This window comes from Pipistrellus kuhlii, unplaced genomic scaffold (genome assembly GCF_014108245.1).
Source record: "Pipistrellus kuhlii isolate mPipKuh1 unplaced genomic scaffold, mPipKuh1.p scaffold_m20_p_3, whole genome shotgun sequence".
NCBI classification, from domain to species: Eukaryota; Metazoa; Chordata; class Mammalia; order Chiroptera; family Vespertilionidae; genus Pipistrellus; species Pipistrellus kuhlii.
The window spans coordinates 21,292,563-21,436,741 of NW_023425529.1; the positions used below are offsets into that span (position 1 = coordinate 21,292,563).

The 144,179-nt window shown below is 39.4% G+C and overlaps 1 protein-coding gene and 1 long non-coding RNA gene across 7 annotated transcripts; one reads left to right on the forward strand and one right to left on the reverse strand.

The window, feature by feature from the left end:
• Positions 1-1,233: 1,233 nt before the first annotated feature.
• Positions 1,234-107,424, reverse strand: RERG (RAS like estrogen regulated growth inhibitor). 2 transcript variants are annotated; one of them, XM_036457462.2, is made up of 5 exons: positions 107,203-107,424; positions 102,785-102,940; positions 15,072-15,128; positions 4,612-4,685; positions 1,234-3,077 (listed from the first exon to the last, which is right to left on the reverse strand). In XM_036457462.2, the coding sequence occupies exons 2-5, from the start codon at positions 102,873-102,875 to the stop codon at positions 2,670-2,672; spliced, it is 630 nt and encodes a 209-aa protein (XP_036313355.1). In that variant the 5' UTR covers positions 102,876-102,940; positions 107,203-107,424; the 3' UTR covers positions 1,234-2,669. The 2 variants fall into 2 exon arrangements, with proteins under 2 accessions (XP_036313355.1, XP_036313354.1); XM_036457461.2 differs by having other exon boundaries at positions 102,785-102,948; positions 107,203-107,423.
• LOC118729905 lies at positions 24,395-47,458 on the forward strand. Of its 5 annotated transcripts, none has more exons than XR_006742794.1 (3): positions 24,395-24,607; positions 29,641-29,642; positions 47,446-47,458. It is a non-coding gene; the product is annotated as an uncharacterized LOC118729905 (long non-coding RNA). The 5 variants fall into 5 exon arrangements; XR_004991306.1 differs by lacking the exon at positions 47,446-47,458 and adding an exon at positions 39,072-39,083 and having other exon boundaries at positions 29,641-29,645; XR_004991307.1 differs by lacking the exon at positions 47,446-47,458 and adding an exon at positions 37,909-37,939.
• Positions 107,425-144,179: the final 36,755 nt, after the last annotated feature.

Here is a 144,179-nt window from a genome sequence, read left to right on the forward strand (position 1 = left end):
TTCCATCATTAAAATACTATTTTAAAAACCACAACTGTTTATAACCATCATTTGTGGATAAGCCTGCGGCATGAGAGGAATAAGTAATTTATATTTGTGCAATCTCATGCTCTTGTGTAATTACCAGTTGGGACTTAAGCCAGCGGTTCCATGCTTTTTTAACAGGTCTGGATTTGTATGCATGTGTTGAGGGAAGTTGCTGACGTTAGTGACTATAAATTTCACCTCCTTAGTTTTGGTCTAAGATGGCACCGGGATACTTCATTATGTTTCCTTAATAGGAACTGGCTGAACTTCATCTTCAAGTAGATGCAGGAGAGAATGAAATAGGCTATAATTCTAGAAGATGGCAACATTAAAAAGAGCAATTTTACTCTGCTTTCATTTTTCCTGCCCTATCTAAATGGACATTATTAAGAACTAATCACAGCTAAGTAAGCTACTAGGTCCATTAATATATAGTTATGTAAACTTGCAGTTATGTGAATTTTTGCCTTTTTTTTTTTTACTTCCAAATCCCTTATTTTTTTCTTTCTTTTAAATTCTTCTCTTGTTATCCTTCTCCCTTTATCTGAAATATGATATATGTAGGGCTCACCAACTGCTTTTAATTACACTTACCATCACCTTTCATATCTCCATGTTTTAGTTTCTTGCTATTCTTTCTGCCTAGAATATTTTCACAGCTCGCTCCCAAATAGCTTGTATTTATTCTTCAAGGTTCTGCTTAGACACATCCAATGAACTAACTTGTGTCAAGCTACATGTCCAACTTATATATCAATATTTGTTCCATGAATGAAAGCATAACTGCAGCAAGTCTTACCATTTTTCCTTCTTTCCATGTCTTCAACTTTACAGCTCAAGAACAAAAGTCATATATCGGTCTATTAATATTTTACAAATGTCAGCATGGGCTCCAGGGTTTGACTTTGCCTCTCTGGATTAAATCCTGCCTCTACCCTCTAAATATGCAAACTTGAGGTTCAGTATCTTCTTCCCTGCAATTGTAATCATAGTACCGTCTCTTGCATAAGATTATTGGGATAATTTGATGAAACATGCACCTGAGCATTTAAAAAAATCATATCTATTATTGTGAACTGAAGCTTATTTTTTATATCACATTCACTGATTCATCAACTCTATGATTTGAATGTCCCCTCAAGTGTCTATTAAAAGTTACAACATTTCATGTTATCACAAGAAAGACTGTCCTAATGGGAGAGAATGTGAAAATTACGCTTTTTATTATAGTCACACAAAATAGTTACACCAAGTTGTCCAAATGCATTTGGTGAATTAAAGCCTCCAATTATTACACATTTTTATACATATATCTATGCATTTATAAATACACACATATGTAAAAGATACATATTTTCTTCTAAAATAAAGTGCCCAAGTTTTGATATATGGGGGCAAAATAAGGAAAAAAGAATCATAAGGTTTTATCAGTTATAGACTGCATTTTCACAATATAAGAACCTGTTTTATGCACATTTATTTGGATACAGTGAACATTAATCAGCTGTTCTTTTCTGAATTCTCCTAAGTGAATTAATTTTTCCCAAATACAGGGTGGGGCAAAAGTAGGTTTATAGTTGTGAGTACACAAATTATTCTTGTATTATTATTTATTAATTATTTTCCACATGAACAGCAGTAAACCTACTTTTGTCCCAACCTGAATTAGAAAAAGTCATGTAACCAACATAATGAGTCAGAGGCCAATTTTTCTTACTGTGTCTGGCACAGAGCTTGGCTCCCCAACACAAGGGGAGCTTCATTCTTAATTTTTCTGCTTTTGGACTGTTGTCTTTCTGCTAAGGTGATAAGCAGAGAGAGAAATCAATCAGACATCTCTAATTCTAAACCCTCTGTTACCATTCAATAAAGTTAGGGTTTGGTGAAAAGATTCCTAGTGTTTTTACTTCACCACAGGCTTGGTGAGAAAAGGATCTGAAAGGAGGGGTCCTACTGCCTCTGTTAGAATGAACTCTTGGAGTTACAGAAGAAGAATTAGGGTGTGATGACCAATAAATGGATCATTGAGAGAACCAATTGAAATGGAATTCTCTATTATACAATGGAAAACCTTGTGAGAACATGTCTGAATTTAAGAACAAAATAAGGGTTCATGAAAAACAAGATAATATAACATAATTCACAAAAATCTTTGCTTCAAATAGGAACCAGGACACCATTCCATGCCCCAATCTTTCAGCTACTCTTCCTGTGGTTTTACTGTTATTTTCTATTATCTTGAACTTCTAAGGTGATCATTTGTAGACTTTGACAAGAAAAGGAATTTAAAAATGCCTTTGAAAAGATTTCAGTCTACTGAAGCAAAGTGATGATGCCTAAAAATAGCTTAACACGAACCCAGCCATTTCAGAATCTCTGGTGATTACATGTTCAAATTGCAAGGAAGTGTACCTTATTCAAGCAGGGAAGGGAGTAATTGTCAGCACTGAAATTGCATAAAACACTATAACTTCTCAACATACAGGATGCTGGGAACAAGAGGAAGCTCAGATAGTTCCCAGAGTTAGAGTAAGGACTGGAGTATTTTCTTTTATGTAGGGGGGGTAAAAGAGGGAAAAGGACAAGAAAGTGTTTCCAATGACCCAACCACCTCCATAGGGCCTTCGCAAGAACGGAGCTGCCTAGCTACTGATCTTGGTGAGCATCTTGTTAATGGCTTGCTTGACATGCGTGGTGGAGCTGCGTCTCCTTGTCTTGCCCTGCACCATCCTCCGGCGACGCACCTCTCGACACAGCTCGTAGAATATCTCCGTGATGTTCCCTTCTCCGGTGCAGGCAGAACACTCATAGAAAGCACATGCCAGCTCTGTGGCCAGCTTCTCCCCTTCTTCAGTACTGACCTGCCTGGAGTGGTCCAAGTCAGCTTTGTTTCCAACCAAGATGAGAGTCACATTCTTGGGCTTTTTGATCTCATCCAGAATGTTCTTCAGGGGCAGCATTTCCTCAAAACTTCCTCGGTCAGTGATGTCATAGACCAGCACAAAGCCTTCCCCCCACCGCATGTGTCCTTCCCTCTGGATGGTGTCTTCCTGATGGCAAAAAGAACACAGCAGTGAGGAGACCTGAAATAATCCCAGTATAGAGATGCTGCTGATGTTAACAGCGATTACTATTAATTACTTAATTACTATTCATTCTAGTCAGCATCATTAAAAGTTCTTGACAAGCTTACCCTCTCAAATTGGTTGGGAACAGAAGCATTACTTACACATACCAAGATATGTTAGGAAACTAGAACTTTTCTATCTACTTAGACCTTAATTTTCTGCTTCTGATTTTTCTTGCTTCATCATTAAGTCTTTAGTCACCAGAACTATAAAGAAAGTACCACCTTCCTTAAGCACACTGTCTCTGAGACTTCTCATCAAAATTAAGGAATTAACAAACAGGTAACAAAGTAGACTTTACCTCACCCCTTAGAGATCAGAATTAGGGGCATGGCTTAATGAAATAGTTTTGATTTTTTGTTTGTTTGTTTATTTCTTTTATCTCTTCCTCTTTCAGATTATGGACAATTAGCCACCAAGGGCAGTCGTATAGAAGAGTCAAACTCAGAGTCTGGGGCTTTTGGCTTTTTTTCTCTCTCCTATTTCAATTCTCCCAAAAATTACATAGTTTCAATAATGATAGAAACTCATTTGAAGTGATTTTCAAAGGGTGTGATCACTCCTTCCTAGGAAGGCAGCATGTGTGATTTGAAAATGCATTGCCTTCATGGGCTCAGTGACTTCTGCAGGCATGTACTTCCCTGCTGCCTCTTTCTAGAATCAGTTCTGGGTGGAAGGTGAGAAGATGTATAGGAAACAGATGCTGATGAGAAATCAAAGTATATAGTTACTTGTAAGAACATTTCTTGGATTAAATACTCTCATGCCAGTCTTCTTGGGGTCATAGGACACTGATAAGCACCATGAAGTCCTTCAGCTTCCTAATTCTCATTCCTAGTGATCATTCCTAACTTTGGGAACTAAACCTATCTGTGAACTCGTTAGTAATCTCAGAACTGAATGACCTCAAAGCAAATTTATATTAAATAAATTGTTATTGTTTAATGATATGTTTCATATTTTCAAGAGGATGTGGTGAGGTCTAGAAAGACTATTAAAGGAGAGATTCCTAAGATAAATGATTCTGAAAAGAGATTCTGAGGTCAGATAAATTTAAAATATAATATGTACTAAAGTCCTTAATGATTTACTTTACACATAAGCATAATAAATGCTCTGAGAACTTCTGTAAAGAACGATTTCCATTTAACTTTATCAGATCATTTCAAAACACTTTTAACCATGAAAATCTATTAATATCTTGCAATTCGCCCCTCAAAATATGGGTGGGCAATGTGAATGTCATGGTGTTTTTCAAACCCCTTGAAGTACTTAGTAATTTACGTAAGGATGCATACACAGGCTGTTGCAAATACATTGATATAGAAATACTTAGATAACTAAATTGAAATGCCTTTATGAATAACTGATTAATTATAGGAAAGTATCTTTTGTTCATATGCACATCTCATTTGAACCAAAAAAAAAAAATATTTTAACTGAACTGCTTATTCACCTGACCAGCAGTATCTAGTATCTCCATGGTGACAACTTCATCATCGATGGTTGCTTGGTGTCGGTAGGTTGATTCTGTGGGAATGAGGGGGGGGAAAAAAGACAATAAAAAAAGTAAATAAGATCATGGTTTGATTTGATTCTTAAAATTACAAATTTGTCACAGGAGTATGCCTGTTTTATGGTGTAAGTGAACGTGCACAGAAGGAAGGAAAGAATGTGCAAGAATGTGCCATCTTCGTAGAGTTCCTGGAAGTAACAGGTCTTTCAGGATATAGCACGTGAGAGTCTCTTTGTCTCTTGCTCATTTTAATCCCCTATGAGATCAGCTTGCTGATGCTCTCTGCCTTCTACAATGAGACCTCTACATCCTAAAATGAGAAAGTTATCCCTACAAAATGTATTCTATTAATACCTTGATTCTAAAAGTCCAGGTTTTGGAAGTCACTGTTTGTTACTGTTCCAGACATATAAGCAGGAGCTGCTAATTTCTTTCTAGACCTCAACCCTAGAAATGTAATAGGCATTAGAAGAAGGTGATGGTTATCCATGTAAAAATGAGCATGTAAAACTATGAGAAGTCCTTGTGGCAGTAGAAAGTGAATGGGCCCTGATGTTTGGGGAATTGGTGAGAAAAGTAGAGGAAAGCTAGACAGTATGGAGGGGAGATGGAACAAAGCAGAGCTCTCTTGCTCTTGTTGCCTCTTCAGGGTAGAAAAACAATGGCAGCTCAGCACCATTGGTAGAGGTGGGGGACATGCAGCATGTGTGCTGTGTAAGGCCTGAAAAAGCATTTGCTCTGGTCCTGCCAATGCATTAGGGGTGAGTTAATTAAATGTTTGACCAAATATAGCAGGCTAATTTTTAAGCTGATAATTTTGTATGGCCCACAAGTGGCCCTTGGCAGAAAAAGGAGTTTTGGGTGGCTCTGAAGGTGCCCCTTATCACATGAAATGGAAACCAGAGGTTAAAATAAATACCAATAGTGCTGCTCTATGTGAAAATCCAAGAAGATATGAGAAAAGAAGAGAGAAAAAAGCAGGAAAAAAAGTTAGATAAAGATAGCAAAAACCAAAGCACAGTGCTTGAAAAAATGTTTTTAAAAAGAGATAGGCAATGCTGTCTAGTAAATTAAGGGAGAAGGTGCAACCATACAAAATTTAACACAAAAAGAGGAAATAGCTACATAGTTTGATGAAATAAAATAAAATAATATTAGGAACTGTATAACAACTGATTTCAAACCCTAATAAATTCTGGGAGAAGACAATGCATAGATTGGAACAAAAGAAATAGAACACTTAGCTAGATTATAGTCAGTAACTACACTTACATGCTAATAGTAGATTTCTCTTAATCATAAAAATCAATTGCATACAATCAGCTTTACTGGAGATTTCCATTAAACATTAAATAGGTTGTTCTAGAAAATATAAAAAGGTCAGCTAGCCAATTCCTTTTATGGGGCATTATGTTGATTCTTATAAGAAGTATTACAAGACAAACAAGAGAAAAAAAGCAATTGTAGGCTCATATTAATAGATGAAAAAATTCTAAATCAAATATTATTCAATTAAATCCAACAGTTGTAATAAGGAATGTATGACATGATCAGGTAGAGTTTATTTCAGGACTGAAAAGACTTTAAAATATATCAATGCAATTTAACACATTAAGGTACAAAAAGGGGGGAAAATCACATGATTACCTCTATAGGTAGATCTATAGCAAGATAAAATTTACATAAATTTAAAATGTATGCATATATAAAGATACATTTTTCAAAACTATCCTATCTAATAAAAGAACAATATGCAAATTAACTATCATTTTACTACAACCACATGCAGTGCCCACCAGCCAATAAGGAACAAGTATGCAAATTAACTTTGGCCACTAAGCAAGCAGGAGGCTTGGTTTTCCTGTCAATGGAGGAAGCCAAGCTTTCCCCACACCCTTGTGGGCCTAGGCCTCCACTCAAGGCTACAAAATTTCAATTATAAAAGATAAATCACAGAATACAGGGCTTCTGCTTGGGTTGCTGGAGGGTGTGGCCAGCCTGCAAACTACCACAGGCTCCTTGCCTAGGCTGCCACATGCCCCAAGGGAACCCCCACCCTGATCTGGAAAACCCTTCGGGGCAAACCATCTAGCTCCCATCCATGCACCAGGCCTCTATCCTATCTAATAAAAGAGTAATATGCAAATTGACTATCACTCCAACACACAAGATGGCTGCCCCCATGTGGTCAAAGATCCTGCCCCCATGTGGACACAAGATGGCTGCCACAAGGGAAGGCAGTTAGGGGTGACCAGGCTGGTAGGGGAGGTTTGTTAGGGGTGACCAGGTCTGCAGGGGAGGGCAGTTAGGGGCAAACAGGCTGGCAGGGGAGCAGATAGGCGTAAATCAGGCTGGCAGGGGGGTGGTTAGAGGGTGATCAGGCTGACAGGCAGAAGCAGTTAGGGGTAATCAGAAAGGCAGGCAGGCGAGCAGTTTGGAGCCAGCAGTCCTGCATTACGAGAGGGATGTCTGACTGCTCTTTTAGGCCAGATCCTACCATCAAAGGGGTCCCAGATTGAGAGGGTGCAGCCTGGGCTGAGGGCCTCTAGTGTATATATATTAACTAGCTAGCATATACTGCTTACCGTTTGACCAAGAATTGTTTTAAATGCTTTACTCATATTAACTCATTTAATTCTCACAAATATCTCATGAAGTATGTGTTACCCTTAGCTCCATTTTACGCAAGGAAACTGAGGCACAACAGAACTAAATAACTTGCTATAGGTCATATAGTGGCAAGTGGTAAGTGGATTGGAACCCAGGAAGTGGCTTTGGAAATTTCAGCTTTTAACCACTATGCTAAGTTTCAACCATGTTGGATTATATACCCGTGGGAAAGAGGAGGGCATTGGGGATCTGGGAAAAGTTAAATAAAGGCTTCACATATATCTGACACAGTACCAGGACCAGAAGGGAATGACTAACTTAAATATTAATTTAATTGCTCAATTATTTGCATCTAACCTACTCAAATCACTAACCAATCAGCAAAGCAAACAAACCTAGAAGTTTCTTTCCCACCAGGGTAGCCAGTCAGCCAGTGCTTTTAGTTTTTCCCCTGTTTACCTCATGTTCCTGACCCACTTCTTCATCTCATCAACTATTTTATAGTTCTTTTTTGACCACAGTTTTATGTTACTTTGCTATAAATCTACTCAAAATGCAAACTACAAGTATGAGACTTAACCCAGTAGCATAACTGCCACCAGCCCTGGACAATGATTACTGTCCCAGGTATGGCACATTGTTGACATCTTTTCTGAGAATTAAAATTAAAAAGTGAGATTATACTCAATATATTTAAATAAACATTGTTCTCATTCTCCTGGAATATGCAATACATATGTGGTAAGTCTGATTCTCAATTCTAGACTACCCTACTCCCTTACTCTTTTTTTTTTAATATATATTTTAATGATTTTTTACAGAGAGGAAGGGAGAGGGATAGAGAGTTAGAAATATTGATCAGCTGCCTTCTGCATAACCCCTACTGGGGATTTACCCACAACCAAGGTACATGCCCTTGACCAGAATCGAACCTGGGACCTTTCAGTCCACTGAGCCAAACTGATTAGGGCCACCCCTTACTCTTTTAAGTTAAATGGGAGATTATTGTTTTGTGGGATTTAATGCTCTAAAATACCATTTATAGTGACTCATCTCCAAGTGTTCTGTCCTTCATTTCCTCCTTCATCCCCAGAGTCCCAGCTTGGGGCACAGAGGCCCAGAGAGCACTGCAGGCACTGGAACCACGCCTTGTGTCTCCTCCGAGGTCCTGGGTGACCTCCCAGCCGCCCCCCTCTCTAAGGGGCTGGCATCAGCCCACCCCGGAGCCTGGAAAACAGAGTCTGGGCTCTCTTCCATCCCTTTGCACCAAAAGTCTGACAGACAGGGACATTTTTCTCTGCTGCTTCCATGATAAATAGGGTATGAATTTCAACCACAGAAGACCGCAGTAGGGGGAAATAGAACATAATGGAAATTGTATGAAGTTGCGTGACTCTTTGGCTGCTAGTGAACCAAAACGAAAACGATGAAATACAGGAAATGAGGGAATGTCTGCCACCGTCATAGGTTAGCTGCGGGTGGCAGCAGTCATTTCATCTAAGCCCAGTGCTGGTTTCATGCCATTTTGAGCATTTTTTTTTTTGTTGATTTTCTTTCCTTCAGCACCCCTGACTACATGTAAAACAGTGGAAGTATTGCCCAGAGAGGCAAAAAGCTGTACCATGTGCTAGTTTTTATAAAGATAATTCTTAAAAAAAATGCATTAGGTACTTTTTGAAACCAATTTCTGCTACTCATTTTATTAAAATATTATTCTTGATTTTAGAGAGGAAAGTTAGAACCATCAATGAGAGAGAAACATTGGTCAGCTGCCTCCTGCACGCCCTCTACTGGGGATTGAGCCCATAAACCAGGCATGTGCCCTGACAGGAATCCAACCTAACCTTCTGGCTCATGGATTAATGCTCAAACACTGAGACACACCAGCTGAGCTCTACTATTCATTTGAGAATATTAAAGAAAATGTGTATGTGTTTGAAGGGTAGAAACACTTTTCATTTTTCTCATACTGACAGAAAATGACATTTTGAGTCTTTTTTAGGAAGTGGAGGGGGATGATTATTTAAGAGATATTTCTAAAGAAACCAAAATGTTGTATACTTATAAAACCAATATTAGTACAAATATAGAATTATGAATATTAAAAATTATATCTGGATTGCACTGCATATAAAACATACATTCAGTAAATAGTATATTTTTATAAATAGAAGTATATTTTATATACTCGAAGAGAAATTGATGCTCAAAGAGGAACTGTATGGTTGATCCTTTCACTAATTTAGCTCTTGTAGTAAATTTCAACATATTAATATGGACAACTGGCTAAAACAGTAACAACACCAGTTAGTAACATTGATTTGTGCTAGAGTGGAAATTGTACTGACTTGAGTTCTATTGCTGGTCTAACCACAAACTAGTCACATAATTGTGGATACATTTACTTGGTTGGACTCTCATTATTATTTGTCAAATGCTGATCTCAAAGTTCCTTTCTGTGCCAATATAAAGAACTATTGAGTACTTCTTTGAGTTGGTTAAGTACTTCTGCTTTAATCTTCGATGGAGAGACTTGTTCTTGGAGTGTCCCTCTCTGTGTATGAGAGTTCATTATGTCTCCCAATTCCTACCTTCATTCTTGTCTGAGTTTTTACTAACCAGATAGACACCATGATCCATTCAAACACAGAGCAGGGTGCCTCAATGGGGCAGAAGTAGTGATCAATACTGAAAGGCAATCTCTCTCAATGCTCCCAACACACCACACCACACACACACACACACACACACACACACGCACGCACACACACACACACGCACACACACACACAATTGCACATCATCTAAACATTTGTCTGTGTTCTCTGACATGTTCAGTATTTTCTGAGGGTAATCTGACTCTCAGAGAGATTCAATTCTCTCCTGGGATCTAATCAGAACATGGATTCTATTGTTTTGCAACCAGAACATTGCTGCTACCATCATCAAGAAGTGTTCCCGATTGACGGTCTAAGTTTCAAATCTCACAGACTGCAGTGGTGATTATCAAATGCTGTGCTTGATCAGTGCTGGCCTCTGACAAAGATTTCACTGACCCACAGTGAAATGAGAAAAATTTAGAGGAATTTATAATTGTTCAATGTAAGTAAATGATTGAACATTTTTTCTTAGATTATTATATCCTTCAAAACTCCTGAATGCTAAAAAATATTTCTTTTTAATAGAATGTATGTGTCTATTGAGAGAACAAGTTTAGTTCTTCCTTACTCTCTGCCCCTTGCTTACATCCCTAATTGTAATTCCTACAATATCCCCTCTCCATTAAAAAAAACAAACAGGGGGGAGGAGGAGAAGGAAAAAATGAACCAAAGAACTTATATGCATTTATGTATAACTCATGGACATAGACAATAAAATGGTGAAGGCCTGGGAGAGGGTGGGAAGCAAGTGGTGGGGGAAAGGGAGAAAAAGAAGGGGGGACATCTGTAGTACTCTCAACAATAAAAATATTTAAAAACACACATAAACAAATACCAAAACCAAAACAGGGTGTCCTGACATCTAAAGAGTTGGGAATCACTTGCTATTATAGTAGCAAACATTTCCTTCATAGAATTATTTCAGAGTAGTAAATATTCCATTTTTTATTAGTAGGTTGAATGGTGTTTATGCCCTTCAGCTTTTCATGGAACAATAATTCTGTTATAGATTGGGAAAAAAAAACACACAACCTGCTCCATATTTTTAAGGAAGGCACTAAACTCAGAATTCAAGACTATTATTTTTTGCAAATATCCTACTGTGCACTTTAAATTTTTATTATTCAATTACAGTTTATATTCAATTTTATTTTATATTAGTTTCCAGGGTACAGCATAGTGGTTAGACAATTATTGATACTTAATTTACAAAGTGATCCCCCTGATAATTCAAGTACCCACCTTTGCTTTTTTTCCCATTATTTTTTTAATTAAGGTATTATATGTATACATATCTTTGCTTTTTAATGTAGCCTTCTTTATTGGTGGTGGATTTGAAAAACTCTATGAGAGTAAGAAGTTTAGTTCTGGAAATGCCGATAGCTCTTGGATCAAATGGATTGGGAACTCCTCTAGGCTAGAACGTCCGTGACTTCTCACACGTGCACACTCACAGACACACACCACTTTCCAGCATGAGTCAATGAAAGCCTCACCTGGGAGTGAGTCATACAACAGATATTCCTCAAGTCTGATCAACGCTCTTGTTGCTTAGCAGCTGCAGCCCTTTCAGAACAGTACAGTACAAGGTCACTCGAAACAGTTTCATTATTCTAGTGAGGAAGCCTGCACTACAGATAACTGATGCCGGCAGAATTCTATTTACAACGATTGTTTCTCAGAATCAATAAAACAAAAACAAAAGGAAAATTAGTTCACCTACGGTATTAACAATAGTAATTACTGGAACATATTCAGAGGGAGTTCAATATTTTTTGAGATCATTTTTATAAGCCTCATCTTTTATTAAGATGTACTGGTATAACTAAATGAAATTAGTATTTTTCTACTGGACTTCCATAAATCATGAAGAGTCTCGGGAACTTTGTAAAGCTTATATAAGTAATAAAAATATAAGAAGAGAGTAAGTACTTACTTAGGTGGAACAAATAATAGAAATGAATGATTTTTAAAAAAACCAAATGTGCCCTAATCGGTTTGGCTCAGTGGATAGAGCTTCGGCCTGTGGACTCAAGGATCCCAGGTTTGATTATGGTCAAGGGCATGTATACCTTGGTTGTGGGCACATCCCCAGTGAGGGGTGTACAGGAGGCAGCTGATAAATGTTTCTCTCTCATTGGCGTTACTAACTCTCTCTCTCTCTTCCTCTCTGTAAAAAGATCAATAAAATATATTAAACAAAAAAACCAAAAACCAAATGCATTTTAAAATCCAACTACATCATTTTAAAATTAGGTTGTGATTACATTAAAAACATATTAAAATGATTGATGTTGAAAAAACAATTTACCTAAAAAGAAAAACAGAGAAGTAAAGATCTCTTAGACTAAAACATTGACTAACATAAAGATGTGAACCTTCTCAAAGTAATTTATAGTTTTAATGCCCTTCCAATAAAAATTATGTCATATTATGACAGAGTTTTAAAAATTGACCTGGAAGAATAAACTGGAAATAGCAGCCAAGATAATATTCTAAAATAGTAAAGAAGGAAGACTTTCTGTACTTGGGTATTGTCTTTTAAAGAACACACAATGATCTAGAGTGTGGTACTGGTGTAGAATGTGAAAAGCAAATTTAGAACTAATTTCTGGTGTAAATGACCTCATTATACCGGTAAATGATCCAGTATACCTCGGTTCAACCAACTGTGCATCAAAAATACTTGGCGGGAAAAAGTTATGTGTTGCTAACATGTACTATATAGCTAGGTCTATTACGGTTGGGTCTGCACTGAACATGTACTAATATTTTTCTTGTAATTATTCCCTAAACCAGTGGTTCTCAACCTTTCTAATGCTGCGACCCTCATGTTGTGGTGACACCCCCAACCATAAAATTAGGCTCTATAGCAGTGTCTCTCAACCCACAGGTTGAGAACTGCTAGCAGGGTCGCCTAAGACCATCATAAAACACAGATATTTACATTATTTTTGTTGCTACTTTTGTTTAGTTAACAGTAGTAAAATTACAGTTATGAAGTAGCAACAAAAATAATTTTATGGTTGGGCGTCACCACAACATGAGGAACTGTATTAAAGGGTCAAGGCATTAGAAAGGTTGAGAACCACTGCCCTAAACAATACAGTGTAACAACTGTCTTAGTATTATAAGTAATCTAAAGGTAAAGCTTACGGGAGGATGTGTGTAGTTTATATGCTAATCCTATGTAACTTTACATAAGAGATTCCAAAGACAACTGACTGTATAAAAAGCAGCATTAGAAGTAGAGGGGAAAGGTGGAGTATTTAATAAATAATAGGGTGATAATTGATAAACTATTTGGAAAAAAATTTAGGCTTTCACTTATACTTCTCACTAAAATAAGTTCCAGATAGGGTAAAACCTTAAAATGAAATAAACAATAAAGTCTTTCTATCCCCTTACCTGTTCACTTTTCCTTCAGAGTACTTATCACATTTAGTTGGCTATTGACTCTTCTTTCTTTACTAGTCAATGAGCTCAAAGAGCCAAAGCTTTCTCTTTCTGCCTACTGATTTGTCCTCAGCACCTAGAATAATCTGACACATAGGAGCATTTAACAAATACTTGTGATTGGGTGAGTAAAGCAATGAAAGGAGACCCAGGGGAGAAAAAGTGCCCTTTTAAACTGATAACAAAACCAGCCCCAGAACAAAAACACCCAGGAATCATCTATGCCTATTCCACCATCTGAACCAGGCCAGCGCAGCCTGGGACATAGGCTTGGGAGTGAAATAGTGTATGCCTTTTCTTCTTCCTCTGGGTTTCAATGTTGGTGTCCTTTAGGAAACCAACTAGGGCATGATAAACAAAAGCTCAAAGGCTTCATTCAGAGTAAAATCTGAAATTTAGAGCCTCTGGATTTTTAGCATTATTTATAAGATAACTAAATATCTATATATATAAAACCCTAATGTGCAAATAGAACAGCAGAACAACTGAACAACTGTTCACTATGATGTGCGTTGACCACAAAGAGGTGTGCATGGAACATGGTGGGTGTCAGCAGCTGGCAGCAGAGCATGGAACATGGCAAGCATTGGCCACAGTGGGATGGTGGAGCAGGTGAGCAGGGGTGACAGTCACTGTCATGGTTACTGAAAACTCATTTGCTCCCATGTGCCACAGTCCCACCTGGCACTTGCACCTGCTGCTGACACTGGCCCTGATCTCTTAGTGCTCTCAGCGGGTGTAGCAGTGGCTGCTGGCCCCAGTTGCCCCTGAGGGCTTCTCTACCCTCCTCCCCACCACCCCCCGCTCCTGAGGGATTATTGGGGCAGTAGCTGTTGCTGGTACCCACTGACAGCGCCAGCCCCGCTTGTACTTGCTGCTGATGCTGGCCCCAATCATTTCGTACCGTCAGGGGGTGTAAGTGCGGCCAGTGCCATCTGTGCATGGGAGCAGTGGCAGCAGGAGCGGAGCTGCTAGCAGACAGGGGACCAGGGGCCACAGCAGGAGGGGCTGGGCAGGGACCCGGAGGATGGGTCAAGACCTGCCCCGGTGCCCACTGCAGCCTTGCGGCCCACAGTTTCTTTCAAGGTGCACGAATTCATGCACTGTGCTCCTAGTATTTCTAGTAAATATACCCTGTTTTGAATGATGAAACATACATGTGATAAATACTTAATGGATCAACATTATTGCCATTTTCAAGATACATATATCAATTTTTGCATCTTCTTTTGTATTTTTAAAATAGGCTCAAAGCAGTTTCTCTGGGGATAAGAGAGGAAGGAACACAATTTATTTATACATTTTCTCATTATTGTTACACTCTCCTTAACATGCCATTCTATCTCACATCAAAGTAGCCATGCCCACTGTATCCTCCTTGTGCCATTGCAATGATGCTACATTTCCTAATGGAAGGGCATCATTTGTACCTACTTCCTTCTTGTCCCTGATTTGACCTGATTTTTTCCTCTGGGCATTAAAATCCTGCGGGGTTCTAAGCACAGACAGCATGCAACACGCATCTAACTTCTTAGAGGAAGTCTCCGCATGATTCAATAAAGCACTTCCAAGACATCTGCAAGGTGCTTAACAATGTTGCAACAGAAAATGTCATTCTCTCCTTAGGGTCATAAACTTTGATTGGAGAGCAGGAGGAAAGAAAACTTGACCTACCGAGGGTGGGATCGTATTCCCAGATGAACCGCTTGGTCAGGAATCGCACTACCAGAGCTGTGGGGAAAAAGAGCAATATTTCAAACACATTTGCTAATTTTCTTATAGTTTTTATCCTTATAAGGAAAGAGAAATAGTCCATCTAATTATATGTATATTATATTTCCTTGGAATATAAGCCCAATATATTTATTTATGTTTGCTCAAGTTCTTTTTAATTTTATACTGTGGCTTCAAAACTGGTGTGCTGTTTTACTGGGATTATTATGCATTAATCAGCAGCTTAGATTTGTTCTTTAAGCCACAGGATTAAAAACAAACAAACAAATAAAAAACATCATATTGTGAAAATGCTCACATGTAAAATTTTTAGCCAGACAATGAATTCAGACATGAGCATCACGATACAGGTGTCTAAGCTTTGACTATTGGTAATGATTGATACAGGTGTGTTTTAAATGTGATATAATTGTTCCTGCAATGAGAAGGCCACTAGCTGGTTATTTGTGTTATAAAAATATTCCAAATTAAGTATTTTATTAGCAAATCATTAAAGCTCATCAAAAGCAATGCTGCTGAAATACTAGAGTCAGGGCAAGGATCTGGCACTGTGCTAGGCACTTCACTTGCATGATCTCCTCAACTGCTTCACTTCATCCCTAGGAGGCAGGAACTGGGATTGGTCCCATTATTCAGTTAAGAAAACTGAGATCCTGAGAGTTAACTAGTTTAATTGAGCTCACTTAGCTAGTTAGTGGCTGAGTCTGGTTTTTCACCCAAAGAATCTCTTTCCAAGCCTGTAATTTGTCCACTATGTGAAAGGGAATTTCAGGCCTAGCCCTAGGCCATCTGGATAATATTTAATTAGAAGATGGGTCAGAGAAAGAGAATTGCTGAGCTATATGAACTCTATTGTCCTTAAAAATGTATGAAAAACATGCTGAATTTTTTATACTTGCATTTTAGTTGAAAACAGTGTTTTTTAAGAAAAAAATTTAGAGAGGAGTATCATAGACCCCACAAAATATAATAAAAACTTTGGATCATTTCTCTGGAAAAATATATATACATTTTGGTACATAATGTTAGCAGCTCATGAGCCTTCTGAAGATGGTGGGTCTTCCTGAGATCCTATTGACCACAACTAAAGAATCAATGTCTGTCATATTTTATACTTTAAAATATATTTATTATTTGGGTATTTTTTTGGGGGGGGGGGGGAATGCCCTATATATAGTAGTTTAAAGATACTCCATAAAGAAAAATAACTAGTTCATTGAAAGTTACTGTCAATCTTTTCTTTATCTACTAGAGGCCCAATGCACGGAATTTGTGCACTCAGAGGGGTCCTTCAGCCCAGCCAGTGCCCTCTTACAGTTTGGGAGCCCTCAGGGGATGTCTGACTGCTGGCTTAGGCCTGCTCCACTCAGAAGAGGGGGAGGCTCCCACCACCATTGCTTTACTCACCAGCAGTGAGCTGGCTTCTTCCTGAGTGGTGCTCCCCCTGTGGAAGTGCAATGACCACCAGGGGACAGCTCCTGCATTAAGTGTCTGCTCCCTGTTGGTCAGTGTGCATAATAGTGACTGGTCATTCCTTTGTCAGGCCAAAACCAGCTCTCTGACATCTCCTGAGGGGTCCCAGATTGCGAGAGGGCAAAGACCAGACCGAAGAACACCATTGGTGCATGATCAGGGCAAGGGAGAGACGTGAGAGGTTGGCCAGCTGAGGGGGGGCCATGGGAGGGCTCCAATGCGTGTCTGACCCATCTAGCTCAGTTCCAATCGGCCAGACCCCAGCAGCAAGCTAACCTACTGGTTGAAGCATCTGCCCCCTGGTAGTCAGTGCATCTCATAGTGAATGGTTGACCAGTTGACTGTCTGCCCCCTCGTGGTCAGAATACATCACAGTGAGCAGTTGAGCGGCCTAGCATATCATTAGCATATTGCACTTTGATTGGTTGAATGGCCGACCGTACGACTGGACACTTAGCACATTAGGCTTTTATTATATAAGATTGCTTATGCTAAAATCAACAGAGAGATCTATACCCACTATCATTGTGTTTTATATGAGAGATCACAGTGCCCATCACAATGAGAACCTCATAAAACAGACCACAAGCATATGTGGCTTGGCTGGAGACTAAAAGTAGCTATTTGTTTCTAATTACTGAGTGTAAGGCTGGATGTGAGCCAACATTTTTTTGCAGTGCCTGAAGTAGCAGGCCACTGACCCTGCAGTACTTCCCACAGGGAGTGACTGTGGTTTTATCTTTAGTTTTCAGTCTGTCGCTCCTCACTCTCTTGAGACTAACACAGTCTTTTTATTGGCATGTAAGACGTTGTAAGCACCAGACAGATATTTTTCTGTTTTTATTTTTTTTCAACTGGTGAAGAAGAGTTTATTCACATGTTGTTGTTGTTTTAAAGGATGGTGTTGAATATCAAAGAGATATGTCCTTAAGAGTTTGTTGGATACATTTAAAAGAGTAAAATAAACGTCCTTATTTTAAAATGCCAATATTTAGGAGACATCAGAATCTTTACTCTCTTTGTAGTTATTTAAATTCATGGGGGGGGGGGGGGGAATTGGATATAAAGTAAAAATTGGGCAAGAGGTCACATAGTTTTCCAAAATTGTTTTTGGGAACATGCAAGAAAAAAAAAATTAAAGACTGATTAACTAGTCCATCCTATTGCTAATTTTTTTTTTTAAATTCAATTTACTGGAATGACAAAATCATACAGGTTTCAAGTGTTCAACTCAACAAAAACCTCATCTGCATTCTGCATTGTGTGCTCATCGCCCCAAGCACAATCTCCATCCCCATTTTCCTCCCCTTTGCCTACCTCCACCAAGGCCCTGCCTCCTTGCCCTCTGGATATCACCACACTGTTATCTGTGTTTATGTGTTATCCTATATAATAAAAGGCTAATATGCAAATTGTCCCCTTGGGAATTGGACTGACCAGAAGCTCAACCACCCGCTATGATGTGCACTGACCTCCAGGGGGCAGCAAGGAACAAATAAAGACACTGGCTGGCAGCCAGCAGTGGGGGGAAGGAAGACCCCAATTGGCCCTGATCACGGGTCAGGCCTAGGGACCCTACCCATAGCACGAATTTTATGCACTGGGCCTCTAGTGTGTGTGTGTGTGTGTGTGTGTGTGTGTGTGTGTGTGTGTGTATGTATGTTTATGTAGCTCAGTGGTAGAGTGCTTGCTTCCCATGTATGAAACCTGGGTTCATTCCCCAGCATCTCCATGAGGGTCCTTTTTAAATCATCAGCAGCAATAAACATAACTGCATGCAGAAGCCAAAGAGTTTCATCTTTTGTTAGAATATGCAATTTTAACTCTAAAGGTTACAACCTATAAAAAGGCATTTATCTGGCATCTTTAAGCAATGCACTATTAAAATTAACAAGATTTTTTTTTAACATAATATTGGAAGTACCCCAGTTTCAAGACCATTAAAAGTAATCATTTGTCAAAGAAATGCTTCTAAAATGTATTAGACACTCCATCATCTCTCAGCACTGAGAATACTGAACATAATTGAATCATTTTTAAATGTCTGGAACCTTAATTAGTGCCCTGTGCAGCTATGTGACAATACTTTGAGAAGCTGTAGAGTGGTTGAGGCAAAGCGACTCCAGAGTCCTAGGGCTTTGATTACTTTTAGTTTTTTTAATACATCCGAATATGTATTTTTAATATACACATAAATATAATTTTTTCCTTCCTCAAATACCATGGCTTTCTGCCAGTCACGGAGGCTATGTGTAATAACCTATCTATTCATCTGCTTTGCTACTTTTATTATTCCAGAGTCTGATAAGCCATATTAACAAGCTTGTTAGGATTTTGTCTAATATTAGAGTAAATTAGGGTTTCATTCTGAGGAACTTGTTCTGTTGAACTGGATTCTGGAACACCTTTGGGAAAGGATGTTTGCTGTGGATAAGTGGCTCCTGCTGATGTTGGATTATTGGCTCCTATTAGACAGCCCCCTTTCAGCAGGGCAGTGCTGCTAGGCTCAACCAACAAAATCAATGGAAACATTTTTTATATTCTTTTTAAAGAGACACACATTATTATCTGATGGTTGCTTTAACAACAGAATCATACATTTGTTTAAAAATCCAATCTATTTCAAGTGCATTAAAAAACACAGAAAGCACTTTGAAAAACACTAATGTCTTATGTTTCTTATTTGATGATGTAATTGTCTCTCACACAGATTATTCATGGGAAAGACAAACACATTTTCTATTGTTAGTTTTTCAATAACCTATTAATTTAAATTACTTGTCTAAAGAATGAGGATAATTTTATCTCTGTGGACATGATATCTGTTAAAGGCTCTGCTGTTACTGAAATTGTGATTGAGGTGTGTGGGTGACATTTCACGATTTACTGATGTAATTATAAAACAATATTTTTTAGCTCCTGATTTTATTATAATTTTATTATGGCATATAGTTTTATTGCTTTATTTTAAAAGAGAGTGGAAGGGAGGATGGGAGGGGAGAGAGAGAGAAAAATATCATATCAATTGGTTGCCTCCCCCATATGCCCTAATTGGGCTGGGATTGAACCTACACCCAGGTACGTGTGCCCTTGATTGGGAATCGAACCTGTGACCCTTCAGTGCATAGGCCAATGCTCTAACCTCTCAGCCACACCAGCCAGGGCTATATCACACAATTTTCATTTGTGATATATTCTACCACTTCTCACCCCCTCCACCACTACCACTCTCATCACATGGTTTTACATGTTAACAATAATACTGTTGCTTCCTCAGTGGTATCCCTACTTCATCTGCACCCCAGAACCCCTTTAAACTACTTTCTATACAGCAGTCAATGATTCAATTAGAACTTATACCAGCTCATGTCACATCTTTTCCCCAAATTCTCCCTGAACTCACCTCATTGGATTAATATTTATTGAAAACCTACTCTGTTCTGTTCTAGGTTTTTGGATTAATCCAACAAGCAAGTCAGATTAAGAACCCTGACTTTATAGAGTGTATATTCTAAGAGGATGATACATAAAAAGTAAAAGTGATAGATTACATAGTAGATTAGAGGTGATACATACTGTGGGATAAAAATATAGAACAGGGTAAAGGGGATTCAGCATTGAGAGATGAAGATGGGAGTTGTTATTTAAGATAGAGTGACCAGGCGATCCATGAAAGAGATGAGGGAAGATATCTTGGAAAATAGTGTTCCAGGAAGAGAGACCAGTCAGTGCAAAGGCCTGAAGGCAGAACAATAAGGAACATTAAGCAGAATGAGCAATGGCCAGTGTAGTAGGATAGGCAGTCATTTCCTGCCAGTCAGGTCTTCCATAAACACACAACCATTACTACTACCACCAACAATGATAATGATACTAATAATCTCCCTATATAAAAAAACAGTGACTGGTCGCTATGATCCCCACTGTGGACAGCAAACTGTCAGATCAAGGGATGGAGCCAGTGGCCAATCTCCCTTAGCCCCTCTCTCTGGCAAGCCCCACTCCTGATTGGGCCCTGAACAAGGTGGGCCAATGTCCCACCATCTCCATCTCCTGACAGGCCCGGCTGGACCCCACCCATGCCTGAATTCCTGTACTGGACCTCTAGTAGTAATAATAATAAACTGGGATGATTATTTAGTATTATAATTTTACTTGATTTCTTCTTTATAATGTATATTCCATGAGGGTATTTTATTTGTCACTATTTTCAACTTTATAGAAGAGTATCTGTCTGGCACACAGTAGACTAAAAAATACTTGATAAATAGATGAAAAAGTATATCAATCTAAGTCACAGTTTATTTTCCTTAACATTAAAAATAACCAGACATTGAGAAAATCTGCAGAAAAATTAACACAATTGAACTCACAGCAGAACCATGCCATCATTTTATAACTTTGTCTTAAAAGGTTACAAAAATATATCATCTGAAATGCCTTGCTGTTTTATTATCCTTCTACAAATTATCCTTCTATAGTTTATTAAAATAGTTACTATAAACTTGATCTAATTTTCTTTTGAATACCCTGTCCTCTCCATCCCCACTATTTTGAGCAAGGTTTTCTTACGAAATAAAAACAGTGGTATTGATAACCTCTACTCCCCTGGAAGTCTGATATAAGGTCTTATCTTTCTAAAAGTTTTAAGGTTTGACATGTTTGATGGGTTACAGTTAAGTCTCTGCATTCTGAAAAATCTGACTTCCTTTCCATTGCCTTGAAAACCCATACTTTTTCACTAACGAAGCTAAACATGTCTAATCTAGAGAAGACCATTTTCCTCATTTTACCTAATTAATAACCTACTTGGATCACTCTTCCTCATATGTGGTTTATTTTTGGTGTTTCTGGCGTTGAATTTCACTGGTATCAAAAAGAGCCAATTTCTAAAAAAATGGAAAATTCATTAAGTAGAACTTAACCCATGAACCCACCGTATTTCTTGTCTTGGTTCCTAGAGGGGAACCACTGCTATTGACCTCTACTATCAGCCCTGAATTTAACTCTAACCCTTGAGTGGATAAAAGGCTTCAGAGAAGTATAAATAATCACACTTACAAATATAGGGTGGGGCAAAATTAGGTTTACAGCTGTTCATGGAAAATAACACAATAATGAACAAATAATGATATAAGAATAAACTGTGTTTGCATGTTCACAACTGTAAACCTACTTTAGCCCCACCTTGTATAAAGAGAATTCTACCCAAGATTTTTGGTGATAGTTTATTGGTTAAATTAATTTTGTGTAATTAAGTCTTCATTTCTTAATCACATTAGCTCTTGAATACAAGTAAATATATTCTTAGAAAATACCATTCGGTATTTTTAATTATGTTTTAAATACATATAAAAAATACATACATGGAACACTAACTATCAAAAGGGGAGTTGCATTGAATGCTGACTACAAGCTTATTTATTTCTTATAAACACTCTCAAAGTAAGAATTAATATTCCTATTTTATCCATTAAAAACTGAAATTAAAAATAAATAAACTTGTCTATTTTACAGAGCACTTAAAGACAGACTGGCTGAAACCAGTTTGGCTCAATAGATGGAGGGTTGGTCTATGGACTGAAAGGTCCCAGGTTCGATTCCAGTCGGGGGCATGTACATTGGTTGCGGGCACATCCCCAGTAGTGGGTGTGCAGGATGCAGCTGGTTGATGTTTCTCTCTCATCGATATTTCTAGCTTTTTCTCCCTCTCCCTTCCTCTTATAAGAAAATCAATAAAATATATTTTAAAAAATAAGTAAATAAAGACAGACTGAGATTGAACCCAGGTTTGTTTACTTTATTTACCATTATATTTTAATATTTCTATTACTATGATTCAATTCTCAATGGCTGGAATTATTTTCCATATGAACATTGATGATCTTACAGAGAGGCAAGTTTTCAAAAGTGCAGTTTTGTTCATGACTAGATTTCTTCATCCTTAATGGAAGGACTATCCATGACCAGAAACCATGGCAACACAGAAAGAGAATACGAATTTCAAGGAGCAGGAAGGAAATGTTTATATAAGTAAAATTTTTGCTTTTCTGTTGAAAAGGTCTTCAAAGATGCAACAAATGAGGAAAACAAGAATCTAATGATGCAGACATTATATGATACAGATAAGAGTATGTGATGAGCAACTGTTTTCTTATTCATCTCCTCGGTCGTAAACAAGTTCATTCTTTCAATAACAAAAAACAGGATGCCAGGAACCATTTTAGGCAACCAGGAAGACAGCAAAGAAAATAAGATACAGTTCCTATGCTTGAACAGTTGAGAGTCTGCATCTTTGCATGTTCGGGGAAAGATAAAAAAAAGATACCTGGGTAATTAAGAATATTATCCTATTCAAGTCCTGTTATGGTGCCTAGCTAAAAGAAGAAAGGCCAGACTGAGGTGAGTCTAACTAACTTTAGTGCCTCAGAGGGGGGGAAACATGTGTTTTCTGAAAGAAAAAATGTAACAGACAAAATCAGAGTAGTATGTAGTATAAAGTACTTCTGTTGCATCTTAAAGGCAACAAACCAGAGGGTTTACCTAAAACCTAAGAGAAAGGCCAGTTTCACCTTGTTCTCTCCTTTACCTGGACTGCTGTCATTCTCTGCTCAAATCAAGCCTCCGGATCCAATTTCCTTCTTCCCTGACTCCTGTTCCTTCATACCTTATTCTTGGGTCTTTCTTCAAACGTCAATTACTAAGTTTACATTCCTTTTAGCAGTACTCTTTTTCTATGACTAGCCTCCTTCAAGAAACATTGGCCATTGTGTCTCAAATCAAAGAGTGAAGCACGGAGACCTTGGCACGGAGATCTGATCTAGGCCATGTGGGGGCCAGGACAGCTTTTTGAAATTTTGGCTTAACAGCGGTCGATGATTGAGACCAAGAATGTGCCAGTTTGGAATTTCAGGATCCCTAGGAGAAGCCCTTTTTGAATTGAGGAGCTGGACTAAAAGGGGATGGACACAGGCTGGACTGGGAACGAGAGGTCAAAGAACCCAGCAAATTGTGTGACTTGAAGTAACAGGTCTTAAGGAGAGGGTCTCAGAGCAAAGATGTATGTACAGAAATCAGATTTCAGGCAGATAAACTGTTATCTAAATTTAATAATTTTCCAAATGCTTATCCATTTGGCTTTCCCATTAAAGCTTTCTCTCCTCCCCACATTTGTGAGTTTCACACACATTCATTTAATCAATAACTATTCATACAGCACTGTGCTAGGCACCAGAAAAAAAGCAAGACACAGAATTCCCTAAATAAGATATCAGAAATGACTGCATATTACAGCTACACTGTGAGCTGAGTCTTCATAAGTGACAGCTCACTCATTAAGGAAAAGTATTCCAAGCAAATAGCATTATGTTCCAAGGCCTAGACATGGGAGAGCCGGGATCAGTGAGGAATCACATGTTGTTCAGGGCAGGTTGAGTGAGGTGGGGGAGCGTTTGTGAGGTTCTCGGTCACCTATAAAAATTATTCATTAATTGGATATACAGAGAGTAAGGAAGACAGATTAGCCCATATGGAATAAAGTTGGGGGTTTATCATTCTCTGAGGTAGAATATAATGAGGAAATGAGTTAAAGTCAAGCAAGTTTGGACGTGAACCTGTTGAATGAGACATTAATGAAAACATCCAGGTAGAGAAATATCATCATCTATTTACCCAAGTATCCCAATCCTTCCCTTCATACATTCATTGCCAGAGTGACACTTTCTAGCAATTGGCAAATGCATTGGGCATGTATAGGATGTTCCATGTGGATAGTTTAAAGCAGTGGTTCTCAACCTTCCTAATGCCGAGACCCTTTAATACAGTTTCTTATGTTGTGGTGACCCCCAACCATAAAATTATTTTCGTTGCTACTTCATAACTGTAATTTTGCTACTGTTATGAATTGTAATGTAAATATCTGATATGCAGGGTGTCTTAGACGACCCCTGTGAAAGGTCATTCGACCCCCAAAGGGGTTATGGCCCACAGGTTGAGAACTGCTGGTTTAAAATAAGGAAAGTGGAGTTAGCACAGAACTCTAGTTTCAGGCTCATCTCATGGTGTCCTCCTTTGCTTCCCATGTCCTCCCCACCTCAACTCCTCAAAATTTCTAACTGAAGTAAAAAAAAATAAAAAAAAAAAATCAACAGATCAGCTAGGGGACAAAAATTTGTTCTTCTACCCGTAGTTTCTGAAGTAGCTTCATTCCCCACCCCCTACTTCATCTCACCCTTGCTCTATTCTTGTGCTGGTCAAAATAAATTGGCATTAAAAATCCTTAAGCCCTGTAAAAGACAGTGAACAACTTAATGGAAATTTAAAATTAATGTAATATAAAAGTAGATGCTTTATAATGCCAGAAGTTAAAATGAAAGTAAATCAACTCCAGATGGAGGTTTAAGGATTGCCTTTAAATTATTGTGTTTGTTTAAGCCAGAAAATTTTGACTTACCCTGTCCTGCGTCTGACAAAAATACCACTCTGAGAAAGAGTTACAGAATAAATGTCACCGTTCCTTTGCAAAGAATTTCCTAAAGGGAAATGGTGTAACCTCCAATAATCATTATGAAGCACTCTTCACTCTGAAAACTTAGCCTGATAGTCTAGCTTCAGGGCATTCCAAATTCTGAAAATTGACTTTTTTTTTTTTTTTTTTGCTATGGAATGGTAAGGTAAAGGTTAATTTTTATATATATGGTGTTTGTGTTGTTTTTCTTTCCTTTTTTTTTTTCTTTCTGTAAAGGTTAATTTGATAGTGGTAACTGGTCAGGATGACTAATGAAAATGGGAAAACTGCCAGGACCATGACTTGCAATTTCCAACATGTTTGATAGGAAGCAGAAGTATGGGGAATGCTTCTAAAGAATGTAAAATTTTAAAAAATAACTTTATTTTTAAATAAAATAAATTAACTTGTGTGATTGAATGAAAATAAATTCTTGGATTTAAATTTGAAACAGCAGAAATTAAACTTGGAATATGGTAATCAACTGGTTTGGTTTTGTCTTTTCATTTATATCTTAAAGGTTAATAAATCAAAAGTTATGGATTCTGTGCCCAATAATTCAAACCAGTTTTGTATAAATTGAAATTTATTATTTTTTAAATTATGAGTGGTGCTTAAGAAATACATCACTAAATTTCCCAAATGAGAGTTTTAAATTTAATAATTTATAATTTAAATTATAAATAATATTTCATACCAAGTGATATTATTTGTATTACATTAACTATTTTTTAAAACTTTAAGAGATTTGGATATAAAATTTGAACTTTTAATTTTTACTTTGTTATGGATGAAGAAACAAACATGTTAATATCTTAATTTTTTCTGTGCTTATATTACCAGAGCAGATAAGACATTGGAGATTGGGAATATTTGGACTTTGTTGAGGCATAAAAGTGATCCAAAGGAACTACGGTAAGTATCCCAGAGAAGCAGAGAAATATCTTGTATAACTCCACTGGATGCCTTACTTGATAAAGAATCATGGATTTTACAAGTTACTCTGCTTATACTCTGCTCCACACTCATTTTGCTTCCTACCTATATAGACACATAGATGTACAGTCTGTGCCAATGACTCTAGACTAGAGATGTGGGGGGTGACCACTAGCAATAGGGTACCTTCATCTGCAGCCGCATCACCACTCCTACCGCTATCTTCAAACAAAAAAACAAAAAAACTCTTTAAAAAAATTGGATACTTAAAATGTCATATTGTATATGGAAAACTTGAGCCTGGTAAAATAAGGGAGTGAGAGGCATTGGGGGAGACTGGGCTGGAAAATTCCCACATTATGAAGAGCTTATAAACCAAGCTATGAAATGTATCATTATGCTTAAAATGATGAGAAGGCATTATAGTATTATGAACACAAGGATGAGATGATCATCTCTTTGTTTAATAAAGGTCATGCTGTTTCTGTGTCAAGATGAATTGGGCAGATGCAGGTAAGGCTGGAGACAGGAAGGGGGCTATTAAAGAGCTATTCCAAAACTACAAAAGAAAAAACAACAAAGTAAGACAGAATGGTTCTTCCTTCACTCCTATCCATTATTATATGTGGTTGTCAAGTTGTGATTGGAATTATGCAGCATGAGGTCAATTCAGTCTGATGTCTTTCACTTAGCAATGTGCATTTAAAGTATCTCTGTGTCATGGCCTGCCTTGAGAGCCTATTTCTATTTACTGCTGAATATTTCTGTGAATGGATATACGGTTTGTTTATCCAGTTATCCATTGAAGAACATCTCGATTGCTCCCCATTTTTGGCAATTATGTTTTGGCTGTAAACATTCGCATGGAGGTATTTATGTAGACATAAGTTATCAGACTGCTTGGGTAAATATTTAGAAACACATTTGCTGGATTATGGTAAGATTGTGTTTAGCTTTATAAGAAACTGCCAAACTGTTTCCCAAAGTGGCTATACCATTTTGCACTCCCACCAGAAATGCGTAAGTTTGTTGTTTCAAATCCTTCTAGCATTCCATATTGTCAGTTTTGTTTTAATTTTGGGGGGATTTTTGACATTTTAATGGGTTGTATTGTTATCTCATTGATTCCTTGTAATTCTCTAATGACAAGTGATGTTGGGAATATTTCATATAGTTATCTGCCATCCATATATTCTTTGATGATGTGTCTTTCAGACTTTTTGCTTATCATATAAAAACTAGAGGTCCAGTGCATGAAATTTGTGCATGGAGGGGTTGTCCCTCAGCTTGGCCTGCACCCTCTCCAATCTGGGAACCCTTGGGGATGTCAAACTACTGGTTTAGGCCTGATCCCTGGACCTCTGCCTGCCTGCCTGATCACCCCTAACTGCCCTCCTCTGCCAGCCTGATCGCCCTTAACTGCCTCTGCCTCAGCCCCTGCCACTGTGGCTTTTTCCAGAAGGAGGACCAGACAAGATGACCAAAAAATGTCCAGTCGACACCCGGTCTAATTAGTATATTACCCTTTTATTAGTAATAGATATGCTGTTGTTAGAGCAATTTTAGGTTCACGGCAAAATGAGGCAAAAAATAGAGTTCTGCCCCTGGCTGGTTTTGCTCAGTGGATAGAGTGTTGGCCTGTGGACTGAAGGGTCCCAGGTTTGATTTCAGTCAAGGGCATATTCCTGGGTTGCAGGCTTGATCCCCAGTAGGGGGGCGTGCAGGAGGCAACTGATCAATGATATACTCTATCATCATTGATGTTTCTATCTCTCTCTATCCCCTCCTCTCTAAAATAACAAAAAATTTATATTGAAAATATAAAGTTCCCTGTTTCCCCTACCCCTATACATGTACAGCCTCCCACACTATTGGCATCCTACAACAAAGCAGTACATTTGTGACAATTGATGAATCTACAATGAGACATCAATATCACCCAGTTGACAGTTTACATTAGGGTTCACACTCTTGGGGTTGTACATTCTATGGATTTTATAAATTTATAATCCTATATAATAAAGAGGTAATATGCAAATTGACCGTCACTCCAATACACAAGATGCTGCCCCCATGTGGTAAAAGATAGCCACCCCATGTGGACACAAGATGGCCACATGGGAGGGCAGTTGTGGGCAATCAGTCCAGCAGGGAGGGACAGCTAGGAGGCACCAGGCATAGAGGGGAGGGTAGTTAGAGGTGACTGGGCTGACAGGGGAAGGCAGTTGGAGGGGGACCAGGCCAACAGAGGAGGAAAGTTAGGGGCAATCAGGCCGGCAGGGGAGTGGTTAGGGGGTGATCAGGCTGGCAAGCAGAAGCAGTTAGGGGCAACCAGGCAAAGGCAGGCAAGCAGTTGGGAGCCAGCAGTCCTGGATTGTAAAAGGGATGTCCCAGATTGGAAAGGGTGCAGGCTGGACTGAGGGACCCCCCACCCCATGCACAAATTTTGTGCACCGGGTCTCTAGTGACATATAATCACCATTATAATATCATACAGTGTAGTTTCACTGCCTTTAAACTGTGCCTATTCATCCCTCCCTTTATCATAACTACCGGCAATCAATGACATTTTAATTGTCTCCATGGTTTTTGCCTTTTTCTAAAATGTCATATATTAGGAATCACATAGTATATAGTCTTCCAAGATGGCATTTATTTACTTAGTAATACACATTTAAGATTCTTTCATGTCCTTTCATGGCTTGACTGATCATTTCTTTTTAGTACTTAATAATATCCCATGATCTGAATATTCCACTGTTTATTTATCCATTCACCTACTGAAGAACAACTTGGTTGATTCCAAGTTTTGGCAAATATGAATAAAGCTGCTATGAACATCCAGGTACAGATTTTTATGTGGACATGGGTATTCAACTCCTTTGGGTAAATACCGAGGAGCAAAATTGTTGGATTGTATGGTCAGAGTATGTTTAGTTTTGGAAGAAAATGCCAGTTTTCCAAAGTGGCTTATAATTTTACATTCCCACCAACAATAAATGGAAGTTCCTATTGCTCCACATCCTTGCTAGCATTTGGTGTCAGTGTTTTGATTTTGGCGATTCTCATAGGTGTATTGTAGTATCTCATTTTTTTCATTTTCAATTATATAATGACATATGTCATGAAGCATATTTGACATAGTTCATTGGCATCTGTCTCTTTCTTTGGCAAGGTGTCTGTTCAGATCTTTTTCTCATTTTAAAAATCAGATTGTTTTCTTATTTTTGAGTTTTAAGAGCTCTTTGTATATTCTTGATAATAGTATTTTATTAAAATATCTTTTTTTGCAAATATTTTCTCCTAGTCTATGGCTTGTCTTCTCATTCTTTTGACAGAGTTTTTCACACACAAAAAAATTTAGTTTTAAAGAGGTTCAGTTTATGTCTTTTGAGAAGTTTTCAGTGGTTATTCTATAGTTTACAATATACATATAGAATTAAATATACTTTAAAACAATACTGTACTGCTTCACAAATAGTGCAAGTTATTTTATAACATGATAGTTTCAATTCTACTTCCTATCCCATAGCATTCGTCATTCATTTCTCTTATCTAGATGTTGTAATTACCCATTACTATGATTACTTTGAGCTGTAGTTATCTATTAGATCAATTAAGAAATAAAAAGTTTAGTTTACCTTCATTTATTCCTTTTCTTGTTTTCATGTAAATCTGAATTTCTGACCTATATCATTTTTTCTACTCCATGAAGAACTCTTTTTAACCTTTCTTGCAGAACAGCTCTGCTAATGATGAATTCTGTTAGTTTCTATTTGTCTAAAAAATCGTTATTTCTCCTTTACTTTTAAAGAATAATTTCACTGGTTATAAAATTTTAGGTTGGTGTTTTATTTCTCTATGATCCCTTTAAATAATTCTTATACTTGCTCCTCAATAGTTAGATAATCCCACCCCAGTCCCAGCTTTTTGTAAGACATTATCTTTATCTTTGTTCCCCCCCCCCCCCCAGGAGTTGGAATATAATATGCTTTGGTGTTCTCTGGACTTTTTGGATCTATGGCCTTGGGAATATTAGACATCATTATATTAATTAATGATAGACATCATTAATTCTGCAATATTCTCAGTCATTAGTTCAGATATTTGTTCTCTCCATTCCCTTTCTTTTTCTTGTGGTATTCCAATTATTCCATTTTACACCATTTGAAATTATCCTACATTTATTTGATATTCTATGTTTCCCTCCCCCCATTATTTTGTCTCTTCTCATTTCAGTTTAGAAAGTTTCTATTGACATATACTGATGCTTACTTATTCTTTCCTCAGCTGTGACTGGCCTATTGATTTATAAAGAAAAAGCATTCTTTATTTCTGTTACAATACTTTTTTATTTATAGGAAATCTTATTAACTTTTTATGAAGTTCCTATTTCTCTGTTTTCATTATCCATGTATTTTTACATTTTGTCTTTTTAAATTAGAGACCCATTCATAGTTCCATCAGCTTTTGTCTATGTCAGCTGATCTTGGCTATGATTTTCTGTATTTGCCTGTTTTTCTCAAGTCCAGCAACTTCCAATTTTTAATGGTCTAAGAAAAGTAACTTGGAATTTTTTTTTATTGTAAGTAGGTTCCAGAGCTCATTTACCATATTGTTATTGATGCATCTTCAATATTTTTTCCATTTTATTTCAGCTCTTACATGCATTATATGTATTTTAGTATATTTTAAGTGTGTAACAATACTAAGACAAATTGCACTGACCTTCAGTGGCAACATAGGGCTTGAAATAGAATTAACTGATAAGTTTTTAACATTTCAAAATTAGTGTTATTTAGTTTATTTCTAATTTTTCAAGTTACTCATATTCACCTAACTTTACAGATTTTATAAGAATGTGTAGTATATGCCTATGTGACCAGCCAACTGGCCAGTAGCTATGATGCACACTGACTACCAGGGGGCAGATGCTCAACACAGAAGTGGAAATCACAGGCCCGAAAACATGGAACAGATTAATGAATCTCAGAGGGAATGGGGGAGAAGGAAGGGTGGAAAGGGTTTAACCAAAGATCTTATATGCATATTAGAGGCCCAGTGCATGAATTCGTGCACTGGTGGAGATCCCTCAGATTGGCCTGTGACAATGGGGCCAAAACCAGCTCTCTAACATTCTCTGAAGGGTCCCAGATTGTGAGAGGGCACAGGCAAGGCCAAGGTATCCCATTGTGCACCGGGCCTCTCGTATAGATATAAAATCACAAACTTTGCATATCTCCTATTAATAATAATAATGTGCTAATTTTTTATATGCTCATAAACTTATATCTTATCTTTAGCCTTAATAATCCCAGATTCATTACTTTATTCAAATTAAAAGGTTGCATTTTACATTAACTTTGTTGATTTTCTTTTCTTTTTACCAAAAAATGACACGAGCATATTCTCTTGCTGGTAATTTATTTAAGAGTAAATTGTCAGCCAAAACCAAAATCTAACAGCTAGAAATTATGGACAGAGAGCAATGTTTCCACACAACTCACTGAGGTAGTTTATAGGAAGATTTCTTTATACTTCATCTTTTTATTCACTTTGTTCTGATATAAATTAACTTTGAAAGTTCACCAAATCACTGTCATATTCATTTATTTATTACTGGTTATATACATGCTTCTTAATGGATGTGTGGTTGATAAGGCTCATGTGGTGTGATTGGAATGTCAATTATAAATTATTGATAGTGATTTATCAATTAGCTTCTTTTTCTGTTTTGTTTTTTCTAGCATTTTTTTTTTTCTTAATAACATTTTGGGTCAGAGGGGAGAGAAGAAAGAAAGTGTGGGAGAGAAAGAAGTAAATGTAATACCAGTCTCTTGCATTAAATCACCTAAAATCTTTATACACACTTTCTGAAGCCATATTGTCATTGGTATGTTCTGCTTTTGAAGTAATTGGCTCAGATTTTGATGCATATGTTGGCAAAATCACACAACTTAACCAGCTCTCTTCTAGCTGTCCAAACTCATTCGCACTTCACAGTGTGGGATATAAAAACAATCTGCACCATAACAGGGAGTACTTTTGGATAAAGAAAGAATAGAGTGTCCTCACAAAACCCTTATGTCAAATCCAAGGTATTTGGTTCAATGATCTTCTTTGGTATATGCTCTTCTGGGGGGGTGGGGGGGTGAGAAGAGGTGGTGGGGTATTTAAAGTGGTAGGTCATGTTGGTAGCTATTACCAAATGCATTTATTAAATATCAGGGTTGTATGTAAGCCCATTAAGAATGAATTCAACAGTGATTAATAATTCCTTCTGTAGAACAACTAGAGAAAAGAAAAGTCAGATATATATTTTTTCTATGAGTTTTAGAGTTTGAGACAAATGTTCACAGGTTTAACCCATTTCATTCACTCATGAAACAAGTCTTTACTAACCACTATTACAGGCATGGCATTGAGCTGGTTGCTGAGTAACAGTATTAGCCCTGAGGCTTTATTTTGTTGTTCATTCACTCAATATTCATTGAGAAACTAGAATGCACCAGCCTCCTTTAGGATGTAGAGAGGTAACCAAATAAATCAAAGATTTGTCCCTGAAGCTTTATGGTCTTTAGAAATACAAATATTAAATCCAAAAATAAGCCAATAGTATAATATAGGGTAATAAGTCCTATGGAGAAAAATAAAGCAGAAAAATGGAAAAGGAGTGGAGGGGTTGGAATGGGGTATATTTTAAGAAGGGTGAGCAAGGAAAACTTCACTGATAAGTTGTTATCTTGGCAGAGACTTAAAGTGGGTAATGAAGTAGGCCATCTACATATCTGGGGAGAGAATGTTCCAGACAGAACACAGATCAAATGCCAAGGCCCTGGGACATATATACACCTGGCAAGTTCAAGTAAAAGGAGGCAACCATTGTGGCTGGAGTAGAGTGAATGGAAAGAGTGGAAGAAGTTAAGCAGATGAGTGTAAGGATGTCAATTGGAGGCGGAGAAACATCAGATCATCATGAGAAAAGTGATGTAATCTTATTGCTGTGTGGATAACAGACTATCGGGGTTAGGGCAAGGGAAGTAGTGAGAGCAATGAGGAGCTTGCAGTGATAACTGAGATCCTGGCAGCTTGGACCAATGGAGGTGATGGGAAATAAATTTGCTTCTGGATTGGCTGTGGAGTATGAGAGACAAAGAGGAAATTGGAAGGATGAAGTGCCATTTCCTGGGATGAGAAAAAGCTGTGGGTAGAGAAGAGACGATTTTAGAGGAAAAGTCAGGAGTTAGTTTTGAACAAGTATCGTTTCTGACATCATTTTGATATGCTATGGTGATGTTAAAAGGCAGTGGGATGTAAGAGCCTGGAGTGGAGGGTAGAGATCCAGGCTAGAGATGTAAATTTGCAAATATCTCAGTATAAAGGTGGTATTTGAAGACACAAGATGGATGAGGTCACCTGGAGACAGCATGGATGAAGGAGCAGCCTGAACACTGAGGCACCACTAACGTTTAATAGTTGGGTTGATGAGGGGGAAATCAGTAAAGGTGACACAAAATATAGTAGGAGGAAAGCTAAGAGAGTTTAGAATCCCAGAAGCTATAAAGAGAAAGTTTTTAATGAACAAAGTGTTGACCAACTGTTTTGAATACTGCAAATAAGTAAGAGGAGGACTTATAATTGGATTTAACTATGTGAAATCATTGGCAATGAGCTGGTGTGGATAACAGCTTAATTGGAGTCGGCTCAAGAGAATATAGAGAAGAGGAACAAAGAAGTAAACATAAGCTTTTAAGCTATTATCCAACATCACATAACAGTTCTTGGCAATGTACCCATCTTAAACATTTATTAGCTATAATTTTGTTTGATGGCACCATGGTGAATCACACAAATTTAGTGAGATGTATATTCAGTGACTATTTAGTAGTGCAGCAAATTTAGTTTTAATGTGCAATGCTATAGAACCAAGACCAGACGGAATGAAAGTAGGGGATAATGTGGTGAAGCAGTCCTTAGAAGTGGTGTTTTTTGTTGTTGTTGTTGTTGTTTTGTGTTTTTTTTGTGTGTGTTTTTGATTTTGCAGGAAATCTCTTGGATCTTTCCCTCATTTTCTTTCCCATTTAAACTAGACCTTGACCTCTGCTTCCCTAAGGGAAGGGAAGCCAGAGCACAAACACAAAGAGAAACCAGGTATTTGTCCCTGGACTTTAGCATTCCAAAGGCCAAGATCTTGTCTTTTAAGATTAGATTATAGTCAGAACCCCCTTCTTACTCTCGGCCCTTAAACACCCCCATCCTTAGATGCCTAGGAAGAGAAAGGACATCAGAGAGAAATTTTGTTGTGGGCCTATGTCCCTTCCCTAGGTTGAGCCAGTGATATAAGATTAGAGAAGAATAAAGGGGCAGAGATACCCCTAGGTAGGTTTAGGGCATTTAGAACAGGGGAGGACAGCTCCTCCATAACCTATCTTGGCCCTAAAAGCCCTCATCAAATGCCTCAGGACTAAGGAGGGACAGGAAGGGCAGCTCATGAGATGACCAGGCAGATAAATCCCAAACAGGACAGAGAGCTACTGTCCAGATGCTTGGTACACCCAAATGCTGGCCACAGCTGTGCAGCCAAGAGCCAGTGGGCCTGCGCATGTCCTATACTCTGCCAGGGGATTTCAACAGCAGATGTGCTCAGGTTCATCAGTGGATGGTACACAGGGGAAAGAACACCTAGTATACCTACACCAGCAGACAACTGGAGAGACACATGGAGAAGGACTTCCAGTGCTTGATGTAAGCCCTCCTGTGTTTTATCTCACAACAGGGAGAAAAGAGGTGGTATTAAAACCTTACAGTGGCTGAATCAACCATTATTCCACTAAAACAAACAAACAAACACAGAAATTACAGGCTACACTCACATAAAAATGGACTACTTTAACTTTCATGTCAGAACACAAAATAAGACTTAGCATTAATATTAGGTTGTTTTAGAGAAGTTTACCAACCACAACTGCATAGAAAGTGTTCTTACAAGCTCTTTGGGAGAAGCGGTGATGCAAGGACATGTAATACTGTACTTGGAAGAACTGAATTTGAATCCTTGCCCTGTTCCTTTCCCTGGAATCCCAAGCAAGGTAATGATGCTCCCTGCACTCTAGTGCCTATATATATATATATATATATATATATATATATATATATATATATATAATTATATAATTATTATTATTTAATTCTATTGTTTATGGTATCACATAATTGTTCTCATCCCCTCATTCCCGTCCCAAACCCCAACCCACATATGCCCCCACCTCCCTGTTGTCCATGGCCACTGGCTAGGCCCATATGCATGCACACAAGTCCTTTGGTTGATCTCTCCCCCTTCCCCCCACCCTCCCCTACTTTTCCTCTGAGGGTTGAGAGTCTGATCGCTGCTTCTCTTTCTCTGGGTCTGTTTTTGTTCATTATTTCCTCTAGATGTGTGAGATCATGTGATCCAAGAAATACCCTTGTAAGAACCGAAACTGAGACAAGCCAAAATGGTTATGCTGAGAGGTAAATGAGTCTGTAATGAGTTCTAAAAGGAGGATAAGTAAGTGTACCTCACAAGACTACTGTGATGATCAAATTTCATGTATATGTATTTTGTAAACTCTAATTGTTCCAAACTAAAGGGTAAAAAAACTGGTGCCAGGGGCTGCAATGTACCAGGCTCCTTTTCTATGGTAAAATTCTATGCCTTTTTCTAGAGGCCCGCTGCATAGGATTTATGCATTGGTGGGGAGCATGGCCTGCTGTGGCAGCGCTGCTCATCCCAGTCAGCCAAGCAGCACTCCCACTGTACTGTGGGAGCGCACTGACCACCAGGGGGCAGCTCCTGCATTGAGCATCTTCTTCCTGGTGGTCAGTGCACATCATAGCAACTGGTCGACCTGTTGTTCTAGTCATTCCACCATTTGGTTGCTGGGCTTTTATTATATAGAATATTTCATATACAGGATGGGGCAAAAGGCTTACAGTTATTAATATGTAAAATAATACAATAATTAATAATACAAGAATAAATTCTGTGTTTCGTGTACTCACAACTACAAACCTACTTTTGCCCACCACTGTGTAATATATTACATTTCATTACATTATATTACATTCTGAGCTTTTCTGGGATAGCCTTATTGTACTGCTATCATCTTGGCATACTTTTTGATAATACCCCTTTCACTCTCAAAAGTATTTTGGTTTGGATGATAAATTACATGGTCACCCGTTATTTACTTTCTATACAATCTCCTTGCAGGATAAAGAAGGTATTTTTATCTTTTCCATGGGTGAGGCACCTGAAGCTTAAGTGGCTTTAGTAATATATCTATGCTCTCACAGCTGTTCTCCCTGCATTACTGAAAATCAAACCTAAGCCCATCAGCTTGAGAGGTCTGTTCTGGCTGCTGTCCAATCGTGCCAGGTATCACATTACCCTGCTGATGGTGCATGTGTAGATTGGAGCACTTCCTCCGAGCGCAGAGCATGGGTCCATGTGGACTGACAGCAGCAAGTCAAGAGCAGAGTGCAGGCTGAGCTTTGAATTCCTGAGCCGGCAGCCTCCCAAATCCTGTTTACCTTCAGTGATCTGGCCTTCGCCTTGGCTTGGCAAGCAGTACAAAAGCATGCAGATTAGCTGTAAGCAAAGCAGCTCAGAAGCATTACAGGAACAACCCATTTCTTCAGTTTTCTTTTTATTTGGGCTTTATTTAAAAAATTCTTAAAAGAAAAATCAACATCTCCCTCAAATCTGCCTTTTCCTTGGCATTCCAAAGCTTTTAATTGTGTCCAGTTTATAAATCTAATTTGTGAACCCTCAAGAAAAAAGAGGCCATGTTTGCTTCTGTTAAGCTTGGAGTAAAGGTTTATGCCAGATCTCATTTTAACAGAATGAATTCACTATTCCCTGGTAAACTCTGGATATGAGTTGTAAATATTCTGGTGACCAAAAAGACTCTCTGGCTCTGGTTTATGAAATTATGTGATCTTGATATTATAAATCAAAAAGATTAAAATCTTGGCCTGAAAAATGAATATTATTCCTACTGTAAAATTTGCTTTAGGCAAAAAAAAAAAAAAAAAAAAAAAAAAAAAAAAAAAAAAAAAAAAAAAAGGCCGCATTTTGCAACATTGTTTGGCTAAAACTGGTTCTTTACAAGTCAAAGGAGATGGATATGTGAGGGAATGGTCTTTAGTTAATTCAAGCTGATATCATCTGAACAAAGAAGGAAAAAAGGAAGAATCATTTGATAATTGTAATTATGCAGATAATATTCATTACCAAGATAGTGAGGGCATAAATTACCATCCTCTTATACTGATAAAAGATGAGGAAATGGCAACTTTGTTTTGAAATAAATGTGCTTGTAGACCTTGTATGGAAATTGTGCCCACTGACCCAGACACTGCTATCAAAATGGCATGAACATTCAACATCAAACAAAATATTACCCCAGAATGGTGAACAGGAGGCAATAGTTTAATTCATTAGAAGGTAGGCTGTGAGCAATGCATGTATTAAGATGCTGAATGAGAAAAGAGAGACACTTTCTATTTGGGAAAATGTGTGTTTATAAAATTGGAATGAATCCTTCTACAATTTCTACAGGATGAAAAAGGCGTTTCAGGGATCGAAGAGCACATCTAGAATCCGGATGGATAACAGAAATGACACATATTCAACATGATATACACGACTCCCTCAGAGGAGCAGGGAGCAGCCTCTGGATCTGGGATGCACTTCACAGAGAGAGTGGTCAGGAAGATCCCAGGAGGCGCTACAAAAGTTGCAAGCAGACTTGCAGCCCAGGGCGTGAGTGCAACACATCCTAAGATCATGTGGACTGAGGGCGGGGTAGGGGGGGAAAGCTAGAGGGAGATGTTTCCAGAAGGTAAGGTTATAGGTACGTTCAAAGCAAATTACAAGTGAAGCACCCAGAAGTCCTGGCAGAATGGCCACCATGGGGGTTCTGGGGATCCCAAAAGGACCCCTGGAAATGCTAACTGCAGTAAGACAAGAAGGGGTAAAGAAAGAACGCAGAGCTGCAAACAACAATGACCTAAAGAACAGCAGAGGAAGGAGATGCCAGAAATGGTCTGCTCTGGTGAGCCTCCTGCTTCTGAAAGGATGTGGAGCTGAGTGCTGCAAGAATCAAATTTAAAGACGCTGAAACAAGTTTCCATCCATGTGGGCACATGACACCTGGTCAGGAATAATCTTAGGGTATTCGTGATCGGGGAAGAGCATCATGTGTGATGACTTGGTACATCAGCCCCTGATGACCAGGGCAGAGGCACTGGGGGGACAGGAAGTGAATTGGAGAAGGTCACTTTCATTCAATGACTTACTCCATAGGCATTCAGAGATTTTAAAAATACTCAATATGAATGTGTCTATTTAGCACTGAAATTTTGGTCTTTACATGAGCATCCACCTTTTGGACAATGATCCCATTAAATTCACTAACCGTTAATGTTGTGTCTAACAGGGACTCAGAAAAAAGAGGGTATGCTTATTTATTCTTTCTGAAAACCAAGAACATTTTCACTTTTTTTTTTTTTTTTATAACTTCCTCTCTGGCTTCCCTTCTATAAGCTGAATTCTTTTCTTTCTTTCTTTTTTTTTAATATATTTTATTGATTTTTTTACAGAGAGGAAGGGAAAGAGATAGAGAGCTAGGAACGTGATGAGAGAGAGACATCAACCAGCTGCCTTTTGCACACCCCCTCCCGGGGATGTGCCCAATGTACATGCCCTTGACCGGAATCGAACTTGGGACCTTTCAGTCCTCAGACCGATGCTCTGCCACTGAGCCAAACCGGTTTCGGCTATAAGCTGAATTCTGACACCTAACTCTAAACACTTAAGAAAATATTAAAATGTATATTAGACTTAAAACAAAAACAAAAACAAAACATGTATCCACATCCACTATGCCAAAGGGAAACACCATACTAGGCACTGTTGGCCAGGGAGGGGGATGAACTCTAGAAGCACAAGAACTCGGTCTCTGCAGTGCAGATGGGGAGAGAGCTGTTCACAAATATCAGTTCGCAGCAGAGTGTGACCTGTGTTATGCATTGAAGTGACAGAGGCCACTGTTTAGGAGAGTGTAGAACATTTAATTCTAACAGAGGGAATTCTACTTTTAGTAATTAATCAAAAAATATCTACTGGACAAATACAGAAAAAATATGGACCCAATGATTCTTGTGTCAGTATTTAGCCTACACTGGATTGTGCCAGCATGTCAATTACTCTGATACTAGATTTGGAGTAATAGAAAAATATTTAAAATAAAGTGCATGTATATGTAAAAATGATCTTTAGGACCAGTCTACAGATTCTCACTATCCTCCTTTTGTGCCTGTAGCAGGCATTACTAATTGATGATAGCATTTTCCTCTGTGCTCATTGCAGGGCCTTAGAATCCTTCTGCCTTCTTCTTCTTTTAAATGTTTTTATTGATTTCAGAGAGAAAGGGAGAAGGAGAGAGAGAAACATCAGTGATGAGAGAGAACCATTGGTCTGTTGCTTTCTGCCTGCCCCCTACTGGGGATCAAGCCCACAACCCAGGCATGTGCCCTGACCAGGAATTGAACCAGTGACCTTCTGGTTCATAGGTCAAGGCTCAACCACTGAGCAACACTGGCCGGGCAGAATCCCCCTTTCTTGACATATGGCTGCTGAGAGATGCTACCAGCTGACTGAGGTGACCAAGATGCCTGCCTTGTACTATCCAGGACACAGACACTCCTCCTCATGCCATGCTGTCTTCGATCTGTGGGCGTCCTTGGTCTGGTGGGAACAAGGAAGGTGGAGCAGGGGGGAACTGAGGTTTCTCACTTCTGCTTCTGGTTAACATTTTGCATTTCAGAATAAGACTTCTTTGGGCAATGAATTTACTACTGAGAATGGGAAAACTATGAAGATTTCCTAAAGTGGGCCCTTTATGCCTTTTTGTAATCTCCTGAACTGATAAGGACAACCTATCAGTTATAATTATAAAATAATGACTATATAATACACAACAAGCAAACTATTCTGTTCATGAACAACTTTGCCATAAATACACCCTGGCTCACTCCTGATTTTAATCCTTTCAAATTTAAATTTCATGATATTTCATTCATGTTACAGTATTTAACTCTGTAAGAAGTGATGAATTATTTTGATTGTGTAAGTAAATTTAAACTCAAGTGGTTAGCAGTATACTTCTCTTATGCAGGTGAAAAGTTAACCTGCTACAGAAGTGTAATAATATAACCATTTTGGAAAATTATATGGCAATATCTACTACAGCTAAAAATATGCTTACCCTGTGACCCAGCAATTTCACTCTTAGATTTATTCAAAAAGCATACATATGTTCACCAAAAGATAGCAGTAATATTCATAAGAATCCCAAATTGGAAATTTCACAAATGCCCAAGAACAGAATGGCTACACTGTCATATGACAATCAATAAAATATTTTACAGCTGTGGTCGGCAAACTGCGACTCACAAGCCACATGCTGTCCTTTGGCCCTTTGAGTGCAGTTCTTCCACAAAATACCATGGCCTGGGCGAGTCCATTTTGAAGAAGTGGCTTTAGGAGAAGTTTAAGTTTAAAAAATTTGGCTCTCAAAAGAAATTTCAATCATTGTACTGTAGGTATTTGGCTCTATTGACTAATGAGTTTGCCGACCACTGCTTTACAGTAACACAAATAGACAACTTAGATCAATCTTCCAAATGTAAAATTTAGTGAAAGTACTCAGACACAAAAAGAGGTTATACTGTGTACTTCCAGGTATGTGTAGTTCAAAAACAGGCAAACCAGTCTATGTGTTGGAAGTTAATCTGCAGGGCTGATTTCTCAGATGCTTTTTGTTTGTGAAAATTTGCACAGCTTTAAACTTATAATTTGTGTATTTTTCTATATGTCCGATGCTTCAATAAAATTTAAATAAAGAAACCACAAACTAATAGTCAACCCAATACACTGAGCAGTAGGTCGTGAACTTCAAGCTTTATAGACAGTCAGATCTGGGCTAGGATGTAGGCTCCACGGCTAATTTGCCACGTGACCTGCACAAGTTATTGAGGATCACTGTTTCATTGTCCTTATTTGAAACAGGGATAAGAATATCTAACTCACAGGCTTGTTATGACAGTTAAATGGCATAATATTTTTTTAATATATTTTATTGATTTTTTACAGAGAGGAAGAGAGAGGGATAGAGAGTTAGAAACATTGATGAGAGAGAATCATCGATTAGCTGCCTCTTGCACTCCCCCTACTGGGGATGTGCCCGCAACCAAAGTACTTGCCCTTGACTGGAATCGAACCCGGGACCTTTTAGTCCACAGGCCGATGCTCTATCCATTGAGCCAAACCGGTTTCTGCTAAGTGGCATAATAAATATCAAGAACTTAGTATAATGTCTAACATGTCACCATAATATATAATAATAACAGCTAACATTTATACAACATGTCCTGTGTACCCAGTTCTGTTCTAGGGACTTAATTTTTCTTCTTAAAACCCTGTAGGTGGGGCCTTTATTTGACAAAAGAGGAAAGTGTAGCATAGACTTTAAATTATGCATCCAAGATAACACTGCTATGAGGGGAGGGAAGCCAGAATTAAAATCCAATCAGGCTACATATTCAACCGCTGTATTACCTTGTGTAATAAGGACCTAATAAATGGTAGGTATTACTATTATGAGCACAAACACTGGCAGAGATGTAGGAGGTTATAGGGAAGAATTGAGTGTGGGCTAAATTGCTGTTCTGCAGGAGGCAAATGGTAACTCTAGGGGTTAGGCTTTGAAATTCTGTGCTTTATGGCTGCTCCTATTATTATGCAATCACCATACTTAATTGGGACAGGAAATAGAAGTACATAAATGCAGTATTATCACTGCACTTTATAAGTAGAGACAACAGCTGCATGGAAGGTAAGTGACAAGCTCAGCCTCGGTCGAATTAGAGCCCACGCAGGTAGAATATACTTCAGGAAAACTGTCTACCTTGTTAGGTTGTATCCAAAATCGGTCTTGGCTTTGGTGGAACGTTGGGTGATTATTTCCCCCCCAGTATTTCCAACATTTTTTATAATGAACATGCTTTATTTCACAGTGGAAAAATGACTTGAAAAAGAAAATCAAGTGAAAACAAAAATCAATCTCTGTACAGCAATAAGAACCACATGTCTTTTAAATGGAAAACATGCTTATTTCTCCTTTGTTTCTTAGAAGTAGCTTGCCAGACACAGTCCACAGCTTTGAATCATTTACATAAACACACCCAAGCCAAGTGTTTGCACGCAACAGTTAAATTGCACCCACATTGGCAACCGAATGACTTCAAAGGGTAATGGTAAAAACTGATATTCACTTAGGTTGAACTTACTTTAGATATTTCTGACAAGCCATCCACCACTGATTTCGGTAGACTTTAGCATCCTAAGTAACTTTGAAGGAAAACTTTATTAATCCTGAGTGGGGGGAAAAGTACTAAGTGGTAGCAAAAGGTACAAATTCTTAATTGTGACCATCCACTAGAGGGCGCTACCAGTACTATTGATACTATGTACAAAACTCTCAGGAAAAGTTCAACATCCCTTTTACCTTTACTTCCCTCTGCCCCAAGCACAGAAGGCTAATGTGATGAGGTCACTATAATTCCAATGTCATAGTTTTTCCTGCATAAATCAGGTCAGTTTCTCTTCCTTATGAAGGGATCAATGTGTTATATTTGCTGTTAAGACTGCCTCGCCCTGGCTGGTTTGGCTCAGTGGATAGAGAGTTGGACTGCGGACTGAAGGGTCACAGGTTTGATTCTGGTCAAGGGCACATGCTTGGGTTGTGGGCTCGATCCCCAGTAGGGGGCGTGCAGGAGGCAACCAACCAATGATTGTCTCTCATCATTGATGTTTCTATCTCTCTCCCTTTCCCTTCCTCGCTGAAATCAATAAAAAATAAAAAAAATTTAAAAAGACTGCCTCAAATTCCTATAACCATTTCATTGTAAAAGTGTTATTTTACAATGTTGCATGTTTCCCATGTGCTAAGAACTGTCCTTGTCACCATGATGGTATATTATACATGAATGACAAGACCACCTTCTTGTAGGCTGGCGATAAATAAGTAGCTCTGAGATAATGATGAGGCATATGAAATGATCCAGGACTGAAATAATGATGAGTCATATGAAATGACCCAGAAACTATAAGACATAGCAGGTTGATGCTATTTTGTTTTTCACTTCTAAATACTATTATTCAGAGTGACAATATCGGCCATAGTCATTGTGGAAAGCCATCTGAGGAAGGCACAGAAGGGCAGCAGAAGCTGGCATGAGCAAAGTCACAGAAATAGAAATATCATTACTATGGAGAAGGAATGCTTTTCATTTAATACTGGAGGCCCAGTGCACAAAATCATGTACATTGAAAGGGAATTAATTAGAAGAAATATCTTAATATCACTATTCGCCCTTTCTCTATAATAGGAGTGTCAACCAAATTCACAATCGACAATGATGGATGGAAACACACTTGTACAATTGGCACCAGTGAGAGCTTTATATATAGATAAACTTGCTTAATTAGACCTGCCTTCTGATTTAGCTAAACTTTTTCCAGCCCAGTGAAGCACCCCAATTTCTCTTTCAGGTAATTGTCAGCAACACAGCAGTAAATATCAACACGAAGCAGATTATTATTATTATAGATCACGCAGGGAGAACAAAGGGTAAAATATTTAACTGCAGCAGCGTTTGACTATATTCTATGCAGTGAGAAAACCTGGAGTCATTTTCAAGGTTCACCATTTCTTTTCAGTTGGGTCAAGTTTCTAAACTTTCTAAATCTCTGTTTTCTGGCTAATGAAAAGAAAATAGGATTCTACTGAGTCTCCTATCTACCTACTCCAGAGTTACTATTAGGATCAAATGAGATGAGGCATGGGAAAATGCTTCACAGACATTTGGTAACAGGTGTAAAAATATTTGCACCTGGCTGTAAAGCAAGTCATGTTCTTGGGCATTGCTACATGACATCATTGTCCAGTGCCCACAGCCAGTTTCCAGGCTGGGCTAGGCTCTGGGCTGCATTTTATGCCATGGGGTCTCGGCAGCATCGGTTGCGATTTGGTGGGCTGTTGCTCTGGGGTGGTGGTGAGGCTTGTGTCCCACTGTGGAGAAGCAGAGTGTTGCTTTGTTGGCACCAGGTCTGTGGTGCCATTTCTTTGTAAATGGCCAGTGCATGACACGGCAGCTCCTGCACTGAATGTCTGCCCCCCTGGTGGTCAGTGCACATCATAGTGACCAGTCGGATGGTTGGAGGGACACTTAAACATATTAGCCTTTATATATATATATATTTCTAGTTGTCCCACACTGGTTTGGAAAACTTCTAAATGTATCAATTCACCTGCTTTTGAGATCAAGTAATATTCTGTCCCACATATTGGAATAGGTGGGTTTTTATAATTTCCAAAGCTGTTAGTAGACTGAAGCAAGCCACCTTTTGGAGACTGAGGCCCTCACCTTGTCCCACCTGATCCTGGACTTTGGGGGTTTGTTCTAAGAACAGAGAATGCACGGCACCACCCATCTGTGTCCTGAGACTTTGAGTCTCGTAGCAGTGCCCAGGAGTGAAGTGGAACAGTGGTAACTTGAAGGGAGGAACCCAGTCCAGCTAGAAGGCCTCCTTGTAGCTTTCCATGTACTAGGAATAGAAATTTACTATGAACAAATATATATTTTAAAGTTAATTTTCACATAGTATTTGCAATTTAATAGAACTTCTTTTTATTGAAACCAGACCTACTGCACATGTTCTTAGGTATTAAAGCCTAGTACAATTACATTATTATTTGACAAAACAGAGATTTTTTTGTCATAATAACTTTTCTTTAAAAAATGGCACTGCTTTTTACTTATATTGAATTCTCTGCTTTTTAATGTTATGCTTCTGAGGAAAATGTTATTTTCTTGTTAAATTAGTGTGTGCAGACAAGCATTTACTCTCCACACATCACTATGACCTCCTTGTAAGTCATCACTTCTAATATTTGTGGTCTAAGAATGAGCTAGTTTGGGTGAGTCACATATTTACACTTAGCCCAAAGATTAAGATAAAAATTAACATCACAATTTTCCTTAAGTAATGGAAAAATGTGACTTGTTATACTTTTTTCCCCCCCTGGGTCAATGTTTTTCCAGCCATTCCACAAAGCCCTCTTGTCACCCAAGCTTCTTTGAGGTTTTCTTGAAAGAAAGGATGAAGGGAGTTGTGACGGGTGTTTAATTTTATATTTGATAACAATCGTCTGCTACTCTAAGAGAACACAACTAATCACCATGAAGGTTACTGTTCTAGACAGTGAAAAATATGAACCAGTGGTATAGACTTTGAATGTCTGGAACAAATGAAATTGAATTGAATTTACCAAATAACAGGCCCCAGACAAACACGCTGTTTATAAAAGAGAGATCCTTGACCCCAACCTAGAGATATTTGCTTATCCAACATAAAAGACGAAAAGTCTGGTGTTTATAAATGGAGGAGAAACAATGAAAATTGGGAAAATGCCAACAGTTCTATGAGAAAAGAATAAAGAGCCGTGGTCTCTGAAAAATATAGGACCACTTGTAAAGCCTTCATAATTCACAGAAAAGAATATTCACAGTACATTACTTATGCCATCCCATCATCTAAATAAGACATCTACAAGAAATACATTCACTGAAGGCATATTATGTGAGTTGTATACATTTCACTAATACAAATGATCCTCTCTGGCGATTTTTTCAAGATAGATATTATTATTATTATGGATTAAATTGGTATTAATAGTGGAATCCGAACCCTCAGTCACTATGAATGTCACCTTATTTGGAAATGGGGTCTCTGCAGATGAGGTCATTAGGTGGGCCCTAATCCAATATGACTGTGTCCTTATAAAAAGGGGAAATTTGGACACAGAGCAAAAACAGACATGCACAGAGGGAAAATGATTCAAATACACAGGGGGAACATATCACCCAGCCAAGAAGTGCCTGGGGCCACCAGAGGCTGGGAGAAAGGTCTGGAACAGACCCTGCCTCTCAGCTCCCAGAAGGAACAGACTGTGCTGCAGATGCTCTGACTTCAGACTTCTAGTCCCCAGAACTGTCAGAAAATAAATTTCTGTTGTTTATGACATTTTGTTATGGCAGCCGGAAGGAACAAAGACAGATCTATATTCCTAATTCCAGTCTTCTGGCCTCCCATTTAGCCACAGAAGCTCCCTGGCAATCAATGCACCACAGAAGTTGTGTCCAGACGGCTCTTCGAGTCCACCACCTGATCTGGTTCTGGACCATTTCACACAGCCATCCACACAGAGCAAGTTCCTTTTAAAATTTGCCAGACCAAAGCAATTAGGAGGGCAAATCTGTTCTAAACACTCACACATTGCATGATGAGGCCAAACAAGTTCTATTTTGGTTATTGCTCCTCATGAAAGAAGCCGTGACCCTGATCATCAGAAAAGAATCAAGGGATGATTTTATTTCATTTCCTTCCAGGAAAATTTGGCCTAATAGCTGGAGTCATCTGATTAATGAGGATTTTGCAGAATGTGAAAAACACTGGAATTACAAGAAGTGACCATGGACTTTTTCTGAGAGCCAAAGAACATAGCTAGTCTTATGTGTTTCCATCATCTGGCAGCTCATTGGTCCTCTGCCCAGCAGGGCAATCAATGTCAAAGCTTGCCTGTCACACTCAGCAACCATGTTCATAAACACGGCCTCTATGTTTTACCTAGGTAAAAGGAAGACTTAAACACTCTCATGCAAACAGAATTGTCACAATTTAAGTATTTCCAATATATTAAACTTCAGGATGGACCTGTCCCAATATTTGATGAAGGAGCATTAGAGAAGCTAATTTACATGAGATTATAGTATCATAGGTTTTCATATTTTTTTGCAATGTAGGTCACACATGCTGAGGCCTTTACCATGGTGATTCTTATTCCACAGAGAAGAATCCAAAAAGTATATGTATATTTATTAGGATAACAAACTCAAGTAATAGATATTCAGACTGAAAAAAAAAAAAAAGACCAAACAAGAGAAAGAAAACCTAGATGAAGCAATGAAATGCAAGTAATTAAAAATAGAGGAGAAAAAAGCAGGCATGGTATCTATAATAATAAAAGGGTAATATGCTAATTAACTGGACATCTTCCAGACATCATTATGGAAATCCTTCCTGACTAAGCCAGAGCCAGAGGGAAGCCAGCCCGGGTCCCAGGTGCCTGCAGGTGGCTGGAAGAAAGAAGCCCGGGTCCCGGGTGCCTAATGGCGGCCAGAGGAGGGAAGCCTGGATCCCAGGTGCCAGAAGGAAGCCAGTGCCAGCAGTTAGGGGAAGGAAGGCCTACTCTTACATGAATTTCCGTGCATTGGGCCTCTAGTTAGAACATATAAAATAATCTACCACCACTAAGTTTTCTTTTCATCTTTCACTTTTCCGAAAGGATCTATGATGCATTGTAACTATCAGAAAAATATGCACACACCTGGTGCCACCTGTATAGGTGTGACTAGAATCTGCCTGCTGGAAAAAAAAGGATTAAAAAAAAAAAAAGTAGAGAAAATGACACATAAAAGGACAACTTAAGTTTCCGGCAAACCAAATATATAGCTAAGTTGTTCAACCCTGCAGCATAGTCGTCCTGGGCTGTGTTTTCACAAGAAAATGAGGGTGGAGAGAATCACAAAAGTCTTGGCGCCAATCCACCCCTGTGGCCTGCTAACACAGGCCCAACTCCCCAGAGCACTGGGGTCACCCTGGAGTCACTGCCAGAAGAGATGCTTTCATTAAAATTGAGGAGGGAGGAAAATTAGGCAGGAGGGTTGGGCAGTTATTATGGGACCTGGAAGAGGTTGGGGCTGGGCGGGGGAGGGTAGCTCCCTCTTCTGATTGAGAGGCACAGGTTAGACGTGCTTGAAGTATCTAACGATTACCTTGTTCTAGCACTGAGAGCCTTCTCCATTCCTGGGCTCACTGCAATCCTCCACGGGACACTGAAAGCAGCCAGTTGTTAAGCCGGGGTATTCCCCATTACGGCTGTGCTGGGTTTATGCTACTGAGCAGAATTCTTTTTCTTTTTTAAATATTAGCATACTGTTAGAAAAAGGTTAAAAACCAAATCTGTGGTAAAGCAGTTGCATTATTCTCTGTTAACATATTAAATAAGATTAATATGTTACAATTTTAATAATGACCTAATAACTATCATAATCTTTAATTATGAAATATGAGCAACAACTGGTATGATAGAAAAATCTGTGACTTCTATCAGAGAGGCAATTCCAGGTGTGACTTTCAATACTGTGATCTGTATCTACATTCATCATTTCAGAGAGGAGAAGAGAGGGAAAGAGAGATAGAAACATCAATGATGAGACAGAATCATTGGCTGCCTCCTGCACACCCCACATTAGGGATCAAGCCCAAAACCCAGGCATATGCCCTGACCTGGAATTGAACTGTGACCTCATGGTTCATAGGTCAATGCTCAATCACAGAGCCACACTAGCCCAGCCAGAGCAGAATTCTTAACCATTTTCATGCCCTGGCCATTTTGGTATAACTTATAAACTAATTCTCAGAAATTTTATATATATATATATATATATATATATATATATATATATATATATATGTATGCCTAAGCGACTATTATGACATAACAACTGGAATGACTAGAACAACCAAAACGACCAGTTGCAGGGTGCAGATGCTCAATGCAGGAGCTGCATCCTGGTGGTCAGTGTGCTCCCACATCCAACCTCACCCAGCCAGCCAATTTCCCGCAGTTCCTCCCCGCAGCTGGCAGGCTCTGATTGCCTGATCAGGGCCAAGCCCTGGGCTGAGATGGGGAACTGGGTTGTGGGTGGCAGTGAAGATGGACCCTTTTGCAAGGGGCTGAGGGTCAGCTCCCTCCTTGGAGCCAGTAGCCAACCTCCTACACCCTATCCCTCTCCCCGCCATGGGTAGTCCCCAATCGGCCTGACCCTGATAGGCTCTGATTGCCAGCCAGGCCGAATTTCATGCACTGGGCCTCTAGTACTTAATATATATATATATATATATATATATATATATATATATATATATATATATATATATATATAAAACATAAGTCATATGATCACCAAAAAACCAAGTAAGTTGAAATAGCACTATTAAAAATTTTTAAATATTAGCATACTATTAGGAAAATGTTAAAAACCAAATTTGTGGCAAAGAAATTGCATTATTCTCTGTTAATGTATTAAATAAGTTTAATATGTTACAATTTTAATAATGACTTAATAACTATCACAATCTTTAATTATGAGTTTTAACAACATTTTGAAATATGAGCAATAACTGGTATGATTGAAAAATCTGTGACTTCTATCAGTGAGTCAATTCAAGGAGTGACTTTCAATACTGTGATCTGTACCTACATTCAGCATGGAAAGCAGAGCTCAATTTCACTTAAACAGCATTTAAAGGTTAGAAAAATGAAGGTAATATGCTTTCCTAACCAATTTCTAGCCCCCTGAAATTGATTTGTAAGCTCCTTGGTGGGCTTGGAGCTGAGGTTAAGAACTCTGCTACAAAAGTTTGCCCATCAAATATCACATCAGTTTTTAGCAATTGCACTATGATTACCAACTTCTAAAAAGTTAACTTAATCTCTATCTCTTTGATGATTCAGAAGTCACTTTCAAATCTTACAATAAGAGGTAATATTGTAAGCATTAAATAATTATTCTGTATATTAGAGAAATGCTTGTTAATGGAATTGCTTGGTTCATAAAACCTGCAATAGCTGTTGAGATTTTCTTTGCAACAAATTATACAAGAGTCTGGAATGGCATTACCATTGCACTGTAAGTCCTCAGGAGAAGGAAGCAGAGTGGAGCTGATTAATATCCTATATAATAAAAGCCTAGGTGGCATCATGCATCACATCATCACAAGATGGCCACCACAAGATGGCCAGCAGGGGAAGGCAGTTGGGGGCAACCAGGCTTGCAGGAGAAGGCAGTTGGAGATGACCAGGTTGGCATGGGAAAAAAGTTGGGGGCAATCAGGACAGCAGAGGAGGGTAGTTGGGGATGATCAGGTTGGCAGGGGTGCAGTTAGTCATCAATCAGGCAGGCAGGTGAGCGGTTAGGAGCCAGCAGTCTTGGATTGTGAGAGGGATATCTGACTGCCGGTTTAGACAGATTGAAGAGGGTGCATGCTGAGCTGAGGGTACACCCTCCCTCCCCCCATGCATGAATTGGGCCTCTAGTCTATAATAATAAAACCGTAATATGCTAATTAGGCCAGACGTCCTTCTGGACAACCTTCCAGATGAAGCCAGGGCTTGCAAGGGCTGAGGCAAGCCACTTTGGCTGTGAGGGAATCCTGGGTCCCAGGTGCCTTTCAGTGGCCTGCCAAGCTGGTGCTGGCAGCTTGGGGAAGGAAGGCCTTCTCTTGCATGAATTTCATGAATCGGGCTTCTAGAAGTTAATAAAACAGGAGTCAAAGCTTCATGGAACTCTGATGTTGGGCAGAGTTTTGTTCAAATCTCAACTCTGCCACTCACATTTGGCAAGCCATCTTACTTCTCTAAACTTTAGTTAGCTGAGCTTTCAGATGGGGATAAAAGTAATGCTCATCTCAGAAATATTAAGGGACTAAAAGAGATCATGTGTATGATAAAATGCTAAACCAGTGCCTTTCATAAAATGAAAAAAGGAGAACAGATTTGTCAGTCATCTCTCAGCCTGTCTGCTCTTTCAGCTCCTCTTCATCAACCTGCTATAAACTTTCCCTATTAGTGGATAGGCTGGTTTTCATCCTAAACTCTAGATCTGTTCTTTCTAGAAGGTAGGAGAATGGAGGAGAGCCATAGGTTGCATATAAAGCATATGCTCAGGCATACCAGAATAGCTTAAAACTATTCATAGTCAGCAGATAACCGTGCAGGTCTGGTATCAGCTCTAAAATATTTTGTAATTTTGGGAAATATTTTACAATCCAGCCACCCCCGGTTTTGTTTGGCCAAAATGTCATGAGGGACTGTGCAGGAAGCTTGAGAACTATAAAGTAATTTTTCATATGAATTCCCACCAGTTGGTGCTGACTTGGAGGATGTGATTTATAGGCCATTCTTGGGAAACAACCGTGTTCCTGTTTCATGAAAATATGGTACGAAAACTGATCAACTGCTTCCTGTCCTTGAATGGTATGGCTAAGTTTATCATTTTTACTCTTCTTAGTTCCTCACTTATACTTAATAATGCATAAAAACAAACAAACAAATTAAAAAAACACACAAAAAAAGCATTCCTCCCCCACCAAATGAAAACAACTCCCAAATACACAAAGACACAAAGACAACTGATGACAAGGAAATGAGAGCTCTTACCACTTATTTAAAAAAGCTAGCTTTAATTTCTTACCCCAATGAATTGCAAATGACTCGGGAAATTGTGCTTTCAATACTTGTTGGTCATTTTTGGGGAAAGTACTGTTAAACACAGAAAAAGCTATGAAAATAGAATAACTTTCATACACCCTTTATTCAGATCCACCCATTATTTACATTTTTTCCTCTTTTTCTTATCATTTTTTTTCTCCATATATGGTTATATTTTTAACACTTTTATGCACCAGTAGAGAATAAGTTGAATATATACATCTCTAAATATTTCAATATGTATTCTTAGTAATAAAGATATCTACACTAATAAAAGAGAAACATGAAAACTGACCATCACTTCAATGCACCCACCAGCCAATCAGGAGTGAGTATGCAAATTAACCTGACAACAATGGTGGTGGCCCTGCCCCCCAGCTGCTCCTGGCCTCTGGGCAGTATGTTCGTAGGCATGGAGTGGCTGGGCAGAGCTGGACGCCTGCTATGAGGGGGGAGGTGGCTTGTGGAGGGAGCTAAAGGAACAGTGCTCTGCCCAGATTGAAGATTGAAGATGGTGCAGAGCTAAGGTCTAGGTCCCAGGTGCCGGAGAAAAAGCCAAGAAGTACCAGAAGCCAAGGGAAGGAACGCCTGTTGTACAAATCTCTTCAAGCAACTTGCCTCTAGTTTTATAATATAATAACAGTATAGTTATTAATATCAGAAAACTTAACATTGATATAATATTATCTAATCCATGGTTCATATTTAAACATCTTCAATCGTCCTATGCCTTTTTTTCATCTTTACTGAGGATATGTTTGTTGATTTGGGAGAGAGAGAAAGACTGATATGAAAGAGAAAAAATTATTCGCTCCCAGACTGGCCTTGATTGGGGATTGAACCTACAACCTAGGTATGCGCCCTAACAGGGAATTGAACCCACAACCTTTTGATCTATGGGACAAATCTCCAACCAACTGAGCCACCAGCCAGGGCAGTCCCATATCTTTTATAGTTATTCCCCCTCCCCCGGTCTGAGATCTAGGAGCCAACATTGTACCAGTATTTAATTGTCATATCTCTTTTAAATTGAAAGATTTCCTCAGTTTTTAAAAGAAAATATTTCAAGCCTATGACGTTTTTGAAGACTACAAGGCATCGTGAAGAGTATGCAGTTTTTGAAGAGGAACAGACTAAAATGTCGCTCAGTGAGATTTGTCTAATATTTTCTCATGATTGGATTCAGTTTCTGCATCTGTGGACAGATTGCCACAGAAATGATATTTGTCCTTCTCAATAAATCATACTACAAGGCATAGGTTGTTGGTTTGTTCCATCATTGCTGAAGTTCACTTTATTCACTTGATTAAGGGGGCATTTTTCCCCCCAGGTTTCTCCACTGCGAAGTTGCTATTTTTCCATTTGTAGTTAATAAGTAATTTTTTAGGACATACTCTGAAGCTATGTAAATATCCTGCCCTCATTCAGCAGCCACTCATGAACCAATTAGTACTATGATGGTTCCCCCAAGTGATAATTCCCTACGTATGTCAAACTTTCCGCATTTAACAGTGGGTATTGTTCTGCAACTTATTGTTGACCTAGACATGGACTCATATATTATTATTTTATCAAATGAGTTGTATTTCATTACTCTCAACATTAATTTTGTCTCAGAATTATCCGGCGAGAGCCCTGGCAGGCTGGCTTCTGTGTCCTTTGGACAGGCCCTCATAATTTAGCAAACACAGCATGACAATATTTCATTCCCTTTTACTTTTACAGAAAGGAGAATAATGGTTGATTTACCTATATATGTATTTTTAAACTTGTATTTGGTTTTTCAGGATTTTTAGTTTTCTTTATGTTACTTATAAGTTGCAGACATTTCTTTATATGTATTGATAACAGAATAAATCAGACCCAAAACAAAACAACAAAGTCTAACCACATTTGTCTTCCTGAGAATGGAAAAGGAGAGACTTAGTGAATGCTTGCCCAAGACAATGAAGGAAAATTCTGATATTGCACTGTCATATAAGGAGGAAGAGAGCAATAGAAATTATCTTACATTTTGGAAAATGGACAGGGAGAAAAATGGTCATAGTTACTTAGCATCTATGACAATTTTTTTTTAAATTGCAGTATTTTTCATTATCATGGCTGATATACTTTATAGGTAGTTAAGCAGTTTTAATTTGTGAAATTCTATATATAATGTAGCATATTTATATTGTTTTTGCTTCCAATCTTTTTCTTGTTGGTCAGCATAGTAACCCTGGGTGGCCCTGGCCACTTCATGAGCTAAAATAAACCACACGGGGCATAAAGATGCAAGAGATGTATAAGTGCCACTGAAATGTGTGTGTGTGTGTGTTTAAGCTCACATATTTGGAATTTTTTAAGGGTTCCATCTATAAATGAAGCTCAAATGAAATGCACAATAGAATATATGTAGAACGTGAAGTGTGACCATAGGTACGGTATTAAACATTTTCACTGAAATTTCACTACCTCTAGAAAGGTTTGGCATTACTTACCTTACCTATTCTACAGGGTAATATAATAATTAAATGATATACTGCACAGTCAAATACTCTTCGTGTAACCAGGAATCACACTTTGCCCAAAGACATGGCATCAGTGGTGGGAATTAAGAATCCATTTTATCCAATCACATGGGTATTAGTATAATAGAGATAGGAATTTAAGAACTGAGTTGTAAAAATATACCTTAGTATACTCCACATGCACAGCTTTTGGGGGTAATGTTTCTTACAAGCTGAGCATAGTCGAACGTTCAGTTCTACCTGGTATAAATAAACTATCACACAACTAAACTTCCATGTGAGGAAAACTTCAGAGTTGGTGAAAGTGTGTTCATTGGAGCTGGTTCACCTTCCTTTAAGCACTCTCCTTTCTCAGAATATGCTGGTTACTAAAGCCTTTTGCACAGTACACAGACCTGCTCTCCATATGCTCTGAACCTCCTTTCTATCTTCTTCCCATTTATATTTTCCCTGTTCAGAAGCTACTCAGATTTGTTTCATTCAGTGTCAATGGCCTAATTACTCCTACTAGTAGTACATGCATTTTAGGAAGAGATTTTAGAGATTCCTTCATTCCTTTGTTCATTCACTCAAACGGTGTTTATGAAGCACCTGTTCTGCATTAAGCCCTGTGTGAGGAGTTTGGACTCTGGCCATGCATAAGAGACACACAGTCTCTATGTGCATGTAGTTAGAGTTTGATGACACAGACAAATAACTAAACAATCAGTAATGTTAATAACAATGATAACAAATCACATTGTTGGAGACTCACAAATTGCCAGGCACTGTTCTAAATATTTTATATTAAATTCTCCCTATGGATGTAAATATATACTCTCATTATTCCCACTTCATAATTTAAAAAATAAGTCTTGGGAAGCTTAAGTAACTTGTACATAGTTGCTACATGGCAGAGGCAGAATTTAAACCTGGTATGGCTCTTATATCAGTATTCTCTGGTAAGGAAAGTAGAGGGAGGGAACTATAGAAACATATTCTAACCCTATTCAGGGTAGAAGTGACCAGCTTTTCTCAGCCTAAAATTAGATGTGAAAAAGTAGAAACTGCCTTGCACCTGAAATCTATATAATCTTATTAACCAACTAGAGGCCCAATGCACAAAATTTGTGCAAGGGGTTCAGTCCTTGCACCTCAGGCTTTGTCCTGAAGGTTGTCTGGAAGGTCATTTGGCTGTTCACTCTAATTAACATATTATGCTTTTATTACTATAGATCACCCCAATCCTAATATATAAAAACCCAGGGTCCATAATGTCCAAAACGACCAAAGGTTTGACTGACTGGAAGTCAGTCCTGCAGTCAGTGCTGGGTTGCAGTGGTAATCCAGCACTGACTGCCGAGGGGGCTGTGGATCAGGCCCAGAGAGAGGTCCAAAGAGAGAGGCAGGGTCTGATCTGCAGCCTCCGTGGCAGCTGTTGATCAGCCATTGCCTCTCTCTTTATCTCTGGGCTTCGCCAGCAGCCACACCTCTGTTTCTCTCTGTGGTGGCTGCTCATCAGTCCAGCCTCTCTGATCAGTCCTGGAGATAGGCCCAGAGATGCTGACTGGTATAGGAACTGACCAACCAGAACCAAATCTGGGTGAACTGTGAAGAGCCAATGGCTGCCTAGAAGACAGAGCTTTTGATGCTGACTGGCATAGAAACTAACCAATCAGCACCAAATTGGCTGGCAGGGGAGGGCAGTTGGGGGCAAGATCAGGTTGGCAGGGGAGGGAAGTTAGGGGCGATCAGGCAGGCAGGCAGAGAGGTTAGTAGTGATCAGACAGGCAGGCAAAGGCAGTTAAGGGAGATCAGACAGGCAGGCAGGCAAGTGAATGGTTAAAAGCCAGTGGTCCCAGATTGTGAGAGGGATGTTCGACTGCTGGTTTAGGCCCAATCCCACAGACAGTCAGACATCCCCCCAGCAGATCTAAACCCACAGTTGGACATCCCCCAAGGGGTCCCCAATTGGAGAGGATACAGGCTGGGCTGAGGGAATTCCCCCTCCATGCATGAATTCCATACACCAGGCCACTAGTACATTTAATAATAAGAAAAACATTGATTCTATTAGGAAGTTTCTAGGGTTCTTACACAGAACAATGGAAGAGGAATGAGCAGAGAAACGTGTGAAGACAGAACCCAAATCTAATTGTTTAAATGGCTGCCTACTTTGGTTATGCACACAGTGGACCAACGCCCATACAAAGCCCTCCCAGGGCACTACCACCAGGAGAAAGCATCGGGTGAATAAGTTAGAATAAAGAAAAACAAAAATCAGAAAATTAAGTTTTTCCAATCACCAAATCCATCTTCCAGCTAAGAGAGGTGGAGAGCTTGGGTATATGAATATTAAGTATACAAATGAAAATCCAAAACCTAATACCCCATGAGTCTTTTCTCTCATTCCTAGAACCAACTCCCAGCTCAATACTTTTAGAACAAAGGAATAATTAGGCATCCAATTAGTACTGGAGTGGAAAAGAGAGCAGAGAAAGGTTTTTCTTTCTATGCTCATGAGGATCTCTTTTGTTATCAAGTAGAGAAAATATAGCATGAAGAATGAAAATAATCACAACCAAATTTACTGTACAGTTATAACTTTCTATTTTTCTCTATAAATGTAACTATATACTTCTGGGCTCTTAGAGATTATCTAGGCCAACTCCCTTGTTTTGCAAATGTGAAAATGGACCCAGAAAGAAGTCTTATTTGTGGTCACGCAAGTCATTACAGTGAGGAGTGGAACCCAGGCCTCCTTACATTGTAGGGCCAGACTTTGGAATCCTATAATATACATTTGTATTGTGAACAGTTTAAATTGCTACCAGTTGCAATAGCTGAATAGAAAGTTATTCACATTAAGCCAAAAATTTTTGCTAAGAATTTTGACAAACTTTGCTAAAGCAATACAAGCTCTTGAGCCCCTCACTGTGTTAATGAGGATCCTTAGCTTCATGGGGACATGACATTTCTGCCTTTTGTTGAAATATGAACAGATGTAGGTGGGGATCATTAGTACTTTCATTTGCTGTGAGCCAACAGTGCTAGTAGCACCACGCAGACCTAAGCAGACCCTACTCCTGCTAGGTGGCCTGACATTCAAGAATGAGAAAGGAATGACATGCTAGGAACAATGGATGACTCAGTCTGGAGGGAAGAAAGGGGTGATAATTAACATTTATGGAAATTTTGTGACTCACAGAGCCACTTTTCCTAGATTGTATCTCAAATAGCACCAGTGACTTTTAAAGATGAATACACGAATTTAAGAAAGAAGGGATGATGACCCAAAAGAACTGAAGTTCAACATGGATGTGAAGAACTGGGCTAGAAGAAGGAAATGTTTCAGGCAGATGAGAGGACACAAATCTGGGACAAGGGAAAGAAAGTCATTTGATGGTCAGATGGTCTCAGATGCAATTCTAGATCTGTTCCATGGACATGTATCCTAGGGTCTAGCCGGGAAATGGAAACCACTTTAAGTCTTTGAAACAGAAGGCATTTAATAGAGGAAAATTGTTTTCTAAAATGATGGAAGTAGTGAGAAGCCAGTTAGAAGATGGGGAAGCCATGACAGAAAGCTATAAGCACAACTAGAGTTGAAGGAACAACAGGAGGTGGCAGGTAATTAGAATGTAGCATATGGAGATTCCAGAAGGAGTGGAAGGCAGTGGAGACTTCCTTGTGGGAGAGGGGAATCACAGAGGAAAAGTCTTTTTTGAGGTAATTAGAACTCTAGAGGGTGGGAGTTATTACAGGAGAAACCACAGGAAACAAAGAGAGAAATGCTGTGGTTTTGCCCTCTTTCCTGTGCTTTCATCTTCAGCCTCACATTGGCTAAACATACTGGGAAGACAAAGGACCAGGGAGCCTAGGAAATATAGTGCCATTTGAAACAGAGAAAAGCAAGACAAGGGCTTCAATAAATCATAAATCACTCAGGGTGACCATCACACTTCTCAGTTAATGCTGTCGGACACTAGAAAACCCTGCTCCATTGATCTCTGAGCCAATCCTGACTGAAGCAAGTTTTACACTAGCACTTCCAGTACCAGGGAATCTAGATTTGTCCATACCTCTCTCTAATGATTCTGAAGTAAGTTCCAAACTCATTGTCTATTTGCTAAACTTTGGATTCACCCTAGACAGCCAAAGTATTCAGGCCAACATAAAGTTAACCTTCAGCTCACCACAAAAGCCTACTCTGGACCTGAATTTTTCTGAGACCCAAAAGCCCAAGTAGCTCTTTTTAATTCTTTCTTCCAAGGGACATGAGCAAAACCTTAACCCTGAACTTTGCATCAGTGTGTTGACCCCAGATGGGTTAATCACCAGGCACCTTGGTTTGGCCATCTATGAAATGTGCATCACCACCACTGAGTGTCCCTACTCAACAGATTGGACTACCTTGATATGGTCAACAGGAAATTCCCAGGAGGCACCATGTCTTCATCCTTAGACTATCAGCCTTGGGGGTAATAGAACCACTGGTTTTAGCCCTGCTGCACTTGGATGACCCCAAGTCCACTAAACAATCACATTGGGTTTTCTTTCTCTATCTTTCCCTCAGCAATTTTCCAACCATGAGAGATATTAATTAGCACAAAATAGTGAAAGGTGCATGAGAATAAGTTAGAAATAAAACCAAATTTCCTTTGCAAACTTAACCTTTTGTCCTCAGAGAGAATCCAAAAAAGGGTGTTACTGAAGTTTTCTAACGAAGGGCTCTCTTCATTAAGCCAGAGTGCCACTCTGAAAATTTAAATGGAAGGGCAAGTTGAAAATAATCCTCTTGGCACCGAGGACTGAGCTCTCTCTTCAGGGCTTCAAACTTCTCCTCTAGAGCATTCCAAGCCAAATGAAAAGGGGCATGAAGTGTGACCAAAACCCAAATGGATTCTGGAGACACAGCTCGGCTACTTTCCTTCTGCCTATCCCCCTGCTGAGTCCTGGTGGCATTAGTCATCACAGGGTGGCAGCCACTCCAGGACTGAAAATTATGGAAGTCTGTCTCTACACATAAACTGTCACAGTGCAGCTAAGGAGACTAGATTGGAAGCCCACATACCAGCCACTTCTCCTAGCCAACAATCTTTTAACTTCTGCCAAGTCTTTTTTCACTAAAATAAAGTTGCTTGGGCTCCAAAAATAACATCTGTGGCTCAGAGTAACATTTTCAAACAACATAATAAACTATACTTACTGAAAATATACAGTCTGTGCTTCCCTACAGGATGGACGACATGGGATCCTGGGCTTCCCCCTCTCATGCACTGCCAGCCCCTGGGCCAATAATTTCACTCACAGGTGGTAGTAAGAATGACCATCCACTTGCAGCAAGTAGTGACTGGGATGGCTTTAAATAACAGCCCAACCCAGAGGAACTGGGGAGGTTTTCAGGAGCAGAATGCTTTTTTTTTTTTTTTAAACTGGGGTCATGGTGCCGTGGGGTTGCTACCAGGGAGATCCAAGAAGGTTAAAAAATAATAACAATAATTGTAAGAATCCCAGCATAGTATATTTTTAGGATTCCCTGAAAGTGAACTCTGCTTAGGGATTACCTATCCCCTTATTCAATCCCCTCACCCCCCACCCCCCATCTAGGATGACTCTGTAATTGCTCATCTTAGAACTTTATCCTCTCCACCATCCACCTCAATCTTTTAGAGACAGAAGAAAGACAAAGGTAAGGAGGTGCTTGGATAGCAGTCTGCTCCATGACTATAGTTAGCTCCCCTGATCACCTCCTGAGTGTGGGTCACTAGTTACAAAACCAGTGGGAGAGGATGTGTAGGTGGTGTGTAATCATTATCACTACTAAAGACAATTCCAAGCACTCATTTCGGCATGCAGAGTAAAGGACGCGGCTCCACGAGCAGCCATCATTTCTAACTTGGACAAGAATTCCAAAGACATTTCTATGGTTCTCAACCTCTGAAAAGTATGAGATATTGCCTCACAGTCTTCGTGGGCAAGGGTGTGTGGTTGAGGCAACGAAAGAAAGTGGCTTCCAAGAGCAGGGGAGCAAGGAAACATAGCTAGTGATCCCAGGGATTCTTACAGTCCAGAAAATATTGAAAAGAGATATCCATTACTATGGGCTTGCAAGAATTTTTAGAAATAGAACATCATATTCAACCATTCCATCCAATTTGATCCCTTGATTCTATGGAGATTTTAATCAAAGAGGATGGGAGAATGTGAATTTCAGTCTCAACTCTCCCATTTAACTTAGGAATACTGGGAAAATCACTGAGCTTCTCCAAGCCTCAGTTTCCTTATCATGATGAGAATAATGATGATGCCCACATTCCCTAATATACAGGTTACTGGAACATCAAATTAAGTTATGAAATTATAAAAGACATAAAAGAAATTATAAAAGATACAGTACTATAAAAGATAATAATATTATTATTAATATTAATGTTGTTATTATTCAGATTGTTGTAATTAACCACTAAACTGCTTGAAAAAATGGTTGCACTAGATGGCTTTTAAGAACCTCGTGACCCTAAGGTTCTATTATCCTACATGCTCATGTGTTTCTCATCATCTAAGGTCAAAACACCAGTGAGAATATAATATAATTTATTATAAGTAAGACAAGTCATATTAAGGAGACAGTGCGCAAGCAAGCCTTGGCTATCCCCTCTGCCAAATGCCGAGGAGAATTTTCTTACCAAGTGTAGGGCATGTGTAAAGACTCCAAGCGGTAACCTGACTTGGCTTTTCCACCAACTGGGCCCACCTGAAGGTCCAAGCCACAGCAGAATTTCTGAGAGAATAGACCCGCTCTAGAGGGTATGTGACTGTCTGCCGGGTTACCTTAGATCAAGGCTGGTCCTTCCTGTTTGTTCCAGTGAAATCAGGGGAGATTTAGGATCTGCATTCAAAGAACCTCATTCACCCCAACAATGCCCGGCTCTTCTAGGTTAGTGGTCTAAAAAGTTCAGAATCACTCCGAACAGAAAGATTGCTGAACCCCAACTTCAGAATTTCTGATTAGGTAGGGTTGGAGTGGGGCCTGAGAATCTGCATTGCCACCATGATGCTGAGGCTGATGCTGGTGGTCTGAGGACCACATGTTGAGAATCATTGCTGTGGCGGAGACCTTACATGCCCTGCTATCTAAAATAAGCCTGTAAACATGCCTCCAAAACAAGCAGCCTCATGAGCTGGTTCTGATGGAAGCTAGATTAGAAAAAGGTACTTTCCCAAGTTGGATGATGCTCATAAGCTTTAAAAATAATGTAGTTGTGTAAATTACATTTAAAGAAATATTCTTTTCTATGTGAGGTTTCTCTTTTACACATGTTTATAAAGACACAAAATCACTTGGTATCTGTTTTGTTTGTTCAATCTCCCCCACCCCGCCAGGCTATAAAAGTAAATAAAATTGTAATTGGTTCTTTGCCCAAATCAAGGCAAAAAGCCTTCAGGTTGGCAGCAGGAATTTACAATTTGTCCTTTGAAAGTTGAAAAATAATTAGAAATTATGCCCTGGGAGAAGGTAAGGTCAATTTTAGAACTTGGGTTTCCCCTTCATTATACCTGCAATTCTGGTTTATGATTGCTTCTCATCTAATTAACCAATTAAGCTCTGAGTCTTTTTGTTGTCATTCTCAGAGCTCTGAGACTCGACTTCAATAAGAAAACATGTGCTATTCCCCACTTTCCTAAGAAGATTACATGAGATTTATGTATTGTTTTCATGTTTAATATTAATGTTGTGGCTGCATCCTCAAGGTAGCTTCAATCATCCACCATAAACAGTCAATGAAGGGTCAGCATGGTCCATCTATCCTCAGCCCTTATCACTCTGCTTGTCTTGTTAGCAACTGAGCAACCCAGCAGTGAGAGTGCCCTGCCCTAAGTCTGAAGATTAGGCTTCTATCTAGCTTTAAAGTTCATTGATTCTGGAACCTCCTGGAATCCTTGGACTCCCCAGTCTTTTTCATTTGTAAAACAGGGACAATAATCTGTGCCTGGACTCCTTCCAGGGGTTGTTTGGATGATCAAAATAAGAATGCACTATGATTGAGAGGACTTTGGAAACTGTTAAGCTTTAAGAACAGCAAGGCCTCCTTTCTGGTGTCACGTGGTGGGTGCAGTATATTCTGGGTGATGGATTGCTAGTTGGCCCTGGTCTGTGCTCAAGGCTGCACTCTTGCTCCAGAGAGCAAAGCAGTCGCTCAAATGCGTGCTGCCAGTTCCCACTTGGAGACGAAGGAGAGATGATGGTGGCTCCACACCCATTTGCTACCACAATAATACTAACATTTCTCTGCTGTGGTCTGGGTAATAAAGGCAGTTCCAAATATGCGATCTCTCTTAACCTTTAAAACCCTGCACACTTAATATTATCCCTCTTCACCTTCCAATTTATAAATGAGAAAACAAAGATACAGCTTTTGCCATCTTTCCAAGTACAGAGTAAGGGGCAGAACCCAGCCCTCTCCCTGATCTTTCCATCCTTAAGATGCTTCTTTCTGAGGAAACCAAATTTAACTGAACAGACAGGTAGGTGGGTGGGTGGGTGGACAGATGAATGGATGAATGGACAGCCAGCAAGATAAAAAGGTGTGTTCGGGGGATACACTAAAGCTGTCTTTTTCACAAGAGAATATTATTTTAACAACTTTTGGGGATACAAGGTTTGAATTGATTTAAAAATCAAAGGAATTCCAAGGCAGGAAAGTAAGACAAGAAAATAGGAGTTCCCTCTGGTTTGCCAGTGAAATGAGCCATAAACCTAAATAAACCTATAAGGTTTGAAGTGGTGAGGTCTAAATGGTTTCAGCTCATGACAGGTTCTAAAAGAGACAACCTATAAAGACAGATCTGTAGTATTCCTTCCAGCTATTAAAGAGCTCCCTCTCAAATGTGTCTAGTATTTGTATGCATTCCTAGCCAGACATTCATGTGACACCAATTTCTGGCTCCTACTAAACTTCCCCTTTTAATGATTAACCCACATTTCTATAGAGAGCAGGAGATGAGACCATTAATAGAAGCCAGACACTACATAAGCAATGAAACAAGCAGGGCATACATCAACACATCATCAACTTAAAAGTGTGTGTATGAGTGTGTGTGTATATGTGTATAACATACAATGCAGGAATTCTGGGGAGACCAGATGTTAAGACCCAGCTTATAAAGTATTTTGTATTTTCAATCGTTGTTAACCCCACCAAATTGAAAGGAAGTTTACTGTCCTCTCTTAGACTTTGTTTTCTGCTTGCACAGATTCAGGGTCATCCAGAGGTGACAGACTGGCCATCTCTCGTGTCTTACCTAGGCATGCATACAGCTTTGTACATGAGTACAGCCTTTTAGGTCCCAGGAATGTTGGAGCATTTCAAAACACCCCATGGGCATCATATTTTCCTTATCTTCCTTTTAAGTTTCTGACCAGGTTCTTGTTTATCAGAGATATTAAACAATTACGACTAATATATATAATGGGCTTTTTCTCCATCAGATGTTTTGAGTCAGATCAAATAGCAACTGCACCACCAGTGGGCTTTTCCAGAGGATGCGAGATTAAGTCAAATAATGACAATATTCTGAAGACAGAACTTTCTGTGGAGGTCTAAATCGGATCTGCCTGTCACTCCAGTACCTGCAGGGCTACCATCTCTCACAGCTACCCTGGTTGTGAGGCTGCTGGTTTTCCAGGCTATTGCAGAGCTCTGAAAAGAGTGATAATAATAGATCAAGTTAAAGTGCCAGAAATACTATAGTTCTTAATGTGGTTCACCAGTTTTCCCTGAATAAATGCTTTTAAGGTTGTTATGAGACTTTGATTAATTTCCAGAGGTCTAAAAAGTTGATTTTGATAACTTTCCAGTGTTTTCATTGCTTTTATGGAGGGGTAAATTTACAAAGGTCCTTATTCTGCCATTCCAGAGCTCTCCTACCATTATTTATTCTTAAAGGGAAATGGAATTTGGCTGAAACTGATCACAAGTGATGCTTCACTTTTATTTTCATCTATTTCATTTAGGTGATTGCATATTTCAGTTTAAAATTCATGAATTATGACATGGCAAAAACCTAAGTTTTCCTAGTTCATATTACATAACTCCTCATATTAGATTAAATATTCCATTTCCAGTGACCCTCCTTTCTATTTCCCCTGTTTTGGTTGTGCCTTTCTACCATTGATACTCAGAACAGAACACAGACCTTCACAGAACATAAGAAGAACTTTTCACTTCCCCTGTTAACTGGTTTAGATCCAATCCCCGCAGGCCCCATCCAGACAGGAGGGAGCCTGATCCTATGTGTTGAGCATCTTTCCCCTGGTGGTCTGTGCACGTCATAGTGACCGGTTGACTGGTAATTCAGTCATTCAGTCGCTTAGACTTATATATACTAGTTTATAGAGTGCTATGGTTTATCAGCATACACACCTGCTTGAGTATGTTAACCTACACAGATTATCAGCTTAAAGTAGGACCCTGGATAATTAAAATTGTAAAACAGATGTAGAATAGGTTAGTTTTTTTGTTATTGGAGATAAAGTACTTTGGAATACTGGAATTTGAAAATGGCTAGAAGGCTAGTCTCCTGAAACACATCTTTACAACTGCTTTCAATGCCTGTAAATACTTTAAAAAACAATAAAAAGAAAAAAATCTATCCATCTTTCATGATTATAAGGATTTAATTTAAAATACCAGAGTACACAAAATTTTGGTTTTATTTTGCTTTCCCTGAAAAATACTTTAACATTTTTAAGGTAAGATTTCTTAACATTTTTAAATGTAAGATTTCTTCTGCCACTGGATAATGCCTTACATTACAGTAGCTTTCTAATATTTGATATTTTAATAAAAGAACTCTCATTAACTAACCACACACATATACACACCTTAAAAATCAAAATATAAAAAGGGTAAACAAATTTATTTGACTATTGATAAATGAGCCCATAGAAGATACAGTATTTCAGGTTGTATATGCATCTGGGTAATCTGAGTAACGTATTAAACCTTCCTGATATTTTATTAAAATGTTATCATAATATATGAAAGCCACTGATTTTATTGAAAATTCCCTCACCCAGTTTTTCTATATCTAAATGACATACAGGTATTCATAATCTTGTGTTTACTTCCCAATAAATCTAAGAACAAATTTTGACATGATGAATTCTAATTTCTTAAAAACTTTATAACTCATAAAAAATTCTCCTTGTATAATTTAGCTGACTAATTTATGAGTTTCATTGAAATTCATACCATTGCTTAATGGAACATTTCAAAGTATTATTTTTTTCTAATAAATTCAATTGTTCCATGTTTGAACATGAAAAGCAGTAAAAATAATCACAGTATATTTTAACATTGAAGACACCTAAGCTGTCTTAAAATTTATAACCTTCTATTTCATAAAGACAAAAGACAAGCAATATTTTAAACATAGAGCCAGTGAAAGATGTGAGGAATAAAGAAGTGAGAGACAAAATGAGAAATGAAAATTGTGATCTCTCTGATTCCATCTTTTTCTTTTCAACTTACATCACCCATTAAATTATTTTTGCTACTTATAATCATGATAATACATTTTACTATTTGTGGCATTAACCAGAAGTACAGAGCACATGGAACAAAGGCAGTTGGAAACCCACATTTAGATATTTAAATGCTATAATCTCCAGACCTCTCCTATTTGGCTTTTTTCCCAAGTAGGTTGAAACTTCCATGTAAGGCTGAAGGAACACATTTCACATTTTTATTGCAAATGTCGGGTAGGAAAGGGGAAAGATAATTGCTACAATAGAGGGATACTTTATAATTTTCTCACTTTGTCTATGTATTAAGAATATGATTCTATAATGAAATAACTTCAAGAGTAGCTCTAAGCACTCTAAAAATGGCTTTATATTGTTTTTATTCCTTTCAACCATTCTTCTTACTGAAACATGCTACCTTCCTATGCCACTTAAAATGGCATCACTGTATTTTCTGCAATGTTTACTATTATGTATTTCTCTGGGTCTCTAGTAAAAATATAAATACTGGGACTTTGGCATTACTGAATGGACTTCATCCATACTCTACAAAATTCAAGTATCAGAATGACTAATAGCTAAGGACATATCTGCATTGTTTTTCTCATTAATTTTATAGATCACTTTTTTAAATGGGGAGAGATTATGCTTTGAATTAATGGTTTCCTAGGTATGCATTTCAGGTTCATCTATTACGTGATCTCATGCAAGTTATTACCATATTTGAGCCTCAATATCTTTATCTATAAAAGATGGATAATTAAATCTGTTGTGAGGACCAAATCATAACATGAATTAAATGACTGCATTAAAAGGAAAGTTTGACTCCTATAATACTCCAAAACATCCATCTAGGACTCATACATAGCAGCATTCTTTAAGCATCTCAATTTACATGGAGATTCATAAAGGGACCATCACATTAGAGATGTGAAAAAATCTGATCTCCTGGACAGGTTTCCCCTAGCAAAATATCACTCTTTTCTGGAGTTATACCTGTGTTAAAAATCAGCTATGAGTCTTTTATCTCAGTTACAAGAAGTGAGTGCCTACTGTAAACATTTTTAATGTATTGCTAAGAGTTTGCATCAAAGTTATAACTTACTACTTTCTGTAGCTGACATGTTACCTAAAACACATTTTGCCAGGCCCCCAGTTAAACAAATACTTTGGACATCAGAAATCTATACAGATAAAAGCCTAAGCAATCATTAGAACTGGATGACCAAATGACTGGCCAGTAGCTATGACACCCACTGACCACCAGGGGGCAGAAGCTCAATGCAGGAAGCTCACAGCCAACTTCCCACGGTCCCTCCCCTGGGCTGGTGGGCCAGTCCCAATTAGCCCTGATCGCCAGCCAGGCCCAGGGACTCCACCCATGTACAAAATCGTGCACCAGGTCTCTAGTGTAGAAATAAAAGAAAAAAAGGGAAGGGAGGTGGGGGAGACAGAGAGAATGTGTGTTTATGTGGGGGAGGTGAGAGTGGGTGGTAAGAATGAGTGTGTATGTGTGTCAGGTCAGGAGTGAAAGTGTCTATATTCTTAGCTACCCTGGGGCCAAGTTAAATCTCTCTGTTGTCCTGTAATTACTACAATTGTTTCTAAAGACAGCAGTGATTTTCTCCATACATGATAGGGCCATAACTTCTCAAAGGTAGTTTGGAACAAAAGCATCTCAAAAGCCAATGCACATCCAAATAACTCATATGCATATATGCATAACCCATGGGCACAGACAATAGTGGGGTGAAGGCCTGGGGAGGGGATGGGAATAGGAAGTAGGGGGGGATCAATGGGGAATTAAAAAGAAGACATCTGTCATACATTCAACAATGAAGATACAAACAAACAAACTATTGTGGAAATAAAAGCCAATGCCTCCCCTACCCCCTGGCACATGCCTTCACCCCTTCACCTCCAGTTGTAATAATTGCAATAATAAAAGCACGAACAAAATAAATAAATAAAAATTTTAAAAGCCAATACAGTTTGACAACAGCCTGAAACCCAGGGCTCTGTACTGCCTTCATCCATCTAAACTGACCTGCAGAGCTGCAAGAGGATCTTCGCTCTCAGTCACTGCTCCAAGTCTAGGATGAGAGTTCCCTACCGGCTCCAGGGCAGCAATTAAATGTACAGATTTTCTGAATTTCCACCACCATCTTTGAAGTACCTGGCTTATTCCCCTGAATATATTATCTTCCATATTTAGGCAGTGTCTTTCTCCAAAAAGTTGTTGGGAAACATTTGCTTGCTGCTATGTAACATCCAAAAATATCGAGGCATTAAGAGACGTGTGAGAGAATGCCTGTGGGTTTTCTTATTCCATTTGCCATCCCCGAAAGCCACAACAGAATGAATCACCTCTTTTCACAGAGAAAATTACCAATCGAAGGAAGAAGCAAAATGAGGCACTGAGGGATCTGGCGTGGGCAGCTGCAGCGATGGTCATGCCTTATCGAGGCTTGTTCCCCGGCTGCGGGGGCTTCAAAAGAATCCCATCGGACCTTGCAGGAGTGTGTGGAACAGCCCTTCATAAGCCTGGACACACATCATCAGTGTCAGTGGCCGGTCCAGAATTGTAATGAAAAGCAGGTGGGTTGAGCTTAGTTGTTTTGAGAAGAAAGAGGAAGAAGAGATATAAAATTCACACATAGGGACTTATTTTGGGAGGATTCCAATGGAGAAAACCAAAAGAAAAAAAAAGAGAAAAAAAGATAGGATAACATTATTCCATAGCTAGGAATTTACCTTTTTTTTTTTCTTTCTTCTTTTTTTTTTCTTTTTCTCTAAACTGGAAAGTCAAGAAATATAAGGTAAGACTGTCTTTTTAAACAGACTAATATTATTCTACAAGCAATTGAGATGTTGGAATTTTACAGCAAAGGGCTGACATAGGAAGTAGACAAGGGTTGAGGTATAAAAACAAACAAAGATGTGGTCCTATTTCCAGTGTGAAATGGACCCTCAAGGCACATTCACTGTGGGTACGGGGATTCCCTACCCTGGGCCATTCAGTCTGCCAGAAGCCTTCTCTAAAACTGGTCCTTGGGATAAGAGGTGAGAGAGCTGGGGCCCTTATGCCTGAGCTACAGGCCAGGCTCTGGCATAAGAAGGTCTGCCTCTCTGCACAGGCCTGACAGCCAAGCTTCCTGCAAGTGGTAGCTCCAAAGATTGTGGCCAAGAATGTTCAAATGCAAAACCCCAGGCCCTGTTGGCAAATCCCATTAATCATCCGCAGCACCCTACCCCTGGAGGCACAGCCTTTAAGACCACAATCACACTGGTGAAGTCAGCAGGGGTGATGTGCAGTCCTCCCTGCTAGGAACTAGGTGGTTCTGAGCTCCTCTATGCCCCCTCCCCACCTCTCCCCCGTACCTATTCTCTGCACTATTGATAAAGAAATCTCCGAGGTGGGTCTGCCTGACTCAATCATCAGATAGAAAGCTCACTGCTACTCCACGGGGATTGATCTTCCCCTTTTGATGTGGTGAGAGATGTAAGGAAGGGCTCCTAGCCCTGGGAGAGGAAAGCAGAATTTTCCAGTCTTCTTTGTCCAAACTGGGGAATAAGACCACACAGCCAGATTGCTTCTGGTTGTCAGGCAGACTGTGAGATATAAAGATATTTCATACATTCTCAGCCTCCATTCTTCCAACATGTACTAATGATTAATAGTGACAATTTTATTGCATCCAGGCATTCATTTTTTCCACTGATTTCTTTTTCCTGGGGAAACATCCTTTAGCCAGAAAGAAAGCAAATGCAAACATCAATGGCTTTTTAAAAAAATCTGGTTTGGGTTCACCTTTGCATCTAAGACTCTGGTTTCATTTAGAAGACTTTATAGCGGTCTTTATTTGGACCTGATAGCAGTTCAAATAAAGCCCTCAATCCTCCTAGGACTGCAGAGGCCCTAAGTGAGTCGCAAAATGACTGAGTCATGTGGATTTAACCCAGGAACCCAAAAGCCAGCAAGCTAGTCTTCTTCATCCTGAAAAATCTTAATCCAAACAATATGTGAAATATGAAATTCCACATTCAATTCAAAGGCTGGCATGGGATTTGTTTCCTTGTTTGTGTTCTCAGATACCCCATTCATCAAGGCAGCTAATAGCTGGACCTTGTAGAGTTAGAGAGTGAGCAGTGAGTTATTGCCAGGAGGCAGTGCAGGGTGTGGGCAGCCAGGATTGCTAGGTTTCAAATCCTGGCTGTCATTTATTTAACCTATTTTCCTCAGTTTTTTTTATCTGCAGGGAGGGGTGATGTTAACTATTTCATAGGGTTGTTAAGAAATTAATTAGTATATGTAAAATGTTTAGAACAAGTCCTGAAACCTCAGAAAAGCTCAATAAATGTTAGATTTTGTTATTACCAGAGGCCCATTGCACAAAGATTCATGCAATAGACCTTCCTTCACCTGGTTGCCAGCACCAATTTTCCTCTGGCACTCGGGACCCAGGCGCTTGTTCTGGCCAGAGTCTCGCTGACTCCAGCCTGAGTCTTAGCTTCGCTCCGCTGGAGTGCCACTCCTATAGCCCCTTCTGCCCCCCACCCTTCCCCTTATAGCAGGCATTCTGCCCCACCTGAATGCTCCATGCCTGAAATGGCGGGGGGGTGCCACTGCCATCTTTGTCCTGCTAATTTGCATATTCCTTCCTGATTGGCTGGTGGGTGTTGGGAGGTATGGTCAACTTACATATTTCTCTTTTATTAGTGTATGGTAAATGTCTGGGAGAGCCTACTCTCTATCCCACATAGGAAGAGGGGAAGTGACTAAAGCCTACTGAGGTTGCCCTTCTAAGTTTATGTCCATGTGGAGAGAGTGGAAAATGGAGAAACTGTGATAAATGATATCTCATATACAGGCAGGTGGAAAATGCTCTGTGAGATCATTACAAAGGTGTGGCTTGTTATTTGTGGAGTAAATCTCTGGAAGAATGTCATTTTTCCTGTCTACTGGCAGGAGCCATCTGGAAATAGTAATTTTCTCTTTCATACTTTGCGGAATTAAATTATAGTTCATGAGACAATTTTATCTCAGAAGAAAAAAACAACTGACAAGTTAAGCTTATAAAGGGTCTGCTGGCTTCTTGCTAAAAGAATTATCGATCCACACCAGTTAATTCCATCCCCAAATCTTAAACATAACAGGACCAAAGGACAACTTGGCTAATAAGTGTCAGAGGTAAAAAATAAACAAATATTGACTCATAGATACAAGATCCCATCATTGATTCATATCTTCTTTTTTCTTTCCTCATCTAAAGCCATTAAATATTCTAGGAAAGATGAGCCAGTTTCTAAATTGCAAAACATGTGAATTCTACATATACATGTTAATTCCAGAATGATATAAAAACAAGTTATATAAGCTATTCATCTTTATATTCTGATTTACCAACAATGTTCTTTAACTTCCTGATGACTTTGAAATATTTCACAGACATTATCTCATAAAGAAGGTATTAAAGGGAGATTCCTGTCCAAACATTATTAAAAAGGGGGCTGGAAGATACGTGGGATGGAAAATCTAAATTGCAATGAGTGTAAAACTAGTAAATTTGTATGTAATAATATATTATGTAATAACAATGTATTAACTCATTATTATCTTTAATGGTTTAGAAAATATCATTTCAGTCATGATGTGATGTCTATTTTATCATAAACCTGTGAGCAGGAAGGAGAATATATAATTGTGGCCAAGAGAGCACTAGAGTATTAAAAGTGAATAATCAGCCTAGTTTAGAATTGTAAAAAGTAAATGGCAAATAAAAATGATTTTGTTTATAAATTTAAATGTGTAATGGTATGCTCAGTCTATACCATTTTTGCAACTTAAAATTTTGTGTGTTCTTCCTGAAACATATACTGATAAAGCCTTTCATTTTGGCAGCCAAAAAATATAGGCATCTATCTCAACTTGTAGTGAAAGAAAACCAGTGAAGGCATGAAATATGGTATTTGAATTAAACTTCTAGTTCAGGTATATAATTTCTAACTCAGGAAGAATACTTCTCTGATGTTAACTAAAGTTTTATGCCTACAGCATGTTTATTTTAACAATCTATCATTCTGGATGTCAAAGAATTAGAAAGCTATTAGAATATTTTCTTATCTTTAAATAATTTTCCTCATATGTCATTTTAGAAATATTACTTTATTGCAGTTTATCTAAAATCCATAAAAAGCACAGCTCTCACACAGGCCTGTGAATAGTGTGGAAGGTGATGACTCATCCTGACTAACCCTAAACTCTCACATTTCAGGTTTGCCTGCCATGAATCCAGCTTGGAGTAATGACCAACTTTATCAGAACTATGTATCTCTTTATCTCCTATGAAGAGAATAATGAGGAGCCTGTAACCAAACACCGAGTATCTCTGATTTCCTGTCAAATTTCTGTAGGAGGCCACCTAACTTTTCTAAAAGTAAAATGTGCGATGTGAATTCATGGAAACCCACTCTACACCGCTGTTACTCCCCAGCATCTGCTACCAACGGACACACATGTCAAACCCACTGATACTCATGATTTGGAGGCAACGGTGAACACACTGGGGACAGGAAGAACTGCGGAATCACTTAATGCCTTTTAGTCTGTTTCCTCATCCATCATCAGTCATCTCCAACAGGGTGCTAGAAGTAAATGTACCCGTAGGTCTCTCTTGATTTTAATCTCATTTTTAGAATGTCTATCTTTTGTGTTTTTTAAATAAATAATACAGAAATGACAGGTAGTTGATCCAAATGGGCCTCATCCAAATAAAAGAGAAAGAGTTGTTCCTTTGAATATAGGACTTGTTTTTGGGGAAGAAGACCTTATTTACCCTCAAGTGGAGGTCATTTGCTTTCCTAAACTTCTGACTTGCTTCTTAAAAAAGAAAGAAATGTGACCTACAAAAAAGTTTTCTAGATAAGATACAAGGAACCGGAATGTCTGACATTTTTGAATCCAGTAAACTTTCTTCCCCACATGTGCTACGTGATCATGCGGGCTTAATTTGTCAGGAATGCACCGAGATCCAAATCGGGAACCCAGGCTGTAAACCTGGGAACAGAGTGTGTTTGAATGGATGCATTTAATAGCAAGCAGCAGCAGCAGACCATAAAGACAGAGAGCGCGTCCAAAAGCAGTCAGAGGCGAACTGGGAACATGCATATTATCAAGTCAACTTTGGGGCGACTATGTGCTTTTCCTGTACTCTTACTTCTGAAGAGGGCCAGCCCTCAGGAGTTCTTTCCGAATATGAACTGAGCTACTTCCAAAGTCTCACATGGCATGGTTTCACATATCACAAGAAAGAGTGAGGACAGGCATAAAGAAAGACATTCTGTTTTAGATGTAACTTTACTTCCCCTGAACCTAAAATACTACCCTGATGGAAAGTGACGGAGAAGCAGCTCCAGGAATTTGTCTGAGACTATGCACTCACTACACAAGTAGCCTCGAATTATTTCCTAAACATTGAGGCAGATGCTCAATGCAGGAGCTGCCCCTAGTGGGTGGGTGTGCTCCTGCAGAGGGAGAACACTCAGCTAGAAGCCCAGAGCTGGGCTCATGGCTGGCAAGTGCAGCAGTGGTGGCAGGAGCCTCTCCCACCTCCGTGGCAGTCAGACATCCCCTGAGGGTTCCTGAACTACGAGAGGGCACAGGCCGGGCTGAGAGAACCCCTGAGTGCACGAATTTTGTGCACGGGAACAAAACAGTATAAAAATAAATTGTTTCACATACTCATTCTGTAAGCCTACATTTGCCCATCCCCGTATGCCCACCCTTTTTCTTATGGTTATCTACCGGCATAATAATAAAAGTGTAATATGCTAATTAGACCAGGCAGTCAAATGACCTTCCGAACTTCTTTCCAGATGGCCTTCCAGATGAAGTTGGGGCTGCAAGGGCCAAGACCCTTGCACCAATTTTGTGCATCAGGCCTCTAGTTTTTATATAATAATCATTCCTCCCAAACTGGTAGATCTTATATTGATTGCCTTAATTGCCAGAAAACACTTAAGTTGAACTCAAATTCTGCAATGTTTCAACAACTATTAATAGAATACAGAGTACAAAATACTTAGTTTATTTGCTCCTGAGATATAGTCTATATTCCTAGACAGTTTGGTGGGCATAGCATGAAATTCTTTCACCTACAGCTTGATATTCTAAGACCTTCATTTTCTCTCCATATTAAAAAAATGCCTCTTTCATCTTTTTCGTTGGAAGGAGAAAAATATCTGATTATTTTCCCCTGTGTATAATCTGGTCCTGGAGGTTCACTAGAAGTTGACCTAGCATAACAGGAATTCATACTTGTTCAAGAAACTAAGTTATAAAGTACTGTTTCTAAATAAGTTGCTAAAATTTCAGAAATGGAGTTAAATAAAGAAGGATTTAACCTTGGTGGCTTGATTTTGGGTTTAAAGGACAGAGACATACTATTGATATAATAATCTCTGTTGATCATTTTCTTAAATGGAAACTAAGGTATGTTGCAGGAACTTACAAATACATGTGCAATTTTATACTTACAACTTTACATGGTAGAAGGTTGTTATTCCCATTTTACTGGAAATAAAACTGAGTCTCAACTTTAAGTAACAAGCTAGTCTAAGGCCATGGAATGACACAATTACAGAGCATACTAATCCTAAGTGAGCTTGGAAGCAGACTTTTTCCCTAGTCAAGTCTCTAAATGAGAACATCCCCCAGCCAGCACCTTGACTGAGACCCTTAGTGAAGAACTTACCTACGATGATCCTGGGCTCCTAGCCCATGAAAATGGTGAGATAATAAATGGCTGATGTATTACATTGCTAAATGTGTAACAATTTGTTATGCAGCAATAGAAAACTAATATAAATATCATCTATCTTTATAATATACTAGAGGCCTGTTGCACAAAGATTCATGCAATAGGCCTTCCTTTCCCTGGCTGTTAGCACTGGTTTTCCTCCAGAACCTGGGACCCAGGCCTTCACTCTGGCCACAGCAGAGAAGCCTAGCTGAAAGTCTTCAGTCTTCATAGTCTTTGCTCATACCTGCATATGCAAATTAATCTGCCATCTTTGTTGGGTTAATTTGAATATGGTTAATTTGAATACTCACTTCTGATTGGCTGGTGGGGTTGTGGAGGTACAGTACATTTGCATATTTCTCTTTTATTAGTGTAGAGGGGTCTTAAGCACCCAAGGTACAAGGTACTACATTAAACATCTATGAAGAGTAAATAGTTAAAACAGCTTCTTCTATGATACTGCACTCCTGAACAATGAGAAGTCAATGGTATTCATTATGCCAACCTATAAGGAACATCCTGTCCACCCCTGAAGGAACACTAATGAAAGACAAGCCTTAAAAAGTTTCTCTGTATATCATGCAAATGTTCCAGAAGCAATCAGCAGCCTATTGGCACTACACATTTCAACATGATTCCATAGGCTCTGGAGTCTGGTTGGAAATCAGCATTTTTTTTTTTACTTCCCAAATGGTAAGGCAAATCAGAGTTTAAAATTATATACTTCTCGTGTCCTCTCTTCCTTCACCTCCTGGCCTCAAATGTGCAATAAACATCCTCTCGCTTCTAGGAATGAAGGTTATCTTGGTCCTCATGGATTCTTCCCTTTACCATTTGTGCTGTGCAATTCTACACTGACACCAACAACCAAATTCAGAATGACAGTTTTGGGGAATGCCTACTAGTTTTTCCATGCTGAACAGGCCAACGTCTACCTTGGAGAATCATCTGTTTGCTTGGATGACAAACTACGTAGATGGCCCATTGACCGAAACGGAAGCCGCACCCCTCTTTCCCTCCCTGAAACAGCACGTTCTGCCACAGTAGTTTTAGACTTGTCTTACCACTCTAAGAACCTAATATATTAGTTTGACAGAAAAAAAAAAACATACAAAAATACCCAATAATGACAAAGACTCATTCCCTAAAGCTACAAATTAGTTGCTGCTGTCTGTTTTGAAGACTTATAGGGCTTATGGATTCAATATTTGGAAAACATGGCTATTTGCTCTCATTCTCAGCTATGATGAGGGAGTCAGGTACTTGGCAAAAGGTTGAGGTATGCACTTAGAGAACAGATTTTTGAGCCTCTATTGTGGGCAAGGAACTATGCTAGGATCTATAGTGGGCAATGGCTCTCAACCTTGGCTTTCCCTGAAATCACGAGGGGAACTTTTAAAAATGCTGAAGCCTTTAGGAAATAATACGAGGATACTTGTGTAGTTTAAGATATTACTTAGATTTTTTTTTAAAGCCTCCAAGTAATTCTAGTGTGCACCCCCAGGTTGCATAATGGAAAAAACCTGGGAAAGATAGCTCCTCTGGGAAGCTTGCAATTCAATTCAGTTGAATGGATTAAATTTGAACCCTCAACAATAACTACCACACTTTTCCTTGAGAGGCTAATCTAATGGCATTTGACCACTCTCTCTTCATCTTCCAAGCTTCTTTTCTCTGACTACCAGCTCATTTCCACCACTAGTTCTCAGTGTCTTCCTCTCCTTTCTGACTCCCAAAAGTGTTCTGGACAACTCCAACCTTTTTGTGAAAGAGATATTGAAAGAACTCATTTGTTCATTCATTCAAAAATATTTATTAAATACCGACTCTGTTTCTAGAAATTGTGCTAAGCACTGGGATACATACCAAAGGGATTAAGTCCCTGGCCCTAATAGCTAGAATCTAATGAGAAAATAGATAGGACTTCATACTATTGGCATGCTTTGTGCCTTTTCACAGTAGGCACAGAGTGCAGAGAACATTACCAAAGGAGTACCGAGTCTGATTAGGTGAGTTAAAGAATGCTGTAGGTAGAAACTGAGCTAAGCCTTGAAACTGTCAAAGGGGATAGCTTCTGTGGTTAGAATGAAAAACGTGTACAAAACCATGGATGTATGACAGAGAATTGTGAGTAATGGGCCATGGACTGCGGATTTGTGGGAGCAGAGGAAGTGTGGAACAAAAATGAGGTGTGGAGCCATCATCATGCCAAACACCTAAATGATTTGTTGGATTCTTAGAAGTGCCCACATTGTCTGTATGCTTTAAAAGTGTTTTCTTGTCTAAACTTCATGGCAAACACATGGGCTAGGCATACTTATTCCCACTCATAAATGAGAGAACGAAGGCTCAGAGAGGTCAAGAGTGTCGCTCCAGATTTGTAGGCAGTGATACTTGTTCTTATCTAGATCTGACCCCAGAGCTCAAGAATTTCCTGTTCCACCATACTGACCCCTTTAAAGAAGAAATGAGGTATCCAGGCAGGTGCCAAATTTATAACTTAACTGTGCAATAACTGGGCCTCCAGTGGAAACCTTTAGCCACTTATTATTTTTTTCTTTGGAATTACTAAATTAATGCTCTCTCCCCACATCAACTCCTCTCATACTGGTCTTGGGTATAGCTTAGAGCTTTAAAAGCTTCCCCATCTAATTCTAATGTGCACCCAAAGGCTGAGAATCAATTGACAGGGGATGTAAAAATGGGTAGGAAACTTCCTTATGAAGCTTGGGATTCAATTCACTGATCATCTGCTCCTAGAACTCCTCCCTCTCCTAGATCTGGGATGACACTACTGTCTGGTAGAAAAAGATGCCTCATTTAGTGTCAGGAAGCATTTTTTTTCTCTTAGCAATAACAGGATATCTTAAGGGAAAATGCTGAAGTCTGACTCTCTGGGGGAAAATAATTATTTTTAAATATCCTTCTGCCTTATTAGTGAGTGGTAATTATAAAATCACCAGCATAGTAACAACATCAAGAAGTGAATTTAATTTTTTTTCCCCTGTCCAGCTTCTATAGCAATTCACATTGCCTGGATGCTTGCTGGACTAAGCCAAAGATCAACCTTTATGGGGGAAGCGGAACTTCATAAGCAATGCACATTTTATTCTAAAATTTTAAAGCATCTTCTGAGCAGGAAGAGGTTAGAATGAATATAAAAATAGTTGCGATCCCTCTGGTATATGACTTAGAAAATCTGGCTTCGGGGCAAAGAGATGAGAAAGTAGGAGAGAGGAATGGAGAGGAGGAAACGGCTTGATTCAGAAGGAGAAGAAGAAATAAAAAAGAGGAAGGATTTGAAGGCTACTTCTTCGCAGCCATATGGGATAAGTGACAAAGAACAGGCCCTGCTATTAGTGAAAATAAGCTGCCAAAGTACAGGCCATGCAGAGAATAACAGCGCATTTAATTACACAGTGACAGTTGCAGCGCTGGGGATTTCCCAGAGATTAATGGAGCATCTGGGAAGAGTCGAGGGCCCCGGGGACAGCCAAAATGATCCCAGTCAATGAATAATACCCAGGAAAAGCCTCTAGTTCACTTCACTATGAAGCAGAAAATGGAGGAGGTCTTGGGTGTTTGGTTTGGTTTTTCTTCCTATTTTTTATTTTTCTTCCTATTTAAAAAAAAATGCCACACAGATAGATTGGTTTCAATTAAGATTCCTATAATGATAGACTGTTTAGCTTTCAAGAGATAGAACCAGCAAAGTCAACATGTAGATTAAATGCAATGATGAAATCCAAGTAAATGACACTACTCCTTTTGGAGAGCAAAGCTTACAATGTACCTTATAATAATTGCAGTATGTAGCACAACCAAATGCTAAATACTAATACAAAATTTAAATATGATTTGGCTGGTGTCCATAAAGTTCTTTAGATCTGGGGTCTTAGCACTATTAGTAATTTGTTCATACTTCAGTGACAGGCCATAACACTGTTAGCTCTTACGTTTAAGTACAAATGTGAGTTAAGGCCATACATATGTATTACTTCTCGGTCACTTGGTTATTTTTAAAAATGTATTTTTAAATTTATTTTAGAGAAGAAAGAAGAGGGTGAGGGAGATAGAACATTAATGATGAGAGACAACCATTGATCAGTTGCCTCCTGCATGCCTCGCACTGGGGATCGAGTCCACAACCCAGGCATATGCCCTGACTGGGAATTGAACCGTGACCTCCTGGTTCATAGATAGATGTTCAACCACTGAGTCATACTGTCCTGTATTATTTGGTTATTTTTAATAGCAAAATTAAATATGTACTTTGGGACCCTTTTTGAATTATACTAGGAGAATTACATTGAAGTAAGTTTTGATTATCATTTTATATAAATAACATATAGTTTTCCTCTGCATTATCAGGAAATAAACCAGATTTAAAAAATACCCCCAAAGTGAGAAAACACATTCCCACCATAGTAAATAAGATGAAGGAAGACCACCAAGCTGCGTTGTAGAGTTCCAGAGCTAGAATGGGTTCTTAAAGAGTCAGCAGTCTTATTTTAAAGATGAGGAATCCAGAGAGTTGGATGACCTACTTGCTCAAGTTCACAAGGCTAATTAGTGGCAAAGACAAGACCATAACTTCTGGCCCTCACCCCCACCCAACGCAATGTTCATGTATACCCCCCAGTGTTTTCTTTTCCTCACATGGCCAGCTTTAATGCCTCCTCGGTGAAGAGATGTTTATCATTCATGCTTTAATAGAATAGGCTTTGACAAAGGATAAGAAAGCACACTCTGCTCAGAGTTCAAGCCAGGGTAAGCAATGTTACTTAGAGAAGGTCACAGTGTCTCTGCAGATACATTAAGAAAGTTACACAAACACATGTACAAAGATTCCTAGCCCATTAGCATTCTTCTTTGATCATCATGCATCAAGAAATGCCCAGAAAGGAGGCCGTATGAAGTCCATCAATGAAAAAGGCATGGTCTTTGGATCTGTTCTTGCCCCAACACTAACACCTACCCTGAGCATGCCATTTGCCTTCTCTGACCTTTGGCTTTACCCACAAATGGAGCTATATCTTACAGATGTAATGTAAAGATAAACATGAAATAATATTTAAAGTGTAGTTAGCACATATTGGGCGCATGAATGGGTGTTTCTACTGATATCATATTAAAATTATATTTAGCATACAGTGGGTGCTCGATAATAAAATTTTAAAACTTAATTTGCTATTCCTTAAAAAGGATTTTCCAGGCAAAATGATCTTGCCTTTGTCCCAGATGCCTCACACTTCATTTATTTTTCATTGTTGAGAAGTATCCAGAGATAACTATCACCCATGCAATAACTTTTTATTCTGAGCTAATTTTAGACTAAAAAAAAAAGATTATAAAAGTACAGATAGCTCCAGATACCCTTCACTTACATTTGCACAATGTAACTATAGTGCATTGATAAAAACTAATATGTAAATGAATTTTGGTACAAAACACAATACTATTAACTAAGTGACCGCTTCTATTTGGATCTTACCAGTCTTCCCAACAATGTCCTTTTATTTTCTCTTCCAGGATACAATCCAGGGCCCCATGCTGCTTTTGCTTGTCATGCCTCCTAGTCTCCTCAGTCTTTCCTTGTCTTTCTCAACCTTAACACCTCTTAAGAGCATTGGCCAGCTATTCTGTAAAATGTCCTGTAATGTGGGTTTGTCCAATGTTAATGCATGATGACAATGAGGTTATGCATTATTGGAAAGAATGCCTCAGAGGTTACGTGCCCTTCATGTCACCACGTCAATATGCTTTATTCTTACCTATGTTAACCCTTGGGCCTGGTTAAGGTGATATCTGACAGGCATCTTCACAGTAAAGTTATTATTTTTCCTTTTGTCATTAATAAGTGTTTATTTTAAGGGGAGCTATTTTGACATGCAGAGATCCTGTTTCTCCTAAACTTTTACTTACTCACCTCACCAATGGTTGCTTCCAAAAATTATTACTGTGGTGTCTTGATGCTCTATTTCCCTCATTCCTTCTATAGTTGTTACTTGGAATCATTTTATAAGGAATACTTTTCATTTCTTCCTCTCATTTATTTATTCAGTATGACTCAAGGATAACCATTTTATCATTTGTGTTGTAATCAATACAATTCTTTGGATGTATGTTATTTTTTGTTGTTGTTGTTCATATTGTTCCAACTCAGGCCATTGGCAGCCCTTTCAGTGATAGCCATGCAACCATCTTGTCTTATTTGTCAGAACTTCCTCACTTTCTGGAACCTCAAGGTGTTCCATGCTCACCCCAGCCCTGGAACCAACCATTATCCCAAGGAATTCTGGTTCATTTTATTGGAAAATTATACCCGCCTCTCTGAACACTGTGAGAGTTTTAACGCAGCACCCATTCCTATGCCCCCCACACCGGTATCCTCTCTTCTATTTCCCTCAAAGAAAAATAAACTTAAAATGAGAGTTTTAGAAACCTACATGTGTCCATGACATAATAATGGACACAGGGCAACACCACATAGCAGAAAGAATGCTGAATTTAGAGCTGGGAGACATTGATCAGCTGGTGTTCTGTCTTTGAGTCTAGTTTGGATAGAAAAGGTATTGTAATATTAAGAGAAATTATAAATAGCATTACAAGGGAGAGAATATGCCTCAGAACACGTGGCTATTATTTCCCCTGCATGCATTTTCATGTTCCCAAGTATCAGTGGCAGGCATTATGATTCAGGTTATTATGCTATAAAAAGGTGACTTGCTTCCTTTTTATTCTCTACTTTCCCACCCCACCCCAACAAGGATTTGAATCTGAGATTTCACTTTGCCAGGAGGAAAAAAAAAGTAAGCACCTTTACGAGAACAATCAACACAATGACTCATAAACTCTGAGAGGAATTAAGATGAGGTCCCTGTCTTGAGAACCTTCAGGGGATTATGCAAAATCATATGGGAGGGCTGAGAAAGAGTATGTGAGGCCTAGGACGGTGACACTTGCTGGACACCCCTTCACAGGGTCCGAGCTGGACTTGAGATAACAGTAACTTCCAGCAGCAGATCATTCTAGGTGTGAGTTAAGGAGCAAAGACAAAAACATTTCAGGACGTGCATACATGATCGTTTGGAAGTCTCCAAAAACTGAACTCCAGCTGCACTCTTTTTCTGTTCTCTCATGCACTGTCTGCTGTTCCCGTTTCCCAAATATACATGTTCTCCCCTCAGCTCCTATGCTTTTGAAAATAGGTTTTATTAGACTGAGTTTTTTTAATTTTAAAAAAAGAGAAGAAAGGGCCTGTGCTCCTGCAAAAAGTTGGTGCTCAATGGACTCTGTAGCAGGAATGGTTTGCTCTTTTACTAGCATTCCATGATCTCAGATTCACACACTATATACACAGGCTTGGTGATGTTTAAAAGCCTGGGGCCCATCTCCTCCAGGAGTGCTTAGCATGATGTCCCGGGTACAGTTGCCAAGAAAGACGTTCTATTTTGCTTTATCGGTGGAAAGCAATTCTGTTAACAATGGCAGATCTCTTGCTGTGGCTGTTTCCACCCATCAGTCGCTGGAGGATCATTGACCACTGAGAACTTCATGCAATCCACAGGGAAAAGCTTACTGGTAGTGCTAGGTTCACCTGGTGTGATTTCCAACAGCCATCTCAATAGCCACCACCTCTGCAAGACCAACTTCCGGGTTGCCAGATGGCGTGTGGTCACTTATGTCAAGGATTCTCCCCTTCACAACAATTAGAAGCTGAGAGCTGCTTTGTTCTGCAAACTTCTACATGCACTGTCTTCCAGCATACACTTTGTGGGAAAGTTAATGTGCTACCCAGAAAGCTTATCGAATGAATGCTTGCACAGTGACTTCAGCAAAGCTCTTCTGAACATCATTATAGTCATGGCTAATGAACAAATAATTGTTGACATGGAAAGATTCTAATTAGCCACCTAGAGAAGGAGGCAGAATTGAGGGATTCCCATATCGCTTTTGGGAGTGTTGCTGTGGGTAAGGTCCAGTGCAGCTCAGGGTGGCAGAAATGGAATGAGGCACAAACTCTGTAGGACCCGCTCACTTTCCCTTCCTGCTGCACATATAAGTGGAAATGCTGTAATGCCTAGAGTGCTTAATTAGGAACTGAAGAGCTGGATCAACAGACAGAGGTCATTGTTAATCTCTCAGTCTTTTCTGCCCACTCATTTGCTTCCTGCAAAGTAGGTGGCCTTTACCCTGTTCCACCAATGATTGATTGTGAATCCTTGTTCTGTAACTACCCATGGAAAGTCTTCACTTACCTTGTTAATACACAGCAAGCTTGGCTGTTTTATCCTCTCCCCCCCTCCTCCCACCTCCCATTGGTTTAGCTAATTACCTAAATCTATTAACATGTATTTGCCTCAAATTAAACTGAGGTCAACAGAAAATCAGTTCAGGAACGTGGGAGGAAAACAGTGTGGATGCCATATGGCACCAAACTGAGGCAAGCAGATACTACCTAGAAGTTGCATCACTAATGACAAATACAGTTAATAGCTCATCCTCCTCCCAGACGGCTCACAGCTTCAGTTCCCATCCTACATTCCTGTCCCTGAATCGTGGTTTGAAGTGGATGTATGAAAAACGTAGGATGAAGAACCACTCAGTCAGATGGTATTGTTTTGCATATCTTGAGATTCTTTACAAGCTAATGGAGAAGCATGTGGAAAGGACATAGCCATTCACCCTAACGCTCAGTGGGCTGAATGCAGGCTTCATCCAAAGCAACATCCCCAAAGCTGAGTGTGTGATTTTGGACTACCTGAGGAACACGATCTAATTACTTACCTTCTCCCTTTAGGACATTTAAAATATGAGAAAAAGCCCGGCCAGTGTGGTTCAGTGGTTGAGTATTGACCTATGAACCAAGAGGTCATGCCAGCTTGATCCTCAGTGGGGGGGGTGCAGAAGGCAGCCAATCAATGATTCTTTTTCATCATTGATGTTCTTCTCCCCCCCCCCCCTCTCTCTCTCTCTCCATCCCTCCCTCCCTTTCTCCCTCCTTCTGAAATCAACAAAAATATATTTTAAAATATGAGAAAGGGACAGTTATACCTTCACAAGTTTACATGAGTGAGTCCTCTCTAAGACAACAATTTACTGAGCAGGATTCATTATGAGTCAAATCAGAATGCAGCCTAGCAGTAGAGATATATGGAAACGAGCATGACTCCCATCCCAGTGAAATGGTGTGGAAGTAGAGATTTTATTTGTTTACAAGAAAAAAAGAATCTTTTGTTCCCCCAGGCACAGCTTTTCTGATGAAAGAGATGAACCTGGGTCCTTGGACAGAGATAATGAATGTCATCAGCTCATTATGAGGCTGGTATAAACATTCGAGAAAACAGCACCTTGTCCTAATCATTCTTTTTCCCCGAGGAAATATTTTTCAAACAGATGCAACCCCAAGTATGGCTTCATATTATCAACTGTATTCACGTTTCAAGTCTCGGTGTAAAGGTCAAGCAGTGCTCCTCTGCTTCCAGGGCCATGGACCTTGCACCAAAAATATGCTACGAGTCAACTCAAGTAAACGCACGGATGAAGGGAAAACTTTGGAGGATTGGTGAGCATTTAATTTACACTGAAAACAAAACCCAGTTGTTAAAGACCTTCCGAGATAGTGATTCCCCAATGACTGTCAGTAATTCTTTCAGAGAAAGGCATTTTATACATAATTATACCGGAGAGGAAAAGCTATTCTTAAGCATTCATAGTACAGTTTATATTTTACAAGTACCATTTAATCCTTCTTAATTGCTGCCACTTAAACCAAATATCCTAGGTGATAATGAGAAGAAAAACAAGAACGGCCAAGAATGAAGGGAGAAAGGTTCTGTCCTAAAATAACAAACCTCATCCTTGGCATCTCAAGGGACCATAGGCCTCTTCAATCTCATGTGTAGCCACAATTGCTAACATTGACTGAGCGTTTACTAGTTACCAGGCACTGTTCTTAGTATGTTCATGGATTATCCCACTTAATACTTACAATAACAACTGAGGCATGCTCTTATTCTCCAAATATTTATTGAGCACCTCCAATGTGTCAAACACTAGTCTGGGTGATAAGACTATTGCACTGATCAAAACACAGAGAAATGCCTGCATTGTTTAATTTACATTCTAGTGCAGCCAGAAGCAGCACAGCCAGAATTTGAATCCAAGAAGTCTGGCTACTGGGATGCAAAGGTATTATACCTACGAGCAGGTGCCATGAAACGCGCTGCCTCTTTTGGAGACCGGTGAGAACCTAATACTTAAGTGTGAAACAACCGGGGATGTTCACATTCTAATTTATATTACAGGGGTACTGAGGTTGAGCTCTTCTTGACTGGAATAGTGCCAACAGGGCCTTGAACTGAAAAGAGATACTAGCATTGCAGTTAGCACAGCTGGGGTCAAGTTCAGACTCTGCCACTGATTACACACATATATGCTTGGGCAAGTTGTTGAGCCTCTCTGAGCCTCAATTTCCTCATCTGTAAGAGAAAAGTTATAATAAGACCTAACTTATTGTGTTTTGTTGAGCTATTTAAATGAGATATTATAAATAAAATACTTTCTAAAGTGCTTGGTGTTACATAAACTATTTTTAGTATTTGCTATTCATAGGGCCCTCAAATCTAGACAATAGGGTATCAAGAGCTAATTTACATTTTCTTAGGAATGTGAGTCCTGAACTGCAAACATTTTGCCTATACAGGTTGAAGCAGACAGAATAGAGGCCTACAGCCACCTGTCTTCAGTATGTGGTGCATGGGGTTAGGCAGTCCAGAGGGGGAGAAGGGCAGACTGCCCTGCATTCCCAAGGGCCACCAGTTAGCCTGCCTCAGACACGCTGCTGCCTTTACCCAGGAACCTGAGTTTTTCATGTTGTACCATCACCTTTACTTCCTTTAGGTCTCTGCTCCACGAATGTCCAGGTTACCAAGGGCCCATAAAAAGCAAAGATCACAAACTGCTTTGTCCATGAGGACTTTACTTGGCCTGGCCGCTCCTTACCTGATGCCTCAGTTCTTCTTCCTTTACAATGTCTAGCTCTATTTTCTTTGCTGTCAGTTTTTCTATCCTCTTTTTTAGTGAGGATGCGCCTATTGGTAAATCCATATGGTTTAGCTTACTATTAGTAACCTCCTCTCTTATGTGTACAGTTCTCAAAGGCACTGCCTTCTTTACTGAGAGGGATGCAGATTCAAGTCCACTCAGGCCACCTCACTCCAGTGATGGCTCAAGGTGATCAACTAGACATGGAAATTGCCTCGCTATGACCCTTCCAGATGTTAGTCATCCCTGTGCACTTGGTCTTCCCCAAGTCTGGTTTGGAGTTTTCACAGGCTATTCTGAAAGTCATAAAAGGGGACAAATATATGCGCAGACTCAGATACCTTATTCTGTGAAGAGCATATTGATTTTTAGTATTATCTTATTTTATGAAATCAAAGCTTCTGGGAGTTATACTCCATTTGTATGCATAAGAAGACAAATTATCACAAACTTAGTGCCCCCCCCCCCCCAAACAACACAAATTTATCACCATACACTTCTGTAGGTTAGAAGTCTGATGCAGGTCAGTGGGGCCTCTCTGTAGGCTCTGGGAGAGACTCCATTTCCCTATCACCTTCAACTTCCAGAGTCCACTCACAATTCCTGGTTAATGTTCCCTTCCTCTAGCCTCAAAGCCAGCACATTATATCTCAGCACCCATTCCATTTTAGTCAAATCTCCTCCTGACCTCACTCTCTGATCTCACCTGGGAAGGTATCTTCAATGTTAGGAAATCACATGTTTAGGTTTGACTCATCTGTACAATCTAGGATAATCTCTCCATCTCAAGGTTCATAAATAACTTCAGTCACATCTGCTAAGTTTTGTGTTCTTTTCTTTTTTTTTTTTTTTTTTTTTGTGTGTGTGTGTGTTTTTTTTTTTTTTTTTTTCTATTTAAGGTAACATATTCAAAGGTTCTGGAAACAAAGACATAAACATCTTTGGAATAATTTATTCTGCTTACCACATTCCTCTCTCTGGCCTCCAAAGGGAATTGCACATTCAAATACACGCATGCCATCCTAAGGTCCTCAATATTCTCAATCCATTACTGCATCTCCTCCAAGTCCCAAATCTCATCTAAACCTTATTAGCTCAAAAGTCCCAAATCTCATTAACTATCTCATATAAATCAGGCATGGGTGAGGCTCTGGGTTGCAGCATAAGGTAGCCTTTTTCCAATCCAAGTGTTTTGAAATAATTCAATGTTGTTATTTGCATAGTTCACATGTTTTATCAAATGTTTCCTTATGCTAAGGGCATTGTGAGAAATGTTTTATTGAAAAGACTGTGTGTGCTTTGTTTTTTCTTTTCTGCATGTCCAAGTATATCTACTATGTGCAATTTCAATCTTCTCATTCTGACTGCAACTCTTTACTCATGGGATAGAGCTTAGCTACATGTTTTTCTTATATTCCTATATTTTAGACCACTATTTGGAATAACGCGCTAAACACGAGACTCAAAGAGACTAACTATTAAGCCCCTTAGTATCTCAAAAATTTTCTATGTGTAGAATGTAGAAAATAGTACCATTCATAGTTGGTTTAATTTTTTTCTGGAGTAACACTGTTAGACAATACATACATACACACACAAACACACACTTTCATTAAATAACAGTGGAGATGTAAAAATTATCTAATTTAATCTAAATGGCTAGTCCAACATCTTTAAAATGTGGAGCTTGAGGAATTCAGTTTATTTCTAACTTTATCTTTATAGAAAAGTGTTCTAAGATGAAAATGAACTTGATATTTCTTGGAAATTTATTTTTATTTGCTTTTGTTCCTCAATAAAGTGAAACCCTTCCACAGTAATAAAATCACTCTACAATAATTTTTGGGTCATTAAAACCAGGACATGTTAGAAACAAAACTTATTAATAGTGTGAATGATGTTGGAGCATGAGACAAGTATGCAGGACTTACAATAAACTTAACTGAGCAGACAGACAGAAGTATTTGATAGACAATAATGAATATTCTGTAGAAGATCAAGTAAGATAAAAGTATTTACTTACTAATTATGACAATGCTACATTTCATAAATAAAAGATAACTTAAAAACTCTTGTTTTATAATACCTCATATAAAACACTCAAAATTATTTAACAAAAAAAACTCATGTTTTCTTATGATGGTTGATTTGAGGAATTTTTAATTGGTATGAACAAAACCTTCTTTTTACTGAATCTTAAAATAATAATCTGAGAAATTCATATTGAGAGTTTCCATTTTGCCATCAAGTCTATGCCAACTACTCATCCAAAATAGCACCACCATAATATAATTTTCAATAATGAATTATGGAATCAAAATCAATCATCAACTATGATGATGATGGTCCCTTGCATTTATAAGAAGCATCATAGTCTTTAACAATATTTATTGACCTAGAAGTTTCCAACAATAATTAATCATGAATTATTCATGGAAGACAAAAGATCTTTAGTTATCTGATGGGATCCTATCCTACTCAATCTGCCCTCATAAAATGTTTCAAACCTTTTGGCATTTTGCCTTGTGTAGAAGCCTGATTCTTTGGTTCACAAGATCATCTTGTATTTCAATGAAGGGGAAAAAAACAACAGCCTCCTACTGTGACAAATAATGAAGACAATTTCTGAATCTAATACTTTTAATACATATCATCATTTTTTTTTACTTCACTATGTATTTTCCTTAATGTTGAGATACTAGGGCTTCTACATTTTTAAAAGTTTTTGAGTTTTGCTTTTGGGACACTTCCAGGTCAAATTATTAATATATCCTCTCTTTCCACTGAGGATGTTTAACAAACTTCACATTTTTCATATATTGCATGTTAAGTTCTTCGATCTTGCTTTAGAATTTCCATCCTCCTTCCTTACCATCTCCTTCATATATTGTTGGGCCTTAAAAGCCAACTAAAAGGTTTTAGCATGAAATCATAGGAAGAATTTGGAATAGAAATATCATAAACTGAGTTGAATAAAAATGTAATATAAGGCTATAAGACCTTCTTACTTTAATCACCATTTCCTCTGTTCTGATTTCTCATTTTCTCTAGTAATGGTTCAAGAGAAGTAAAGTACTTTTCATAGATACTCATTAATCTAAATGAATGTTCATAAGTAACAAGGAGGAAAAGACTAGAGGAGGGGAGGGAAGAAAACATCTGTTGAGAATCTATAATTGTGCATGGCATTTAGTTAGAAATTTTGGGAGTATTGTAGATAAAAACACAGGGACCAGAGGCAAATTGTCTGTGTTTGAATCCTAGCTCTGCCAGAATCCTGTCACTACCTGTATGGCCCTGAGCAAGTTACTTACTTACTCCTCTGGACTTCAAGCTCCTCATCTGTAAAGGAAGGATAATAATAGGGCAAAATTTATAGGATAGTTGTGATGATTATAGATGATTATATGAGTTCATATGTGTCAAGTCCTATAACAGTGGTTGGCTTACAGTCAATGATATAAGCATTAGCTAATTATTTTGATTGCTGGTTTTATTATATATCATTTGGGTTTAGTGCACAACAACCCTGCTATTAAGTGGTTATTATCAGCCCTAGCCCCTCAGTTAGAGCGTCCTCCTCATATACCAAGGTTATGGGTTCGGTCTCCCCTTTGGGCACATATAAGAATAAACCAATGAATGCATCAATAAGCGGAACAACAAATCGATGTTTTTTTGTTTATTTCCTCCTCTCTCTCCCTTTCTCTCTTTCTCTAAAAATCAATTTAAAAGAACATGGTTATTATCATCTGCATTTTACTGAGTAGGAAGAAACTGCAGTGCACCAAAATTAAGTAAGCTCACCATGCACACAGTTAATAAATGGTGAGTCAGACTGGACTCCAAATCCATTGAAGGGAAATGAGGACTGATGTGTTAGCTCTGTGAAGCTTTAAAAGGCCCTTTCCTCCCTTGTTAACCATCCCTTAGTTCCTACCCTTTCTTTTATCACTTTGTTGTCCCCTTCTAATTCCAACATTAACAATATTTTGCAAAATTAAAAAAAAAAGAGGGAAAGTTGTTCCACTTCTCGCCATAACAATCTCACTGAATTTACAGTATTTTGTTCTTATTGCCTACTTCAAGGTCTCCTCAAGTATTTCCTACTGATTTTTCTTCCTCTCACAGATTCCTATAGCATCTATGACCTGAACTAAACTGTTTGAAGATTGTCTCATGTGTGATCTAAAGCGCTAAATTGCACACACCTCAACATATAAATTTTAAATAATAAATACTAGTAGGTTATCAGAGTTCAGCTTTTGAAAACTCATGATGAGCTCCATCCTTTCTTGAAGGTTCTCTCCAATTGTCTTTTCAAATTGACTCCAACCCTGAATTGAGTCAAAGCTTAATCGATTCTAAGATGTGTAACTTACTTGTATCCATGCCATATAATTGACATTGCATCCATATCAATTTCCTGGTGCTGATAACGTATTGTGATTATGTAGCAAAGATGTTATCGTTGAGGGAAGCTAGGTGAAGGGTACAAAAAAACTCTCTGTACTGTTCTTGTAACACTGACAATTTTCTAAAAATATTTCAAGATTAAAAAAAAAAAAAAGAAAAACCAAGCATTCTGCTGGAACAAAAACTATCACTGGGTAATTTCTAATTGTGAGTCATACATGACCATCAAAACACTATACAGTCCCTGAAACAAGGACAGACATATAGTACTCTGAGCTTTTCCCACAAATACTAACATTGCGTTGGACATTTGGCGGGAGAGTGGAGAGGGTGAAAGAGTTGGGAATATAGGAGAAAGTTTGTAAATATTTATAAGTTAATAAGTGGAAGACACAAAATAATGGGTTAAATTTGGGGATTCTAGGATTTAAATGTACAGTTACCGTGATCCTGATTTCACCTCTTTTGGAACACTGCTAGAAAAACAAATTCAAGATATAAAATATTTGAATGGAAATATAGTCCCCGGCATTGGAACAGAAAACCATTACTCATCCTACCATGTGTGGTTGAGTCTTACTTTAAAACTTCTAACTCAACATGTGTTGCCAAATGACCACGAAGCTGGCTCAGTTGTTAGGTTCTGTTGTAATTTATGAGGTTCTTAGTACAAAAAGAAGTCAAATACTTTTCAGACAGATAAATATTCGCAATATTTTACTCTTACTCTTGTGTTCTTGGCCTCATCTCTTAAACTGCTGCCCAATGGTAGAAAACTATTGAAAATACTTGTTAAAAGAACAGGAAATGCATCGTCAAGAAAAAGATGTTATCTTTCTACCCCAAACAGTGGAAACTTATGAACTTTTCTTCATGCTGCAGTTCTTTCTACGAAACCATTGCATAAGTTTTATAAATGCCACTGTCAATGAGCAATTTAAAATCACTTTTTCCAAATGTTGCAGAAAGAACAACTATCTTACTTTCATTTGGCTCTGCATTAGCCTTAACTTAACTGGATGGAGCGTGGTGTTAATAAACTCAAGGTTATGGGTTCAATTCCTATATGGTCTATTTTAGCTTCTCTGAGCAGAAAATTTGGTACCATGGTCTTATATGTTAAACCCCAGATTCTTAATACTGTAGTTTGTCCGATTTATGCCCACTACTGCTAAACAGTTCAAAGTATGATCTTAAACCCCACGCTCAGCATGTCCCAGTCCTTGAGGCTTACACTTTTTTTTTTAAACAAAACTAACCATACTAAGATGAGAAAGAAAAATTCTAGTCTTAAGGAACCACAGAAAAGCCTCACGTTTGCTCTGCCTCCCAGAGCAATTTTTGGTTCAGTTAGTCTGTCTATTCCCATTAGAATGTTATCCTCATAGAGGCAGAGATCTTGCCTATTTGGTTGACTGATATACCACCAGTACCCATGATAGTGCCTGGTACTTCATGCTTATTACATGCAGCTCACAAAACATTATGTGCTTTGTCAATGCTGATAACACCTATTTCAAGTAGAAATGGAGTACTTAGTAAACTTAACAATGGTTCCCAAAATATGGTCCTCAATCTAGATTCATAAGCATCATCTGCGAACTTGTTAGAAATACAAGTTCTCTGACCCTTTTACAGGCCTCCTGAATCAGAACCTCTGGGAATGGGGTTCAAAAGCACATATTTTTAATAAGCCTTGCATGTGAGTCCGAGGCAAGCTAAAGTCTGATATCTACCCATTCCCCACTCAGCTCTGATTCACAGCAGCAGTCCCAAATGACATAAATCCAGCCATTCTAGTAAAAAAATAAACATGCATATCTTGAAATGAGTTAAAGATAACTTTATTTATAGATATTTGAACCAATAAAAGTTAGTCACTCTTATGCACCTTATGTAGCAATGTACCTTGCAGTCCTAAGACAAGAATGTGAGATAGAAATAGCAAATCTCTCTTATATAAAAGCCTAATATGCTAAGTGTCTCACTGAGTGGTCAACCAACCAGAAGCTATGATGTGCACTGACCAATGGGGCGTAGATCCTCTTGCTACTGTGGTCTGTCGATCCGGACTGGGTGAGATGGGGCCAGACATGCCCTGGAGCCCTTCCATGGTTCTTCCTGTGGCCCCTCCCTAGTCACCGGCCCGCATCGGCCCTGATTGGGATTAGGCAAGATGGCCCTGATGGGCCCTCATTGCTGGCCAGGTGGAAGGACCCCACCTGTGCATGAATTTCATGCACTGGTCCTCTAGTGTTAAATAAAATATTAAACAAGGGAATATAAATGTAAAGCTTCCTCCCAGATCACCTTTTTTATGGCACATCTAAACAGAATTTATTTCATTAATAGGGAAGTAATGTGATATGATGTTAATGCCCCCACACCAAGAGCCAAAGACCATTGTTTTTCTTTACCAGCTTTATTATCCAAAAGCCTCACTGGGATTCATCATCATTCCAATGAGCTAAATAATACCAAAGTGGAAAATTCTATGATTCAATAAGAGGATCAAGAGCCTATAATGTTCCAAAACTAACATATTTCTAGATGACAGAAAGTGGGAAAGAATGATACTTATGTTGGACCCAAAAGACTCCTGACAGGCAAGAGGATAGATTAAATCTAACAAAACAGTAGTTAAAAGGATGAAAGTAAATTTCTACGCCTGGGTTAAAATACACATCCTCAGATATAGGTTTGAGAAAATGTAATTCAGCAACAGCATATAACTATTTTTTAGACCCTTTTGCAGTAAACACCCCAGAAGTTAATATTGCCTCCACTGTGACCCTGAAAGCAAGAGTGGCTTTAGGATGTCTTCACAGAAGCAAAGTATCTACTAGCAAAACCACAGCCATGCTCTGATCTGGTCTGGGGCATCCCACATCTGAAATATCCGCATTCATTTCCAGGCTCCACACTTTATGGATGCGGGTAGAGGGGGGCAGCAAGGATGGATGGTCCTGTGAGTAGAAACCATGATCTCTGTAGGGCAAATTCAGTGACTCTGATTAATCAGATCCTGGAAGAGAAACCTCAAGCATGGGCTGAGGCATGCTGGCTATCTTCAAATATGTTCAGGGCTGTCATAGAGAAGAGGGATTAAAAGTGCTCTAGATAACTCTAAGAGCTTAAAGGTAAAGTTAATGAGTAGAAACTAATGAACAGCCTTTGGTTCCAAGGAAGGTAAAGTAACAAACAGAAAGAGTTGTGACAGTTTTCCATGCTGATTTGGTTGGCCTATAGTACCCAGTTATTTAATCAAACATTAATGTAGGGGTTAGTGTGAAAGTGTTTTGTAGATGTGATTAACATCTATAATCGGTTGACATTAAGTAAAGGAGATTAACCTTAATAATGTGGGTGGAACTCATGCAATTACTGGGAGCCTTTAGTGCAAACCCTGAGGTTTCCAACAGTGAATGAAATTCTGCCTTAAAATATTGCAACATAATTCCTACCCGAGTTTCCAGCCTGCCAGCCTCTCTAGAGTTCAGTCTTGCCAGCCTTAACAGACAGACGGAACAATAGAGAAATGGATGGATAGATGATAGATAGATGATAGATAGATAGATAGATAGATAGATAGATAGATAGATATGATATGATAGATAGATAGATAGATAGATAGATAGATAGATAGATAGATAGAGTATGTCATATTTGTTCTGTTACTCTGGAGGACTGACTGACACAGTTGTCTAAGGATGGAATGTTGACTTCTTGTCACTGAAGATATTCAAGTGAAGGCAAGAAAACCACTTTGATTATGATAAGGAGTCCTTTTAAAATATATGCCTCTTAATAAAGTTACAAAGCATGTATAGACTGAATAGTCTAATTCAATTTATTTGTTTTATGAGGATCCATTTTGCACCAATTCTTGTCTGAGGCTTAGGGCTATATGATGAACAGAAATAGGTACAGCTCTGCCTTCTGTGAGCATACATGAGACCTGTACAATGGGCGAGCTATTCTAGAACACAAAGTTGGTACTCAACTGATACTTATTGAATGAATAATTGAATAAATAAATAAAAACATTTCAATTGATAGGGAAATTTACAGGTACATATATTTATATATCGGGTCTAGTAATAATTAATGTCGTTTTTAAACATTCGTTTAAAATCTTGCTTGGCGTTGACTTGTATTGACATAACCTTCAAACATGTGGTATCTACAGAACGTGTGAAGTGCAATTAACAAGTTTTGCTTGAAAAATTTTGTGTTTGGTTTGTTTTTTGTTGCAAAACTAGGGCTAAGAAGATGGCGGATGAAGAGCATATTCGACACTGCATGCTTTACGAGTTCCAATTAGGAAGAAAAGCAAGTGAGGCTGCAAAAAACATCTGTAGTGCTCTTGGTCAAGATGCAGTTAGCGCCAGAAAATGCCAGCGTTGGTTTGAGAAATTTCGCGAGGGAAATTTTTCGTTAGATGACAAGAGTGGTCGAGGCCGTGTGCCCAATTTTGATCAAGAAGCTCTTCAAGCTCTTTTGGTGCAAAATCCTCAAATTACCCAACAAGAGCTTGCGACAACTTTAAATTGTTCACAAAAAACAATTTCCAATCAATTGCGTGCACTTGGCAAAGTCCAAAAGTTTGGAAAATGGGTTCCTCATGAGTTGACTGACAACAACCGTAATCAAAGAGTCACAATTTGCAGTTCGCTCCTCTCTTGTCAAAACCGTTTGCCGTTTTTAGAGCAAATTGTTACTGGAGATGAAGAATGGGTGCTGTATGTTAATTTGAAAAGGCGGCCTCAATGGTTGGACAAAAATGAGGCTCCGCAGCCCATGCCAAAACCTGACTTGCATGCGAAAAAAGTGATGTGTGTTTGGTGGAATTTTAAGGAATTCTTCATTATGAACTTTTACCATCTAACCAAACCATTACAAGTGCAGTGTATAGTGCCCAATTGGAAAGGTTAGCCCAAGCTTTAAGAGAAAAAGAACCCGCGCTGATTAATCGGAAGGGCGTAATTCTTCACCACGATAACGCACAACCGCATACTGCAAGAATCACTGCTGAAAAACTGTGCCAGTTGGAATGGGAAGTTCTCCCTCAACCTGCATATTCTCCTGATATTGCCCCTTCCGATTACCATTTGTTTCGTTCTTTGCAAAACTTTCTTCTTGGAAAAAAATTTAATAATGAAGAATGCCTCAAAAATGCATTGACCGAATTTTTTGCATCAAAATCACAAGAATTTTACAACAGAGGGATTAAAATGCTTCCTGAGCGTTGGGCACAAGTAGTAGAAAACAATGGCAACTATATTGTTGATTAAATTTTGTTGTATTGTTTAAATAAATTTGATTTAAAAAAGTATTAGAAAACAACATTAATTATTACTAGACCTAATATTATGTGAGAAACATTTCTATAGAAAACATTTAAGTATTTTAAAGCTTTAATTTTAAATAACTATAAGATTTGGTTATCAAACAATTCTATAACAAGCCATGCTTCCTTCTCCATTTTCCTAAACAGTTTAGAGTCTTACCTACTGAGCCTAAAAAAAAAACAACCCTTAACTCAATATCTACTTATTTTACATATCTGAAAAGTCAAACTACAAAGCATAGAAACTACACCCCTGGTTTAGTTTGTAATGTTATGTACACAGTGGAGGAACCTACAGCCAACTTCTGGGCTGAGCATGCTCCTCTGGCCTCCAAGGATGAACAGCCAGGGAACTCCCCATACTACTTTCCCAACATAAATGTGAAGGAACATAATAACAAGGGTATCATAGTGAAGACCACATTTGTATTACAAAAATTTGTAATTTTTCAAAGTACTTTCAAAGCCCATCCTGCCTGCATCAGTGTAAATCAATCAATCAATCAACCATCAGCAAATCAATGCATTATTTGATACGTGAATGAAAAGAGATATGTTTGAGATGAAACTACAGTTTTGACCCTAATTTTTTCAGTTAGAACAGCAGGTACTTTTTAAACTTTTAATTGTTATATCATATTGACAGGACATATGTAACATATTCTATTTTTATAACAACAAGAAACTTATTCTCAAATAGACATGATTCATCAGTTTCCTCACACTTGACCCAAAGCCCTCATACATGGAATACATTACAGGGGAACTTTTCTATATAGATAGGATGCTGAGAATCTCAACTGTATTGACTGGCAATACAACCAGGATGCCCAAGAAGCTCTGCCATGCCTTGGCTTATTTATTGATCACTGGGAATTATTTTATAAAAACAAAACTCACAGTTTTATGAGGCTTGTATTATAAAATTCTAATGATCATCTCATTTCCTAATGTAAGGTGTTTGAAAGTTTGTGGAATAGAATGGGGTGATATAAAATGAAAACATTTAGTTGCAAAGTTGCAAAAATCTTCATTGAATCATAAACAGGGATTCCAGACTTGGCTATGGCACCAGGAAGCTGGGTGATATAGGTAAGCATCTCTCTCTTCATATGTATATATTTTAGAGTACCTTTCTTTGTAATATAACAACTTTCATTTTTAATGGGATGGAAGAAATCATGGCTTTTTTTCTGAAACCACATCAATTTTCAAAGGCAGCTGTAGCAACAGAGGTGCGTTTGCACTGGAATTTTGGCTTCAAGGCCAGTACCACCTTGAACATTTGGCTCATTTCCCCAAACCCATAAGTTGGAAAAATATCAGGAATAAAAAGGGGAATTACAAGGATGATTTACAATTCTCTTTACTCCCTTCCCTCAAAGGTAGTCCTTGTCAGTTGCCAAGAAAACAAGGCAAGATCAAAATGGAACCAAACAACGACTGATAATTAACTATAGGAAAATATTTCAATGAATAAATTAGTCATCAGTTAAAAATAAAAGACAAGTGAATTTTAAAAATATACTCCCATAGAAAAAAAGCAGAGATAGGGATACTTCCTTGTGGTTTTGAAAAACACATCTTGATTTTGTTTTGTTTTCTAGTACCGTTTCCTGCATAGGTATATTTTTATTGAGAAAAGCCTAATCAATAATCATTGCCAATCTACAAATTGTTTAACTATCCATGATTAAACAACTGATTTTGATTATTTAATTTGTCTCTCCTTTTCTTCCTTTAGTTTGCTTTTTTTTCTAAGCCTGCATAAGCACCATTCCTTCCCTTTGCTTTTCCTGGGCATGAGAGAAAGGTCAGTGCAACTTATGCCTTGACAGAGGTCTGACTTTTACATATGTCCAGAGGGTACACCTGCAATTTGGGGTGGAAGAAACAAAGAAAATCAACTCACCTAGGCTGTTTGCCTCTTTTTTGCTTTTCTAGCTTTGCAGGTAAAGAGAGGCCTCAGATAACCATATTACCATATTTTATGACAATGGAATGGCTATTTTTTTTAGCACCATCCAAACTTGTCTCAATGCCACCTTCCGCCCTTTGGTCCAATCCTTAAAAAAAAATAATTATTTTTCTAACCACCAACTATACAAGGAACCAATGGGCCTCATTTCTGGTAATCCTTTCATTTCAACCACCACCTAAGAAAGGCTTACACACACACACACACACACACACACACACACACACACACCTTTCCAGGAGCTGTGGAAATTCTGCACCCACTTGAAACATAATATCCCCTCTTATTACCTAGACAAAAGTTTAAATAAAATGTAGCATTGGGATTAATTATATAATCTTAAAAGAAGAATGACCCAGACTTGAAGAGCTGATGGGGACCATGAGTAGGAGAATACAGGACTATGGTCAATGATCCCATCGATGATGTGCCAACCTGAGGCTGTTGCCTGTACCGTGGTCCTCAATCTGGACCTGAAGCCTAGGTGTTACTGAACCTACAGACCAACCTGCCACATCTTCCCCAAGAGTCCACGTTAGTTTTTTTGGGAAATCACTTTTATATTCTAATCAACACAGATAAGTTATGGATTAACATTAAAAGTTGCATATTAATAAGGCATGCAAACTAGTTCCACGGTTGTAATGAGATACATACATACCCCAAATACCCTAGATCTTTCTCTACTTATTTTTTAAGTACCTTGAAAACAATGTTAAAGACGCATCATACTATGCTATTAAGTTGGTGTGAAGGGAACAAACTGGTTTATAGAGACTAAGAGAGAGAAACATTTCTAAAACGCAAAGGTTAGTTCCGTAAAGTACCTATATATGTTAAATCGGTGCTTAGAAAAGTCACATTTAAAATCAAAATTGTCTCTGTTACACTTGAAAATGAGAGGGAAATTCTTTTCAAAACTTTTTATAATGGGGGGGTGGGGTTGGGCCGGGAGAAGAGAGAGAAGGGGGGGGGGGGCAAAACTAGAAAAAAAGAAAAAAGTAAATCACTTCTCTTTTTCTCAAGGGAAAAAACTTCACAAGCTTGTTTGTTTGGCCCCAATTTCTCGCTTAGCAATCTGAATCAATGAACTAAAGCCTTCACGGATGACTGCATCAATTGGCTTTTGAATTAGTGGATAGCATTACTCAATCAACTTTGAGACTAGCCTTTTCAAGAAACATATTTAACTGTGGCACACAATATTTCAGTTCTACAATGAGAATGTCAACTGTAAACCTAAATGTAAAATTACAGTTGTTTTTCTCTCAGCCACCCCTCCCCCACACACACACACACTTACTACAAATTTGAATAATATGAATCCAGGAGGCATTTAAATAAATATGGTGTGCATTCTAGAGTATATGGCAGGTATTATTGCTTCAATTACTTGGAGCCTGTCAAATGATAGGTCGACACATTGGTAAGAAAATCTGCGTCCTATATGTCATGTTCTCAGGGCTTTACCCTTCACCAGGGGAGAGAAAATGAAATGGACTCAGAAATGGTGGCTCCATGCTTTGCAGTATCCCCACAGTGCTCATCATGCTGAGCCAGGAAGCTCTGTAAACCAAGTAAATTTACTAGAAGACTGAGCGTCAAGGTAAAATTAGAAGAAAGATGACTCTCCCAACACAAAATTACCTTATGTGTACGATATTGCCATACACACAACCCGCATGTGTTTTATCAGTGTTTCTAAGTAATTGAGACATTAAGTTTTGCCTACAAGGACACTGCTTTGGTCAACCCACCAACCAAAGAGTTTTGATTAATTTAAAATTCAGCTTTAAACACAGAGGTCCTATATATTACCTATTAAAAATCAAATTTAAGGGTGTTAATTTATTGATGACATTAACATCTTCTGGATTTCCCCCCAAGATTTCCAAGATATGCCACAACTGGTTTGGCTCAGTGGATAGAGCATTGGCTTGCGGACTGAAAGGTCCCAGGTTCGATTCCGGTCAAGGGCATATACCTTGGTTGCGGGCATATCCTTAGTGGGGGGTGTGCAGGAGGCAGCTGATCAATGTTTCTAGCTCTCTATCCCTCTCCCCTCCTCTCTGTAAAAAGTCAATAAAATATATTTTAAAAAAAGATTTCCAAGATATAAGCCATGAGAAATATAGTTCGGATCATCAGTTGTCAAGCTGTAAGTGGCATTAACTAGAGTTTCGATTTAAGAGAAAGTATATGTGTGTGTATTTGGGATGTGGTGACTAGCAATAGAGAATTTTTGTCTTATAAGTTTTCAAAATTTTGCTGAAAACCACTTGAATATAAACATATCTTAAATTGTACATTTCACTAAATAAGTTAAAATGAGCATAATTTTAAAAATTTTTAATCTAATTATTGAGCATTTATTATGTGCCAGGGGCTATTCTAATAAACTTGCATGTAAAAGCTTATTCAATCCTAACAACTCTGAGATAGGCACTATCCTACCCTTTTTAGAGTTGAGGAAATGGAAAAGTTAAGTAACTTGCCAAAGTTGCCAAGTTCACACAGCTAAGCAAGTGCAGATTTGGGAATAAAATCTAACAGCTCATGCTTTCGACTCTAGGTTATTCTACTCTCTGTTAGAAAATGGACAATATCATCTTATTTACCCCAAATTCAATTCGGTATTGAGTGTAGGGGAAGTGGGTGGAACTGGTAAGACTTGAGATCTCTGAGATAATTCACACAAACACAAGTCAAATCAGAGATGCTCAGCTTCTTTAGTCCAAGATCTCAAGCTGGCTCGGCCAGGAATAGTTCCCATGCTGGGTGTTTGGAGAGAAACCACTCATTTGAGCCCATGCAAAGATCATGTTCATTTTGGGGGAGGCATAAGAATAAGTGAGGAACTATAGTTATGTTTTTGTTGACTTAAACAAAATTTACTAATATGACTGATACACTCTGTACAATAGAAAGATGAACACATGGTACAATGACTAAGCAAAGATATTATATACCCACATTTACAAAGATTTCTAGAATAAATTTAATAGGTATGAAGTATTCTATGGTTGTTTTTTATATATTACCTATTAGAAATCAAATGTAAGGGTGTTAATTTATTGATGACATTAACATCTAAAAAGTACGGGTAAAGGTTTCAAAATTTTCTCCCATGCGTAAGTTAAACCAATAGTACTTTTCAATGTGAGGTGTGGTTACAAGGCTTCAGGAAAGCAGTCCAATGTTGAAATAGCAAAACACTGTGCATAAATGACAGACAAAAGACAATTGTTTGAAGGCATGTAGTCTGTTGTCATCATTTTTACCTGAATGAAAATAAATACAAGTGATATCGATAGAATGTATATATTCTTCTTCTATATTGTCTAAAGAAGGCTCATTAATAAAGAACTATAGTGTTTTAGAGTGAGCAGGGCCTTTGTGAACAAGTTTAACTTAAGCATTTGACATAACTAAACCAAGGCCATCATAGTTTGTAGTCTGTGTGCAGGTGCTAATCTCAGCCGTAGGAAGATGTACGGAGTGAGGAGTCAAGAGGATGGTATGTGGAGCCCGGAAGCTCTGGCTTTTGAGAAGTGGGCCCCATGAAGAGCGGCCATGAAGGCAGCTGGTTAGGGGCAATGGAGAGGGAGCAGATAAGTCGAATGTGATGACCTGGGAGCCTGGGAAGACAGGAGCAATGGAAAAAAATAAGTGATTGTATTGAATGATAACAAGAGGTCACAGAAGACCAGAACTGGAAAATGTTCATTATGTTTGTGGGCTATTGATGGGTGGTGACCTTAGCAAAAGCAGTTTCTGCAGCATGATCGCAATGGAAGATTGCCATGCTTTAAGCAATGAATGGGAGTTAAGTGCATTACGACAGTCAGGGCAGAGACTACATTCAATCAACTTGGAGAAAAGAAAAAGATGGAGAAATGCACAAAGAAATGATCAAGGGAAACTATCAGTAGAGAATGAGAAAATAATCAAAACTATAAACAATTTGGGGGAAGACAAAGTAAACTGGGGTCTAAGCTCAGGCTGATAGGTTCACCTTGACAGGAGATACACAGCTTGCTCTGAGATGAACATACAGAGATTCTCCCAACTGACTTTCTATTTTTAACTTTCAAACCATGTGGAATTTATTTTGACAAGTGATATAAGGGTAATATCGAATAGGTCCCCTCCCCTTATTGCCTATGACAAATTTTGAATGAATGAATAATAAACAGTCAGCCTCAGGCCTTGACCTTTCAGTCACCAAGGACTCAGAGGAGCACAGGCCTTCCCACACACTCCCTGCCTCCATCCCCCACTCCCTGGCATAGTTTCTTCATTCTCCAGACCCATTCACTGGCTTCAGAAATTAGGCTCTCAAGCCATCGGGGAAACACCGGGAGATTAATGGGGAGGAGTTACTCTATCTTCAATCTCATGTAGGCTGGCAGTTTCTCAGCTTTGCCAACTATTTTCTTTGCTTGGTTTCTGCCAGAGGCAAGAGCAAGTAACGAGGAAAGGGAAAGAGTGATAGCAGAAAAGATTAAAAGAAAGAAGAAAGCCGTAGAATAGGGAATATTCACTGCTGAAATTAAACCAGAGAGCAGGATAGGAAAGAGAGAGATTGGTCTGCAGAATTAAAAGCTGCACATGTGTGTGTGTGTGTGTTTTTAAGATTATGTGGATTACCTATTGTATTGGGATTTCCCTCTATACACACACTCCTACCAGGTAGCTGTTTGAGTCCTCTCTTAAGAACCAAAAGCTCCATATGCAAAGTTGTTTATGGTTTTTTCTCCAGTAAGAGACATGGAGAAAAGACCCATGACATTTTTAACAGCACCCACTTAGCATTCTTTAATTATAAAATCCAAGGTATATTTTTCAAATTGGATTAGATACAATACATCTTCACTTCCATTGTTTTCATCTTTAATTTTGAAGGTATGCAAGCCTTTTCTTAGTGGGGAGTCAAAAAGCCTTCAGCACTTGTACGAATTACTCATCTGAGCCAGAATTTGATCATTAAATTCAACCCTGAGGTCCTGGCAGTTGTGGTCTTGCTTGGTCACTCTAAGTTCTCATCAGTCCTCCCCAATTTTAGACAATAATGCAGTTCTGTTTCTTGTAAGGACATATTTATTCAACTCACACTTATTAAGCACACAATACATGCTTGGCATTGGGCTGGTTGCTGAGACTAATAAGATGAATGAGATATAAAATTGGCCCCTTAAGAATTCATATAGAGGAAAAAAGAGCAAATATATTTTTAATTTCCGCAATCTGATTTCTTCAGAGGTTTATTTAATATCCTTCCTCTGAATACCAAGACCGATGATACATCCATTGCCTTGTGTATTATCAACAAAGCTGCTTTATCATGAATAAGCAAAAGAATACATAAAATTTGGCTATGTAAAAGAAAAGTTCTGGATAAAGAAAAAGAGACTTCATCTAAAAAGTACACATGAGAATATGAGAAATGCCAACCACCCTGCTGCCCAATTCCAGGAGGCAATAACACACACACACACATACACACACACACACACACACACACGCACGCACGCACCCACGCACACACATTCACTCACGCACGCATGCACATGCACACACAAAAAACAATAACCACCACCACCACCACAGCAAAACTTACCTGACTTGCCCACGCCTGCTCTTCCAAATACTGCCAGTTTGACCTCTGCACTTTTAGCCATGCTGGGTGGTGGTAGACAACTCTTTGTCATTCAAACTAAAGAGCTGACAAAATCGTTTTGGTTCCAGCCTTTGGGTTCACCATATCATTGCAAATCTGCAACTCTTAAACAAAAGAGATTTGTATTAATATTTATTAAGAATCTCCTCGGTGCCAGCTGTTATTCAACTTTATCAACGTTTTCCATTTTGACCTTCACCACAATCCTGTAAGAGGCTCTAGTAATTTACTGTAAATGATTCAACTATTAAATGGCAGATCCAGATCCAGGACTTGAATTTCAATCTGTTTTGGTTCTAAAACATGTATTTTCACTCACAATAGCATTTTCTAAAGTACTGCCTCAAGAATATTTAATTAACATGAATATTTTCGTTGTTTTTCTGTCAGGAATTGATAGCAAATATTTGAAGTATGTGACCACATGCATTTACCATGTGTCTGTAAACATCCCAGATGCAAACATACGTGATGGGGAGAGTCACATTTGGAACTCTATCTATTGGGCCAAGTAATATACATTCATAGTAGTCAACCCCAATATAATACAATTGAATTTGCATTTTAAGGCTTAAATGTTATCTCAGCTCATACTAGATCACATGATCAAGTCATGTAATAGATACTCATGTTCCAGGAATTGATATGTAATATTTAGATTGTATTTTTCCGGGCACAATGGCCTGGTACACAAAAGATAAATGCCATGTCTAACTTCTGATTCCTTTTCTATGACAACTTCAAGAAAATTAGTTTATGATATTATCCTAACACTTGGGAAATTAGTTATATACTATAAAACATAAGCACATTTTATATGGGTGGGTTCTTTAGGGATGATACCTGGATTCTTAGTACCACAGAAATGCAAAGTTGGCAAGAGCCTTGGGGTCCAGCTGGCATAACTCAGTGGCTGAGCTTTCACCTATAAATCAGGAGGTCAAGGTTTGATTCCTGGTTGTGGGCTTGATCCTCATTGGGGGGCACCCAGGAGGCAGCCGACCTAGGATCCTCTCTCATCATTGGTATTTCTATCTATCTCTCTTCTTCTACTTTCCTCTCTGAAATCAATAAAAATATTAAGAAGAAAAAAAGAAAAGAGGCTTGGGGTCAACCAAAGACTCCTCCAGCCATTGTAGGAACCCTATGAACAGACAACCATGCAACACCCATCGTGTGTCTAAGTTACCACTCTCAGGTGAGGAGGGGAAGGAGAAGCATTGCCAGCCTTTTCTTTTCGGTCACTCAGAGCCCTTCAGGAGGCCTAGCAGCTATGAGGACCCTTTGCTCCACCCTAGGGAAGCGAGGGCCAGCATCTCCTTTTGTACGTCATGGGATGTAGTGTCTTGTTTATACTTTTAAAAATATATATATTTTATTGATTTTTTACAGAGAGGAAGGGAGAGGGATAGAGAGTTAGAAACATCGATGAGAGAGAAACATCCATCAGCTGTCTCCTGCACACCCCCTACTAAGGATATGCCTGCAACCAAGGTACATGCCCTTGACTGGAATCGAACCTGGGACCCTCCAGTCTGAAGGCCGATGCTCTATCCACTGAACCAAACCAGTTTTGGCTTGTTTATACTTTTTTGACTTTCACAATCCCTCATCACCATATGCAGCTCTCTCCTTTGACCTTGCCATGTTAATTACGCTAAAAACGTGGCATCCACTGCACCCCCAACCAGAGATGTGACCCAGCACAAGGTCACTGAGATTTTCTCTATTCATTATCTGGGCACTGTGGTTGCATTGACCCTAGCCACCCCTCTTCCACAGGAGCTGCACACTTCCCCACTCTGAACATCTGCAGTCAACGTCTTAACCCTAAATACAAGACTTCACTTTCATCCCAGTTAAACTTAATCACATCAGTCTTCATGTCACCCAATGTTCCAGTCTGTACAGAGAATTTTGAAACACAAATCTGTTATCTAAATGTGTAAGCTGCTCCTTACACATGTAGATGGCCAGTGTTTTGCCATCTACACATTTTCACAAACAGCTTCTCCAGTGGAAGGATGAAAAGGTCAACATGGACATTGGCTATAGTTTCCTTCATCCTCAATAATGAAAAAACAAACAAAACTTCTTAGTAATCATTAATAGTTCCGAACCCAGAAGCTTTGACATGTTATTTGTCCAGTCCCATATTTTGGCTAAAGATCACAGGACTTCCTTATTTTAATTTTATATGCATACATTAAGAAGAGACCTCTGGCCGAAACCAGTTTGGCTCAGTGGATAGAGCGTCAGTCTGCAGACTGAGGGGTCCCAGGTTCGATTCTGGCCAAGGGCATGTACATTGGTTGCAGGCACATCCCCAGTGGGGGGTGTGCAAGAGGCAGCTGGTAGATGTTTCTCCCTCATCGGCATTTCTAGCTCTCTATCTCTCTCCCTTCCTCTCTGTAAAAAATCAATAAAATATATTTATTAAAAAAAGAAGCCTCTTCTTTAGTGCTTCATCATAGAGGTTTCACAGAAGCATAATATATAAAGATGCATTAACTATGCAAATGCTATACAAGAATGGCAAGCATTTCTTTGAAACATAGACCATGCAAGTGTCTGGAGCTTGTATAAACAACAATTTGTTATTTCATGTAAATTTGTTCATTCACATACACATAAAAACCTGTGTCATTACCTATTGTATTGATGCTTCGTGAAAATAGCCATCAAATATGATTTTAAAAAAAGAAAACCATATTTGTTATGTAAAATATTTCAGTAACCTCTCAGTAACTCCCACATGGCCTCAGAGGAATAGGAATTTCACATAAGAAAGAGAAATTGTTTGGGCTCATTTTTTTTTTTAATTTATAACCTAATAAAGATACATCTGGTTATTCTCAATCTTATGTCATGTTTTGGAAAATGACTTAAAGGAAGACACAAACTGACATACATCCTTCAATATTTTATTTCTCTCATGAAAATGTGTAAGCTGCTCCTGCTAGCGTTTTGCCATCTACACATTGCTGTAATAAGTGACCTGTTGCCAAATTTCTGATGTTCCAAACAATTCATAACCCTAGCTGCTTTGGCTCAGTGGATAGAGCATCAGCCTGTGGCCTGAAGGGTACCAGGTTTGATTCTGGTCAGGGGCACATGCCTGGGTTACAGGCTTGATCCCCAGTGAGGGATCTGCAAGAGGCAGCCAATGATTCTCTCTCATCATTGATGTTTCTATCTCTTTTCCTCTCCCTTCCTCTCTGAAATAAAAAAAGATATTAAAAAAAACAATTCATAAACCAAGACCTTCCATATCATGGATCTAAAAGACAAACTATTAGTTTTAATGTTGTTGTGCAGAAATATTCTGGCTGAATCCAGAAGTTGCCATTTAGTTTTTATGTAGACAGTTGCTTTATTAGGACAAAAACTTCCGAGTTCCTATAAATCCCAAAGCTAAACTTACACATAGATATTTAAGAGATTAAAGGTATGGTGATTTTTTAAAAAAACAATAAAGGCCCAAAAGAAAGCTTAGAAAGAAGAAAAACAGAAGATAGCCTCCAAATCCTATGCTATTAACACATTGATGGATTCATTCCACATTTATGCGAAGCATATACAAACAGAGTGGCTTCCTCCCAGGAGCTTAGACCTATGACATTTAAGTCACTAATAACCTCATCTAAAAAGTATTTTAAGAAAGGTTTCATTCATCATAAATCATTCCCAAGACGACTTGTCAAGGCACATGCTTCCCACTTCCTCTTGGTTAAAAAAGAAAAAAAATAAAAAGGAAAAAAATAATAAAGACAGAAAGAAAAAGAAAAGCATCTTTATAAGGTAATCGTGTGGTTTGGGTTTTTTTTTTTCTAACTAAATTCTGTATTTCTCATCAAAATAAAGTTCAGCTGTTTGGGGGAGCAAAGACTCTCTAGCCCGGGCCGTGGGAATGAGATTCCCGCTGGGTTGCCCCCTTCTCCAGCTCAGAAATCAAGTTTTTCCTCTTCTCAGAGCCCGAATTCTCCCTCATCTTACCACGCAGCACCCACAGCACAAGAATCACTGTGCAAGCCCCAGGGCTGCGGCGCTGCTCCGACAGCAACAGGTACCCTGGACCGACCAGCGGGCCGCCGGGGACCTCAGGTTAGGGGCCAGCAGCCTAGAGAGCAGAGCAGCCCCGGCCAAAAGGGCGCTCTGTGTCCCAGCTCGCAGGGCGCTGCCAAACTCTGGGCGCCTGGCTCACAGCTCCCTCTGGAGAGCCCCAGAGCCGCCCTGGGGGCCCAGGGACCAGGAGGTGCCCCCATCCCCACCCCCCTGAAGCCGAGGGTCCAGGGACGCGGAAGGGTCTGCAGGAGGTCCTCCCCAAAGAGCCACCTGGACGCGCGCCTGACACTCACCTGTTCGCAATCTCCAGGCCCGGGAGAAGCGCGGTCCCTGCAAGTTCGGAATCGCACCCTCCAGGCTGCGCAGCCCGGAGCGCAGGCTGCGTTTGGGAGTCGCTGGGCTGCAATCACGGTAGGAGCGGCGGCAGCGGGGCAGCGAGTGCGAGGGGACCGGCGGGAGTCTCTTCCCTCCGACCAGCAGCCTGGGGACTGCGGCAGGACGCGCAGCTCAGCCCGCTCGAGGCCTGGGTGCTGCAGTGCGGCGCTCGGGCGCCCCCTCCTGGCCAGGGGCCTCTGCCTGGACTATCCGCCTTTTCTGGGCTACACAAGAGTCAGGCTTCCAACTTTCCCCTTGCTCAGCTCCCAGCCTCTAGGTTGTCGCACAAGGATCTCTTTCCTTACTTAACATGTTGGGTGTGAAAGCATCACTATGTGGTATTGTATTTTTCCATTCTTGATGTTCTTTTTTGAAATATACTTTTAAATATATATTTATATATATATATATATATATATATATATATATATAATTGGTTTTTTTTACAGAGAGGAAGAGAGAGGTGTAGAGCGTTAGAAACATCAATGAGAGAGACTCATCGATCAGCTGCCTCTTGCACACCCCCTACCGGGGATGTGCCCGCAACCAAGGTACATGCCCTTGACCTGTATCGAACCTGGGACCTTTCAGCCTGCAGGCCAATGCTGTATCCACTGAGCCAAACCGGTTTCAGCTAAAATATACTTTTATTGATTTCAGAGAGGAAGGGGATGGAGAGGGAGATAGAAGCATCAATGATGAGGGAGAATCACTGATCCGGCAGCCTCCTGCACGCCCCAAACTGGGGATGGAACCCACAATTCCAGGCATGTGCCTTGCTTGACCGGGAATCAAACCATGACCCTCTGGTTCATAGGTCAGTGAGTCACACCAATTGGACCCATTTCTGACTTTAAATGATGCTCACAGCATCCCTTTGGGGTCCGTTTGATTATCCCCATGATACCCAAGAGGAAACTGAAAGAAAGGATCAGTGACTTGTCCAAGGCTAGAATCTTGTTGGAATTAAGCCCCGGAGGGCCAGATTAGAATCTGAGAGGTGCTAGGAGGGACATACACACCGAATTGCATTAAAATTTATCATTGCATATTTTGAGAAAGTCCCAAAAGCTTCACATCCTCCTTACAAGATCAGTCCTTATACTATTAGAATCAAAGTCATACTCCATCATGCCCCAAACCTAACAAAGATGAGTAATTTTATGCTCTGCTAGACCTGCTTTTACCTCTCATCTCGTTTGATATGTATACCCCACCCTGAAGTAAGCACTAGTATCCTAATTACTAGCCTTTCACAGATGAGAAGGTTAGTATCAGTCAGGGTAAGTGCTTCCCCAATGACTATCAAAGGAGCGGGAAGTATCTAGGCTATTTTTCTGATCCTGGCATGCCTCTGTCTTTCCTCTGTCCAGTCCCCTTCCCACAGTGTTTTTGCAGAATGCTGCATGGCTCATCTCCATTTGTCTTCCTTCCCTCACTTATACCCCCATCACATGTACCTGGCTGATGTTTCAATTTCTTAGCTTCTGGCTCAGTGGCAGAACAATTTGGTAAATTAATCCCTGCTGGTGGTTAATTGGGACAAAGGCATCGTGGGTAGATGAGGAACAGCTTAGGTTGGAATCTAGGCTTGGCCATTTAATAGCTGGTTCCCTGGAGAATGCAAAAATGCAGCTTCCTGGTGAAACTGCCCAAATGACATGCCTCTAATGTCTGGCCTTCCCTTTGCTTCTTTCCTATTATTAATCACTAGCTAATTAAAATGGTATCAAACTTTTAACTAGTACTGTGGTTGGCAAACCGCGGCTAACGAGCCACATGCGGCTCTTTGGCCCCTTGAGTGTGGCTCTTCCACAAAATACTATGGCCTGGGTAGTTTATTTTGAAGAAGTGGCATTAGAAGAAGTTTAAAAAATTTGGCTCTCAAAAGAAATTTCAATCGTTGTACTGTTGGTATTTGGCTCTGTTGACTAATGAGTTTGCCGACCACAGAACTAGTACAAGAACGTCAAATTCTTCCATCCTGATACAAAGATGTGGTTGTCACATCTGAAAAATGGAACAAGAATAACCTAATAAAGGCAGAAAAACCTGGATTATGTAAAAAATCTGGAACCAACGAGCTGGTTCTCCTAGCCAAGCTGCCACTAAGACTTTTATTGGTTCTCTAACCAGAATACATTGCAAAGTCATGTCAAAAAACTCTTGTGCAATATATGCCAAGGTAGGTAATTATTCCTGAGTTTGCAACATAAATCAGTCATTCTCAGATGACCTATTTTTGGTTTTGTCATGAAGTCCCAAATGAAAGAACTTCCTCAAAGATCCAGACAAAATAAAACCCCACCAATTATTTTGTTAAGATTCTGCAAATCAAGTAAGCAGACCTCTTAGCTAAGCTATTTAAAAATGTTTTTTAAACATTTAAAAAACTACTTGCGTTGTTGTGTAACATATAATCTGATGAATGCACAGCCAGGGAGGACCAGATGACTATGTAGATGTAAAGGCTTTGAAGTATGCTAATCCTGGCTGGGAGAAGAGATGAGGAATGAATACATGAAGAGAAGCCATATATTATAGCATGTATTTATTCTTAGAGCCTTCTACAAAAACATGGGGAAACAGTGGCCTAATATTAACTGATTTTCCACTCCAACCAAGAAACTTTAGTAAGGATTGGATTACATAGACCTGCCAGGACAAGACAAGACAAAAATATGCAGATTTCGAACTGGGAGAGTTTTCAAAAGAGAGAGGAACAGAGAGACAGTTTGTATTAAAGCTAAAATACAGAAAATCAAGAATCCGGGACTCAGAGACAACCTACTAATGCAAAAGCTGCTAGAGCTGCCCTAACCTATTTTACTCAGTGGGTAGAGGCGCCGGCCTGCGGACTGAAGGGTCCTGGGTTCAATTTTGACCAAGGGCACATGCCCAGGTTGTGAGCTCGATCCCTAGTGTGGGGCATACAGGAGGCAGCCAATCACTGATTCTCTCTCATCATGGATGTTTCTATCTCTCTCTCTACCTCTCCCTTCCTCTCTGAAATCAATAATATATATATATATATATATATATATATATATATATATATATACACGCTGCTAGAGCTGAGTACATATGTCTCTCTTGCTCATTTCAGGAATTCCATCCTCTTTTCCACCTCCTCCCAGATGCCCAAGTCCACCATGCTCTCAGCTACAATATATCTTGAGTCTGTGTTTTCTGAGCAGAATGCCTGCATGGCTCATCTCCATTTGTCTTCCTTCCCTCACTTACACGCCCATCACATGTACCTGGCTGGTGTCTCAATTTCTTCGCTCCTGGCTCAGTGACAGAGCAATGTGGTAAATTAATTCCTGCCAGTTGTTAATTGGGACAACGGCATTGTGGAAAAGATAAGGAATACCGTAGGTAGGAATCCAGGCTTGGCCACTCAGTAGCTGTGTTTCTGGGCAACAGGTTGTTATCTCTGTAAAATGATGACAATAATGCCTGTTTTATAATGTTCTTGTAAGGATTGCATTCGGTAAGTTATGAAATGGATTTCTGGATGGCGATCAAAATGTAATTATTTTGGGAAGGAGGGTAAGAAGTGGGAGCTAACACTTAAAGTTGCTAGTAGTTTTCTCTTTCTGGACACATTAGTGGGGCAGGTTCCTTCCTATCTAGGAAGAACTACCTGAGAGCTCTTTGGGTTATTGGAAACCTAGGCATTGTCTTAGGGAAATAATATAAAGGGAGGAGTTCATTTATTTGTTTATTTTTGATTGTCAATAGCCCGAGTCCTTAGGGATATAAAGTTTGTCTCCCTGTAGATCTCTTTGCATCCATGAATTTAAAATGGAAGTGGAAGGATCCTTCAGGGAAGAATGGCATTATGAACCAGATCTCTTTCCTTTTGAAATTCAAAGTTACAGAGCCTGAGTGATGTATTGGGTTGACCTCACAGAAGCCATAAGCTGCAAAGGCAAGTAAGGGTTATGAGACTCTTAAGAGGACACACGATAAGGAAAGAAAAAGTCTGAACTGACTGCCTGACCTCAAAACCAGCACCTCAGTTGTGAACAAGGGGTGCTGCTTCAGGCACATGATGTGCTAAATTCTGGTAGCCTGGGAATGAGGCAAGAGCTGGGAAAACTCAAATAGTGATATTAGGCTGTAGGAGCTGGCTGTAGGCTGGCAAGCAGTGGAATTAGGCAGGGATGGTTCAAGCTTGCTTTAAAGCATACAAAATTCCACGGGCATATTTTGAATGTAAACTGGAAGCAATTTCTTGTCACCTAGTTCATATAAATGGCAGAGAAGTTGGGAATGTTTCCCAGCCTGGGTTCCCCTAGAAAGAGAATAGAGCAGGGGTCTTTGTTCAATTTGGTGAATTATCCATCTTTCCAATCATTTCTGTCAGGTATATGGTGCATATAATGAAATCGGAATACACTCACAAGTTTATAAAGGTAAAGGGAAAGATGGGGGACCATGAGATCAGGATGTTGTCCAAAGAACTCTAGTTATCAACTTAGGACAAGGCCTCACAGGGTAGCATCACCTTCAGACTTTGTAACAAACCAGCTCTGGGTCTCAGGTTTCAGTTCTCAGAATCTACTGAGCTCAGCTGACTCAAACGTATACAATATTGAAATTCATACATCAGGCCGACAAGTTTTAATGATGCCCATCGATTTCTTGTGTCAGAGAGTTGGGTTCCCCATTAGGTCACTCTATTTCTTGTGTATCTAGAGAGCAAAATAACATTCTCTAGGATTCTAAATAATGTAAGATTGGCAAAAGGGACCATTTCACCTGGAGTAGGTCATGGCAAATTGTACTTAGCTCATTTTCATTCTTAGTTATGCTTTTACATTATTTTCTTACTAAACTAAGAAATATGTACCAGCTGTGCATATGCAATGGGGGTGGGGGGAGAGGGAAGGGGGGTGGGGATTTCTCTGTATATTTACAATGCACCACATACCCAGAAAAGAAAACCAGCTTCTCTTTTTCTCTTCTTTACTCTCTTCTGTTCTCTTTCCCTGGAGATGATACAATAAATTTGATATTAAGTTGCAATCAAATTCTAAACCCAGTTTGGAGTTAAAACACTTTTCAAAATCCTATCTTGACTGAGGTATAGACAATCTCTTGGTTACTTATCACATCAATTATTTACTACTAGAGGCTTGGTGCATAAAAATTCATGCACTGGACGGGGTGGGGGTGGGGGGGGGTCCCCTCAGCCTGGCCTGCCCCTTCTCACAGTCTGAGAACCCTCAGGGATGGGAGGCGACCAGCGATCAGGAGAAGGCAATACACCTCTGCTGGTGCCACTGTTGGCAACGCAAGCTTTGGCTGGCCCTGGTTAACTGAGCCTCAGGGCCTGGGTGGCTGGGCAGCCGCCATCCAAGGCTTGCCTGTGCCTAGGGCCAGCCCTGGGTGGTTGGGGGACTGAGGGCAGGTCCAGCCACACTGTGCGCCTGCCGCCCTCCTCCTGGCCCCAGCTGGGCTGAAAGAACTGTGGGACTCCAGTGGAGTTAAGGGGACTGAGTGTAACATCTTGTGGCTATGGGTGCCATCATAGTTGTGACTGTGTGATGGTCAATTTGCATATCCCTCTTTATTAGATAGGATTGCAGATTTCACTAGTATAACTTGCAGAAGGTGAATATATTTCCTTTATTCCCGAGCTTTCCATGGGACATCTCAGTGCTGCTTGCATATGTAGGAGCCTTGTTATGGTCACTCTGTGATATAAACTTTAGCATCATTCCTTTTCAATGACATATTTAACTAGGCATACCTTTTATTATGCAGAGACACTGCTAATACAGGATTGGCTCATTTAAGAAAATACCTGCACATATTAAATAATCATCCTATCTAATAAAGAGAGAATATGCTAATTGGCTATCACTCCATCACAAAGATGGCTGCACCCACAGCTGAAACCAAGTTCCCATAAGAAGCCTTAATGAGCAATCAGCTGGGACTTGATGCTATGCCCTCCCCCACCCCCACGGGGCTTGACAGGGGACTTAAGGCTGCATCCCCTACCCCAGTACCAGGCCAGGGCACCTAGGCTCCACCCCCTCCCACCTGGCAGGGTTTGATGGGGGACATCAAGGTGAGCTTCCCATTCTGGTGCTGGGCTAGGGGACTTCAGGCTGCTCCTCCTGCCCCAGCACTAGCCTGGAGGACCTCAGGCCATGCCCCCACCAGGTGGAGCTTGACAGGTGACTTAAGGCCATGCCTCCACCCCGGCACCAGGCCAGGGAACCTCAGACCACATCCTCAGCCCAGCGGGGCTTGACAGGGACCTCAAGGTGCACCCCCAGTGCTGGCTTGGGGGAACTCAGGCTGCACCCTGGCCCAGCAGGGCTTGACAGGGGACCTGAGGCTGTGCCCCCCTGCCTGACAGCCTTGAAAGGGGACCTTAGGTCATGCCCCCACCCAGCGGGGCTTGACAGGGGATCCCAGGCTGTGTCCCCCACCTGGAGGGGCTTGATGGAGGACCTCAAGACATCCCCCAGCCCCAGTCTGGGCTGGGAGACCTCAGGCTATACCTCCCATCCTGCTGCCAGGCCAGGGTACCTGAGGCTACACCCCCTTGCCTGGCAGGGCCTGACAAGGGTGGGACTGGCCGGGTCTGTGTCTCACGTGATTCTGAAGTGCATGTGGGTGGGCGGGGACTTGACTCAGGTTCCTGTGGCGTGCCCCAGACTCTGACAGGAGGAAGGTTTTCATATACATTTTACTAATTTTCTTTCATCTCTGACACTTCTATTATAGAGAAAGGGCAAATAGCAATATTAAATTATTTTCTCTAATGAATCCCCCTTTAATATGCACAAATTTTGTGCACTGGGCCACTAGTTAAATCTATACAGTAATGTGAGAGTTGTGTATGCTGCTGATACAGTGTTTAGAGTGCCCATCCCTCTCCCCCTGTGTTGGGGTTAGGGAGGCTCTGTCCAGAGCTTCAGCCTAGCTTGTTGCCTACAGCTCTCACACAGTTATAATCCTGGATCTCCAGTGTTAAAACAGAAACAACAGGCCAAACATGGAGTCAGTTATACTAAGTCCCACATCACCAAACCAGTTTTAGCCTCCCCAGGAATACAATCTTAAACCAGTCGATCTGCAATTAACTGGTCAGCACTAGTGAGGTCATCTGCCAGATAGACCCCTGCCATCCCCAAAGGAAAGGGGACTTGGGCACAATCTGTTTTTTCGCTCATATAAAATACTCGTCCTGTTGACTTCTGCCTATAAAGGTCTTCCGTTTCGTACAGCTCCATGGAGCTCCTTTCTGTTTGTTAGATGGGATGCTGTTCTGCTCATGAACCACTGAATAAAGTAAGTTCTTTAAAGTTTACTTCGTTGAATTTTGTTTTTTTTAATACCAACTTTCAAGAAGCACTTTTGAAATTTGGTTTTCATTATTATTGAAACATTCTGTAGGGAATGACCTTTAGTCTTAGGAGACTAGGGCATTTTATTTCCAAGAAGCTTTCACAGTTATGAAGAGGGAGATTTTCCACGGTTCCTTTCATTGCTATGGTGATGGAGGCTATTCAGGGATGGAAAATTCTCTAGTGATTTTGCTGGAATGAGAAGAGTTTGGGATTTGGGTGCCTCCTAGAAGACATTGCGCATTACTACTCTAGACCTTCACTTTATAGTGAAGTGACCTTCACTGTAGAGCTAGCTACCTCTTAAGTTACAGAAGTGTCCTCAAGTTTATATGGTTTAAAAACCATTACAAGATTTTCCTATTAATATGCTGTGACAACTTGCTTATGTTACTTTACTTCAGGATACATCTTATTCATGAGGGTAATAACAAAGATTAGTTAACAGCAAGAACAGGATACAGAACAATTTTGAGTTTTCATTTCTGTATTAGATAAACTTCATAAAGTTTTTAATAGTTGTTTCTACATTTTGATATAAACAGCAGACTTAAAATCTAAAACATAGATAACAATTAGATGAAAATAACTGCCTGTTTCTATTAACCATGGACACTTTCTTGCTCCACAGAGAAGAGAAATTTTAGCATAGATGAACTGATACACATACTTGAATTAATTTATGCGACCTAACTGGGAGGCAGATATGCATTGTCTTCATTTTAAAAGTAAGGAATAAAAATAAGTGATTTGTCTCTTGTGCCCAGCATATCAGGATGAGCAAGGCAGGAGATGAGTTTATATAAAGATGTCACGGAGATATATTACTTTTATTATAATGCTATAAACTTCCAGGTGATTGATAACCTCAGACTGTAACAACCAGATTATCAACCTCACATTGCCAATATGAGTAAAAACAATCATCTCTAACATCTGGATAGTACTTTAATGAAAGTGTAATTTCTTTTACTCCACATTAGCTTCATTTTAGAGATAAAGGTGAGGCCCAAAGTTTCTTATCTAAATATACCAAGTTAATAATGTTTTTAAAAAAATGAAAAGAAAACAAAGGCCGAATGGAGTCACTTTTGCTAAGTCAAATCACTAAACTAAAACTTAATAACTGCTCCAATCCAGGCAGGCAATACCCTTTAAGACAGATGCCAATAGAGAGGCTGGGTGCAAATGGCCAGCTGGCAGGAATGGCATGAATATATACTCCCTTTTCCGCCCCAGACCTTCTGAACTGGAGAAGTACTGAGCCACCTTATAAAGAGGACCCTTTGAGGATGGAAAGTCTCTTTGTCTCTATCTTCACCTCCCATAACTCAGCTTAGTGAGACCTTCAGCAAATGCCGAATACTCTCCTTACTGCCAAAGAGCTGTGTAAGGATTTAGAAAGAGCTAGAGGAGAGGCTAGTGACCTACACAATAAGAATCCTCATGACTCGATTAGAGCTGAAGTTTCTGTGGCCAGGAATGTTAATGACTGGGATTTACCAAAACTGGAACATTAAACAGAGTATATCCTTGCCAGGTTAAGGAAGGAAGTACCTAAACAAAGAATTTTCAAATTTCAGTAAACTTAAATGTTTCAAAACCAGCAGAAGAAAATCCATCAGAATTCTTGGAGCAGATTTGCAAGGGCTACTGTCAATGCACTGACCCAGATCATGTGCTTCCAAAAACTTAAAGGTCATTAACATGACCTTTATAACAGACTGCTTCAGATATTCTGAGGAAATTCCAAACAGTTGAGGAAGCTTATGGGATGCCTACATCACAACTAGTAGAACTTGCTTTCACGATCTTCAATAACCAGTCTTCCAAAATGGAAAAGAGACAAGAAATAAAACTACATGCCCAAATGCTGGCTGCCACAAGGAAGCCAAGATAACATGAGAGGACAGCAAACTAGGTAAGTAACAACCCCTTTCCCTGCACCTAAATGATCCAACTTCAGAGGATGCCCAAAGTTAAGCCCCAAACAATGTGCCTATTACAAACAAGGGCATTATAAAGAAAATTGCCTGTTACTAAGTCAGAATCTAGCCAGAATGCACCTACAAATTCCCCAGATTACAGGGAGTGATCAAGAATGATGGTACCCAAGGGCTCCAGTACAATTCAATGGCTCCTTCAACATCATCCACATGGTACTCAGGGTTACCCTAACAGTGGGAACAGACTAATTACCTTCTTCATCAAAACAACAGTCACTTTCTCTGTGTTAAAGACCTGATTGACAAAACTCTCTCATGAAATTATCTTCATGTGAGTTTCAGGAAAACCCCAACAACAGCCATTCCTCAAACTTTGGACTGTGAAAGGTATCTGAGACACAGCTTTCTTTATGTGCCCAAGTTCACCATCTGCTCCTGGGATGAGTCTTACTGGCCAAATTGAACACAAAAGTAATCTTTGGCCCTGGCTGAGGAGGCATTGAAGTTCTTCCAGAAGACGCTTATGTTCTACTGGTGGCCCTATGCAACTCTAGGAACAAAATAAGCTCTACTAAAATTCCAGGTATAATCTTGAGGGGAATAACTCTTAATGTATGGGCCCAAGGCAGGCCAGGCCAGGCCAAGATTACTGCCCCAGTGCAAATCTGGGTACAGGGAGAAAAAAGAAACCTTATTTCTCATTTGAAACAAAATCCTCTAAAAGATCAAGAAAAGAAAAAAAAAAGGAATTCAGCCCTTGATAACTGCGTTTCTAAAGTACTGTACCAACTTATTTGTCTCTTCCCCTTTCGGTACAACACTGCCACTCTTCCGGTATAGAAGCCAGTTACTAACCCTGGTGAGTCATGGATATAGAGTGTATCTTTCCACCTGTCCTTTGTGCTCTATAATGTAGTGATAGACCCAGATACATTGGACATTAGGACAGTGGTAACTATTTGAAAGAATCAACTCATCAACTACACAAGATGACTGGTGATGTTGAGGGGACAGGGATTGAAATCAAGTATTCCAGAAGTTCAGGGAAATAGGCAGGCTGAATTCCAATGGAGAGGCCAAGAGGTGAGCCTGAGAAAGAGTACAAATCAGAGTTGCCCAAGGTAGGAAAGGAAGGGGGAATATGTTGTTGGGACCAAATTCTGCATATGCAGGGACAGAGTCCATAGACTATGTTCAATAGAAGAAGGTAAGGAATAGGCAAGAGGGGGGTCATTAGCAAAGGCTACAGTGAATCTCAAAAGAGCAATTGTAGCACAGAAGGTATGCTGACTGACAGATACTGCCTTAATGGGATAACTCAATGCTTCCCTTGAGAGCCTTCTCTTGGGCTGTCAATTCTAGTCTGAAAGAGGAGAGTATTTTCAATTTTCTGGATGAAACTAGTCAAATGAGAAACCTGTTTATAAATCCAATAAAACTGGGAGGGGAAGAAATAGATCTTATTTTTCTTAGCAGAAAAATCCCTTCTAGACAAAGACTCATTTTTGTTGGTTGAATATCATATATATATATATATATATATATATATATATATATATGCCTACACGACCATTATGACTGGTTGACCAGTCGCTATGACACCCACTGACCATCAGGGGGAAAAGGCTCAATACAGGAGCTGCTCCCTGGTGATCACTGCACTCCTACAGCCAATCTCCTGTGGCTAGCCAACCTCATGCAGTCCCACCCCCCAACCCAGCTTGCTCTAATTGGCTTCTGTTGGGACTGGACAAGATGGCCTAGATCAGTCCAATTGCCTGCCAGGCTGAGGGACCCTCACCTGTGTATGAATCCGTGCACTGGGCCTCTAGTATGATTAGAAAAGAGCTGAGACTCTCTTAAAAGTAACAATGGGTTGCTGATCAGTTGCTCTTTAAGGAGCATAGATCCAGTTACCCTGACTAGTTCTTGAAATGACTTGGAATCTGAGTTTTGGGGGGCACTAGGGAATAATTTATATAATTATAGGAAAAAAATATCAAGAAAGGAATACTATTGGTGGAAAAACCTATTGGCTAAAAATTATTGATAGAGAGCCGGGACCGGTTTGGCTCAATGGATAGAGCATCGGCCTGCAGACTGAAGGGTCCCGGGTTCGATTCCTGGCAAGGGCATGTGCCTTGGTTGCTGGCACATCCCTGGTGGGGGGTGTGCAAGAGGCGGCTGATTGATGATTCTCTTTCATCGATGTTTCTGACTCTCTATCCCTCTCTCTCTTCTCTGTGGAAAATCAATAAAATATATATTAAAAATAGTTTTAAAAAAAGAAACTTCTTTAAAAATTATTGATAGAGAAAAAAGTCTAATAGATATTATTATTAAGATGTTTTACTTTGAGGTAGGTATGCAATATAAATTCACTCCTTTATTTTGTCATTTAAAATTTGCATTGCTCCTTAATATTTCTGTGGAATTCCTTTGAATTTGGAGCATATGGCCAAGTATAGAGACATAATTAAAGTCGGTATAGGAAAAACTATAGATTACTCATATGGAAAGCCATATATAGATTATAATATTAATAATAGGTGCTATTTAGTAATACTATAACTAATGCTTTATTTACATTATCTTATTGAATTTAATCTTTATACCAATAGCTTTAATTGCCTTTGCTTTGAATTGACACATATTACTACTTCTTCTCATCTTCCATTGGCGATACTTTGTTTCAGGGTAAAACTCGATATTTAGGGAACTGGGGGATGCAGTATCTGGCTGGACAGCCTCTTCCAGAAATAACTTTGTACTTTGAAAGACAGAACACACATTTGATAGACAGTCAGTCATACTAGTCATTTCAGACAAGTATATAGTATTCCCGTGATTCAGATGAGAATACTGCAATTTAGAGAAATTGAATGACTTCCTTAATGTCATACAAATAGAAGCAGCAGAACGTGTTCCATGCCAGGTATTTTTCTAGATGCTTAATGCATATGATTTAATTTAAATATAAGGCAAAGATTCTTTTAGTAAAATGAGTTAGATGAAATAAAGGTATTGAATAGAAAAGAAAAACAAATTGATATAATAAAAATTGTATATTTTAATGTCTTCATACTAGTGTATACACATACTCATGTATGCATAGACTACCTCTGGAAGGAGAATGTGTAAACTTCTGGTACTACTCTTTCTTTTGGGGAAGGGAACTCAAGGCTTGGAGAGGTACTTACCTTTCATTATCTTCGCATTTATACCTTTAGGGTGTTTTATTTTACATCTATTGCAAATTTTAAATTTAAGTAAAACTACAAAAAGTGATCAGAAGTGACCTATTGAGAATTGGTTATCTTTCTCCAGGTTGGAGAGAACTCCTTAGTGCTAACTTCCTATCCATACCCTTGACTTTGGGGTAGCCTGGAAGTATACCCCTTTGACTTGAAACAGTAGTGATTCCTGGCAACCTTAGGGGACAGTGACCCTGGTTCCACTGCCTATAAACAACTCTTTGGCATGGTTCTGTTTTCCTGTTTCCTGGCAAGTGAACCATCCAGGTGGGCTAAGCATCAACCAAACTCCCTTCCAATGTGCTGCTTGTGCCTAGATCTACTCTATTGAGACTGAAAGTCTACCCAGGCTTTCCTGAAGACTGGCCCCAGTGCAGCACATGTGTAGAATATCTGCAGATATAAACTGAGAAGAACAACTAGCAAATGAGTAACTTGAGAACAAAGGATAATGGCGATTTCAAATGTGAATTCCATGATTAAGAATTTTAAAGAAAACAGGAATCACTTTTTCCTTTTCATGTTTATCAAAGCAAATCATCTGTGACTTTTTTGCCAGTTATCTAGATAGGTGACCAGAATGATTCTCACAAACTTGGAAGCAGGTGCAAACAACTTAGAAAATAGACTTGAATGGAAATAATTACTTTATATGGTCATATAAGAAGGCATATCTTTATGCAGAAAGGAAGCACTTTTTCTACTTGGCAAAATTCTAATTACCGTTGCTCAGAGAGAGAGAGAGAGTTGGTGAGTTAGTTGAAATGCCTAGATTCCAGTATTTAAAGTTGTTTAATAGGGTTTTGAAAATGCTAAAAATTATGTTTTAGTTTAAAATTGCCTCACAGACAATAATTGTGGTTCAAGTGATGCATGAAATATTGTTCAAGTCCTCCGGTCTCACTTTTGAGTCCTTTTTCAGGGAGAAACTGCAACTAAACAAATCTAAAAATTAACTCTAATCCTACCTGCTAAATATTACTTTAAAATTATATACACAATTGTTGTTTCCATTAGAAGTTGAAATAATTTGAACTACAAAGTCAAAACAAAATTTATAATTAAAAGCTCTTTAGAGTGCAGATTGTATTAGAATAAGTTCTATTATCATAGGTAGCTAAATATTAATAAAAGAAAAGAAGTGAAGGAAGTCAGACAATCTTAAACCTAATGGGTGGGGGATCATGAACCTGTTTGCTTGACCCATCAAGGATTAACACCCCTCCCTTCCCTGCTCTATGTGGGGAAGACCAGGGGGAAATTAACTGGTACAATAGATATCAAATGCTGGACCATAAAGGCCTGTCAGTCTAACTTGGGGAAAAGATCATGGGCTTAGGAGGTGAACCCAATGCAAACGCTCCAAAATTTGGGAAGTTGATTGGTTATTTTGCTAAAGCTCCTCATTAAAAACCCAGGGGAGCAAAGAGGTTCCCCCAACTCAGCACCTCACCCCATGACCCACACTCACCTTGTTCCCTTCCATCCCAGGAATATCTGGGAATGGCAGACCATGTGGGCTACAAAAGGACTAAGCTTTAATATGAAGCAGAAACTCCAGACACTAGCCTTTGTCTTGGTCTTTCTGAAAAACTGGTAGAACTTTTCCTATGGAGGGATGGAGGAAGATGGGAAATTGAAAACCCAGGAGGGAAACTTTGATTTGTACCACAAATAAATCATCCTACCTCACCATAATCTCTCTTCCCTGGGTCTATGAAATGTTTTACTTGCCACCCTGTGGAAGAACCTAATTTCCACTGACAACAGTTATGGCCTATTTCTTAACTAGAATCTGGTGCTCTGCTTGGAAGGCAGAAGAAGAAATATTAATGTGCCTTTTCAAATTCTTCATGTTATTTGGGATATGGTACTGTGGACAGAAGAAAAGGAGGTGCTATAATAAATCTAATTGAAAATAACCTCACAGGATGATCTGATCATAAAATTCTAACTGGACAGGTCATCTAGGTGCTCAAGCAGTGTCATCATGGGTAATCATGCTCCAGGCATATAATTCTTTGGTAAAAGATTTATCTTCGCCTTAAACAAGTTCTGTTCATTGTGTCTGTGCATCTAGGTTAACACAGCTCTGAAATTTCTCTTTTTTCAAACCTCTTGGAAGCAGCAACTACCCTCAAGAGAGCACATAACCTTATTATCTATCCTATGATCTGATCCCCACCTTGCTTTTCCCACCTTCATGTAATCTTGCTTAGGTTGCCTCCTTATTATCCAATGCATAAAAGAAATTGCAAACTGTAATTCTGGGAAGCATTTTTCTCAGTCTGTTGAGACCTTGCTTCCAGGCCTATCTTCTCTTTGGTTCAAATAAACTCTTGTAAAAAAATTCTACAAGTTTGGATATTCTTATATCAACAGTACATGTTACGTACACTCTTTATTTATATATGCATTCATGCCAGGCAAACACTTTAAAGATCATTTCTTTTAAATATATTTGAACAGCAAAAAATGTCGGTATACAATATGCTTATTCTACTTCTGCATAAAAATGGATGTCTCAGCTTAAATGTCCATTTTTCCAAAACCAAACAAAAGAGCAATTCATTATATTTTAGTGTTTAGATATAGAGTTGATTTGGGTTGTTTTCCTGAGCAGAATGGAGGGGTGATTTCTTTCCCAGGTTCTTGTCCAGATGAGTTTGAAGAATGAAGCCATGGACCAAAGGTGGTAGATGAAAAGGGTGGAAATTTATTGGAAGCAAATACGTACTCTCACGTAGGAAGGGGGACTCAAGGGGGTACTCCACTAAGCTCCTTTTTGCTAAGGTTTATAAAGCCTGTAGTTCTTTGTTTCTTCATACTGCCTTCTCATTGGTCACTCTTTTGCAGAATATCAGCTTCCAAACCCAACCCCACGTGGTGCCCCCCTCACTCTCTTCCCCTTCAGTGGTAGAATTCTCTATCTCCTGTGAAAATCTGTGTTCCTCTTTCTCCCATTTGTTGCCATTTCTCTATCCTCTGTGAAAGTTTGTTTCCTTTTTCTTCCCATACTCTGTGGCCTTTTCCTATGTTCTGTGATTGGATGTCTTCCTCTCTCTGGTGGCACCTTTCTAGTCTCTGAATGTATGCCTTCTGGCAGCACCAAGCCCTCACCTAAGCAGTTCTCCCCCATGGACCTTCTTTATTCCTAAAACTCCCTAAAACTACCAATTATATCCCTAAAACTCATTTCAGAGTGAAAATGAAGTATGGCTGCTTTCCTCATGTTTTTTGTTTGTTTGTTTGTTTGTTTGTTTGTTTGGTTGGTTGGTTGGTCTGTTGCTTGATTTATTATTTGGTTGTTTTTATTTTCATTTAATTTTTGCCTATATGGAAATAATGCCCTAACTGGCCCCTCCACATCCATGGTGGCCCTTCTCAGCCTTTCATCGTAGCAGCCACAGTGATTAATTATGTAACCATTTTATGGAGGTGTCTCAATTCCTATGATCTAAATATAGACAGGTCTTTCTTTAGTTGCTGAGCCACTCTTTCCTGATAGGCAGCATCTTCCTGGGCAATATCTCAGCCTGATTCCCTGTTTTCAGTTCCTTTATATCACTTCATCTCATTTCAGCTTCTAAGACTCAGTCCTGTTCATTTGAATATTCTCATCCCATACCCCATGTAGCTCTTTTCCCCAACGCATAAGCCCGAGTGGCAGGTGTGGCTCACGTGGTGCTGAGTGGAGAGCCGCTTGATTTCCTCTACTCTTTCCTCTTTGGATCTGAGGTAAAGTGAAGAGATAAGAGGGACAGAGTGCTTACTTCTCTGACTACCTCTTCAGGCCACAGACCTCTACTTGTTTGCATGGTAACCGATGTCCTAGATCATTGTCTGTGAGCTGTAGGGGCCAGGTGGCAGCTCTCTCCTGGGCACTGGCAGTGCCTTGTCACATTCAGTCATGTCTGCCGCCAGCTGTCATCTGCTGCAGCAGCCCCACACAGTATTCACCTGGCACACCTGCTGCACACAGTATTCACCTGGCACACACGCCTCTTGTTCCACACCCAAGCCCTGACAAGCCTACAATCCCATCCTTTCTCCAAACCTCCAGTACCTCTACAGGGGACTATGAGATCCAAGTTCCTTACAGCTCAGAAACTATAATAGTACCTAAGGAGGGGGGAGTGGAGACTCTCACATGCTCTTCCCTCGAATTCATCATACCTTATTTCCCAGCACAGGGCAAACACCGGCAAAGCTCCCATTTTACCACGTCCGCATTGCCAGGCTCTCCTCGCACCTGCTTCTTGGCCCCTCATACACTCTGATGCTTGTACAGGAAGGACGAAGACAAGGATATGGAGGTTATACAATACACTGAGTGGCCAGATTATTTTGATCTCTGAACGCATAATAATCTGCCCACTCAGTGTATATCCTATATGATAAAAGGCTAATATGCAAATTGTTACCTCGACCAGGAGTTTGACCAGCAGTCAGGCCAGTCAACCTCCCATGTCCCCTCCCCCTGGCCAGGCTGGCCGAACCCCACCCATGCACGAATTCATGCATCGGGCCCATATATATGTGTGTGTGTGTATATATATATATATATATATATATATATATATATATATATACACATATATATGTATATATCCTATTTAATAAAAGGGTAATTTGCAAATTGATCATCACTCCAACTCACAAGATGGCTGCACCCATGTAGTCAAAGATGGCTGCCCCCAAGTGGACACAAGATGACCTCCACAAAATGGCCCACAAGGCAGGACAATTGTGGGGGACCAGGCCTGCAGGGGAGGGCAGTTGGGGGGGAACCAGGCCTACAGGGTAGGGCATTTGGGAGGGACAAGGCCTGCAGGGGAGGGCAGTTAGGGGCAATTGGGCCAGCAGGGGAGCAGTTAGGTGTTGATCAGGCTGGCAGGGGAGTGGTTAGGGGCAACCAGGCAGGCATACAGGTGAGCAGTTGGGAGCCAGCAGTCCTGGATTGTGAGAGAGATGCCCAACTGCCATGTAGGCCCGATCAGTCAGACATATCTCAAGGGGTCCCAGATTGGAAGTGGTGCAGGCTGGGCTGAGGGACACACACATACACCCATGCATGAATTTTGTGCACCGGGCCTCTAATACACACACACACACACACACACACACACACACACACACACACACACACTGAGTGGCCAGATTATTAGGCATTCAGAGATCATAATAATCTGGCCACTCAGTGTACCCACCTTGCCAGGTGCCAAGGATCTTTGAAATCAGTTTTGATCCCAGTCTTCTTAGGAATTATGCAAACTAATACCTTTTCAACAGAAGCCAGTTTATTTAAGTTTCTATCACTTAGAAACCAGAAAATAGTGTCCCTACTAGATTTAATGTGCAGGGATTAAAATAAACGCAAACAGAGCCCAGGACCAAGTATAAGAGTAAACTCAGCAGGGGGCACTTTCTGTTCTCATAAGTGGCTCTGTGGGTGCCCCACTTATTATTTTTGGCTTGCTTTGTTCTGCTTGTTTTAATGAATGTTTGAATAGTACAGTGCTACTATGAGCATGGTCAATGAGAGAATAAGTACAGACATTGATAGTAAGCATTTAGAATTGAGAGCAATTTGACATGTAATCAGTGAATTCATCTTGCTTAGTAAGGAAGAGGCTTGCTTTGTGTTTTCTTTATATTTATTCATTTTTATTGTTTTCTCAAAAGTAATAGGCTGTTGTGTGGGAAAGAGTGAGGGGAGGATGAGAGGGAAGGGAACCGACAGGGAAGGGAAGGTGGAAGCAGGGAGAGGGAAAAGAGGAGAGGAAGAGTGTAAGAATGATGTATATTATATATTTTCTTTAAACTGCCTGAAATGTATTATATGAACTGGTGGATAAAATAAGCACATAAATCCTCAACTCTACTACTTTGATTTTCTTACCTGGTGATTTGCTCTCCCGCCCACTGATGTTCTCTTTCCCATGCTATCCAACTCTATGCACCTACTCTTTCCCCACCTACCCGGCCAATTTCCTCATCACCGGTCTGCCAACCACTACTGCTTTCAATTGTGCTGCTTGAAATGCTATTTAAACTAAAGTGAACATATATTATGGTTCCTAAAAGATCTTCCATACAATTTTCATGCACTATTTACCTGTGCCTACATTTCTTTGTAGTTTATAATAAAATTGCATTCCCATTTTTACATTACGTACACGTCACAGGTTATATAAGACCTCTTTCCTTTAAAAATTATTCAAAAAAATTGTAAATTAGCTTGAATTACAAAAAGCAATCACTAAGAGAAAAAAGGGAAAAAATGTTTATATAATGGCATCACACATTTTTTTTCTGAGCACAATCTGTTGGAAATTCACTTTCACTTTCAAAAATAAAGATAAGTAAATTGAAATCAGTCAGGTTTATATCAGTGTGAATGGACTTGTCTAAGGCATACTGACAAGAAATGCTTTGTTAAGGATGAACTAAAGGATTGCCTTTCAACTACATTTGGGTTTTGGTCAGTGTTAGTTTGGAGTTTGTTTTCCCTTCCCCATGGAGGAAGTATGTTAATTTATCTGTCAACAAGATAATAAAACAAGACTCAGAAACATTTGAGTCCTTGTACTTGTGTTTCTTGTTGACTTTGTCCAAGATTTAATTGAAATCAAAGTATAGAAAATAGAGAATGCATTTGGAATTTTACAAATTAAGGATTTATTTTTATTCTCTTACTCAGTTTAGTGTACAGAGATATCACAGTAAAACTATGAATACTTAATATAGTTGAAAGAGTCTAGAAGTCAGGGAAGACAGAGACAGATAGCAGTGCAAAAGGGAGGATATGAGCAAAGAGAGATAGTGTGTGTGTGTGTGTGTGTGTGTGTGTGTGTGTGTGTAGTAGAAGACAAAGGAAAAGAGAGAGGAGAGGAGGAAGAGGAAGTCTAAAGAGAGAGAGAGTGACAGCTCACAATTTTCCCCAAAATATTTAGTGATATTGAAACATTCTTTATTTCATCATCTAATTTTACAACATTTTTCATTTTCTCCACTCCCTCCTTGCCTGCCACTGGACACAAAAACTCTCTGTGACCTTCCATTCTCTCCCTTCTGATCACATTCTATTTTCTGGGAATCCTTTCTTTCTTGTGCTATGCTTCACAACCTCAAAAAAAAAAAAAAAAAAGAATAGGAAGAAAAAGAAAAAAAAATGAGGAGGAGGAGGAGGAGGAGGAGGAGGAGGAGGAGGAGGAGGAGGAGGAGGAGAAAAAAAAACACTTAAAAAATAGCTACAGTAAAGGTTTCTGTGAGAGGATTAACAAAATCAATAGGCTTTGAGTCAAATATTATTTCTTCCAGAGCCCAGAACTGGCCTATAGGGTTTCCTTTCACCTCAAAATCTCACCAAACATTCTAGAACATCAAATATATTGGACTCATGCCATGTTCTTCCTCTGTCTACCTTGTGCCATTTGATCTTCCCCTGTCTACAAGTTAGTAGTTTATAATAGAACCAGTGGAAGGTGGAAACTGAGTAAGGCCAGTCCATTTTGTGCTTTATAAAAGCCTAGGCTCATTAAAGATAGTTATGTGCTTTCAGAATGTGGAGTGAAAGAGAAGTTTCTTTGCAAGAAGAAAGCAAGAGTGAGAGCAAACCCGAAGTCTCCCCAAGGTGGAAAGAGGATAGAGCACAGCAAGCAAGAAAAACTGGGGACTCACTGCTTTCGGTGTGTCCTAGGCCCTGGAGTTTTGCACCTAACAAGACCCCGTGTGGCACCCTGTAAAGGAGCACCAGGGCTCTGGACTTCAAACAATGGGCATCTGAACAGGAGCCAGTGTAGATCTCATACTGGAAGTGCCTTCTTAAATATTTGCTGTGTGTGAAACCCAGGACCTTTGCACAGCCTGGAGGCCTGGTGGCAGGGGAGCTTAGAGTAGATTTAAATTAATTTCAGGAAAAGAGGAAGCGTGACACTGCCTGCACATGGAACTCATACACACTCTAGCAGTACTGTAAATATAAAGAACTACATATGCCAGGAAAGTACATAATTACATAAGGTATGTATATACATATGTATGTAATGTAGAATCAACATAAACATTGCATCTGTGGATTGCATGTGGACATTAGGAACCCTTTCAAGCATACCTGTCTCCCTTTAAGCTTCATGAATATCACTCCTGGTCAAGAATTCTCCCTGAACTTGTGTGCTGGACTTCTGATACCCACTCTTCTAGCTCTCGAACTATTTAGAAGCTGAGTAGAGCTTTTTGATGTCAACTCTCTGATCCCATTCAGAGTGCAATTCCTTTGAAATGTTTCTACCTCCGTGCTCTGAGTGGACTACAAGGCTGTGTGATATTATGAGCTCCACCTCACATCTCAGCATCAGGGAACCTCTAGGTTCATAGCTAGCCCTCAGCATGTACTGCTCTCCAATTCTTTGCTCTCCGTATTTAGATGTGTGTGTGTGTGTGTGTGTGTGTGTGTGTGTGTGTGTGTGTGTCTGATTAAGAAATAATTCCATTCATTTTTCTATAACATTATCATTTATCATTTTTAAACATTTTCCTTGTGTTACTATCTCCATTCTTCCAGGAGGCTATTGCTGGAGGACAGCAACACAAAAACTTAGCCAGCAATTCCACTTGGCGGCCTGATAAACTCTCATAAATGCCTTGCTTGCAGCACAAGAACATAAATGCATATTTACATGCAAAACGCATCTTTGGCAAGTATCCCTTCTGTATCTGAGGGCCATTAATTTAGACTTAACTAGTTTCCTGTAAAAATAAATTGCATGGGCCAAGGAAGAATATTATGTGTTTGAATAACTTCTTCTGCCGGCTATAAACATTAAATTAAATTGATATGCTAGTTATGACAATAATGGGCCTTTGGATGATCTTATACCACAAACATCAATTGAAATGAGGTCCCCAGTTGTCACAGAGAAAATCAAAAGGATCTTAGTTTGAGGAATAAATATGTGATTAAGGTGATTATGTGTAAATTGTGATTATATTCTTCAATAAAGAAAACATGGTGGGATTTACAACTCTCCTCTGAGAATCAATCAGTGAATTAGCACATATTGAACAGCCACAGGGTTCCTGGAGCTGAACAAACAAATTACTTCAACAACTTGAAAAACATCGGCTAGTGGACTAAGATGTACAGTGAACCCAGCTGAGTGTGGCCCCAAGCAGAACCATTAAGCAGGCGGAATTTATTCTCACCATGGATAGCACCTGCATTGTGCCTTCTAAGAGAGGTTGGACCAGAAGTCGGATTCTGTTCCCAGCTCTGTCACCTTCTAGCTGCATAATAATATCCAAGACACTTCACCCTCCTGAGGTTTAATTCTATAATTACAAAGTGGAAAATACAGAGTTTCAGAGGAAAATAAGAAGTGAGAAATTGCTTGGGAGCTTATTAAACACTCTACACATAGAATATTCTCTGCTTCATTTTTTCTCAAGATTTCCCCAAGGCACTGTTTTCTTCTAAGTCCTCTCAATGACTTCCATGCTGTTAAATCAAAACGATGGCCAGCCAAAATCTGTTTGGCTCAGTGGATAGAGCATCAGCCTTCGGACTGAAAGGTCCCAAGTTGGATTCCGGTCAAGGGTATGTACCTTGTTGTGGGCACATCCCCAGTAAGGGGTGTGCAGGAGACAGCTGATTGATGTTTCTCTTTCATCGATGTTTCCAACTATCTATCCCTCTCCCTTCCTTTCTGTAAAAATTCAATAAAATATATATATTAAAAAAAAAACAAACCATGGCCAGCCCTAAGCATGAGAAACCAACCAGTAGCAATTGACACTACTCCATTTTCCTTCTTCATTTGGCTTCATTGGGTACATTCTATTTCTCTCCCTAAGTTTCTGGCCATATTTTCTCTGGTGGGTCTTCGTTGTCTCTCTGATTTTTATCCTTAGAGCAATCATGTCTTGAGTTCTTAGACCTTTTCTCTATACCTATTTTTTTTTCTACATTCATCTAGTGTCCTGACTTTAGTGTTACCTTCATTCTGATTATTCCCACAGTAGTCCAGACCTCCCTTTCAGATATTAGACTTTTATATTCTACTTAGAGCTCCACTGGGATATCTTATAAAACTAAAAAAAAAAAAAATATATGTTCAACACCTAATTGCTCATCTTTTTCCTTACACTTGCTCTACCCACAACCTTCTCTATCTCAGTTAATTGCAACCCCATCTTTCCATTTGCACTAGATTAAATTCTAGTCATGATTGATTTCTCTCCCTAGTCCTATTGCCAATTTGTCTGCTCCTTATTCCATAGCAAATCCTGTTGGCACTGCTTTCAAAACCTATCTACTGACAACCACATCAATCCTCATCACTCTGGTATAAACCACCATCCTCTCTCTCCTTAATTTATTTTCCTAGCCTTCTAGCCATTCCTTCTGACCCTGCACTACTTATTCTCAATAAAGCACTCAGAACAATCCCTTAAAAGGTACTGCAGATCATGTCACTCCTTTGTCAAAACTCTCCATGTCTTTTCTTCTAAATAGGGTAAAATCCAAAGCCCTTACAGTAAACTTTAAGATTTTGCAGGATCTATTACACACACACACACACACACACACACACACACGCACACCCTTGGGATACAGCAATAACAAAACATACAAGCATGTATTTCTTCAAAGCACAAACATTCTAATGCGTCGATAACTGATTTTTTAAAAGTAATTACCAAACATATTAAATGACAGATGATATTTTTTAAAAAGCAAACATATTAAGTGACAGGTCATATTAAAAAAAAAACAAAAAAACACGGAAGAAGGAATCGGGAGTAAGGCAGTTTGCAATTTACAATGAGTTAGGGAATGTCTCACTGAGAAAGTGAAATTTGAGTAAGTACTTGAAATAGCTGAAGAAGTGAGTCATGTCTATATTGGGAAATAATACCCAGAGCAATGAGAACAATGCCTGGCAGAAAATAGACAGACGATGAATTTTTAAATAGATTTTAAATGAATAAATGAATAAATAAATGAGTTTTGTTATTACTGAACCAGTATATAAAATTAGCCCTAATCATTTTCCATTTTAGGGAAGAAAAAACAGGTTAAGAGAAATGATTCCTACTGCAGATGACTCTACACTGACTGGAAAGTAGACTTTAATTACTGGTGCCTAGACTTACTTATTAAACTGAATTTAGCTAGCATGTCAGTTTGGAGGACTCAGACAAAGGAAAAATTAATACATATTTGTGAGCTCTTTTCCATGGCTCTTTGCTGGGAGCTCATGAGGAAGATTTGAGGACAGAGAGAAAATTGGAGCACACTCCCCTGCGTAGTGGTGCAGTCACTGAGCAGGTGCCTGGTTGGTTGCTGCTGGAGTAAAGCACAAAACATCACCTACTTCTCTGGGGTCCTCGGTCTCATGAAGCAAATCTAAGCTTCTGGGCTGGTAGAAAACCCATTCATTCCTGGCACAGGAAGAGAGCCTTGCATTCTTAAACCATTCCTTTAATATATTGCAATGTTTACATAATGCGAAAGCTGATTTCTATGAATCTTCAATGCCATTTTTTCCCCATGCATATTACTTTGCTCTTTGGAGCTCTATGAATAATTTTTAATATTTTGGTGCTAAATTTTCCTCTTAAAGTAGCAAGAAATCAGACAAAGATTTGCCAGGGATCCACCAGAGGAGAAGAGAGTCACAGCCATCAGATGAGACAATTAATTTCTCTTCAAGCCACCCAGTTTGTAAAACTTTGTTAAGTTCTGACAACAAATATCCCTTCCATAGCTGAGGGCCATTATTGTGGTCAATAAACCTATGAAACTGTGATCAAACCAGAAATTAGAAAAATTAAATTAATAATGATCTATTTCTACATGCCAGTTAGATTGGCAATAGTACAATACCACCAACTATGATGAGAATGCAGAGCAATAGAAGTTATCATCAATAACACTGACAACCACTTTCAAACAGTTTGGAGCAAGCTGATATCATCCAATTAAGGTTCACTCCTTAATCCAGCTGTTCCACTCTTAAGTATATAACATAGGATTTAATCAGTGCACTTAATGATGTCTAGGCATCAGGATACATACAGAAGAATCCTATCTAATAAAGAGGGAATATACAAATTGACCATAAAGATGGTGGTGCCCACAGCCAATAAGGAGGAAATATGCAAATTGACACAAGGTGAGAGGCAGAAGGTGGCTCTGGCTGAGCGAAGTTAGGGGAAGGAAGGCCTATTCTTGCACAAATCTTTGTGCATCGGGCCTCTAGTGTTTAATAAGAAGCAAAATGAGAAACAAAGTAGATGTACATAAAGTAAATAGAAAAATCAGGGTAAATTTATACAATGGAACATACCGCAACAATGAAAATAAAGCCACATAAAAGAACATGTAGGACTATTCCAAACAGCATTCTAAAAATATCATAGGCATGGTTCTCCAGGTGCTTGATTCCTAATTACTTATTCAACTGAGTGTACAAATTAAGTGTTTTATTCTATTTAGTTACATTTCACAGTAAGACATCAATTTTTTTTTTTTTTTTCATTTGGGGAAGTTTCACTCAATGGCTTCATTCTTTAGTCAGAAACGAGTCACTTGCCCACCCCAAACTGAGTCTGAGAGGGTTAAAATATGATGATAATGAGATTCAGTTTAAGGAGAAAGAAGCAGGTAAGGAGTTAGCAGTGTCTGGTACACATGTGCTGCTCATCATTTGAAAGCCTGGAGGGCAATTATGGTTTGAAAGGTATGTGCACAAATGAAAGCCAAGTATTTCATCTGGTGGCCAACGAAAAATAAAGGTCTGTCTCAAAACCTGAAGTAGACATTTACAATGTTGAGCTTCCTGAGAACTATTATTAACTTGATTAATGATTAACTTGATTCTGAAGGATTTTCAAAAGAAAGTGTGCCTACTTTAAAACTAATCCCTGGGAGACAGACATAGACTATCACAAACTATCCCACTTTGTGGACTTTGTTTATTCCCCCACTTGGCCTAGTGCCTGGGGAATGGCAGCCCTGAAGAGTTTTCAGCTCTGCTGAAATCCTGAGGATATAACGGGTGTGTCCGCTGCAGGATTTGTCACTGAATTTTCATCCCTTGCCCAGCCTTTCTCTAAGTCCCAGAGGTTTTTGGTGATTCAACTTCAGTGTTGTCAAGGCCAACTCTTACCCACAATACCATGCTCCCTAATATCATCGAAGGGTAGTTTCAGAAAGTGGAAGTCAGCTACCTATGGCTACTTGGAGACCTTTCCTTCTTGGATATTTTCTTTGGAATGTTGTAGAGAAGTAGAGATGCTGGCAGTTGTATCTTTTCACTGTGAAGCAGCAAGCATGAGGACTAAAGAAAGCAAACCACAGATTGTGGAGCAGAAACTTAGACTAAACCCTGATCCCTATCAACACTGCACCATTAGCTTGGGACTGCCTACTTCTAGCTCCTGGCATCTCAAACCACCAATTGTATTAGATCTCCAAAATAATTTTTCACTCTGTCTACAGGGAGATAAACAGAAACCATTGTTGTAGGACACCATCTAGAACCTATGTCTTATAAATCACTGACCAACAAACAGTCATTTGAGGTTCAACTTAACGTCAGTAACATACCTGGATGAAAGATGATAACTTCAAAAGTAACTGAAATAAACTCTTAGTGAAAAACGAGGGCATTGACTGATTCTAATCTCTGACAGTGCCTGATACATTGGTTTCAGAAAAAAAAAATTCTCTGATTCCTTTCATCATGTGGGCAAATAGACAACATGAAGATAAAAGCAGAAGTGAGGTGAAAGAGAAATTTGTTTGGCTGTCACCATATTCCATAAACAACTGCTAAGACTTGATGTCTGACACAAATTTGATCAAAGGCTGAAACCTGCATATTTTACTCCAGTGTCAACTGTCAGGAACCTGATTTGAGACAAAGATACTTTCCTTACTGTAAGATAGGAGGAAGTTCCCGCCTTAGCTGGTTTGCCTCAGTGGATAGAGTGTTGACCTGTGGACTGAAGAGTCCTGGGTTCAATTCCGGTCAAAAGCATGTACTAGTTACAGGTTCCTCTCCAGCCTAGGCCCTGGTGGGAGAGCGTACAGTAGGCAACCAGTCAATGTGTTTCTCTCTGTGTGTCTTTTCATCTCTCTTCCACTCTTTCTAAAAATCAATGGATGAGGTTTATAAAAAAAAAAAAAAAAAGGAGGAAGTTGCAGGTTGGTGTCAATGAAATTATTATTAAGTAGGGGTGAGTGAGAGGCATAAATTCTGAAAGAGAAAAGAGATGTACTACCAGCCCAAGGAAGAAGTTCTGAATTCCATCAGCACACCTTAGGTCTCATATGTGATAGGAGGATATCACATAATAATTACAGAAAAGGATTGTAAACCCAAGGACCTGTAAATACCTTTTGAATTTAAGGGATCCATTACTTCGGGAGGAAGACACTGGGTTGCAATCATATAAATTTAAATAACTAGTTAATTTCAGAGAAGACAACAAAATTTTAGAAAGTTTATGCTCACATGACAGTCAAAAATGTGATCATGCAAAAGTGCCCCAGCACATCGCTGGCTCAGCTGAATTAACAGGGAGTCAAAATGTCGTGTGCGTGTGTGTGTGTGTGTGTGTGTGTGTGTGTGTGTGTGTGTTGGGGGGTGTCTGGGTCTCAAGCTATTTAAAATGCTTAGAAGAATTTGCGCTAATACATTAATAAGTCTGTTTTATTTTATTTATTTATAAGTCCAGTGCTTAGTAAGATGTTGTTAGATCTTTATTTGGGTATTTCTAATAAAATCTGTATGCTTAGGCAATGAAGCATTTGAGATAATTCAGATGTATTAAAATCATCCTTGTAGCATGTCCAAAGCATTTTGATTAAATGTTTAATGATGTTAGATGTTTGAAAAAGAATTTGATCTGAAAGCACTTTTCCCCCAAATTCCTACATATTAAAAAAGTAAACTAAGATCTATAAGATAAAGTCTTAAGAAAATTTAATTTTCAAATGCTAAGTTTAATAAAGAAATACTGAATAAAGTCCAAGTATTAGACTTCCTGTTCTTGCACAAATTCCCCACCTCCATTATGCCAGTATTTTTCTCCCTCCAGCTCTGGCTAACTTGGGCCAAGATTCACAGAACAGATAAAGGAATCCTATTCTAAGTAGATAGGCACAAATCTTTGAAACAATGTCTATGCCGGTGCCTGTATTTGTAGTGCCACCTAGTGTTAAAGAAGGGTAATAACATTTTCATAAGTCGAATAAGGGTGGGGACATGAAACCCATTTCAATGACACTACCGGTATTATCAATCTACCTTTCTCTTTGGGTTTTTGATCAACAATTACTGTTTGTCTGTTCTACGTTGGAAATAACCCTGTTGTATACTTTCTGACTATATTAAGATAAAGACATGTTTCTACTTTTGTATGAGAATGAACTATCATTCTGTGTTTATAAAAGAGAATTTATAAGTTGTTAATTTTTAAAACTAATTTGTTGTTAATCAAATTTTCTACTGCATTGTATTCCTTAATTGATCAAATGTAATGTACCAGGTGAGAAAACAAATATTCAGGTGCTATGTGCATCAAACTTCATCTTCCACAAACATTATGTCCTACTTTTCAGAAATGTGATTGAAGGATCTCAGGTGTTGTGTAAAACTAATCAAAAGAAAGTGTAGTGTTGTTGTGGGATTGTGTGTGTGTGTGTGTGTGTGTGTGTGTGTGAGTGTGTGTGTGTAAGGATAATTAACACTGTTTGGCCTGGGGTAGAAATAAAGAGACTGTAGATTTTTTTTACTCAAAAAATTTTAGCTTAAGAGTTCTGATAACATATCTTCCACTTAAGGAATCTCACTTGCCAGTCTTAAAAGTATGAAAAATCTAGATTCACAGTGAAGAAGCTGGTCTGTCTAATTTTCATGTACTAGAAGCTCATGCAAGTATAACACAAAAACACTTTATGGTGTTTTGGCTCCTCAAATAATACCTTCATCTGTGAATATGTTATATTACATGGCAAAGGGGAAATACGATTGTTTATCAACTGATCTTATTTACCTGGGTGGGCCCAATGCAATCACATGTGTCTTTCATAGAAGAAGAGAGAATTGGGAGAGAACCAGAGAGGTGGGAGCATGAGAAAGATGCAGTGTGCATTTGCTGGCTTTGGAAATGGAGGAAGAGGGCTGGGAAGAGAGGGAGGCCTCTAAATGCTGGAAAACACAGGAAAAATCTGTTATTTACCAATCCACATTTGTGGTTTTTGTTTTGGGTGTGTTTTTTTTTTTGTTTTTGTTTTTGTTTTTTTGGCTTTGCATTCTAAGTGGTACTGAATTTTCTCCAGGTTTCCCATGGTTCTCATCTGGTCTGTGTTGCAATACCATTTTCTTGTGCCAGAACCTTTATCACAATTTGTAAAAGATTCTCAGTATGTAAAATTTTAATTGCTTCAGATTTTATCATCAATAGCTTTATAGGCTTTGCTCTGGAAAATGTGAACCTCTAGCTTTGCCTGTTACCTCAGAAAGGCTTTGCCTTCATCTCTCTCAGTGCTGTAGCTCTGTTCTGAGGTCTGATCTTTGTGCTTAGGTTCTGTGTCCATGTGGCTTATGATGAAGTTGGGAGAACCAAGTTAAATCCTTCAATGTAATGTCAGGTCATGAGCCTAAGCCTTACTTCTGTTTTCTCATGCCTGGGAACTTTCTGATGCCCCCCAAGTGTGCAGGGTCTTAAACTATCCCTTTATATACAAAGCCTTTTTCTGTAATTCACCATTTGAAATATTTCCCTAGGTTATAGTTAACAAATAAGATTATATTATATTCATTAGTATTTTAATATGGGTGGTGTAGTTGGTGGAGGAAAGGTTTTCCGACTTGTCAATGGTCCTATGCATTGAAAGAAGTTGGATATTAAGTTCTTTCATGCTGCTCACCAACACTTGAGTAGGAAGAGGTATGGAGATTTTGCTCTCTAGTGGGAGCTCTGACTTCTCTGGCGGGAGGAAGAGTGATGATAATGACAACAGTCTATGACCCTCTAAAATAGTCCTATGGGTTTGCCTTCACTGAGCTTAACACAGATAACTGTCTCTCCTCTGCCTCTATCATATTTTATGGAATCAGTTTCTTTACTCTAGAAAAGTGACTCACTTAATAATTTTGAGTGGGGCATTGGATTCAAGACGGCAGTGGATGCTGTCTCCGAAGCAGTGCTTTCCAAACTTCTATGTGCTGACAGATGACAAAATGCATAGTCTGATTCTATAAGCCAGGGGTGGGTCTTTAGGGTCTTTCTTCATCTGGAGACAAGTGGCCAGCAAATTCCAGCAAAGTGAACCAAATCTCTAATCAAATGATAGCAAATGGGCAGGAGACACATTGGGTTTTCAGGAAACCTGGTAACCATGCACTGCTCCCTGGCAGGGACATCAAATCAATGGTTCCTGTGTCTCCTCTATGTTCTACATTTGCAGGGGGTGACAGTGTGCCGCAGGGAGGTTCCTGTAAGCCGGGCTCTCACATCTGCTGAGACCCAAGAGATCCAAGAGCGTTGTTTTATCGAGTTTTCTGCAGTCTTGCTGAAGAATCACCATTTAAGCACTCCTTTATCTTTCCTTTACCTCATGTCTGCTGTGGTTTGTTAGGATCCTGGGTGGTATTTGTGTTTAGAAATGTTTCAGTTGAAAATGCAACCAGACAAAAGAAAGAGAAGAATATTCAAGAAATTGATTGTTTCTTTTGTATCCTAAGATTTAAAGAAAACAAAATTTATCACATGCTTCTGGGTGGGAGAAAACTACTGTACACCTTCGGGCAGCAAAATTCATTTGCGTACATGGAATTAGAATCTAGTTTTCCACAGGTCAAAAATATTTTTGAAAAGGGTAAAATATTTTTTTTTCCTCAGAAGAGTTGCTGAGCTTCAAAGGAAGAAAATAAGCTATTATGCTCTGCGTTATGGTAAAGAATGATTAGAAAGCAGGCAATTCATGTCAACTTGCTGTTCCCTGCTCCCAGCTTTAGAATTTAAGAAAATTAACAGATGTCATGTCTCGGTTGGCCACAAGATGGCAAGATTTCAGCACGTTCCCGCAGGAGGCCTGCATCCTCTCCCCATAAGGATTAATGGATGGCAGTGATTGCCACATGATTCTCTCAAGAGCTTTCACACTCTCTCATTCACAAAATACAAATATGGTTCATGAACTTATATTTTACAGTTTTAAAATATCAAAAGTCAGCCATGCACATAAAATAGTTGGCATCTACGAATGGAAAGGGCTCTAGTTTTATCGTCTCTCTCAACTCTCTCCTTGGATGAGGTCTGGGGAATCACCTGGATGCTGGGTCCCTTGTAAAGGCTTCCTCAGAAGAGGCAAGCAATGCTGCTGCTGTGGAGACAACTTTTGCAGCTTCACAGGACAATGGGGAGAAGGGAAGGGAGGCAAACTTTGACAGTAACAATGAAGGAAAAGATGGGAGAGGGGAGAGTGTTTGCACTTCGGGCGCATGAAGGGTGGACAAAGGGTGTCCGCTCTCCCACCTTTATTCACTCACTTACCCATCTACTATTTATTCCAAACTTTGATTTTCCAGACAGTGTGATATTCCCAACATCAAGGCCTGGCTCTACCCTTAAAGAGCTAGTCCAGTGGTCAGCAAACTCATTAGTCAACAGAGCCAAATATCAACAGTACAGCAATTGAAATTTCTTTTGAGAACCAAATTTTTTTAAACTTAAACTCCTTCTAATGCCACTTCTTCAAAATAGACTAGCCCAGACCATGGTATTTTGTGGAAGAGCCACACTCAAGGGGTCAAAGACCCCCATGTGGCTCGCGAGCCGCAGTTTGCCGACCACAGAGCTAGACCATTAGACTATATCTAGTAATACAGAGAAAAAGAAAATCTCCATTTGACAACTGGATTAAAATAAGACAATGCAAACTACAGAACAAATGGGAAAGAAATTGGCCACGTGGCAAGCAGGGATAGAGAGGGCAGCAGGCAGGGGTTAACAAAGAAGAAAAGGGAACTAAAATGAAGGATTGGGAAATGGAGTCGCCCTGGGGAGTTGAGAGTTTAGTATTTGTAATCCAACTGGGAACCAGTGTGAGGAGAACACTACACTGGAATAAACGAAAACAAAAGCAAAATAAAACACAATCACCACCACAACAAAGCACGTGGGTTTGACAGTTACTCCAGGATTGACTAGCTGTGTGACCTTGAGCAATCAGTCAAATCTTTAAAACCCAGTATTCTCATCTGTATAATGGAACCTGCAATGACTAACTCAGGAAGTAAGACTATTAAAAGTGTGCCTGGCCAGTGTGTCTCGGGGTTTGCGTGTCAACCTGTGAACCAGGAGGTCATGGTTTAATTCCTAGTCAGGGCACATGCTGGAGTGGCAGACTCAATATCCAGTAGGGGGCATGCTGGAGGGAACTGATCAATGATTCTCTCTCATCATTGATATTTATCTCTCTCTCTCCCTCTCCCTTCCTCTCTGAAATCAATAAAAATATATATTAAAAAAAGAATATAAAAGGTGAAGCATCAACGAGTATGCCCGGCATACAGCTGTTTATTGCAGAGCATCAGGCACTTCTCTGTCAAGAGCTTTATAAATATTAGCAGGAAATAAAGGAGGGCAAGGGACCCCCATGCTGGGCACACACAACAGACACCTTTTCCCCCCAGGCCCCAGCTCTTCCTCAGGACTATAGTGAGGTTAACAGGGACACCCTGGGCTCAGCGATTCTAAGAAAGACAGAAACATTTCATGGAAATAGGCTGTTTGTTTGCTTGTTTTACCAACATAACATCAATGCATGCTGCTTGTGATATGCAGAGAGTTTAATCCAAAATCTCATGTCCCTTTTCCAACAGTAATCACATTGTAGTCTTAGGTGTGTTCTTCCCACTTTTGGGCCGTGTGTGTGTGTGTGTGTGTGTGTGATATATATAACTCATATACTGACTGTCTCCAAGGTAAGACCCCTTCTCTTCACCTTTCCAACCTGGGAGCTCAATGCAGCCTTTTTCAATAGTCTAATAATTCAGGTTGTGATCAGAATTCATCAGCTAAGATATTAGAGGCCTTCAGCTGCTTAGGATAGAGGTGCTAGTCAATAATCAAAATTATATTACTTATATAGCTACTAATAAACCTTGCTAATACTTCATCAGCATTCTTCTATATACTCAGAACTATTACTAGCCATTTGTATGCATGGTAGCAGCAATCAACTATGAAGTAGATTATTCCCATTTTATAGATGATCATTTGGAGGCATGGGAAAGGGAGTACATTGCTCAAGGTGACACAGCCAATGTGTCATTGCCAAAATACAATACATCTGGCTCCAGAGTCCGTGCTGTTAGTCACTAAACTGTAGAACATGTGTCCTACAGGAAGTACTCTGTGCAGGCGTGGTTGTCAGGGACCCAGCCCAGCTGTCATTGACCGCAGGAGCTACACATTCTCACTCCCAGCAGAGCTCCAGCTGATCCTGGCAGGCACGGAGCTCCTGTGCTGGCTCTAAATTAGGCAGCTGGGCCAAAAGGGGATACAGAGCATCCATTAAGCACAAAGTGAGGCTTAGTGAAATATGTCAGGCAGAGAAAGACACACACCACGTGATTTCACTTACATGTGGAATCTAAAAAACAAAATACATGAACAAACAAAACAAAGCAAAAACAAGGAATGGATACATAGAACAAACTGACGGTCACCAGATGCAAGGGGGGTTAGTGGGATGGATGAAAAGCTGAAGGGACTAAGAAGTACAGATTGCCAGTTATAAATATAGTTGTCATGGGGATGAAAAGCACAGCATAGGGACTATACTCAATAATGTTGTAGTAACTATGTATGGTGCCAAGTAGGTACTAGACCTATGGTAAGGGGGATGAATCACTTTCTAAGTTATATGAATGCCTAATCACTATTTTGTACATCTGAAACTAATATAATGTTGTATGACAACTGTAATTTTAAAAAAAATTTGAGTAAAAATAAAGAACAAAGTGAAGCAGTCTACTGAGCAAGGCATGGCATGGCGGGGAAAACTGGGAGGGAAAAAAGGAGGAGAATGAATGAGTGCAGAGGATTACTGCCAGGAGCCTGGCCCAGCTGAGAGCCTCTGAGGTGAGCATGCCAAACCTCTCAGCTCCGAGCTCAGCGCCCAGAATAGCTGCAAGGAGGCAGGCTGCCAGCGAGTCACTTATTACAGCCAGAGCTTGGAGCACTTCATCAGATGCATCCGGTCTGTGTTCATGAGCTATGAGTAGGTGGTCAATTGCAATGAATTGGCTTGCCCTGAAGTGGGCCAGCCATTGCCGGAAGCCAAATCTCTTGCAAGTTGAAACCTAATCTTTCTTTCCTTAGCTGTCACACATCTAAGTGGTTCTGCACATCTTATCCCTATATAACAGGACTCTCAAACGAAGAAGATATATTTCTTTCTTGGGACGACTCAATGGGAAGTTCAGAGGATAAGCTAGCAGGACCATGTCTTGGGAGCACTCAGGCTGGATACCCATCCAACAAGCCAGTTCCCTACTTATGACATGTGACAACATGCCTAGTCATTCGATGCCAGCAGACCAGGGCGGCTGGCACAGGAAACATGTGGCCAGTATGGGGAGGGCCAAGAAGACCCGGAGAATTCAGGAGCTTCCTTTTCTGCCAGTAATGATGTGTTATCATGTTACCAGTTGGCTTCAAGATCTATCTGGACTGTGATTTATCAATTGGTTATGTCGATGAACTCTGGGTGTTTACTGTTGCCTGTAGTATTTTTTCTCCTGAGTAAGATTGACTGGCAGAGGCTCCCCGTGTCCCCTGCAGATTCCTCTTACCCGGCCTGGGAGCCTCACGCCCAATTTCTGTGACTGTTGACTTCTTTTCCAGAAGATAGCCACCTCACCAGGAGAAGACTGGGATGTTAAAATGTTCCCCCTGTTACAGAAAACCGAAGAAGAACAAAGCAATACCAGAGAGATGGAATTACATTTATTATGCGCTAGTCCAGAGGAAATGTATCTCAAATTCTGGGCCCCAACATGCAGGAATTCTCCCTATTTATATGATTTTACCTTCTTTGTCTCCCAAATATGGAGTGTTTCCGGCTCCCTTTTGCAAGTTCTTAAAGAGCCCATATGTACTGGGGCCTTGAGACTTCAACAAAAGGCTTAGCCTGGTACAAGCACTGAAACCTTGACTAGGAAAAGTTCAATAGCCTAGCTGAAGTGGGAGTAGTCTTAACAAGCAAGAATTTACAGAAGCCAACTAGCAGGGTTAATATTTCAAACAGCAGTTTTTATATAAGATGGATGCTTCACCCCAAGTAACCTATGGCAGACTGGGGTGGGGTTGCAACAGCTCAGTCTCCTTGCCTCTGGGCTGGACAACTCTTACATTGTATCTACACACCAATGTTCCCTGTGGGATCAGCCTGAAGCTAAGATTCTCCAAAACCATGGTTTTGACTAGCTTCTCCTCCCACCCTATTCTGTTCCCCTTTCTCTCCTATAGGTTTTTCCTGAAAGCATCCATCAGTAAGTCACCTGTACAAGAACCCTTGCCTCAAGTTCTGTGTCTTGGGAAGCCAGCCTAAGACATCACGTAAGATCTTTGTCAACAAAGACCACAAGTTATACATATGACACTAATATTTCTCAAATGCAATATTTCCCAAAGCTCAGCTATTTACATACCACCTGTATTATTTTGCCATATTTGCATATTACTCATGCAACTTTTTATCTAACAGTTGTTTTTAAATAATTAAAAAAAAACACACAACCTTGTCCTCTACAAAATATTTCTGAAGCTAAGAATTTAAAGTGCTAATGAAAATGTTAATACACAGGAAAGTATATGTAGTCAGCTAAATATAATCCCATCAACCACCATGAGTCACATGCACATATTCACTAGATCACATCTTTAACAACATGATAACATGAAACGTGTGCTCCTCTCTGATTTGTAATAATATAAACCTTGTGTTTATTGCTTTATATAATAATACTATTGCAGAACTGTGCCTACATCGGATGTGGAATAAATTCCTGTCAATTTAAAAAATTCAACAAATATCTTTTATTTCATCCTATCCTCTGATCTTGCCAATAGTCCTAAGGGAGATTTTCATGACATGAAGTAAAAAGGGGAAAGGAATATCAATTTTTTAAAAGCAGAAATAATTTTAAAATCCTTTGATACTTCCATTCTACCTTTCATGTTTGGATTTTCCTGGGTCCCTCAGACAGCATGCTCTTGCCTCATAGGAAAATCTCGCATTGCAGGATTAAATTAAAGTTTACTGCAGGGAAAGGAGAGCTCCCAGAAACTCTTACTGCTAGGATGATTGTCTGACACCAGGAAGGGCAGAGCTTTTCTCTGAGGAGGAGTATGCATCAGTGATATCTGCTCAATTGACTGAGCAGGACAAGGCAGACTCTTGAGATGGTCACCCTTTTCCTCTGAGCAGTGGCCATTCAATCAGAATGTGTGCTGGAGCCCGGATCCTCACAGTGAGGGCTGATATTAAGACAATCATGAACCATGGGCCACTTAATCACAAGTGTGGGGTTCAAAGGCATACAGACAGCACAGGGCCTGCAAGGGTGGCTCTTCCTCCTGACTTCTCCCATTATGACTGCATTGACTTTGTTTTGTTTTTTAATGGCTCCTTTGAGATAAGCAAAGTATTTCATTGTGGAAGGTGATAAGCCAATTCTCAACAAAATGCTTTGGGGTCGGAATTTTGCATCTTATCTCCAGTATAATGGTCTTTCTATGCCATTCATCCTTCACACATTCCTTCTGAGGAGATGGAAGCCAGAGGTCCATTATATCTTAAAAAGCAAGCTTTGTATAATACAATAGCAAATACTGCCAAAATCATACATGTTAAACCTAATGGAATAAGTTTAAAATTAGGGACTAAGGAAAAAATAGCACCTATTTGAAAGGGCAGGGCGGGGCGAGGATGAGCCCTCAAAACCCCTGCACGGGGAGAAATTCGCTCTCTTCCGCCTTGCTGCCGGCTTGAGTGGGAGGAGCCCATTGCTAGCATGGTACAGGCTCTTTTGTTTATTGCATCGGACTCGGCTCCCTGGTGGTCCTTGGGGATCACGAAGTCTGGGCATAACAGAGGGGGGAATTCGTCCGGGATCCCCAGGACCATTAGGGAAAACCCGGTCCGGAGAGTCTGACTGGCCGAGGTAGGTGTGTGTGTGTCTGTGTTTTTGTGTGCGTGCTCTGGAGGGACGTAAAACCCCTTGTGGAATTG

Excerpts from the sequence above, each read along its gene's own strand:
- RERG (XM_036457462.2), bottom strand. The coding sequence starts at position 102,875 with ATGACAAAGAGTTGTCTACCACCACCCAGCATGGCTAAAAGTGCAGAG. Across the intron at positions 15,129-102,784 it reads AGCAGGCGTGGGCAAGTCAG|CTCTGGTAGTGCGATTCCTG; the intron begins GTAAGTTTTGCT and ends TTTTCCCCACAG. Across the intron at positions 4,686-15,071 it reads GGAATACGATCCCACCCTCG|AATCAACCTACCGACACCAA; the intron begins GTAGGTCAAGTT and ends TCATTCCCACAG.